The following is a 144179-nucleotide window of genomic DNA, read 5'->3' as shown; positions in this document are numbered from 1 at the left end:
CTTTGCCGCCAAAAAATAAGGATTGAAAGGATGCGAAAATCCAAAGAGATTGCTCAATGTCGTCGATGCCAGGATTTCGGCCACACAGCCAAATACTGCCGCCGACATCACAACTGTGCCAGATGCGGTGAAAATCACCAAACCTCACAATGCACACGCCCCCTAGATGCACAGCTAACCTGCATTCACTGCTCTGGAAGCCATATGGCCAGTTACAAAGGATGCCAATGGTATCAGGAGTTTCTACGGCGATCAATGGGCTCCGCAAAGAAGGCAATTAATACGAACAGGACGGGTCATGTCCCCTTAAATAATCAAGTGGCATATGCTTACTCTACCACACTTCCTGGAGACCAGCAACAGTTTCCTACCTTGCAGTCTAGTCACAAAAAGGGGGCTAATAGACCAACAATACAGCAGCACCAGCGAAATATTGTTCAGCACCAACCTTTGGTAGGCACTAGAAGTAATACAGGAGCCTCCTATGCTGCCGTAGCAAATGGTAATTCAAATGCAATACCTGCTACACCTGCTCAGCGTCGTTTTCATAGTCTACAAGCGCATCAGCCACAAGGATTGAATAACCAGCAACAGAATTCATATGAAGTTCATGCACTGCTACAACAACAACAGACAAAATTTCAACAATGGCAACAACAGCTCCAACAGCAGCAGCAGCAGCAGTTTCTTATGTGGCTACAGCAACAGCAGCAAGAACAGCAGCAGCATAATAGTCAAGCCAATCAACGCCTTGAAAAACTTGAAAAAATGGTTTTTGAATTGGCCAACACGATTAAGCAATGGGCTGGATCTAATCTTCAGCTCCAGAACAACGTTTCAGCATCTCAATGAACCCACTAAAGGTTCTCATCTGGAATGCTAACGGGAAAGCAAAAGAAGTTGAGCTCTTCGCGCACAAGAATATCGTTGACATTCTTCTTTTGACGGAGATCAGAATTAAAAGTAAAAATACATGGATATGCCTTCTATCCAGCCTTAAAGCCATTGCGGAATAATAATAGCGTTGGTGGAGTTGCGGTTTTAGTTAAGACTTCGCTTCGTCATTTTCCACAAAGGGTCATTGAGACACGCAGCATGCAAATGTCAGCAGTAAAAGTAGCCACAGGACTGGGCGATGTGGAGTTCAGCGCCATTTACTGCCCTCCCAGAGTCAGGATTGAGGAAAGAAATTACATCGATGCACTCCGTGCTTGCGGGCAAAGGTATTTGGTTGGTGGTGACTGGAATGCCCGACACTGGCTGTGGGGAGACACTTACAATTCCCCTAGGGGGCGAGAGCTAGCGGAAGCCATCTCTGCTACTGGCGCTAAGATCCTTGCAACTGGATCACCAACCAGGTACCCATATGTACTCAATCACACGCCGTCCTGCATAGACTTCGCAGTACATCATGGTATTCCGGATTCTCGAGCAACAATAAGTCAGAGCTGGGATCTGGACTCCGACCATCTGGCCTTAGTCATCAGCATTAAAACAGATGGCATTATAGAAAATCCAAGCCCTCATCTAGTCACCAAGCACACTGATCTGCTCGCATTTAGGCAGCATTTGGAGAGGTCGATTCAACTGAACGTCACGCTAAACTTCTTTGAACAAAAGCTTGCTTCCATGGATTACACCGTGGATGCTGGATATTCGCTTTGGAAGACCACTAAGTCTCTTAAGAGACAACCGTTCAGACAGATACCCATCCGGTGTCCCAACGGTGAACTTGCTAGAAACGAAGAAGAGCAGGCCAATTCGTTTGCCCATCATTTAGGGGCCAGTTCCCCCCATTCCCAATTCGCCACGGAGGCGCAGTACAAAGAGACAAAAGATAGTCTGCAAACACCTCTAAAAATGGCCTTACCCATTAAACCAGCCAGGGCTGAGGAGATTGTTAAAGTCATCAAGTCCCTACCGAGGAAGAAGGCTCCTGGCATTGACAGAGTGTGCAATTCCACACTGAAAGCATTGCCTACTCGGGCGATACTCTACATAGTGCTCATTTTTAACGCCATGTTAAGGATGCAGTTTTCCCTAAGCAGTGGAAGATAGCAACAATCCTGATGATCCATAAGCCTGGATAACCGGAGGACGACCCTGAGTCGTATCGGCCAATAAGTCTTTTGTCTTCCTTATCTAAGGTATGGGAGAGGCTTCTTGCCAATCGTCTTGGTAGTATAATCAAGGAATGCCGTATCTTGCCGGATCACCAGTTTGTCTTTCGGGAGGGACACGGCACAGTGGAGCAAGTCCACAGATTGGCAGGACAAATCCTACAGGCCTATGATGATCTAGAATACTGCAATGCAGTCTTCATTGATATGCAGCAAGCCTTCGATAGAGTTTGGCATATCGGCCTACTGAGCAAAATTAAAAAAAACTGTTCCCAGCACCATACTACGGTGTCCTACGATCATACTTGGAAGGACGTCAGTTTATGGTCAGGTTCAGGAACACACATTCAACACCTTGCCAAATGAGAGCTGGAGTTCCACAGGGCAGCGTCCTTGGCCCGCTGCTTTACTCTATCTATACTGCAGATCTACCCTCCCCAAGCGAGCAACATAAGGAGGCCCCACGTAAGGCTCTGCTTGCTACCTACGCGGACGATATAGCACTGCTCTACAGCTCCAAGTGCCGCCTTGAGGCAGCAGATGGTCTCCAAGAGTACCTCTACTTTTTGGCAGATTGGTGCAAAAGATGGAATTTAAAAGTCAACCCACTGAAGACCACCAATCCATGCTTCACCCTGAAAGCGCTCATAGACCACACCCCACCCATAAAGTTTGAAGGCGTAACTTTGGACCAACCAGAGCAAGCAAAGTATCTCGGTATCACCCTTGATAAGCGTCTTACTTTTGGTCCACACATGAAAGCTACGGCTCGTAAATGTGGGCAAAGAATGCAGCAATTGCGGTGGCTGATTAACAGAAGAAGCACCATGTCACTGAGAGCCAAAAGAGCAGTTTATGTACACTGTGTAGCCCCGATCTGGCTCTACGGTGTGCAGATTTGGGGTATAGCTGCCAAATCGAACTATAAACGGATACAGGTCTTGCAGAATCGCGCCATGAGGCAAATAACGAACTGCCCTTGGTACGTGCGCGGCTCCACCCTACATCGGGATTTGAATCTGCATACAGTAGAGGAGCAGATTGGAAGGCACACCAGCAGATACAGTGACAGGCTAATTAGACACCATAGTATGCTCGCCAGACGATTACTACCTGCCAGGCCTTTGATGCGGTTGAAGAGATTGGGTTTTGCCAAAACTATTGGCCAACTCGAAGTTTCCCTCCCAATATTATAATACTATATTTTTTGTAAGTCCTCTCTCATTTAGCATTAGGTTTGGCTACCCCAATATTATTTACCAGTGATGTTAAAATACGTTATATGCAATGTACGGATTCAACGCTTAAAAAAAAAAAAAAAAAAAAAAAAAAAAAAAAAAAACATATCTTGTGCTCGATTGATATGGTTGCACGCAAATTTTACTTTCTGCGCATGTTGCACACACTTGTTTTGGCTTGTATATGCCCTTGAGACCTATTACCATCTCCTTGTTAACCATTTCCTTTAATGCGTCAAAATGTACATGGCCGAACCTATTGTGCCATTTGAATGCATCTGCCTCAACATTTACAATGTTCATACACTTTTCCTGATTGTCCTGAACCATAAACAATCCATTTTCCAGATGTGCCTTTATAACTATTTTTCAGTTTTCAAAAATCATCGCTTGATTTTTCTCAAACACAACTTTTTTTCCATGTTTTAATAGTTTTGTGACCGATATAAAATTGTACTGCAAATCTGGTACCAAGATAACCTTTTCCAGCGTAACGGATCTAACACCGAACTTTACTTGAACAGTTCAATGCCCTTCAGCAATAAGTGATTTACCTCCGGCTAAAAATACTTTTTGATTATCTTCCGTGAACGACACAAAGCATTCCTTGTCACAACATAGATGCGCCGTTGCGCCACTGTCTATGCACCATGCATTTAACATCTGGTCATTTGGCTTAGCTAAACTTAGGATTGGTACATATTTTTCTGGTTCCACTTTGGCATATTCGGTTACGCAAAGCATTGTACACAATCTTTCCCCGCTTTTACTGTTTGCGCCCTTGTTATTTGCTCCTTCCTGCTTGCTTTTAGCACGGCATTCCGATTTAAAATGCCCTTCCTTTCCGCACTTAAAACACTTTTTGCCCTTCTTAAAGTTTTTCTTAAAATTGTTGTTGTCATAACTGACGTGTAGTTCCGCGCTACTTGTAATTTCCTTGCTAATGCTATCTTCCTGCCTATTCGCTTCTTCAGAAATTTTTATTTTTAGCATGCTCAAGCTCGGCAAATCATCTCGCGTCTCAATCGCAACAACAAAACTTTTATACGATTTAGGCAAACCATTTAGCAACACAACTGATAAGATCTTTTCATCAACCTTTATGTTGACCTCTGCTAAAGCCTCGTGTACCACCTGGAATTTCCGCAAATATTCCTGTGCACTTATACCATCCGACATTTTTAACGTCAACAATTGTTTAATTAAAAGCACTACCCTTGCTGGTCCGCTTGGCCTGTGAATTTTATTTAGCTTTTGCCATGCCTGTGACGACGATACACAATTTTTTAATATTGTTTAGTTGGGTCGATTTAACACAAAGTAAAATTGACGCCAACGCCTTTTGATCCTTTAGTTCAAAAGCTGCACGTTGCTCATTTGTTGCACTTTCACTAAGCTCAATTTTACCAATGACGATTGGCCACAAATCATTTTGTATGAGAACACTTCTCATCAAAACTTCCCATGTGCTATAATTTTTTTCATCCAGTTTCTCAATATTGAAATTCATATTTCTACTCATTTTTTATACTTATTGTCCCACAGTGCAAAATTTGTAACTGTCGATCGTCTCATGCACAAAGCAACTACGACGACAAAACTGTTGTCCGTGTCTTTCTTTTGTTTTTTCGTTTTCTTTTAAGTATCCCTCCGAGTTGCTATTTACACACACACTCGCGATTTTCTATGCCTTGGTATACACAATTTTGGGTATACACACTCGCGGTTTTGTGAGGCTTGGCATACGCACTTTTTGGTATACACACTTGAGTCTCCGTTCCCTTTTGTGTTTCTTCATCCGTTGGGACTGCTTTATTTTGGACTTTAAACCACGGCAACGGTCCGATTCTAATAAAAAAAACACAATGCGAATCTCCGTTGAATTTGTTCAACTTTTTCTTTTGCCTTTCTATGTACACACATACTCTAATGAGTCTATGCAATTTTTTTAGCACTGCTTTTCACTAAGCACCAAACAATGTTTATTGTTTCTCACTGTTTCTGTTTTATACTGTTTCTGGGTGAATTGGTGTCTGGGCCCATAACCTATTAAAGTTATTTTATTTGTAAGACAGCAGAAGATCAGTATACAGAATTATATGTGCTTCCGAGTAACATACGCAAGAGACAGACGCCGAAAGAAGAATATCGATATGAGAACATCGATATGAGAACATCAATATGCAGCAGGGCACATGCGCAGTGTTGTTAGAGATCAATATCTAATTATCGTGGCGGTCACTTTGAACATTCTCAATTGTGCAGGTCAGTACAACACACAAGTACGCCTACGATTTAGCTCCAGATATTTACGTAAATACATAACACATTCATTCTCAAGCACCTACAGTATTTTAAGTGGTAAGTCCACCGATACTAAGCTCCGATTTTAAAATCCAGACTACCAAAAAAATATCAGACTCGATGAAGCAAGACAAACTACGGATAATCAAAGAGGCATTTCCCTAAAAACGATTTGCGAGGTATGGGCGTGGTCTAAAGGTGAAAGGTACCAATGATATATCAAATATGTATAAGTTCCCAGTTCTAAAAGAAACAGAAAGTGTTCAAACATGAACATATTATCGTCAATACAATGCCCTTTTCGGCCCCTTGCAGAATGTTTAAACATAAATAGATTATTGTACACATTCACTCATGTAACAACACCGATCTCTAAAGAAATCACATAAAGTAGACAATTTATGACTGCACGGGTGTAAACAGAGATCTGTAACCCATTAACACGGCAACAAAACACAAGTGGAGAAAACAATTAACAAATGCGGTCCTAAAATAAAACTAATGTAAGCATGTACTCAAATAGACTCAAATAGGTCTAACGATAATTATAGACTACCAAATTGTACCTCCTACCTCATTGTCAAATCACATATAAGGCTCTGATTTTAAGAATAAAATTTAGTTTGAATTTACAACTCAACTCGCAAATGTCTAGACTTTTCTTTTAAGGTCTTAACATTTTGGTCCTTCGAGACTCTCCGTTGTTTCCCCCCTGTGGTAAGAGCACGGAGTTAAACCAGCTTCCTTGAGACTGAACAAGTGTCTAGTTTAGCCGAGCTAAAGGTAGCAAAATAAAAAACTTTGATTTCCCTCCTATAGGAAGGAACAGAGTATAAAATAAATTAATGAAACGATAGTTTCAATTAATAATTTGGAAAAATACGGGCTAAACAGGCTGTATTTTTAATAGATAACTGGGTATATCTATTGTGATCGGAGAACAAAAAAAAAAATAAAAAAAAATTAATGAAACGGAAGTTTCAATTAATAATTTTAAAAAATACGAGCTGGACAGGCTGTATTCTAATAGATAACGAAATATGTATATCTATTGTAATTGAAAAATAAAAAGTTTTCGCGACGCTGGAGTTTTTGAGGCCGGAACATCGAAAGAGAAAAAATAATAATCCGAAACATCGAAAGTGCTTAATGGCTAGAATTTAAAAAAAAAGTAGCAAGTAACTGTGACTGTGAAAAATAAATATATAAATGGTTTTGTGTGTGCCCCCTGTGCCAGCAACAATAACTGCAGCGACAGGAAGATCAGCGACAGCGACTTAAGCAGAGGCAACACCAGCAGCAGCGACAGCGGTAACAACAACAGCAAAAGCAGAATTCATCAGCTAAGTCTCAGATTTCAAATTGTTATACCCGATACTCAAAATGAGTATTGGGGTATATTAGATTTGTGGTGAAAATGGATGTGTGTAACGTCCAGAAGGAATCGTTTCCGGCCCCATGAGGTATATATATTATTGATCAGCATCAATAGCCGAGTCGATTGAGCCATGTCTGTCTGTCCGTCCGTCCGTCCGTCCGTCAGTCCGTCTGTCCCTCTGTCCGTCCCCTTCATCACCTAATGCTCAAAGACTATAAGAACTAGAGCAACGATGTTTTGGATCCAGACTTCTGTGATATGTCACTGCTACAAAAATATTTCAAAACTTCGCCCCGCCCACTTCCGCCCCCACAAAGGACGAAAATCTGTGGCATCCACAATTTTAAAGATATGAAAAAACCAAAAACGCAGAATCGTAGAGAATGACCATATCTTTTAGACTGCAGAATCTGAATTGGATCGTATTATTATTATAGCCAGCATCAAGAAAACAATTTCATTTTTTCTCGCCCTGTCTCTCTCTCACACACACGTAGCATAGGCGGCTTTGCTTAGAGTAAAACATTAGCGCCTAGATCTCAGAGACTATAAAAGCTAGAGCAACCAAATTTGGTATCCAGACTCCTAATATATCGTACCGAGACGAGTTTCTTTCAAAATTTCGCCACACCTCCTTCCGCCCCCGCAAAGGACGAAAATCTGGGGATATTCACAAATCTCAAAGACTATTAACGCAGGAGTAACCAAATTTAGTATTCGCACTCCTGTTAGATCTCACTATAAAACGTATATCTCAGAATTTCGCCCCACCCCCTTCCGCCCCCACAAAAGACGAAAATCTGTTGCATCCACAATATTGCACATTCGAGAAAACTAAAAACGCAGAATCATACATAATGACCATATTTCTCTAATTGCTGAATCTGGATCAGATCGGATCATTTTTGTAGCCAAAAGGAACAAATCAATTTGCAGTGGCTACGCAGCCCGACGTCACGCTCAGACTGATTTTCTGTCTCTCTCGCACGCACTCTTTGTCGTGTCGTTTAATATTAGCGGCGTCTGCCGGAGGGGAGCCATACTGACTTAGTATCGGGTATAACTGTAGAGTTGCGGTGTCCGCAGCAACTCACAACGTTCCTCCTCGATTTTTTTTTTAAGCCTAATTAAGTAAAAACGAGGGGGAACGTTGTGAGTTGCTGCGGACACCGCAACTCTACAGTTATACCCGATACTAAGTCAGTATGGCTCTCTCCGGCAGACGCCGCTAATATTGAACGACACGAATGTGCAATATTGTGGATGCAACAGATTTTCGTCCTTTGTGGGGGCGGAAGGTGGTGGGGCGAAATTTTGAGATATACGTTTTGTAGTGAAATCTAACAGAAGTGCGGATACCAAATTTGGTTACTGTAGCCTTAATAGTCTCTGAGATTTGTGGATGCCCCAGATTTTCGTCCTTTGCGGTGGCGGAAGGGGGTGTGGCGAAATTTGGACACGAAACGGTCAAGGTCCGATATCACAGGAGTGTGGGTACCAAATTTGGTTGCTCTGGCTCTTATTGGTTCTGAGATCCTTGAACTCATATTTTGCAATTGGCAAAACCGACTATGAAACCTGTGTGTTAGAGAGAGACAGAGCGAGAAAGAATGAAATTGTTTTCTTGATTCTGGCTATAATAATTATACGATCTTGTTGAGATTTTACACTCTAGAACATATAGTCATCTTCTACGATTCTGCGTTTTTGGTTTTCTCGTATCTTTAAAATTGTGGATGCCACAGATTTTCGTCCTTTGTGGGGGCGGAAGTGGGCGGAGCGAAGTTTTAAAATATTCTTGTAGCAGTGACATATCACAGAAGTCTGGATACAAAACATCGTTGCTCTAGCTCTTATAGTCTTTGAGCACTAGGCGCTGAAGGGACGGACAGACGGACAGACAGACAGGGCTCAATCGACTCGGCTATTGATGCTGATCAAGAATATATATACTTTATGGGGTCGGAAACGATTCCTTCTGGACGTTACACACATCCACTTTTACCACAAATCTAATATACCCCAATACTCATTTTGAGTATCGGGTATAACGAGGTGGAACGTTGTGAGTTGCTGCGGACACCGCAACTCTACAGTTATACCCGATACTAAGTCAGTATGGCTCTCTCCGGCAGACGCCGCTAATATTGAACGACACGACAAAGAGTGCGTGCGAGAGAGACAGAAAATCAGTCTGAGCGTGACGTCGGGGGCTGCCTAGCCACTGCAAATTGATTTGTTCCCTTTGGCTACAAAAATGATCCGATCTGATCCAGATTCAGCAATCTGATAGATATGGTCATTATCTATGATTCTGCGCTTTTAGTTTTCTCGAATATGCAATATTGTGGATGCAACAGATTTTCGTCTTTTGTGGGGGCGGAAGGGGGTGGGGCGAAATTCTGAGATATATGTTTTATAGTGAGGTCTAACAGAAGTGCGGATACTTAATTTGGTTACTCTAGCCTTAATAGTCTCTGAGATTTGTGGATGCCCCAGATTTTCGTCCTTTGCGTGGGCGGAAGGGGGCGGGGCGAAGTTTTGAAATATTTTTGTAGCAGTGACATATGACAGAAGTCTGGATCAAAATATCGTTGCTCTAGCTCTTATAGTCTTTGAGCACTAGGCGCTGAAGGGTACGGACGGACGGACAGACGGACGGACGGACGGACGGACGGACGGACGGACGGACGGACAGACGGACAGACAGACAGGGCTCAATCGACTCGGCTATTGATGCTGATCAAGAATATATATACTTTATGGGGTCGGAAACGATTCCTTCTGGACGTTACACACATCCATTTTTACCAAAAATCTAATATACCCCAATACTCATTTTGAGTATCGGGTATAAAAAAAAAATTAAACTAAGATGTTGTCGGAACATATAATTAAGCTATTAGAGGCTCAAGCAGCGATGTAATCCAAAGGTTAGGAGACCTTAAAAACAAACTTACAGGCAATAATCCTGCACTGTTAACATATGGAGTAGTCGATCATGACTACTATAAGAGACAGCAGTACGAAAAAATAATTAAAAATATAGAGGACATACATAAAAAGTATGTAGAGTCAAAAAATAATGAAACATTAACGAAAGGGAAGGTAGAAAAAACAAACTTACAACCAGTGGAGACTGGAACTTTGAAGAAAAACATAGAGCCCAAAATTGACAATAGCATAGAAAAAGTATCTGAGGAAATCGAAGGAATAGTGGAAAACCTTTAGAGCAAACCATGCAGAGGTTTGATCAGGCTAAAATGGGAGAGTGTAGAATGAGAAAGGAAAAAATTTAGTTCCTCAGAAAAAAACTGAGCTCAAAAATTGAGGAGTTTAATCATAGCTATGAAACAAACGACAGCTTTAACGAGCAGATCGTCGAGTTGGACTTTGATATTCAAAGCATGTTGAGCAACCTAGAAGTTAGGATGCAAACCATAGCTGAAGAAAACAGCATGGATACTAAAGGGCAACGGTAAAAAAAGAAGATATCGATTTGCCTGATCTTCCGAAAGTGGAAGTACCCACATTCTCGGGCGAAGAAAAAGAGTGGGACGGCTTTTCACAAATATTTTGTGAATTAATTCATAACAGAGATAGTCTGAGTACATCTCTAAAATTCAATTATTTGAAAATCGCGATAAAGGGTGAGGCACGGAGTATGGTAGCTCACCTTTTAACTGGGCCGCTGGAGAATTATAATGCCGCTTGGGAATTGCTGACCAAGCGGTATGAAAATAAGCGAAACATTTTTTCGGATCAGCTGAATCGTTTACTAGACTTACCAATGCTAGATCACGATTCAGCGAAACATATTAAATTGTTTTCTGATTCTATAAATGAGTCAATAGATTTAATTAAATTAAAGTCACATTTAACAGAAGAAGTTGATGTGATTTTCGCGCACATTGTGTTGAAAAAATTCAACAAAGATACCTTACAATTATATGAAAGTCATATAAAAAGGACAAAAGAGATCCAAGCATTGCCAGATGTAATGGAATTTTTAGAACAACGGTACACTTCTCTTTACACGTCGCAGGATAAAGAGTGGAAACCGTTGAAAAAAGTAGTGCAATATGGTAAAATAAAAGAAAATTGTCCGTTATGTAAAATTGCAGGACATACCATAATTCACTGCTATAAGTTTAAGGGAATGAGTCCGATAGATAGAGGCCAGTTTATTAAAAAACAGCGCCTTTGCACAAAATGAAATTCTATGAAATTTTATGTGGGATTTGTAAAAAACCTCATCATACGATGCTCCATATTCCCTACGAAATGAGGGACAAAAGAACAAGCGTTCTTAGCCACAGCACTTATAAAAGTAAGGGCAAGGAAAACCTTAGAGCTCTCATGGATTGTGGGTCGCAATGTACCATAATTTCAGAAGAAGCTGCGCAAATATTAAACTTAGTACGAACGAGGGGGAACGTTGTGAGTTGCTGCGGAGACCGCAACTCTACAGTTATACCCGATACTAAGTCAGTATGGCTCTCCTCCGGCAGACGCCGCTAATATTAAACGACACGACAAGGAGTGCGTGCGAGAGAGACAGAAAATCAGTCTGAGCGTGACGTCGGGCGCTGCGTAGCCACTGCAAATTGATTTCTTGCTTTTGGATTTTTGGATCAGATTCAGCAATCTGATAGATATGGTCGTTATTTATGATTCTGCGTTTTTAGTTTTCTCGAATCTGCAATATTGTGGATGAAACAGATTTTCGTCCTTTTTGGGGGCGGAATGGGGTGGGGCGAAATTTTGAGATATACGTTTTATAGTGAGATCTAACAGAAGTGCGGATACCAAATTTAGTTACTCTAGCCTTAATAGTCTCTGAGATTTGTGGATGCCACAGATTTTCGCCCTTTGTGGGGGCGGAAGTGGGCGGGGCAAAGTTTTGAAATATTCTTGTAGGAGTGACATATCACAGAAGTCTGGATCCAAAACATCGTTGCTCTCGCTCTTATAGTCTTTGAACACTAGGCGCTGAAGGGGACGGACAGACGGACAGACGGTCAGACGGACGGACGGACAGACGGACAGACAGACAGGGCTCAATCGACTCGGCTATTGATGCTGATCAAGAATATATATACTTTATGGGGTCGGAAACGATTCCTTCTGGACGTTACACACATCCACTTTTACCACAAATCTAATATACCCCAATACTCATTTTGAGTATCGGGTATAAAAATAACAAAAGAATAGTATTATCTACCTTAGCCAAGATATATGACCCCTTAGGCTGGTTGTCTCCAGTGACACTTGTCGGAAAATTGTTTATTCAAAAACTTTGGCTAGCAGACAAAAATTGGGATGAAGAATTATCAGAACAAGATACTCGGGAATGGAATTCGTTTAAAAATAGTTTAACAGAGTTAGAGAGCATACTGATACCGAGATGGCTAAATTCTCAGCACAATAAGTCGATGCAAATTCATGGGTTGGCCGATGCATCCGAAAAGGCTTCAGCTGCCGTGGTGTATGCCAAGGTAGATAGTTCTACAATTATAATAGCCAGCAAAAGCAAAGTTAATCCAAAGAAGAATCGGAAAACTATTCCAAAATTAGAACTTTGTGCAGCACATCTTCTGGCAAAATTAATTCAACGGGTGAAAGTAGCGGTTGGAAGAAATGTAGAGTGTTATGCCTGGAGGATTCTACTATTACTCTAGCCTGGATAAAGAATGGAGACAATAAAGACAAGTTTATCAGGCGTCGAACTGACGAAGTTAGAAAGATTAAGGAAATTAAATGGGGACACGTTAGAACTGAAGACAATCCAGCAGATGTAGCATCAAGGGGCATTAGTGCAGATAAGCTAAAAGATTTTAAGATTTAGTGGAAAGGGCCTCAATGGTTGGCGAAATCTAATGAACATTGGCCAAAAGAGGAAATTGAAGAAAAATTAGTTGTTGGCACAACAATGGTAATAGCAAAAAATAACATTTTTTGTGAATTACTACAAAAATATTCGTGTATGCATAAACTAGAAAGAGTCATTGCATATGTATTGAGGTTTATTCAAATCAAAACCAAAAAGAAATAATTTCCTTCATTTTTGACAGTGAAGGAGATTAAGAGCGCCAAAGTAAAACAACAACAAGCTATCCAATTCGGTTCCGAAATAGCTAGCCTAATTAATAAAAATAGGAAATAGAAACAAAAAATAAACTATTAAGCTTAAATCCGTTCTTAGATAAAGACGGATTGTTACGAGTTGGAGGTAGATTGCAAAACTCCAACGCGGAATTTGAGGTTAAACATCCCTTGATTTTAGATAAGTGTCACTTGACGTCTTTAATTATCAAGAATGCACATAAAGAAACATTGCACGGTGGAATTAATCTGATGCGAAACTATATCCAGCGAAAGTTTTGGATATTTGGGCTAAGAAATTGCTTAAAGAAAAAACTTAAAGAGTGTGTCACCTGTGCTAGGTATCGACAGAATACTGCAGAACAAATTATGGGAAATCTGCCGAAACACAGAGCTACAATGTCGCACCCGTTTGCAAATACAGGTGTAGACTTCGCCGGGCCTTACCATATCCGATGCTCTAAAAACCGGGGGCAGAAATCCTATAAGGGATATATTGCCGTATTCGTATGCATGGCGACAAAAGCTATTCATTTGGAAGTAGTCAGCGATCTTAATTCAGATGCATTTCTAGCTGCGCTTAGAAGATTTTTTTCAAGAAGAGGAAAATGTGAAAAAAAATTTTTCCGATAATGGAAACAACTTTGTGGGAGCTTCGCGCAAATTAGACGAGGAATACCAAAAAGCCCTCAAAGACAATATAAAAGTGGTTCCAATATTAGAAAGAGAACAGATCGAGTGTCATTTTATTCCCCCGGCAGGACCTCACTTCGGAAGTATTTGGGAAGCTGGGGTAAAATCAGTGAAATATCACTTAAAAAGGGTAATTAGGGACAATAATTTAACCTATGAGGAAATGGCAACCCTTTGTATACAGCTACAAATGATATTGACGATCTGGATGTATTAACACCAGGTAATTTTATAATTGGAAGGCCAATATTTGGACTGATTGAGACAATTTCAGAGGAAAAAATCGGGAATCTGGATAGATGGAGATTAATTCAGAAAATGAAAAGAGAATTTTGGATTAAATGGAAAGAAGATTATTTGCACACGCTGCAACAAAGAAATAAATGGAAAATAGGAATGCAGAATATTAAAATAGGACAGATTGTATTAATAAAAGATGAAACCTGTCACTCAGCTAGATGGCCCTTGGGAAAAATAGAAGAAATACATAAAGGTAGGGACGATAGAGTCAGAGTAGTAACTATAAAACATCAAACCGGGTTGATAAAACGACCTATAACTAAAATTTGTCCATTAGCTGGAATTGAGTCAGAAGAGCAAGACTCAGGAATGACTCCAAAATAGACCAGAAGTACGCGTAGTAGACCTCGAATGTCCAAGCTAGGACTGATAGCAGCATTGTTAATGCTTGTGTTATGTTGCGAAGTGTCAAATGCAAACATTGCTGCTAGAGGAACGGCGAAGTGGTCAATTGAAAAAATGAACAGATCCACTTCGATATATTTGGACCCGATGGGGGACGTTGAAATAGTCGCCTCATCCTGGGATTTAATTGTTTATTATAACATGGACCCGTATTTCCAAATGATAAAAAAGGGGAAAGAATTGATTGGGAAAATGAGAGTTGTGTGTGGTAAACTTTATACTTTTGAAGATCAATGCAATAATGTCTTAGATAATACGGAAAGACAAATTGCAGACCTGGAGGAAAATAATAAACTTTTCATGACTCAGGATAATAAAAGAAAGAAGCGAGCACAATTTGAGTTTATGGGCTCACTTTATCATATATTATTTGGGATAATGGACGCCGAAGATAGGGAAACGTTGGAAGGAAATATGAAAAATTTATTAGAAAACCAACATATTGTGAATTGCGCCTTTTGTCATGTATTAAATAGAGAACGACGCGTCTGTGCTCATAAGTGGTTTATTCAGAACTGGAGAGATGACATGTGTACATATGTACTTACATACGAATAGGAGAGACGAGAGATAACAGAGGCTCTCGCTGTTCATGTACATTATGTTAATTAGCGTTGCCAGACAGATCATATTATGGTTACACTTCAAATTTCAACACTTTTGCTTAAGCATAATATTTTGTGATTACAATGTATTAATCAATTAATCCAAGCGATTTTACAAATCTATAATGCTTTTGCTTACATAAACTTTTGGTTAATACATCGGCAACGTTTTTCTGTGTGGATACATATTCAAGTTTTATCTCTTTACTTCCTACTTTGTCTCTAACAAAATGATATTTTAAATCTATATGCTTTGTGCGTTTATGGTGAATAGGATTTTTCGCAATATGATGCGCACTGAGGTTGTCACCATAGATAGTCATTGGCCCTTGATTTGAGTATCCAATCTCTTGCAACAGACCTTGTAGATATACTGCTTCTCTAGCGGCTGTTGATAGCGCCACATACTCTGCTTCGGTGCTGCTCATGGCGACGACGCTCTGCTTGGCTGATGTCCACGAAAACGCACTACCAGCTAGGAAGAAAAAGTATCCGGAATATGATTTTCGGTCCAGCTTGTCATTTGCCCAATCAGCATCGGCGAACCCTTTTACTGGCTCTCCAGACTTTTGGTAGATGATGCTCATATTCATTGTGCCTCGTAAATAGCGCAACACATGCTTAGCTGCTTTCGTGCTCCACATGAGGGTCTTGGTTTCGCTGTGATAGTTTGCTCACAGCATGAAGAATGTCGGGCCGGCTCAAAACTGCTAAGTACATGAGCGAACCAATTAGTGATTGATAATATGTCTTATTTACCTTTACACATTCTTCATCTTTACAACCAACGTGAAAACCTGGGTCAAGTGGTGTTGCGACTGGACGGCAATCCTGCATACCGAAAGTATTCAAAACGCTTTCAATATACCTCTTCTGGCATAACTTGAGGGCGCCTTGTTTGCCTTCTCGATGAATTTCCATGCCTATGAAAAAGTTGAGCTGACCTCCATCTTTCATCTCAAATACGGATGCGATATTTTGCTTGATCGCGCTGACGTCCATCTCTTTTGGACAGATGATTATCAGGTCGTCGACGTAAACTGCTATATAACTGAAGCCTTGTTGGTGCTGTTTGACGTATAGACATGGCTCGTGTTGACTTTTTTTAAAGCCCATGTTAACCAGCACCTCGTTCAATGTGTCATTCCAGACACGTCCAGACTGCTTCAGCCCAATGTTGCTAATCGTTTCGTCTTCGGGCTCAACAACAGTTTGTACCTGCACAGGTTCTTCGTTTGACTCAAAGCGTATGATGATTTTTGCAAGATCCTCAGTCTGATCTCCATTTTCGTAAATATCATTTACTTCCTTGACGAACTCACCCTCCACAATTTTGACGTCTCGGCGTTCCACTATCATTCGCTTTTCTTGGTCATATAAACGATATGCTTTTGCTGCAAAAGAGTAGCCAACAAAAATGTACTCCTTTCCTTTTGCAACGAATTTGCCTTTTTTGGTTTTTTCCAGTGCAAATGCGCGTGAACCAAATATTTTCAGATGGTTTACCGACGGCTTGCGCTTCAGCCTACGGCTTCAGCCTACAAAAATTCTTTTAAATTTGCTTGAATTAACATATTCCTAGCCATTTCAACGATTGTACGATTTGCGCGCTCAGCAACGCCGTTTTGCTGAGGTGTGTAAGGCACCGTTAGTTCTCTTTTTATTCCGCACGCATTTAAAAAATTTGTAAATTCATTGTTTATGTACTCAGTACCGTTATCGCTTCGCAAGGCTTTGATTGTTTTTTCGGTTTGGCACTCAACATAACTTTTATACATTTTAAATTTCTCAAAAACTTCATTTTTGGCGCGCATAAAATATACGTGAATTTGTCGCGAGTAATCGTCTATAAATGTAACAAAACGGTTTCCAGCCAGAGATTTAACATTCATAGGTCCGCATACGTCGGTATGGATCAATTCGAGAACACTTTTCGTAACACGTTCTGCCTTTTGTGGGAACGGCAATGCACATATTTTAGCCTTATTGCATGTGTCGCAATTTGTGTTTACGGATACGTTTTTAATTTTCATCCCGATTACACGTTCCTTCTCACAAAGATTCTTTAAATTTTGAAAATTTAAATGCCCGTAGCGGCTATGCCATTTTTTTGCAAGAGATATATCGGATATCAAATGCACTGCATCAGTGGTTTTTTCCACTCCATACACGTATAAATTGTTTTCTTGTACCGCTCGCAACATTATATGTCCATGTTTATTTCGCACTAAAGCTTCTGAATTTCCGAATGTAGTGACATTCCCGAACTCGGCTGCTTTGCTCACCGACAAAAAATTCATTTTTAAATCCGGCACATACAACACGTTTCGCAATTCTATATTTGTTTCATTTGATTTAATTTTTACAGTTCCAATACCTAGGGACTCAATATACTTTTCTGCAGCCAACATAATGGTTGTGTTTTTCTTATTAAAGGTTTCAAACAAATTTTTATTACAACACATATGCGATGTTGCCCCACTGTCGATACACCAAGAATTTTTTCGCTGCTTAACAACGCAGCTGTGCATTAAACAGTTTGATTTTTCATCCCTTACGCACTCTTTCGTATTATCTTTGTTGCTTTTGCACTCGGATGCGCGGTGCCCGCTTTGTTTACATTTGTAGCATTTTCCTCGAAACTCGCGATGCTCGTTGGATTTCTGGCCGTCTCGTTTGCTGTCTTTTCGACTGGCGCCGTAATTCTTCGAACGCGCACCGTTTCTTTGAGTCTGTGTGTGTGCGTACACTGCCTGTACAGCAAGCTCACGATCGTATCTTTCGTCTTTACGTGCTCCTTCTTCAAGTATTTTTACTTTTACCGTTTCGAACGACGGCAGACTGTCGCGTGTTTCTATCGCCACGACGAAATTTTCCCAACCGCTGGGCAAGCTCGACAACAACATTATTACTTTTAGCTCGTCTTGAATGTCGATATTTAGCTCGGCTAACTTTTCAGTAATTTCCACGAAAGAATTTACATATTGTACCACGTTATCACCGTTTTGCATATTTTGCCGCAAAAGTTTTTGGTATTACTGTACCTTTCGCACTGTTCCCACTGACACATGTACATCGCGTAATTTTTGCCACGCCTGCTTCGACGTTGTGCACGACTTTATGTGCATCAACTGCGTTGCTTTTACATTTAATATAATACATGCCAACGCCTTTTGATCAGCCTTGTCCCACTGTGCCAAGTGTTCCTGTGTTCCTGCTGCTTCCTCCTGTGGCCTTTCGGTTTTGCCACTTACATATGTATGTATGTCCACAAATCCGTTGTGATCAATACACTACGCATGGACATAGACCACACATCGTAATTGTCTTCCCCCAATTTTTCAATTTGCAGAGACACACTCATTTTGTTTTAATTGCTACACGCCACTTTCTAACTGGTGCACGATTTATTTGCAATTGCATCAAACAAAATATTAACTTCCAGTTCTACCACGGTTTTTTAATTGTCTTTAATACACGCCCGATCTTTCGGTGATCTGGGCCCATAACCTATTGTGAATTGCGCCTTTTGTCATGTATTAAATAGAGAACGACGCGTCTGTGCTTATAAGTGGTTTATTCAGAACTGGAGAGATGACATGTGTACATATGTACTTACATACGAATAGGAGAGACGAGAGATAACAGAGGCTCTCGCTGTTCATGTACATTATGTTAATTAGCGTTGCCAGACAGATCATATTATGGTTACACTTCAAATTTCAACACAACATAACCTAGATGATTTAATTAAAAAACAAACATCGGTAGAGTCAACGGTAAATATTCTCAAAAGAACTACCGAGGAAATAAATTTGAACTTTAGAAGTATGAGCGCTAGAGTAGAAAACATAACGGAAGCATTAAAGGAAAGTTTCTATGTGTACATAGAATCTATAAATTTCTTTATGGTAACAAAGCAACTAAGCTCCTTGATTGAAGAGTGCGATAAAATTCAATCAGCAGTTATAAATCTACTGATAGATATTAATCATGGTAGACTAAATCCAAATATTTTGAAACCTATACAATTAAAGGGAGAAATAGCAAAAATAAAAGATAACTTATTAGAATCATTGGTGCTTCCAGGAAAAAGAACAGGAACAGAATTGAAGGAAATTTACAGCCTATTTACAGCGAAAGGAATTTTTGTTGATAACAAATTAATTCTGAACGTGAAGATTCCCCTGTTTGGTAGACACGCATCCCATTTGTTTAGGATAATTCCAATGCCGGTTGAGCATGAACAAGAATTAGTCAAGGTAGATTTGAGCTCCAGGTATTTAGTATATAATTTCGAAATTGATTCCTATCATTCGATGACTGAAGCTACCTTGAACAAATGCCAAAAAAGGCAAACGAATAGAAAAGTATGCGAAGGTAATTGGCCTTGGAGCAATGCCAATGATAATGCTTGTGAGATAGCTCCTTTCAAACCAAAGGGTAATTCAAATTGCGTTTATAGGAAGATAGCAGAGACAAGGTCGATTTGGGTCGAATTAGAAAGACAGGGTAGTTGGATCTTCAAAGTTCCAGTAAACACTAATGCTAGAATTCAATGTAGTAACTCAAATCAAGAACTAATTGATCTTCCGCAACAAGGAATTTTAACAATAATACATGGTTGTACTGTGCGAACCGATGATAAAATACTAGTACCTCATCACAGTATTCAAACAGAAAGCTACGAGCCAATTTCATCCTTTTATATAAGTAATATAAGTAAAATACCAAAAACTGTTTGGAATCTATTAACAGTACCATTAATTAACCATACAGAAGAAATGAATAAGTTAAGAAACGAAATAAAATTGTTAAAAGAAGGTCATCATGACTTAAAAGGACTTAAGTTCCATCATGTATCTGGACATGCGGCCTTGATTATCGGAATCATAATAATGATAATATTAATAATCTATGCTGTAAGACGAATTAAAGTAGCACGAAGACTGCAAACGATAGCACTTCCCTACCCACTGTAATTGACTGTAAATGATTATCTGTACTTGTAATTATAGCTATAAAGAAAATGTACACAAAAAGGTTCACAAGAATCAAAATACAAAACAATGCCACTTTCGGCCTTTTGCAGAATGTTCAAACATGAACATATTATCGTCAATACAATGCCACTTTCGGCCCCTTGCAGAATGTTTAAACATAAATAGATTATTGTACACATTCACTCATGTAACAACACCGATCTCTAAAGAAATCACATAAAGTCGACAAGTTATGACTGCACGCGTGTAAACAGAGATCTGTAACCCATTAGGTTTTTTGTGGACGTTGACATGCAATGACTGCATCTTTCAAGAGGCGATGCAGTTACTGCACCGTCAAGTGGCCCGTGTGAAACCAGCAGAAGGCTGTTACGCGCGGATCCCAGGCAAAACGAAGCCCTCCTCCCGCCCAACCGACCGAGGGGCGCTGCCGCATGACGCACGGTGCGTAGTCGAACCTAACGCGAACATGCAAGAAAGATAGCTATTAGACTAACATTCGAGGAAAAACTAAACTTACTAAGAAACTAAGCATGCAATCAAATTACAAATACCACTACAATTACTAATTACTAGAAAGGTGTGTAAGGATGAGTAATTTAATAAGAGGAAGAGGATATAATATGGTAGAGGGAATTAAAATCCGAGCATAAGACCCTAAACGGTTCATGCAAGGAATAATTCGATCTACAAAGTGGAAGGAACAACGGTATAAAATTTCTAGTCAGTCTAATAGGAATCGTGAAGTTTATGCGGCTCAACAGATCAGGGCTGTCTATGTCACCCCTGATCAAGTTGTGCATAAATATCACACCAATCATTTTTCTACGGTTAACTAAGGATGGGAGGTTTACTAATAGTAGTCTACTAGAGTAAGATGGGAGTCTTAAACCCGCACCCCAGTTAAGGCGCCGCAGAGCAAAGAGTAAAAAGTTTTTCTGTACTGATTGTATACGGTCCTGGTGTACTTTGTACTGAGGTCACCATACACAGGAGCCGTATGCTAAGATCGGACGAACAAGCGAGGTATACCTCGCTTTGTTATATAGGGGTCGTCAAATTCCTTTGACCACCTTTTTATAAACCCAAGCACGCCCATGGCCTTATTTACCATGGTAGAAATGTGTTCGGAAAACTTTAACTTGGGGTCTAACATAACACCCAGATCATCCACCAGGGTAATTCTCTCAAGAGAACCACCAAATAGGGTATAGGGAACCAACAAAGGGCTAGAACGATGAAATGTCATAACTTTGCATTTCGAGGCATTAAGGTGTAACAAGTTTGCACAACACCATGACTGAAAGTTATTGAGATCGGATTGCAAGCGAGAATGAAATGAAATGTCCTTGTACTGGACACAGAGTTTAACATCATCCGCATACATAAGTACTCAAGAGTATGTTAATACTGAAGGCAAGTCATTAATAAAGAGTGTGAAGAGTAAGGGGCCTAGATGGCTGCCCTGTGGTACTCCCGAAGAAACCTTTACTGGTAAAGAGAGGGAGTTTTTGAAGAGGACTCTTTGAGACCTGGAACAAAGATAGCTAGAAATCCATCTCAGGAGGTTGGGCGGAAACCCTAAAAGGTCAAGTTTATGCGCTAAAAGGGAATGGTTTACAGAGTCGAATGCTTTACTAAAGTCGGTGTAAATAACATCCGTCTGTAAGTTACCTTGAAAGCCTTTAATAATGAAAGAGGTAAACTCTAACAAGTTCGTGGTGGTTGATCGCCGCCTTATAAATCCACGCTGAGTTGGAGATATAAGTGTTGTAAGTGCGGAGTTAAAACCCTCTCAAACATTTTAGGAATAGCGGATAACTTTGCTATACCTCTATAATTTTTTGCATCAGACTTGCTACCTTTTTTATGGAGAGGAATTATAAACGATTCCGTCCAGATCGGGGGGAAGCAAGAAGAATCAATGGATAGGGTGAATAGTTTAAGCAAAGGTCCACACAGAGCCTCGGCGCAGTACCTGAGTACACAACCTGGAACCCCGTCTGGACCCGGTGAAAACACCGGCTTAACTAGTCGAAGATCATGAAGTAGGGAACATTCATTTAACAAGGGACTGAAAATGCCTTTCGACCTCGGTAAACCGTATGGGTACGGATGACCAGAGTAGCTTTCCTCAGAATAGGTGGTTTGGAAGAATTGGGCAAAAAGATCGGCAATTGCCTGATCATTATTTGCCGACGTATTACAAAATGATAGCGAGGATGGGTGTGCGGACGTTCTACGCTTACTGTTTACGAAGCTGTAAAACTGTTTAGGGTCCTGAGAAAAACGTATCCTGCATCGAGATAGGTAGTTCTTATAGCATTGAGCATTAAGAACTGAAAAGTTTGACCGAGCTAATACATAGCGAGAGTGAGAAGTAGGAGAACCCACTTCTTGAAATTTTTTATAAAGTCTTGATTTTAAGTTTTTTAGACTGGATAACTCTTTGGTAAACCAAGGGGGTTTTCCAGATCTAGTCGGACAAGAAAGCGGGACACAAGAATCGAAAAATGTGCCAAGAGCATTGTAAAAAATGCTTGTGCCTTTTATGATATCAGTGCACAAGTACAAAGCGGACCAATCAAAATCCCTAATGAGGTTATTAAGCTTCGCAAACTCGGCTTTACGAAAGCAGAGGACACGTTCGGGCAGCCTACTCGACCGATCCAATACAGTTGGTCCTATAACTATCATACGATCTTTATCAGATAGCGAGGAAGAAACAGCGGTTAAAGCGGACAAGTGCTGCTCATAAATTGAAATATCCGAAGAAGGTGGGATATACGAGCAAGTAATGAATATAGCGAAAGCGGGAAGAATCAGTTTTACACACAGGAATTCCAGTTCCTGTTGAACTTGGACTGTGAAGTGTTCCGACGTGAAGTAAGAGTCCACTGCAATTAGAACCCCCCTTGCCCGTCGAGACGAACGGTCCTTTCTAAAAGTTGTGTACCGACCTGCCAAAACCTCGGAACTAAGAATGTCCGGCTTTAACCAGGTTTCAGTAAACACAATAACGTGGGAAGCAAATGCAACACTATCCCGGAAAAGAATGCTGAGCTTACTACGCAAGCCTCTTACATTCTGATAGGTTACTAAAAGAGAACTTAGTTTTTTGGAAAGGTGGAAGCAAGACGGGAAGTTGAGGGAGAGGAAGTTGAGGTTGAGGGGGGCACACTGGAAAGATTTGGAAGGGATATGGGGGGCCTATTCTTCTTCTTAGCCTTAAACTCCTTCACCACCAAATGCTCCGGCCAAAATTTGGCGGAGCAAATGGTGTCAAATTGAGTTGGGGAGATGCTTATCTTAAACGAGGCTATCTCCCTGGCATAAGAGAAGTTAAATTTCTCCACCTTTAAACCCACGGCTTTTATTTTGCTTTGAATAAAAGCAATTACATCATTAGATGTGAGGTCAGGGGCCAGCCGTGAAACAAAAACTTGTCGTTTTGGTGGGACTCCCACCAGTGGTTTAGTCACCACAGGCCTAGTACCTGTGGTGGCAATATCCGGAGGTCCGGAACGTCTATTTACTGGTGGGATCGGGATAGACGGGACAACTAGCGAACTTGCGGACACCACGGACACGGACGCTGCAGACGTACTTGGCTGCACATTCTCCGAGGCGATGAATTCGGCTACCGAATCTGCATCGCCAGCAGCTGTCGTTGCCCTTGGAGTGGCAAACGAGATCAAATGCTGCACACTTGGAGTGGTCGGAGTCAGATTTTCGGCGGCGCACGGCTGAGTGACGGTTGGCAATTGCAGATCACGCGGAGTGACCTTTTTGCGCCTCGGAGACTCATTCAGCAGTTTTAAACCGCTAAACTGAGCCTCCATGGCTAGGAGCCGATCGTATTGGTTTTTAAAACCAACGGTCAGCTCCTTAAATCCACTCCGCGTCTGCCTCATGAAAGCCACCATGTCTTTCTCCACCGCACGGCATGCCTCGCAACTGTAATGCAAGCCATTACGTTTGGCTATAGCATCACTCACGAGGCCAGAAAATCCAGCGCATTTTGCGTGCACTACGCTGTCGTAGAGCCAGCAGGGGACATTCGGCTGATCGTGGGGGAGCTGCTTCTTACAGCTTTTTTTGGCACAGACCACAGCGTATTCCATTTTATTATTTATTTATATACTATTATTTGCAAAACAAATTGGTATCAGACCAATGTGCCAGACACCGCTCAAAGCGGAATTGGTAAAAAAAAAAGAGAGCAGAGTGGAGAGCGGTTATAGCGAGAGCTACTAAGCAGAGAGCGCTATTGCTCGGAAAGTTTGAAGAGCGAGAGAGAAAGAACAGTTATTGAAGTTGAGGTGATAGCGAGAGAGTGATAAAACAACAAAAGCTACCAGACGAGAGCGGACTGCAATGCAACGTAATGCGTACTCACTCACTGCAACAACACAAACACAAGCACAAGCCGACGCCGAAAAATAAAAAGTTAAATAATGTTTTAACACAAATCAAAAGGCATGCACTCGCGTAATAGAATAGGTTTCCAGATTGTTGTCTGGTTAGGAAGTATAATTAGAATTTAGTTAGGAAAACACCGGCTGTTTATTCAAAACAAAAGGAAAAAATGCGGAGCGCAAAACAAAAACACGTCTGATCACTACGAAAGATAATCGGAAAAAAAAGTTAGGTTAGGTTAGGTTAACACGGACGGCCCTCAGCGGGGCCACGCATAGGCCAATATGGCCCTTAGTTATCCGGATGGGGGGGTGTATGAACCGTCGCGGGAGTGTTAATGTGGTTTTAAAAGTCCCCGAGAATCTAGGTGTTTTTAGCATAGGCCAGCAGTTCCTGTGGCGTCCTTTTGGAGGCATCTTCCAGTGATGCCAGCACTGGGGCGCCCAGGTATCTCCTCCTTGCCCTTGAGAGAGCCGGACAGTTGCAGATGAGATGTTCCGGGGTTTCGATAGCCCCAGGTTCCTCACATTTCCTACAACTGTCTCTGTTGGTGATGCCTAGCTTTGCTGCATGTGCAGCAGCCAGACCTGTTAGTATCCCCACTAGCAATCTACAGTCCTTTCGTGGTAGGTGCAGTAGGTAGTGGCTAAGTTTCTCGTTGCGCTCCTTGCACATTATCTTCGAAGTTCTGCAGGTGGTGGTACTCCTCCACCTGCTATCAGTCTGTGCTCTAGCCTGCTTCTCTAGATCGCCTTGCAGCGTTCTGAGGGAGACAGGCACGTTCGGTTCTCCTATTCTCTAGCCCGACGCCTTCCTTAGCTAGTACGTCCGCCGCTTCGTTTCCTTCGATGCCCTGGTGGCTGGGAACCCAATAGATCCGCACTGTCTTTGTCGTGCTTAGGATGTCTAATGCCTCCCTGCTCGCCAAGACACTTCTGGAACTGACCGCGGATGACTGCTTGGATCTTATCGCCGCTTGGCTGTCGACGAATAGGTTGACCGCATCGTGTGCTCGTTCTGTTAGGAGAGCGACCTCCGCTGCCTTCCCGATGGCAAAAACTTCTGCCTGGAATATGCTGCATTGGTCCGGTAGCTTATACGACAGCCTTATCTCAGGGTCTGTACAGTATAGGCCCGCTCCTACTCCTCCTTCCATCTTGGAGCCGTCTGTGTATATATTGAGGTGCTCAGTTTGGTCCCTTCCAATTTTCCAGTCTTCAGGTCCCAAAGATGTGGTTGTTTTGACGTCACATTAATACGACAACAAAACACAAGTGGAGAAAACACTTAACAAATGCGGTCCTAAAATAAAACTAATGTAAGCGCGAATCTGGGGCATCCACAAATCTCAGAGACTATTAACGCTAGAGTAACCAAATTTAGTATCCGCACTCCTGTTAGATCTCACTATAAAACGTATATCTCAAAATTTCGCCCCACCCCCTTCCGCCCACACAAAGGACGAAAATCTGTTGCATCCACAATATTGCAGATTCAAGAAAACTAAAAACGCAGAATCATAGATAACGACCATATCTATCAGATTTCTGAATCTGGATCAGATCAGATAATTTTTATAGCCAAAAGGAACAAATCAATTTGCAGTGGATACGCAGCGCCCGACGTCACGCTCAGACTGATTTTCTGTCTCTCTCGCACGCACTCTTTCTCGTGTCGTTTAATATTAGCGGCGTCTGCCGGAGGAGAGCCATACTGACTTAGTATCGGGTATAAATGTAGAGTTACGGAGTCCGCAGCAACTCACAACGTTCCCCCTCGTTTAATAGTAGTATTCAACTCAAATCACGGGAACAGCATACTTCTAGCCCTTGGAAGAGAATTGATAACCAATTTAATTTGAGGAAAATTATTTAATTTAATAGCACTAAACAATACTTGATTGCAACTTTAATTAACAGCAACGAGGACTGTGCCCACGTAGGGATTAGCCACAAACGCCGAGGGATTGACGACATCTCCGTCGATGTGCTGGGAGTTCAAGGAGGTGGTGATAACCTCCGCCTGGCTACCCAACTTGAAGTACTTGGTTATGTCAATGGTCTTGGCCGTTCCGCTCAGGTTGAGGACAATCACATAGAGATCGCTGTCGCTCTTTTGGCTAAATAAAAAAGGCTTTTGTGATGGACTGCGCAGGACTTCATTTTTCATTACTCACCGCGAGTAGATGATGACATCATCATCGATGGCCTCAATGCTCAGATCTCCCTGGCGGAAGGACGGTTCTTTGCGAACGCGCAACAACTTCTTGAAGATCTGTAGATGTGAACGCGGAGCGCGCAACTGTTGAAGAGCATTCTTGGTCTTGTAGTCGTCGGACACTGGCAGCCAGGTATGATCGGCGCTGGTGAAGCCTGCCAAAGATCCCAAGAAAAATTAGAGAACGTTGGACAGAGGAGAGTTCCGACTAGTGAGCAACCCACCTGCTTTTGAAGAGGCATCCCATTGGTAAGGTGTGCGGGCCGGATCGCGGGACCGATCGTAGTAGTGCTCGGGATCGGAGTTGCAGGCCGGAGGATCCACAGTATCCTCCCAGCTGATCCACACATCGGTCATGCCCAGCTCCTCGCCGTTGTAGGTGATCGCATGTCCCGGCAAAGTCTGCAGCAGAATGTTGATCAGGTCCGTGCGCTGCACTCCGAAGCGGGAGGCCACGCGCTTGTTGTCGTGGTTGCCGAGTACCCAGTTGGCATAGACACCCTCTGGCATGGCATCCATCCACTTCTTGATGTGCGTCACATACGTGCCCGCCGTCGAGGCGTTGTTGACGTTCGAGAGGAAGTCAAAGTTGAAGGGGATGTGGGAGCCATTACGCTCGCCATTGCCATAATACAGCATCATGTTCTCGAAGCTGGTGTATGCCTCGGTCAGGAGCAGTCGCTTATCCCCACCGTGCTCCGCCTGGAACGTGTCCACCCCCTCCCGCCACTGATAGACCATGTCGATGGTCTCAGGCAGATTCTGGGTGTAGATGTGCTGCGTGTAGCAGTGGTCGTCAGGATCAGGACAGGCCTCAGCATCGTTGGTCAGCGGTTCATCGGGGTACTGGTTGTAGCGATCCAGATCTACCTCAAATAGGTACGGAACCGCATCGATGCGGAAACCGGAGACGCCCTTGGCCAGCCAGAAGCGAATGATGTTCTTCATCTCCTCAACTACCACCGGATTGCGGTAGTTCAGATCAGGCTGCTGGACAGCAAACTGGTGCAGGTAGTACTGCTGCCTCACATCGTTCCACTCCCAGGCGCTGTATCGGAACTCAGAGCCCCAGTTGCTGGGTGGCTCCCGTTCGCCGGTCTCTTCGTTGATCTTGCCATCATGCCAGATGTAATAGTCCTTGTATTGGGGGTCGCTGTCCACCGACTTCTTGAACCACTCGCTCTGATCACTCGAGTGGTTGGGCACGAAGTCCAGGATGATCTTGATGCCAACCTCCTTGGCCTTGGCAATCAGACGCTCAAAGTCCTCCATGGTTCCGTACTCGGGGTGGATTTGGTAAAAGTCCGAGATGTCATAGCCAAAGTCCACCATTGGAGATTTGAAAATAGGCGACAGCCAGGTGCCCGTGAAGCCAATATCCTTGAGATACTGCAGTTTCTCGGTGACGCCATTGAGATCACCGATGCCATCGCCATCGGAGTCGCGGAAGGATCGCGGATAGATCTGGTAGTAGTTGCCACTCTCCCACCACTCGGTGGCTCTGGCCAGGCCAACAGCGGCCAGCACCAGGAACACAACAACTGATTGCGTTCTCATTTTTTTCGGTTTTGTTCGGACTATAGAGCTGTCAGCTGCCTTTTATACCGGACGATAAGGGCAACTCCTATCGAGATCGGGCACGACTGAAGTGGCCATTTGAATGGCTGAACAAACACCCGGCCCAAGCATGGGTTCTCATAGTGCCCGCAGTTCTCATGCTTCCACTCAAATGCTCAAATTGTCATTGTTTTCGCACTCCAAGGTGAGGTACTTTTACGTAAAAGCGATTAACTAATTCTCAAATGGTTTCTGATTTCTGGTAATATTCCTACATATTGCAAGGTAGTATCTCCTTGAGTGGCTCTGTGAAGGGGACATTAGTCAGCTGATAGGTAGGGAACAGTCAAAACATTTGAAATCCTAGCGGCAAAAATTCTTAATAAATGCTTTAATACTCGAAACTCGTATATTCTACAAAATGACTGTATGGGATGTATTTTCCAGTTAGCCATGACAATGTTCTGTGGGGCATTGAAAATGTGTAAAAAATACACATACTTCTTCACTCGAATGCTCGTACTTTATTGACGTGTTTATTGAACTTTTGAAGTCAAATAATTTATCAATTTGATGAAATAAACTTGATAATAAACTTAATGGAATATATTATTTTTGACCTACACAAGCCCGTGCATAATGTTTTACAAAATAGCAAACTTTGAGTGAATAATATTGACGATATCTATGGGGATTATCTTCTCTTTACCTTTCCCAACAACTGAAATTTAAACTAATTCGAAAATTTCTGATTAGTGAAAATACCATTCAAAACCAAATAAGTTTGTCAACCTATTAAAATAAAGCTTAGTATCTTGATGCCAAAGTTGAAACGCTGTGAATTTAATCAGAGATTCCCCTCATTTGTGCATACAGCAATTAAAACAAATGTTGCACCTGCATTGTGGGAAAAAAGTGTTCCATCAATTAAAAATAATCTTTTGCTTAATGAGTCAGATCTATATAATTTTGTTTAAGTTGTGATTGTTTTTAATTTGGCAAAATAATCTGACTGAAAGTTAAATAGCGTCAAGAATGAAATTAAATCCGTATCTGCTACACAGAACCATTTTAATTGAATTCAAGCCGTGTTGAGCTGTTTGGCGGTGTATTGGCAGCGGCTCTGTACCGAAGTCCAGCCAAGATTAATGAAATTATTGTGGCAAACGAAATTCAACGAATACAACGAATACAACGACTGATTCTTATACCCGATACTCAAAATGAGTATAGGGGTAGATTAGATTTGTGGGGAAAATGGATGTGTGTAACGTCCAGAAGGAACCGTTTCCGACCTAAAAATTTATATGTATGTGTTAGGTATTATATTAATATCTATATACGGTCACACCATCCAAGGGAGATAGAATAAAAGAGAATCTTGAGGACAACGCGTGCTTAAGTCTGAGTGTCAATACACTACATAATTGGCGACGAGGATAAAATAAAACGTATTAATATACATACACATGTTAAAAGTGCATATAATATATGAATAGCAACATGACGAAAAATGAAGCACCAACATTCTATCAAATGGCAACAATTGCTGAGTTTTCGCCACCCCAAGAAACGTTCTGCATTTGGAAGGAAAAATTCGACATACATTTGTGCGAATTGAATGTGAAAGAGGAAAACACAAAAAAGGCAGTTTTGTTGAAGTCGATCGGTACAGCGGCTTACACTGTACTACATAGTTTGTGCAATCCGGTATCACCCGTATCAAAAGCATACAAAGAATTATGTGAAATTTTAAAAACACACTACACACCACCTACACTCATATTCAGAGAAAGAAAAAAATTTCACATGTCCACAAAAAGTGAAGATGAGACTGTAGCGGAGTGGTATGCTCGAGTTAAACAATTGGCATTGGAATGCAAATTTGGCTCAAATCTGGAAGCGTTTGTATTAAACCAATTTGTGATGAGCCTTCCCAACCCTATATATGAAAGAATATGTGAAGAAGACGCAAATCTAACTCTGGCTGATGCACTCAAGAAGGCGATGCTCATGGAGACGAAGATCAGCACAAGGAAGACAGAACACAACGTCAACTACATGCATCAAAAGAACGGGACTAGTCAATGGCAGAGGCAAAGAGGCGAGAACAGAGATCAAGCAAAGAGCAACGGCAGAAGTCATTTCAAGGGCAACCGAAACGTGAGTTACAGAGGCGGCAGAAGCGACGGTGACGGCGACGGCGAAAACGACTGCGACGCTGGCAGAGAAAAGAAGCAGCAGCCATGCACACACTGTGGCTGGCGAAATCATAACTCAAACAATTGCAAGTATAAGGCATGCAAATGTCACAGCTGTGGAAAAACAGGTCACTTGGCGAGCATTTGTAAAAATAAATCAAAAAAATCCGTAAATTATGTATCTCAAACAAAACATGACACCTATTCTGATAATAATTTTGATAATGATAATTATAACTTTTCTATCTATAGCGTTGATACAACCTCAACTAATGGAGTATATTATTTACCTGTAAAAATTGATGGAAACATAACGAAAATTGCTTGCGACACTGGTGCACCGTGCACATTGGTTCCAAAAACATTTTACGAAAGCTTAAATACCAGCAGACCACTTAGAAAATGTCTAGTTCCATATGTAGATTACAATGGAGATTCAATCAAAGTTATTGGTGAGTACGATGCAACGATCGAATATCGAGGTCTAAAAAAACAAATTGTTGTTGTTGTAACCAATGCAGTGAGTCCACCTTTGCTAGGTAGAACATTTTTGAGAGCTTTTAATTTTGAGTTAATGCAGGTGAACAATGTGTACGTAAATGAACCAAATTCTGTAATTACAGAACAGATTAAATCGGAGTTTGCTGAAGTTTTTGAGCCTCGTTTAGGTTCATATACTACGAATACGATATCGTTACTATTAAAAGAAGATGCAAAACCAATATTTTTCAAGCCTAGGTCAGTACCATTAGCATGGAAAGAAAAGATTGAAGTGCAGTTACGAAAATTCATAGATGATGGAATTTTAGAGCAAGTTGTTAGTTCTGAATGGGCAACACCTTTGGTACCGATTTTAAAACCAAACGGTGACATACGAATTTGTGGTGACTATAAGGTTACATTAAACCGGTCTTTAGTCGACGTAAAGTATCCACTACCTCGAATAGACGACATTTTTGCAGCGCTTGAAGGGGGTACACTGTATTCAAAACTTGACCTGTCAAATGCTTACAATCAGCTAAATTTAGATGAGCAATCTCAAAATTTGTGTACTTGGAGCACACATATTGGACTATTGAAAGTTAAACGCTTACCATTTGGTATAAAAACTGCAGCAGCTATTTTTCAAAAAACAATGGAAGGGTTGTTTCAGGGTATGCGAGGAGTTGTGGTTTATCAAGATGACATAACAGTTACAGGACGAGATCTTCAAGAACATATTTCAAACCTAAAAGCTGTACTTAGAAAACTGAAATCAGTTGGACTTAAATTAAATGACAAGAAATGTGAGTTCTTTAAATCCAAAATTTGTTACCTAGGATTTTCAATTGACAGGATAGGACTGAGCAAAAACAATGATAGAGTTGCGAGTGTATTGTTTGCACCGGCTCCGGAAAACGTATCACAGCTTAGAGCTTTCATAGGCATGGTAAATTATTATTCAAAGTTTATCAATAATTTCGCTCAGATAATGAGTCCTTTATATGCATTATTAAAGAAAAATACAAAATTTAATTGGACACGCGAATGTCAGAGTGCATATGAAGAGGTAAAGAAAGAAGTAACTTCTGAACAAGTTTTAGTTCACTACAACCCAGATCAACCGTTAGTATTAACGACTGATGCTAGCAGTCATGCAGTTTCAGGTGTTTTATCACATAAATGCAATGAAGATATCAAACCAATAGCATTTGTATCAAGAGCATTATCCAAAAGCGAGCATAATTACAGTACAATCGAGAAAGAGGCCCTGGCTATAGTGTTCTGTGTGAGTAAATTAAGACAGTATCTTTTAGGAAACAAGTTCATCCTTCGAACAGATCACAAACCATTACTAAGCATATTTGGAGACCTGAAAGGACTTCCATTGATGGCCTCTGCACGAATGCAAAGATGGGCACTGACTTTGTCAGGTTTTCAATATACAGTTGAACACATAAAGGGGACCTTAAATATAGCAGATGGACTCTCAAGAATGCCTCAATGGGAAACGGCTGTACCAAACGAAGACTATAATTACATACATTTTATACAGACCGAAAAGGTGTTCAAAATTAGCTTCAAAGAAATAGCTCGTGAAACACGACGTGACCCAATATTATCAAAAGTTTGTGAGGCAATTAACACTGGTTCGAAGACAAGATTAAAAGGCAGCGAGTTTTCTGCCTACATCTCTAAAACAAATGAACTTTCAGTGGAATATGATTGTATCTTATGGGGACACAGAGTAGTAATTCCAACCAAACTGAGACAAGCTATTTTAGCAGAATTTCATGCATCGCATTTGGGAATAGTAAAAACCAAAATGTTAGCACGTTCTTATGTGTGGTGGCCTTGCATGGATTCTGAAATTGAGAAATTAATTCGAGATTGTATTCCTTGTCAGGAACTACAATCAAGTCCAGAAAAGAGTCTGTTAATACCGTGGAAATCCACAGGAAAGGCTTGGAGTCGAGTACACATAGACTTTGCAGGACCAATTAGAGGTTTTCATTTATTGGTTATTATAGATTCTTATACAAAATGGGCAGAAGTATTCAAAACGAAGGAAATAACTTCATTGTTTACTATCAACAAGCTTAGAGAAGTATTTTGTCGATATGGTTTACCAGACGTGTTAGTTAGTGACAATGGACGACAGTTTACTTCTGATGATTTTAAAACGTTTATGAAAAACAATGGTGTTAATCACATTTTTACTGCTCCAGGACATCCAGCGACTAATGGTCAAGCAGAAAATTTTGTAAAGACTGTTAAGAAATCACTATATGCAAACATAAAGGCTAATGAAAGACAAGATTTTAATACAATTTTAAATAGATTTTTGATCGATTACCGAAATACGATTCATTGTACTACGGGCGAATCTCCTGCTAAATTATTTTTTGGTCGTACACTAAAAACAAGATTTTCGTTGTTAAAACCACCTACGGTCGAAAGCATAATAAATAAAAAACAGACTGAGTGTGTTGTAAATCACAAAGGTAGACGAAGCACAGAATTTTTAAAGGGGCAAAAAGTTATGGTTAGGGACTACAAAAATCCTAACAAAGCAAGCTGGACTCAGGCAACTGTAAAACAACAACTGGGCCCGCGTTCGTATTGTTGTATTTTGGCGAACAATAACAGAGAAATAAAACGTCACCTGGATCAAATTAGAAACCAAAGCACTAACAATCATACATCGCCTAATGCGAAAACACCTGATGTCGAAAGCAATTGTTCAGTAGATGACAATTCCAAAACCAACAATGAACAAATAGTTTCTCAACCAACACCCACCAGGAGAGAGTTGAGACCACGTGAGGCAGGGAAGGTAGTAAAGCGTATTTAACAATAAAATAATATAAAGAAAGGAATTATGAAATCAAATTATGTACAAATTAAACACTGAAACAAATACTAAACAGATTAAGAAGAAAGAAAAATACGAAATCACATAAATTTTATATACGCTAATTAGATTAACTACACAAATCAAATTGTTATAAGAAAATAGATTTGTAAATGACATGTATATTAAACATCTAAGGAGAGGCGTGTTAGGTATTATATTAATATCTATATACGGTCACACCATCCAAGGGAGATAGAATAAAAGAGAATCTTGAGGACAACGCGTGCTTAAGTCTGAGTGTCAATACACTACAGTATGCTTGATCAGCATCAATAGCCAAGTGGATTGAGCCCTGTCTGTCTGTCCGTCTGTCCGTCCCTATGAAGTCCTAGTGCTGAAAGACTCTAAGAGCTAGGCAACGACATTTTATTTCAAGATTTCTGTAATAAGTATGTCACTGTTAAACGTATATTTCAAAACACCGCCCCGCCCACTTCCGCCCCCACAACCAAAAACGCAGAATCGTAGAGAATGACTATATCTTCTAGACTGAAAAATCTGAACCAGATCGTATAATTATTATAGCCTGAATCAAGAAAACAATTTCATTCTCTCTCGCTCTGTTTCTCTCTAACACACAGGTTTCATGGTCGGCTTTGCCTATTGCAAAAAGTGAGTTCCTAGATCTCAGAGACTATAAGGGCAACCAAAATTGTATCCACACTACTGTGATATCGAACCTTGACAAGTTTATTTCAAAATTTCGCCCCACCCCCTTCCGCCCCACAAAGGACGAAAATCTGTGGCATCCACAATATTGAAGATTCGAGAAAACTAAAAACGCACAATCATAGAGAATGACCATATCTATCCGCCTGCTGAATCTGGATCAGATCGGATCATTTTTATAGCCAAAAGGAACAAATCAATTTGCAGTGGCTACGCAGCGCCCGACGACAAGCTCAGACTGATTTTCTGTCTCTCTCGCACTCACTCTTTGTCGTGTCGTTTAATATTAGCGGCGTCTGGCGGAGGAGAGCCGTACTGACTAAGTACTGACTAAGTAAATGTAGAGTTGCGGCGTCCGCAGCAACTAACAACGTTCCCCCTCGTTTAATGATAAAATATCTATGGAAATGTGCATCAAATTAGTTTGTAGCCGAAGTCCAATAATTTATATGGGAGGTGAGTATGAAATACAGTCGATAACTTTCGATAAGAGCTCATACTATTTTGATTGGTATAAAAATGTACATAGATACATATGTACATACGTATATACATATATACATGGAAACACTTGTTTGAAGTTTCTGATAAGGAGTTGGAAAAGTTACTATAAAATGTGATTTTATCCATAGGAAAGCGTGCAACTTGTTAATCAACCTTCGGAAGGTTTCTCCCCCTGGAAGCCTTCGTCTTCTTAAGCATTTTGATGTTCATTTTACGACCTGCCGCGGTACCATAGTGGTTCACATACAGGAATAGGAAATGGAGCCCACAAAGAAAAACCCAACCCACGCTGTTTAATCGAACACATGTATATGTATGCGATAAAAAAGTTGTTAGATTAGCTATTGCTCTGAGCAATTTCTGGTCTTATCAGCTGCAAGTGCGACATGCCCGGCAATTAATTTGGGAAATCGATTGATTTACCCCACTCAAACGCCTGCGAAATGCCAAAGTGGGTACATCTCTGTCTGGTCGCAGTGTTGGTGGCCATTGCCGGGTGCGCGGAAATCGATTGGTGGGTCCCTGTACCAGATCTATCCGCGATCCTTCCAGGTCAGCGATGGCGACGGCATCGGCAACCTGAAGGGCATCACATCGCGGTTGAGCTACCTAAAGGAGATCGGCATAACGGCCACATGGCTGTCGCCCGTTTTCACATCACCCATGTCGGATTTTGGGTACGACATCTCGAACTTCTTCGACATTGATCCCATCTCTGGAACACTCGAAGACTTCGATGCCCTAATTGTGGAAGCCAAGTCGCTGGGGGTGAAAATCATACAGGACTTTGTGCCCAATCATTCCAGCGATGAGAATGAATGGTTCGACAAGTCGGTGAACCGTGTGGATGGCTACGATGACTTCTACGTGTGGCACGACGGCAAGGTGAATGCGGAGACTGGTGAACGGGAGCCGCCCAGCAGTCCTCAGTGGCGGTCCTCAGTGGACCTGGCACGAGACACGACAGCAGTATTTCCTGCACCAGTTCCAGGTGAAGCAGCCGGACCTCAATTTCACCAATCTTATGGTGCGCGAGCACATGCTAGATGTCCTTAAGTTCTGGCTGGATCGGGGCGTCGATGGATTCCGCATTGATGCAGTTCCACACATCTACGCGTACCGCAATGCGGATGGCTCCTATTCTGACGAGCCTGTCAGTGGCTGGAGCAGTAATCCGGAGGCGTACGACTACCATGACCATATCTACACCAAGGATCAGCCCGCTACTGTTGAGTTGATGTACGAGTGGCGTGCCTTCCTGGACCAGTACCGAACGGAGAATGGAGGTGATTCCCGAGTTCTGCTGGCCGAAGCCTTCTTCTCTGTAGAAACGCTCAGTGCGTATTTCGGAAATGGCACCCACCTGGGCACCCAGCTGCCCATGAACTTCCAACTGATGTACCTCAGCGGCTACTGCACAGCGCGGGATGTGGTGAGCGCCATCGACTACTGGATGAATACCATGTGGACGGAACATCAGACAGCCAATTGGGTGGTGGGCAACCACGACACCAATCGGGTGGCCGACCGCATGGGTGCCCAAAAGGTGGATCTGCTGAACGTGATCGTGAGTGCTCTTCCCGGTGCTTCGATCACCTACTACGGCGAGGAGATCGGCATGTCCAATGTGGATGTGGAGTGCACCGGAGACTCGTGCGAAGATCGAGATGGGGAGCGCACACCCATGCAGTTGACAGCGGGCCGAAATGCCGACTTCTCCCAGAGCGAGAGCACCTGGCTGCCCCTCAATCCCGACTATGAGCGCTTCAATGTGCAGACCGAACGGGGAGTGGCTCGATCTTCTCTGAACATCTTCAAGGGTATGCAGGCGCTGAAGATCAGCTCCGCATTCCAATCCTTCAAGCAGGAAGGCGGTTTCTCCTATGAGGCAATCATAAATCAAGACTTGCAGATCATACGGTAGGGGAAACCAATTATAATTCTAATTATATGATACTCATATTAATTACCTCTGCATAACAAACAAGTACAGTGAGGAATATCGCATCCTGGTCAACATGGGCAACGGCATGGAAATAATCGATAAGGTCTTTGAGTATGTCCTCACCACTGCCTACTCCTCGCACCATCTAGGGTAAGATCTTCTCTTCGTATTTATTATCCTCCTCCGATCTAATTCGGTTATCCCATAGGCAAACCGTTGATCTCAGAGAACGCATTTTGCTTATGCCTTACGAAGCTGTCGTACTACGCTGGCTCGCCTGATCTTGAACCACCACCAATAAATTATAATCTACTGAAATGGAACGTTTCGTATTTATTTGTTCCTAATCAGGTGTGCTTGGGGTCCCTCATAAAGATAAACAGTGCGGAATCAATCAGCCGGTGTCCACATGGCTCTAGAATTCGATCAACACATCAACATGTACGTTGAGGGCACATTACCCAAGGGAATTTTAAACTAAACCACTTGAGATCCGAAGATATGGCTTAAGTACTGTAAACTTATGCAACCGATAATAGCCGGAATAAACGTGATCGATAACCTTGAATCTGTTGATGCCAATATTCCGATCTTGTGACTACACACAGAGCGCCAAAGAACTTTAATTTGGCAATCGGTCGTAAGTAATGGTAATCTTCTGATCCATAATCTGGCCTAATTGCCCTATAAATTGAATGAGCCTCTAATCATTGATTATATTAATGTGCGTGGGGTGTTCATAAAGATAAACCGCTGGCATAGTATAAGCCCACTGATAAGAAAGACTAAAATGCATATTTAAAATGATTTTTCTTAATTTTTTAAATTTTATTAAACAATGCTCAGCACAACAGCTTCCTTGGGCATAAGCAGCACGGAGTTGGCGAAAGTCAGATCACTGTGAAGTAAGGAAATGGCTTAAGATATATTTTAGGGATTAGAGGACTGTTTCTGCTTACTTCTTCCGACGGACGCTCTTGTCGTTTACCACAACGTACTGTAGCTGCGACGAGATTGAGGTAAAGACCGAGTCCAGATTGATCGACTCAACATCATCGTTGATGTTGATGACAGTTATGTAGGACTTCTGGCCAGCCAGCGAGCTGTTCATCCATTAAGAGAGAGAGAGAGAGAGATAGAGGGAGAGAGTTGTTATTAGTAAATGAATTAATCCTAGAGGTCTCCCCCACTTACCGCTTGAAAGCCAAAACATTGGGACCGATGGCGGTGACGGTGACATCTCCCTGCCTCAGGGTGGGCTCATCGCGCAGTGCACGAAGCTGCTTGTAGATGTTCAGGTGGCTCAGGGCAATGCCGCGTTCCCGCTTGACATTGACCAGCTTGTAGTCCAGGCCCACGGGCAGCCATGTGGAGCATCGCTAAAGTCAGCGTTCTTCTCGTCGCTCCACTGGAAGGGAGCGGGTGTGGCTCTCGAACTCCTCCTCGTTAGTTTGGCAGGCCTGGGGATCCACAGTGTCCTCCCAGCTGATAAAGACGTCTGTCATGCCCATCTCCTCGCCCTGGTAGGTGATGCTGACTCCGGGCAGGGAGTCAGTCACCATCATGTTGCAGGCATCGATGCGGTCGGCACCGAGGCGGGATCCAATGCGACTCTGGTCGTGGTTGCCAAACACCCAATTGGCCACCTGGCCCTCGGGCATATTGTCCAGCCAGTTGTGGATCAGCTCCGAGTAGTGGTAGGCGTCGGAGTCGAAGCCAATGTTCGCCAGCAGCTTGAAGTTGAAGGGGATCTGCGAGCGGGGTTGCGATAGTTGAGATCCGGTTGCTTGGCATGGAACTGGTGCAGGTAGTAGGCCTGACGACCCTCGTGCCACGTCCACATGGATCCACGGAACACGCCAATCCAGTTGGTGGGTGGCTGTCTGATCCCGTTCACCACCTTCCCGGTGTGCCACACATAGAGGTCCTTGTACTCCTCCTCACCAGCCGCAGACCGAATAAACCAGTCGCACTCATCGCTGGTGTGGTTGGGCACAAAGTCCAAGATAATCTTGATGTCAAGATCTTTGGCGCGTGCCAAGAGCCCTTCAAAGTCCTCCATTGTGCCGAAGATGGGATCAATATCGGTGAGGTTGGCCACATCATAGCCAAAGTCAGCCATGGGCGAAGTGAAGATCGGCGAGAGCCAGTGTAACGAGTAACGAAGAGAATCTTCGCACGATGAAGCTGGTGGTCGGCTAACTGAGAAGGAGTACGCGCTCGCTTCCACGGCTGATCTCTGGTCGGAAATGGGGATGGGTTCTTTGGGGTAACCCTCCAGTTAGGTTGCTTCGCTCCTGCTGGTATTATTTTATTAAAATTCGCGTACTCTTTTTGGTAATGGGAGGGGGACAGACAAGGAAAGGATCGTTAGGGGTACGGAAAGTATAGTGCGGCAAAGATAGTGCAGAGAAGGAGTAGGGATCTACCCCCGCGGCGGACATCTCTGTTTTGCTGGCACGGAGTCGTGCCACGCCCACCCTACCATGATCCTGAAAGAGCCAATAATAATATCAGGATCCCTGGAGTGTCCGGTATTGGTCATCCTATTTCGCTCAAGAGCGGCATGGTTCCCCCAACTGCGGTAACGTCTAGCACATATTCATCTTAACAATCATTTTATTAGAAACTATATTCAGATACTATATTCATGTTACAAGAAAAAAGAAACACTAACCGAGAACTCCAAGACAAGGCTAAATGGACAAAAGGAGGAACGAAAAGCGTCACAAGAGGTATAGCTATTATTACTAGGGAATATTTAGATAAATAAATACGATAAGTGTAAATAGTTATAAGTGCATATACGATATTTTATAGTGCGATATAAACTAATGATTTTTCCTTAGATAGAAAGATAATACTATAGCGCAATATAGGTACACATGTCCCAGCACATCGGCTTCAGGGAGTAGTTGGACATACTATTCGTTCTACCAAGCGTATTGTAAAGGCAGAAGGCCAATCAGCTGTGACTACTTTAAAAGTGTGAGGTCAACGACCGACAAACAGCTCTAGCAAAAAAGAACGAAGCTTTTGCCACGCTCGCGGAATTTTGGGAGGCAATAAAATGTAATGTTGTTGGTATATTATAAAGCTCACTCAGTTCTTGTTTGTGTTCCCGCGGCGAAAGATCTTTCGTAGCTGGGCGTGTGGCTGTGTGTGGGTGCATTAAACTTTTACCTGCAAACCAAAAACAAAATCGTACAGCGCGTGCTGCATGGCATAAGCTCGCGGAGGGGACCCGGCCGAGCGGACGCTTTTAAGCTCAAACTTTTAAGCTTTTATCAAATGCATTTTCAAACTTTCCATGTGTTGGTGGGTTTTTTTTCTGGTTTTTTTTTCTGTTACAATTAACACTAAGTATATCCAACTACACAAAAACAGACATATCAACGGACTGCGAGGTTCAAGGGAATGCGAGTCACGGTGGGATCTTACTGGCCTCAGTGGCTTTCAGTGGGCGGTGTATACATATGTATGTGAGCACATCTCTTACAGTTTTCATTCAGCCTACATAATGACACTAACGTGCACATAAGACAAAAGCTGGCCTCCACTGCACTTTAAATAAACGTTTGGAACAGTAAGGCCGAATCACGAGAAGAACAAGAGAGGCGATACCACTAGGGGTCGCCGGGAGGTTATGTACACACGTGGTGCACTATTTTTTCCCGTCCGGTAGGAAAATTTAAGCGGCTTCGGTCCTACGCTGACTGCAAGCCCCGGTTTCCGTTTCTTGGCCCGGTTTTGAATGCGAAACGGTTACGCCACTTCGCCGCACTAAGCCCGGTCAGACGGCTGTCCTCGTCTCGCGCAGCCAAAGTTCACTGCCCGCGACTTGGTGGATCAGCTGGTTCGTAGTGCGGGGGCTTAAAGCTCGGGCTGCAGCTTTTGGATATTTCCCAAACTAAGTGCCGATTCTAATGTGGAATTTAAAAATACTGATCAGGCTACTTTTTCTAACAGTTACTCCATGCACATATTTACCCGGTTGGAACTGGCACTGCGAAAGTAGGGGGATGGGGTTGGGGTGCTAATTCTTTCTTTCTCCAGGTGTATTTTTTTTTTTTTGTGTTGGGGCTGCTCACCTCCAAGCGGAAACTACAGAAAAAGTCGGAAAATCTAACTTCGAGGCTCCTAGCACTGTCGAAAGCCGGTACTCACGTTTTCGATTAGAGCCCGATCTGCTTTCTTGGGTTCTTTTTTCCCGATCGAGTGCACTTTGGTTTCACACCACGGTTATTTACGGCGGTTTAATTTTATTTTTATTGTTTTTTTTTTCTCACCGCGCAACTGAATGCTTGTACGGCCACGAGGAGAAAGAAAGATTTGGGCGGATCTACTGACCAACAAAAATTTTGTTCTCCGGATCTGCCTTTGCACGATCCTTCGCCATTCACCTTGAATGGTTATGGACATGGTGGGGAGATTTTTTGTTCGTTTTTAAGCATATTCTTAATGTCAACCCTAGATGGCGCTAGCCCTCACACGACCAGGAACATTTAACATGTAACACCACAACAAGAAATTAAGCCAACCTAACTATACACTAACTATGGGGACTAAACTTAATAATTAATAAGTATCTCGGTGAGGTGTGATATATACTTGTATAAATAATATAATATATATAAATATATTTATATATATATTATATACATAAATATATAAATTGTACAAATACCATCGGGCATACTTTCAGGCGAAGAACACAAATATGCTTTCCTATCCGCCCGACAAGCGACCACTACAAATCCCCCGGCCAAGATCACACTTTGGTGTTAATCACATCAAAGGGTGATAGACGCTTGGAGGAAAACCGTTAACCTGTATTAGGATGGTCACTGCTTTATATCTTTAGCGTGGTATTTTCCGATAAGTCTACCTTGGGGATCTTCCAACTCGTAATAACTGTGACCAAGCCTACGTTTTATTCTAGCTTTTACAAAAGTAGGAGCTAGTTTTGCGCTGAAACCTTTAACGATATTGCTCTGCTGAAAGTTGCGTCTGTAGACCTCCTGGCCAACTTTGAACGCCACTTCACGACTTCGAAGGTTGTACTGCTGTTCGTTTCGTTGGTGTTGTTTTTGTATTGTTCGTTGGGCTGTTTTTCGAATCACATCAAACGAATCTTCCCGGCCAAAACTCACGGTACGATCTTCTAAAACCTGCAAATTTCGTAAGAGCTGATAGGTGTCTCCATTGGTGATCATGTGCTGTCCAAATGCAACCCGATAGGGGCTGTCGTTTAGGGCTGAATGCAGACTAGATCGTAAGGCACAACTAATAGAACTAAGCTGCTCATCCCAATTAGTTTGATCTGGCTTGATGTAAGCTTTAATGGCGGCAATAACGGATCTGTTAACGCGTTCCGATGCGTTGGCTTGAGGTGCGTACACAGCCGTATAAAAATGCTGCACATTGTACTTTTTCAACAGCGAATTGAAGTGATGGGCCTTAAATTGTACTCCATTGTCGGACACAACCACTTCGGGTACCCCGAAGCAATGGAATAGGTCCTCTTCCATGAATCGAGTTATCGCCTCCGCTGTAAATTTCTTTACGGGTTTTAAAAACGGATATTTTGAAAGATGGTCCAAAACAACGAAGATACCGACATTTCCGGATTTGCTTCGTGGATACGGACCCAGGAAATCCACAAACAACTTCTGAAACACTCGTTGAGTTTCCTTCACTGGAGCTAATGGGGGTCGTAACGAACGATTCGGGTACTTGGTGCACTTGCAGACCGAACAGCTGTTTATGAACGCTCTCACATCGGTTACTAAACTTGGCCAATAATAATAACGTCGAACTCTCTCCAACGTTTTATTAATTCCGCTATGAGCTGCTAGCGACTGTTCGTGACTCTGTTTTAGTACATCGGACACCAGCTCCGTTGGAACCCACAGCTTCCAACACAGGTCGTCAGCGATCTGATCAGCAGCCGCGTGTTCTGCTCGCCGATATATGAGATTATCGATCACCTTAATGTCTGGCATCTGTGTCTGGTTGCCTTTAATTTTTCGAATTAGTTCCAAATATTCTGCCGACTTGAAGCAATCAGACTGCAAGTCTACCAATCCATCGCAGCTGAATGCCGATAGATCTTCGGTGTGCACCCGCGACAGAGCATCTGGGACAACATTTTGGCTACCTTTGCGGTACTTTGAAGTTGAACCCCTGCAATTTGAGAGCCCATCTTGCCAATCTAGAACTTAGGCCGATTGTGACATTAGCCACTTCAATGATGCATGGTCGGTATGGATGGAGAACTCGTGTCCTTCCACATAAGCTCGAAACTTCTTCACACACATTATGGCTGCCAAACACTCTTTCTCCGTGACTGAATAGTTTCGCTGACACTGATTCAGCTTGCGAGACATGAATGCGATTGGGATGTCATTACCATCGCTATCCGTTTGCATTAACACGCCGCCAACTCCGGTGTGGCTGGCATCACAATGAATGGCAAATGGAATGGTAAAGTCGGGGCTATGTAGGACTGGTGCCTCGCACATTTGGTCTTTTAAACTTTCAAACGCCCTTTGCGCTTCGTTGGTCCATACAAACGATCGACGTTGCTTTAGTGTATCTGATATTGGGGCAGCAATTCCGGCATAGTTTTTAATAAATTTATGGTACCATCCAGTGGTTCCCAAAAATCGTCGCACTTGCTTCACCGATCGTGGCACTGGAAACTCCCGAATAGCAGCAACTTTTTCGGGATCCGTTTGTATCATCCCATACCCTATCACGTGGCCCAGGTATTTCACTTCCTTTAGGCAAAATTTGCTCTTCTCTACGTTTATCGTCAGTCCAGCTTGAGACAGTCGGTCGGCCAGCGCTTTCAACACGGACATGTGCTTCTCGAAGGACTCCGAAATCACCAATAAGTCGTCGAGATAAATGAAAATCTCATTTCGCAAAGATGGTGGGATAACTTTATTTATCAGTTTGGACATGGTCTGTGGGGCATTGCATAAACCAAACGGCATCACCGTGAATTGATATAGCGGCCTCCCAGGCACAGCAAAAGCCGTCTTCTCCCGAGCCCTTGGAGTAAGCGGAATCTGCCAGTAAGCATCTTTAAGATCGATGCTTGAAATGAACTGCGCTTTTGGAAGTCTACTTAAAATGCCATCAATGAGGGGCATAGGGTAAGCATTTTTGACTGTTACTCCGTTAACTTTCCGGCTATCAAGGCAAAGGCGAACCTTACCTGGCTTACGCACAATTACTACCGGGGAAGACCACGGGCTATCTGATTCTTCAATCACCCCAAGGCCTAACATTCGGTCCAACTCTTCGTATATACATTTTTCGACTGCAGGCGACACTGCGTAGTGGCGTTGTTTTATGGGCCGAGTCTCGGAAATTTCTATGTCATGTGTAAGCCAGTTTGTCTTTCCTAATCCTTTTTCGGCAAACGAAGGGAACATCTGTACTATCGCTACTAGTTCCTTCTGCTGTAATTCCGACAAAGGTATTTGCATCGGGTTGTCAAAGTTTATAGCCGCCAAACTGTTGTTATTCGCTTTGCTCATTAAGAAGAACGGCAGTAGATTAAAGCTTCTCCAAAAGTCTATTCCTAGATATAACTCCTGCGATAACGATGGTACAAGATAAAGGCATATTCGTTTGGAATTTCCACGAAAGCAAATGAGTGTGGAGATCCTACCTAGAATAACTGGCTTTTTCCCATCTGCGGTTCGCACGGCTGACTTCATCGGCTTGACCTCAGGGTTTGTTCGAGATAACTCTTCTGCAAATTTACCCCCAAGGCAGCTGATTGAGGCGCCTGTGTCCATTAATCCACTTATCGTCTTGCCAAACAGAGTGACATTGGCGTAGGGTCGTAGGTCAGTGATATTACTAATAACAGAGGCTAATAATGCTCTGCGCGCATTTTTACTCTGCGTGCGGAACAGCTTCCTACGCTTACGGTCTCGAGTTTTGCTAGGCGCAGGGGTCGTTTCCTGATCGTCGTCCTGTACTGGTATCATAGTGGTCGTTATCATGTCAGGAGGTAGGGGGAGTGAGCTTGACGTAGCCCCGGTTACTCCGTATTCGTTACACTAACTTGCGTGCACTCGATATCGGTGCACGAGCCAACTCGTTTTTTGACGAGCTACATTTTTGGCACGATGGTTTATATGTGTCCCGCTTACCACATCCATAACAGAATACTTTACGCTCTGCTTCGCACTCTTGATATCGGTGGCCTTGTTTATTGCAATTCCAGCAAGAAAGCGTCATCGCGTCGATATCAAAAGGGTCAGCTTCTTCCGAATCGGCTTCTGCCAGACCTTCTGTCTGGATGGACATTTCGTTCACCTGATTGCGAGGAACAAATCGTCGAGTAGCCGGGATTGGCTTAGCAGTATTTTCGATGAACCTTTCACGCTTGCGGACCACTTGTCGCAACTGCACAATGTTCGGTATGGGCACATATAAAATCTCATGTTGTATCTCATTGAGCAGATTTGCTCGCAACACCTCTAACAAGGACTGCTCGGTCATCGGCTGCACGAGCTTGTCTGCAAGCGCCACTATGGCCTCATAAAAACTGTCAAACGGTTCGTTGACTTTCTGCTTCCTCTGGGTGATCGCGGTTCTGATTTCTAAATCTGTTCTGCCGTCCGAAAACTGCGATCTCAGAGCAATACAGAGATCAATCCAGCGCACTCTTGGTACGCTTTTATGATACCTCCAGTACCATTCACCCGCGCTTCCTTCGAACAGGTTGCTCGCGTAGCGAGATAACAATTCAAAATTGCTATTTAGTGTCTGGCTGGTCAGAGCTTCGACGCGATACAAAAAATCATCTATTGACATAGAGGAGCGCCCTGAGAATCTCAACTTCCAGTTCGCGATTATCTGGCTAATCCGATCCGCGCGCAACTGATGTGATTGCTGCGACTCGGGTGAAGCTGACAAGTTAGTCGGTCGCTCGGACGCTGAGTTTGGCAATGCTGCGTTTTCCCTGGCGGATAACCTAAAGAGTTGCTCAAAGGATTGATTTGACCTAACGGGAGAGGACTGCCTATAGGCTGGGTGTACCCTTTCCGTTGGAACTGGAGCTGCATTCTGGAGCGACAATCTTTGAAACCCCGCTTCAATCGCGTTAGCTAGCATTTGAGTGTGCTGTGCTTGTGCGGCTGTCACTGCGTCCGCAATGGTCTGTTGCAAGCTACCATCCGTGGCTGGCAGACCCGTTCGAGCTGCTGAAGCTGACACCACTGCTGCCGCAGAGTTTGGCGGTTGGCCTCTAGGACGATCTGGAGCGGCCATTGGACCGGACACACTAGGCCCTTCGGGTTGGCTAACACTTCGGACCCCACTCTGCATATTGGCAGCGGATAATTGGTTTTGCTGTGATTTAAGTGTTTTCGAACGGGATCTGGTCACTGCAACTGCCCCTGGTTGGCTGCCTGAGGCTTGAGCTGCTTCTAGTTCTTCTGCCAAATTAAGGGTCGATTTGCTCAGCGCAGTTCTGCACACTGGACAGACTTTCTTATTTCCTGAACGTGCACTAAAGCAGGTGTGATGGAAATAATGGTTACAGCTGGTAGCTAATAGTTGGCCTGGGTATTCGACTTCTTGCGTGCATACACAGCAAAAGGTTTCGCTCTCTTTTGGCTGAATCCTATAATCCGGGCTTCGGTCTACCGGCATTGTAAAGTTATCCTATATATTAACTAGCTTTAAGCACGTTCCTATAAATCTAGTTCAGACAAATATTAACAAAAAAAGAAACAATAATAACGGGGAAAGCAAAAAAAACGATCTTTGATAGAGAGATTTTGGGGGAAACCATGCAACCCTTTCCCTCCGAAAGGTTGCCAATAACTATGCGTGGTAGAGCGAAAAAGGGGGAAATAAAGAAAAGGTATCTTCGGCAATCGTGACCCAAGTAGTAGCTCTAGGCCCCTTCCTGTCTGCGGCGAACGCCTAAACATAGGGACGGACGACGTTCTTGCCCGCGTGCCCATACCAGGATCACGACGGTGTTCGTCAGCCGCCCATCGAGGAAACATTACCGAAGCGGTTACGGGGAGTTTGTAATAGTCTCTGCGTGCTACGACCTATACCTTTTTCGCAGCCATTATCGGTCCGGGCCGGAAACGTAGCACGAAGAAACGCACCAGCACCAGGGGTACCACGTTCGGCCGGCGATAACCTGCTGTATAAATCGGCGCACGAATAGACCAATCACTAGAAAGTAGAGAGAGAAACAAAAGACGGAGGCACCCTAATAACCCCGATTCGAGTTGAGCGGCAACAAAAAATAATTTTGATTCTTCTAGCTGACTCCGGTGACAACTGAACCAAAGCTACCCAAGGTACCTGTCAATTTCCAAGGGATACGGGCGAATGTATTCACTAATATGCTTCTGTATAGCGGCAGGTCGTAGATTTACTCCACTAATAACCCTGTGTCCAGCCAACTTCCACATACCAGTGAATCCATCTAGATTTCACTGCTATGGCATATACTGCTCGGCAATAAAGCTATGGTGAAGCTATTATCGATTCCAGAGCAGCTTACCATCGAGCAAGGGTTATGGATCATACTCCGATGCGGGCTAACCGTTATCGGAAACTAATAAGCATCCACCATCACAGGATCCAATTCCAGGACAAAAGGAAGGCTTTAAGGAAGGGGGGTGGGAAACAGGGAACAAAAGTCTTAAGCCAGTGCATGACTATGCACTGCTCGCAGGTGTTATGGACTTTCTCAACAATTTTTCTGCTTCGGGGTCAAGTTTGGCTGGGGTCACACACAACCATATAAGTTAATGTAACTCCGCTTTGTAACGTTTACAATTACGTCAAACCTGACCTTCAGGCCTTTCGGCCCCACGTTGGGCGCCAAATAAAATAATTATTACTGTAACGAGTAACGAAGAGAATCTTCGCACGATGAAGCTGGTGGTCGGCTAACTGAGAAGGAGTACGCGCTCGCTTCCACGGCTGATCTCTGGTCGGAAATGGGGATGGGTTCTTTGGGGTAACCCTCCAGTTAGGTTGCTTCGCTCCTGCTGGTATTATTTTATTAAAATTCGCGTACTCTTTTTGGTAATGGGAGGGGGACAGACAAGGAAAGGATCGTTAGGGGTACGGAAAGTATAGTGGGGCAAAGATAGTGCAGAGAAGGAGTAGGGATCTACCACCGCGGCGGACATCTCTGTTTTGCTGGCACGGAGTCGTGCCACGCCCACCCTACCATGATCCTGAAAGAGCCAATAATAATATCAGGATCCCTGGAGTGTCCGGTATTGGTCATCCTATTTCGCTCAAGAGCGGCATGGTTCCCCCAACTGCGGTAACGTCTAGCACATATTCATCTTAACAATCATTTTATTAGAAACTATATTCAGATACTATATTCATGTTACAAGAAAAAAGAAACACTAACCGAGAACTCCAAGACAAGGCTAAATGGACAAAAGGAGGAACGAAAAGCGTCACAAGAGATATAGCTATTATTACTAGGGAATATTTAGATAAATAAATACGATAAGTGTAAATAGTTATAAGTGCATATACGATATTTTATAGTGCGATATAAACTAATGATTTTTCCTTAGATAGAAAGATAATACTATAGCGCAATATAGGTACACATGTCCCAGCACATCGGCTTCAGGGAGTAGTTGGACATACTATTCGTTCTACCAAGCGTATTGTAAAGGCAGAAGGCCAATCAGCTGTGACTACTTTAAAAGTGTGAGGTCAACGACCGACAAACAGCTCTAGCAAAAAAGAACGAAGCTTTTGCCACGCTCGCGGAATTTTGGGAGGCAATAAAATGTAATGTTGTTGGTATATTATAAAGCTCACTCAGTTCTTGTTTGTGTTCCCGCGGCGAAAGATCTTTCGTAGCTGGGCGTGTGGCTGTGTGTGGGTGCATTAAACTTTTACCTGCAAACCAAAAACAAAATCGTACAGCGCGTGCTGCATGGCATAAGCTCGCGGAGGGGACCCGGCCGAGCGGACGCTTTTAAGCTCAAACTTTTAAGCTTTTATCAAATGCATTTTCAAACTTTCCATGTGTTGGTGGGTTTTTTTTCTGGTTTTTTTTTTCTTTTACAATTAACACTAAGTATATCCAACTACACAAAAACAGACATATCAACGGACTGCGAGGTTCAAGGGAATGCGAGTCACGGTGGGATCTTACTGGCCTCAGTGGCTTTCAGTGGGCGGTGTATACATATGTATGTGAGCACATCTCTTACAGTTTTCATTCAGCCTACATAATGACACTAACGTGCACATAAGACAAAAGCTGGCCTCCACTGCACTTTAAATAAACGTTTGGAACAGTAAGGCCGAATCACGAGAAGAACAAGAGAGGCGATACCACTAGGGGTCGCCGGGAGGTTATGTACACACGTGGTGCACTATTTTTTCCCGTCCGGTAGGAACATTTAAGCGGCTTCGGTCCTACGCTGACTGCAAGCCCCGGTTTCCGTTTCTTGGCCCGGTTTTGAATGCGAAGCGGTTACGCCACTTCGCCGCACTAAGCCCGGTCAGACGGCTGTCCTCGTCTCGCGCAGCCAAAGTTCACTGCCCGCGACTTGGTGGATCAGCTGGTTCGTAGTGCGGGGGCTTAAAGCTCGGGCTGCAGCTTTTGGATATTTCCCAAACTAAGTGCCGATTCTAATGTGGAATTTAAAAATACTGATCAGGCTACTTTTTCTAACAGTTACTCCATGCACATATTTACCCGGTTGGAACTGGCACTGCGAAAGTAGGGGGATGGGGTTGAGGTGCTAATTCCTTCTTTCTCCAGGTGTTTTTTTTTTTTTTTTTTGTGTTGGGGCTGCTCACCTCCAAGCGGAAACTACAGAAAAAGTCGGAAAATCTAACTTCGAGGCTCCTAGCACTGTCGAAAGCCGGTACTCACGTTTTCGATTAGAGCCCGATCTGCTTTCTTGGGTTCTTTTTTCCCGATCGAGTGCACTTTGGTTTCACACCACGGTTATTTACGGCGGTTTAATTTTATTTTTATTGTTTTTTTTTTCTCACCGCGCAACTGAATGCTTGTACGGCCACGAGGAGAAAGAAAGATTTGGGCGGATCTAATGACCAACAAAAATTTTGTTCTCCGGATCTGCCTTTGCACGATCCTTCGCCATTCACCTTGAATGGTTATGGACATGGTGGGGAGATTTTTTGTTCGTTTTTAAGCATATTCTTAATGTCAACCCTAGATGGCGCTAGCCCTCACACGACCAGGAACATTTAACATGTAACACCACAACAAGAAATTAAGCCAACCTAACTATACACTAACTATGGGGACTAAACTTAATAATTAATAAGTATCTCGGTGAGGTGTGATATATACTTGTATAAATAATATAATATATATAAATATATTTATATATATATTATATACATAAATATATAAATTGTACAAATACCATCGGGCATACTTTCAGGCGAAGAACACAAATATGCTTTCCTATCCGCCCGACAAGCGACCACTACACCAGGTGGCCGTAATGCCAATTTCCTTCAGATAAGCCAACTGCTGTGTTATGCCTAAGAAGAAATCAGTTGAGAACTTGTTCTGCAGCTATTACGATCGTCAGCACTCACCTTTGATATCGCCCACACCATCATCACCGCTGTCCTTAAAGGATCTGGGATAGATCTGATAGAACTGGGCCGTTTTCCACCAGCCCACCTCAGCCAACGTGGGCAGCGTGAGGGCCAGAAAGCAGGAGAGCGTTAGAATTTTTACCATCGCACCCATTTCGATCGATTGTCAATGACCAATGGGATTATTCGGGCCCCGATTTATGCTCACTAGCTCGGCAGACCCGATCGATGTACTAATGATAACTTGGGCCGTGATAAACCCCCCATATACCAACATATAGCCCACTATTTTTGATTAGCTTTGTGGTATTGGCAGATTTATGGTCCCAGCCACGCTGGCTTCCACTTAATGGATTCGGCTTCGTTGTTGGCCAAATAGCGACCAGGTTCATATGACTTTGACTACCAACTTTGGTATTTATTGGCAGCAGCGGTAAGGTTTCACGTTCGGAGATCATGAAACAGATTGGCAGCGAAAAGTAAGAGTTGCATATAACTTCTGAATTGGTCTTATCTAATCTTAAAGATTTTTTTGGAATGAATAATTTATTGTCTCACTTCTAGGGGTGTATTTTGAATAGGGCTGGGCAAATAAAAGACGACTGTCTTGGGGGTTCAAGGTTGCGATAAGGCAGCTGTGTGCTGAGACTAGCTAACTAAAACTAAGTAACTCATGACCTACGAGTCCTTGAGGTGGAGCCCTTTCATAGGTAGCCACCTCCTTGCGAGTGCTCAGCTCTAAGTTTTCTTCCCTCCAATAGGATTCCCTATTTTTGCATCAGTTCGGAACTTGTACCCGTCTCAGTTAATCAGTTCCAGCGCCTGACCCAACATTGTGTCATACGCATTTCTCTCAGTCAAAGGTCTCCTCATATATTTCTCTCAGCTGGTAATACTGGTTTTTTTACTAGAAAGTCATAAATGATAAGCCATAATGCCCAATAGTTTATAGCTGGGGCGCTATCATTGGGGTAATCCTTTCGTATATAAGAAACGTATTATAGCCGGACCATTTTCAGTTAACAATGACCACTTGGTCCTGCCTATTCCTGCTGATCGGCCTTGGCCTTCTGGCCGTCGATGCCGCCGCTCCCTGGTGGAAGACAGCCTCGTTCTATCAGATCTATCCGCGATCCTTTAAGGACACCGATGGCGATGGAATCGGTGACTTAAATGTAGTCACAGAGAAATTGGAATATCTTAAGGAGATCGGCGTGACTGCCACTTGGCTGTCGCCTTTTCTCAAATCACCCATGGCCGATTTTGACTATGACATATCCGACTTCAAAGACGTAGATCCACTCTTCGGCGACATGGAGGACTTTGAAAACATGGTTGCCCGTGCCAAGGAGCTGAATGTGAAGATCATCCTGGATTTCGTGCCCAATCACTCTAGCGATGAATGCGACTGGTTCATCCGCTCTGCTGCTGGCGAGGAGAAGTACAAGGACTACTATATTTGGCATCCCGGCTTCGTCGATGACAACGGGCAGCGTATTCCCCCCACCAATTGGGTGAGTGTGTTCCGCGGATCGGCCTGGGAGTGGCATGAGGGCCGCCAGGAGTACTACCTTCACCAGTTCCACAAGAAGCAATTCTTCCGCAATCCCGTGGTGCGCGAGGAGATGAACAATGTCCTTCGCTTCTGGCTGGAGAAGGGTGTGGACGGCTTCCGCGTGGACGCCATCTACCATGCCTTCGAGATTGAGGCGGACGAGAATGGAAACTATCCGGATGAGCCCCGCAACGATTGGACCGATGACCCAGATGAGTATGGCTACACCCACAAAATCTACACCGTGGATCAGCCAGAGACCCCTCACCTAGTGTAAGTCGGTCTCTACAAGAGTAATAATAGGAATATTGAAAAACTCACGATATTTATTAAATACTTACAGATTCGAATGGCGTGAGATCCTCGAACAGTTCCAAGCCGACAATGGGGGCGATGAGCGGTAAGTGGTTGTTTCATCGTAACGATATTCCATTATGTTTGTATCTTGTCGTAGAATCCTTATGGTGATAACCTGGTCACCCATTGAGATCGTCATGGACTACTATGGCAAAAGCACGGCGGATGGGGCCCAGACACCGTTCAACTTCCAGTTGATTAGCAATCTGCACTACGACTCCGATGCCTATCACTACGAATACCTGATTAACAACTGGCTTAACCTTATGCCAGCTGGGAAGAGCGCCAACTGGGTGGTAAGTGCTATCGCGAGACTCCAACCGCACTCGCATGGCATTCAATCGGTGACACATTCCGATCAGATTGGCAACCATGTCAAGAACCGCGTGGGCTCCCGCTTCGGCGCCAATCGGGTCGACCTGTTCAACATCCTGCTGCTGACGCTGCCCGGCTGCAGTATCACCTACAACGGCGAGGAGATCGGCATGCTCGATGGCTACGTGTCCTGGGAGGACACTGTGGACCCGCAGGCCTGCAACGGCTATGAGGAGAACTACATGGCCATGTCACGCGATCCCGCTCGTACCCCAATGCACTGGTCGGACGATAAGATGGCTGGATTCACAACCGGATCGACCACGTGGTTGCCGGTGGGCCAAGACTATGCCGAGCGTAACGTGAAGACAGAGCGCGAAGTCTCTCTCAGCCACCTAAACATCTTCAAGCGGCTGCAGCAGCTCCGCAAGGAGCCCACCATCGAGGAGGGCTCTGCCGAGATCAAGGCAGTCAGCAACTACGTCCTGGCCGTTAAGCGGTGAGTCCTGACCTCATCATCATAAGTTCCAAATTTCAGTTACCTGAGCGGCAACTACGTCTACATTTCGCTGTTCAACATTTTCAACTCCATCGAGAATGTGGATCTGACCCAGGTGTTCGGTGGTCTGCCCGCCAAGTTCCAGTATGCCCTTGTCATACTTATGTACATATGTACAGTATGAAAAAGGATGAATAAGCAAAAGGGAAAATAAGTACAGTTCAGGAATCGTACGAATACAGCTAGTGTGATTTGTATGCGCACCGAGACTTAGGCTTTAGCTCGCAGTCGACGCTCTGCATTAAAATACTAATGCAGGCAATAATAACAAGTCCCCACTTATACGCAGTACACATAGTATACAAATCTAGAGTATATTTACTAAACATCATAACACATCAATTTATTTGTAAAATGGTATGACGAGAATCTCAGACACCGATAAACAGCTTTTTGTCACGCAGTGTGTGCAATGGGCTCTCGGCATCTCTCTTTTTGCATCGTTTTCCTTCTATTGCTCTGCTGCGCAGTTTAAAAATATTCAAGTACAGTGCACACTCGAAGGAGTGTACACTGGGTTAGCAAAATATGCTTTCGTCATTTACAAGGACAATGTGATCCAGTTACTGACTCAGCTATTTCCACAGTAGTCTGAGTGCGCAGCAAATTGTATGCTCTAGGGAGATTGCACTGTACTATGCTCTCTCGCTGACCGCACGTCAAGCGCTCTCTCCCTTTTTACATAATTATATTTCCTATAAATATGTTTCGCACTCGATGCGATCCACCAGTTGCTGCTTTTCTTTGATCAGTTGTTGTTCTAGTAATACATATTAGCAAATCTTTTATAAGGCAGTCCATCAATGATGATTAAACACCGCTCGGTCCCTGTGACTCTGGTGCTGTTGCAGCTTCTAGCTGTGGTGCAGGGCCAGCCCTTTCCCAATTACCACGCGAATTTCGTGGACATCGAGGAGCAGGCAGCGGAGCTGAAGTGGTGGCAGACCGGGGCCTTTTATCAAATCTATCCAAGGTCATTTAAAGACAGCAACGGCGACGGCGTGGGCGATCTGAATGGTGAGAATATAGTGTTGAAGAGAGGGCTGCTAATAATGCGATTGCAATTGCGCAGGCATCTCGGAGAGGTTGTCGTACCTCAAGGAGGTGGCCATTACGGCCACCTGGCTGTCCCCGATCTTCACCTCGCCTATGGCCGATTTTGGCTATGACACTGCCAACTTTACGGAGATAGCTTCCATCTTTGGGACCATGGCAGATTTCGAGAATTTGATGAAGGTGGCCCAGCAGCTGAACATCAAAATAATTCTCGACTTCGTGCCCAACCACTCGAGCGACGAATGCGAGTGGTTTAAGCGCTCTGCGGCCGGGGATCCAGAATTCAAGGACTTCTACGTGTGGCATCCCGGGCGCATGGTGAACGGCACTCCCCATCCCCCGAGCAACTGGATCAGTGTATTCCGTGGTTCCGCCTGGCAGTGGCACGAGGGCCGACAGGAGTACTATTTACATCAGTTTGTGAAGAAGCAGCCGGATCTTAACTATCGCAATCTCAAAGTGCGGGAGGCCATGAATGTGAGTTGATATCGTAAGCTAGCAGATTTTCTTATAAACTTTGGATCCTTTTCAGAATGTACTACGCTTTTGGCTGGCCAAGGGCGGCTCCGGCTTTCGCATCGGCGCAGTGCCACATGTATTTGAGATGGCGCCCGATTCACAGAATCAGTACCGCGATGAGCCTCGCAATGACTGGGATAATGATCCCGAAGACTACGGCTATCTGCAGCACATCTACACCGTCGATCAACCCGAGACGATTGACCTCGTCTACTCGGCAATGCCACGGCCGAGGGCGCTCAGCTGCCGTTCAACTTTCTGCTGATAAGTGAGCCGACGAACTCATCCAATGCCGGGGAATATGCCAGCACCGTGAAGAAGTGGCTCCAACATATGCTTAAAGGACGTACGGCGAATTGGGTGGTGAGTTGACGTCCCTGTTTTACGGTACCAATAGTCCTTAATCCGTTTTGTGTTACCAGCTGGGCAACCATGCCGCGAGTGGGCTCCCGTCTGGGCAGCGATCGCATAGACATGCTGAATATACTGATTGCCGCTCTGCCCGGAGCCAGTGTGACCTACCAGGGCGAAGAGCTGGGGATGGCAGACGTGTGGATCTCCTGGAAGGACACTGTCGATCCCTCCGCCTGCAACACCAACCCAAGCATCTACGAGCAGTTCTCACGCGATCCGGAACGTACTCCCTTCCAATGGAGCGATGCCACTGATGCGGGATTTAGTAATGCCAGCAAGACGTGGCTCCCCATTGGAGAGGATTACAGGCAGATCAACGTGAATCTGGAAGAGACCCAGCCTCTGAGCCACCTGAATGTCTACAAACAGCTTTGGAAGCTGAGAAAGCAGGCGAATACCATGCAGCGGGGAGACACTGACGTGAAGGCCCTAAGTGGCGCTGTTTTGGGCGTGAAAAGGTGAGAAAACTCCTTCACCAATTTGGCTTAATAGTAATGAAAGGTCTTTGCAGATATCTCAAAAATGACGTCACATTCGTGACTGTGCTGAATATCTACGATGCATCGCGATGGAGTGGAGACCGTCAACCTGCAGCAGAGCTTCTCAGATTTGCCCAAAGTTATTCCTTTGAAATTACTAATTACAGGACTGATAAAATACTTTTCTGTGGCAGCGATCTCATCAATTCCACCCCTGTTCAATTGCAACCCAAGGATTCACTTGTACTTCAATCAACCTCTTCGTACTTTGCTTATGCCACCAACGGAGAGATTCGTCAGCTGCCGGTGCTCGGTATTTATCTCTGGTTGGCTCAAGTGGAGCTCTATCTCACCCACCGGTAAATTTCCACACGTGATTCCATCAGCTGACGATTAATTAAGCACTCAAAATAAAACGAGGGGGAACGTTGTGAGTTGCTGCGGACACCGCAACTCTACATTTATACCCGATACTAAGTCAGTATGGCTCTCCGGCAGACGCCGCTAATATTAAACGACACGACAAAGAGTGCGTGCGAGAGAGACAGAAAATCAGTCTGAGCGTGACGTCGGGCGCTGCGTAGCCACTGCAAATTGATTTCTTGTGGATGAAACAGATTTTCGTCCTTTTTGTGGGCGGAAGGGGGTGGGGCGAAATTTTGAGATATACGTTTTATAGTGAGATCTAACAGAAGTGCGGATACCAAATTTAGTTACTCTAGCCTTAATAGTCTCTGAGATTTGTGGATGCCACAGATTTTCGCCCTTTTTGGGGGCGGAAGTGGGCGGGGCAAAGTTTTGAAATATTCTTGTAGGAGTGACATATCACAGAAGTCTGGATCCAAAACATCGTTGCTCTCGCTCTTATAGTCTTTGAGCACTAGGCGCTGAAGGGGAAGGACAGACGGACAGACGGTCAGACGGACGGACGGACAGACGGACAGACAGACAGGGCTCAATCGACTCGGCTATTGATGCTGATCAAGAATATATATACTTTATGGGGTCGGAAACGATTCCTTCTGGACGTTACACACATCCACTTTTACCACAAATCTAATATACCCCAATACTCATTTTGAGTATCGGGTATAAAAAACACTCATACGAGAACTCAAGCTTATCACCAGATCACTTTAGAGACGTGCTATAAAAGGGGACTCCAGTATTGGGGCCTCTCAGTCAGCCATGACGTTTCTACACAACTTATTGGTAACTATTCTCCTCTTGGGGCTGTACTGCGCGGCCGGCGACGCTGCTGCCATAGATCTCAGCCTTGATTCGTACCAAGAGAGGGCGACGGCATGAACGGAGGAGACGCGGGACTGGTGGCAGGTTGCCCAGTTCTATCAGATCTATCCACGATCCTATAAGGACTCTGATGGTGATGGCGTTGGTGATCTGCAGGGCATCATATAGAAACTGGACTACCTTAAGGAGATCGGAGTCACGGCCACTTGGCTGTCACCCATTTTCACCTCACCAATGGGAGACTTTGGCTACGATATCTCCGTTTTCTTCGACATCCAGCCAGAATATGGCACACTGGACGATTTCGACAAGCTTGTAGCTGAGGCCATCTTTGACTTTGTCCCGAATCATTCGAGTGACGAGAACGACTGGTTCAAGAAGTCAGTCAAGAGGGAGAAGGGCTACGAGGACTACTACATGTGGCACGATGGCTATGTCAACTCCACCACTGGGCAGCGAGAGCCGCCCTCTAACTGGCTACAGGATTTCCGTGGCAGTGCGTGGGAGTGGAACGAGGAGCGGCAACAGTACTACCTTGACCAGTTCGCCGTGCAGCAGCCCGATCTGAACTACCGCAATCCCCTGGTGGTGGCACAAATGAAGCGTGTGCTGACCAACTGGCTGGATCGGGGCGTTGCCGGTTTCCGCATAGATGACGTCCCCTGGTGACTGGTGACCCCTGGCTTTGAGTCACTGCCCGATGCCAATGGACGCTATCCAGACGAGCCGCTGAGCGGCTACACAGATGATCCTGATAATTCGGCCTACTTGAAGCAGATTCACACGCAGGATCTGCGCGAGACGGTAGAGATGGTCTTTCAGTGGAAGACATTCCTGGACGATTACCAGCGCGTCCATGGTGGAGACACGCTCGTCATTATGGTGGAGACCTACTCTGAGCTGGACTACGTAATGCAGTTTTACGGCAATCGAACAGCAAAAGGAGCTGAGATTCCATTCAACTTCCAATTCATTGTGGGGGAAATGGGGATAAGAACAATACTGATCTCACTGCAGGCGGATTTGTGAAGATTATCAAGAGTTGGCTGGGACAAATACCCGCCGGAAAGACGGCTAACTGGGTGGTAAGTGCTCGAACACGCTTCAAGATCCGCAAGCTTCTGAATGCTGCATTTTCTTTAAGATGGGAAACCACGATCAGCGTCGCGTGGGCAGTCGATATGGCGAGGATCGGATTGACCTAATGAACATGCTGCAGATGTTCCTTCCTGGCGTGAGTATCACCTACCAGGGCGAGGAGCTGGGCATGACAGACCTCGACATCAGCTGGGAGGACACGCGCGATCCGTCGGCCTGCAACTCCAACGCGGATATCTACGAGGAATTCACACGCGACCCGGGCAGAACGCCCTTCCAGTGGAGCGAAGAGGCGAACGCCGGTTTCTCCACCAACAGAAGCACCTGGCTGCCGATAAACCCCAACTACTTGACTATCAACGACAAGACGGAGAACGCCTCCACTACTAGCCACCTGAGCCTGTAGAAGCAATTGGTGCAGTTGCGTCAGCTGGAGACCCTGCAGCTTGGTTCCACAAGGTATGCCAATGTGGGTGACAATGTGCTGGCCATCAAGCGATCGCTGAGTGGACAGCCGACCATGGTGCTAGTGGCCAATGTGCTGGACACCAAGGTCACGGGTGTGGATGTGGCCGGTGTACTGTATGCCTCCGGCAACTACAAGGTCAAGGTGTCCAATCCTCAGGCCCAGGCATCTGCGGGGTAAGCTCTCACCCATTATCATCTAATGTTTCTACTAATATACTGACTTTGTCTCTGCAGCGACAGCGTTACTCTGAGCAGCCTCTCTCTGGAACCATAAGCGGCCCTTATTTTGGAGTCGGTGTAGAGTATTCTATATCTAATCATAAGTTCAAAAAGCAAAAAATACAGACACACGCGCACATTTTCTCGTATTCGTATTTGGGCGAACGACACTGGACAACTTTTCAATTTAAGGTCGTATTCTTGGCCAACTTATTACAAATTATGAGGGAACTTCGTGGAGAGAAAGAAATTCCATTAGACGTGATTGATAAGACACATAAATCACGCATCCGAAGCGTTGCCTCCCTGTCAAAAAAAAGACCCGACAGACCACAGAATGTGTCGCGGAAATGAGGCAAGCAGCTTGTGTGTGTGAGTGGGGGGGTGTGATTCTGTGGGTACTCGAAGTTGGTAAGAGTAACAAGCTACTGGGAGAGTAACTTTTGACTGCTTCGCTTTTTAATTTACTTATACAAAAATAAGTAAAATTACAATGAATTTTCAACTTCGTTGGCGAGAAAGCTGCAACATTGAAGGAACAAAGAACTTACCAACTTAAGGATGCTCTTAAAAATAGTTCGTCTTAAACAGAACTGCAAAATCATTGTTAACGCTTTCCCAGCCTCATCGGACGGGCCTTTCGCGACAATTGGTCTGTCATCAGGGTGTCCTCTGTGGGATTCACTGGTAACCCAGCAGAAACCACCGAATCTGGGCGAGCATAAGTCAACCCTTTGGCCAACAGTTTTTTTTTTTTTTTGTTTTTTTTTGTTGTTGTGTGACTACAGGAAAGCTTCATGCCGACTCAGCCGAAGCCGAAGTGAGGGACTCTAACCGCTCTAAAACCAACCACACCTATCCCGGATCCCGGCGGTACTGTCGCGAGATATTACTTCGCCGGGGGGAGATGCCCGTAGGGCTCTTCTCTTAATAATCTCCTTTATCCTTTATCTCCTTGCATCGCGTGCTCTTTCTTCGCAACGTAGTTTGGTAGCCATAGTTACGGCCATGAATCTAATCGCGGCCCAGTTTCCTTCCGACTCCAGCAGGCATTCTGTCAGGTTTGTCACCGCTGGCATTCTTCCAAGCTTGTTGCTTAGATCCTCTCGTTCTTGCCGAAATCTTGGACATTCGAAGAAGCAGTGCTCTGCGTCTTCGATGACCCCTGCGCAGACCACGCAGAAGGGGTCGTCCTCGTGCTTAAACCTATGCAGGTAGGCTTTAAAGCAACCGTGTCCTGTCAGCAGTTGTGTCAGGTGATACTCCACTTGTCCATGGCTACGGTTCAGCCAACTCTTCAGGTCTGGGATTAGCCTATGGGTCCATCGCCCTTTGCTGCTGTTATCCCACGAATCTTGCCATTGCAGGATTGTGCGCTGCCTTAAGGCACCTCTGGTGTCCTGGTCCGTAGTCCCCAGGGTTCGCTGTGCCCTGATTCCTGCGGCTTCTCTTGCCAGCAGATGGATGGGAATCATTCCTGCTACCACAAGTGCGGCGTCTTGGGATACCGTTCTGAATGCGCAACACACCCTCAGGGCACACAGCCTCTGGACTGCGTTGCATTCTCGGGCATATGTTTTATGCTTCATTGCATCAACCTATATTGGTTCAGCGTACATTAGCGTTGAGCCAACTACGCTCGCTAGTAGCTTTCTCCTTGGCTGTTTCGGGCCTCCGGTGTTGGCCATGATGCGGGATAGGGCCACTGCCGTCTTTCCTGCTTTGCTGCTTGCATACGCCATGTGATGCTTGAAGCTGAGTCTGTGGTCAATCATGACCCCCAGGTACTTCAGGCTTGGACTGGAGCTAATAGTGCAGTCTCCTACTCGGATCGTGGCCGACTCCACTACTTTCCTGCTGCTTATGAGCACCGCCTCCGTTTTGTGGGTGGCTAATGAGAGGTCCCTCCCTGATAGCCATGTTCTGGCTCTCTCTACCGCGTCGTTGCAGATTTCTTCCGCCGCTTCTTTCTGTTTTGCCACTACGACTATTGCTATGTCGTCGGCAAAGCCTATCACCGTGGCGCCCATTGGCATATCCATCTTGAGGATTCCATCATACATGATGTTCCACAGCAGCGGGCCGAGGACCGATCCTTGGGGAACTCCTCCAGTGATTTGGTGCTCACGTGTCCCCTTATCCGTCTCATATATGAGCACTCGGTCTCTTAGGTAGTCCGCGATGATATTCTGCAGATACGGCGGTACATGAAAGTTTCTCAATTCTTCTAGTATGTGATCCCAATTGGCAGAGTTGAATGCATTTTGGACATCGAGTGTGACCACTATGCAATACTCTTTGGTCGCTTTGCTATCTCACTTACCTCGCCGATTGCGTCCACCGTGGACCTGCCTTTGCGAAACCCGTGCTGTCTCGGTGAGAGCTGACGCGTTACTGCCTTCTCCAGCCTGGTGTGGATTATGCGCTCGAGGATCTTACCCACTGTGTCGAGCATGCAGAGTGGTCTATAGGATGATGGCTCCTCGGTCGGCTTGTTCCCCTTGGGTAAGAGGACTAGCCGCTGTCGCTTCCATGGTCTGGGGAAGGTCCCTTCGGACATGCACGCATTGAATAAATCCACGTACATTTGTGGATTGGTCTCAATAGCCGTGCGGAGAACGGCATTTGGGACCCCATCAGGTCCTGGTGCTTTGCCGTTCTTGATCCGTTGTAGAGCTTCGAGGACTTCTGCTCCCGTGGTGGCTTCTATTTCAGGTGGCGGTATTCTATCCATCACCCTCTGGGCTGCCACTTTCTCTGGAAATAGGGTTTCTACTATGTTAACCAGCAGATCTGCACACATTGGCGGCGGGGGACTGAACACTCGCAGTCTCTTCATTACCAGCCTGTATGCGTAGCCCCAAGGGCTACGAACGCTGGTATAGTCGTCTTTTCCGCTGGCACTCCTGCCTGGCGCTACCTATTGCAGCGTTCCACCAATACGTTGGCCTGCGGTTGTTCAGGCTTCTTTTTTTCCTTAGCATGGAGGCATCACATGCTTCCAGCGTATGTATAGCCAGTTGGCTTGCTCTCTCTTCAGCCGTACCGTTGGTCTCGTAGTCCTCAAACATGGCCCGGACCATATCCGGCTCTAGCGTTTCGGTCTTATAACCGATCTGCTTGCCAATGAACGGGTTAGGTGCGCCCGCTTCCTGGATTTCACATATGAGGGCTTGGTGGTCACTTCCGGTGTATAAGCCACTAACTTCCCACGTTGTCCTGCGGCTGAGGCTGCTGCTCACGAACGTAAGGTCTATTATAGACCCCGTTCCAGCTCTGCCGAACGTCTGCTGTGTGCCTGTGTTCAGCAGTACGGCATCCAACGTCGCAAAGCATTCTAAGAGCGCCTGTCCCCTTGGGTTCGTTTTCGGGCATCCCCACTCCGTCGCCCAAGCGTTGAAATCGCCGGCTATGAGCGTAGGGTGTTTCTCCCGCGCATCTTCAGCAATCCTTTCCAGTGCCTGCGTCGCCTGCTGTAGGCTGAGGCTCGGGGGCAGGTAGCAGCTATATATGTGCACTCCATTTATCCGGGCTCTGGCGAATCCGTCTCCGGCGTATGTTTGCAGTAGTTGCTGTGTGGGACTCGCACAGCTCCATATCGCTGCCTTCTTGCTCGAGTCAGCAATCCACTCTCCCGAGTTGCGATTCCGGTATTGCTCGCTTATGACTGCTACATCAATACGGTGCTCCCTTATGGTCTGGTCCAGCAGCTGCTGTGCCATCTCGCAGTGGTTGAGGTTTAGTTGGATGATTTTCATCTATCCTTCATTTGCTGCATCGCCTTTTGATACTGCGGGCACCTCGAACTCGTCGTTTGGTGCTTCGGGTCCTTCACCCGGTGGCGCTTGCAAAGAATGCAACTTGGTTCGTCTTTGCAATCTTTGGCCTGGTGGTCGGCTCCTGCGCAATTGTAGCAGCACTTCGTGAAGTCTTGGCTGCTCTTACAATTAGGCGCGATGTGGCCAAACTCCATGCACTTGTAGCATCTTCGGGGAGTTGACTTGGGTCGTATTCTGCAATACCCCCACCCCAGGCGAATTCTTCCTTTCTCCAGGAGGGGCTTTGCTATAGCCGGTGGAACTTTCAGAGTCAGGGTCTGCGTGCTCCTATAGGCTGGTCTGATGGAGATGGCTGCGGCCTCGCAGATTTCCACCCCTGCCTGCGCTTTGAGTTCTGCTAGGACTTCCTCTTGGGTGGACACTTCGTCTATGTCCCTTACCTCCAAGATGACAGTTTCGGTAAGACTCCTTACTTCAACCGTGCTTCCTAGCGCTTCCTTGACTGCTGCCTGCATCTCGTGGGTTCTCGGGTCCGCCGATTTTTCCAGCATCAGCAACAGCTCTCCTTTTGCTGTGCGTCGCACCCCTTGCACCGATTGCCCTAGCTTTTTAAGACTTGGCTCTGTCTTGACCTTCCTTAGAATGTCTGCATATGAGACAGTGCTGGTGGCGGCGATGACTATTGCATCGCTGCGTGGCGGTCTTGGTCGTTGCTGCTGCTTTGGCTTTGGCCTTTGCCTAGCTACGACCTTCACCCACCCCACCTCTCGATCCTTTGGGGCGTCCTCCGGTCCCTTGCGAGCTACGGCGTCCCTCATGTGGCCTTCCTGCGGCTTCTTCTCCGTTTTTTTTGACTTTTTGGGTCCATGTTTTGGCTTCTTCGGCCTTGGGGACGGGGACGGTGACGGGTGGGTGGTGTTCCTGTGCTCTGGCCGTGCCCTCTTTCCCGCCCTCTCCGTCACTGCCGGCTGTGTAACCTTGGCTACAGCCTGCTCCGCAGAGATCGTCTGCCAGCACGATTCCAACTCTCGCTGCAGATATTCGATCTCATCCACCAGATCCCTCATTGGGTTCGTGATGGACCTCTTTGGGAGCACCATCAGCTTCCTCAACTCTCTGGCCTTTTGGCCCAAGCTTGCCAAATGCGCCATGGCCCTCTCCTTCGGGTCTGCTTGCTCCTCTTGGGGGCGCTGCAGCGTTGGAGGAGAGGATCTTGCACGCTCCTCCACTGCTTCCGCCGGCTGGTTTGGCGATCGCGCCAGAGCGAAAGGGATTCTCCTCATCCCAGGCGAATGAGCTTGTCAGCGGAGTGCTGCAAGCCGCAGCTTGTTCCCGCTGATCGCTCATCTCCGATCTGGCCGTTGATCTGGCAACTCCGGTTGCTGTGGCCGCGCCCTCTATTGGCCAGACGCTGTCGTTTTCCAGCACTTAGCTCCGTGCCTCCAGTCAGCTGTTCTTCCGTCGTTCTCCAACACCACTTGCGGTGTGCTTGGCCAATTTTGCCCAAAAACAAAAAGAAGGCAGCAACCAACAAGTGGCGCCAAGAATCACAGCGAAGAAGAATAGGAAAACAGGCACTTACCTGCTGTTCCTTCCCCCCCCTTCGGCCTAGGGCTCGACGGCGTCCCACTGGGATTTCGGCCAGTACTATTGGCCAGGTGGCCGCTTCTCTGCTTGCGGACTTGCGTTCCGCGCAGGTAAGTAGCGCAGCACTACTATGGCTCGCGCTAACTACTCTTTGCCTCTTTTCCAGGCTAACTTCCGACGTTTTCCACTGAATTATACGGAACGATTTAAAAACACGACCGCACTCACTAGAATACACTCGTATGTGTGTTGCCTTTGGCCAACAGTTATGAGCCCTGTTTGTGGTGCAATTAACGAGGGCCGCCAGCCAGTAAATGAGCTTCCAGCTCCAGCTCCTGTTCGAACCTTGCCCGCTGGCACGTGCCGATCCAGAAACCTCAGCCAGACAATCTCATCAGCGGCTCACCCCTGGACATCCTGGCGAAACTCAAATATGAGCCCTTTATGGCAAACTTTATTAATATGCAAACGTTGTAGGAGCTGCGAATACGTTAACTAAATGTGCAAGAGGACAGCTCTGGGCGCTTTTCCGGGTGCCCCGATTACAACGAACTTAATGCTTTTTAAAAAGTTTTTCAATAGGAAGAGTCACAAAGTTTTTGCTGGTCCTATGCCATCGGAACCGTAAATCTGCGGAAATCATCTTAAATGTAATGATTTCTGTGCGTTTTTAAGCTTCTCAAGCTCTCTCTTTGGGAAATTACCTTCATTATCTGTACGAAAATGAAATGCACAAAAAGGCTGAAGACTGCCATCAGGTGGGACTCCTCTCTGCCACCAAATCCGTCTGTCATGCGGTTTCCATTTTCACAATTTAATATCTTTTAAGGTTTCTGGTCACGTGCGTAAGGGTGAAGTGGCTCAGAGCATTCACATCTCCTGCAGCTGCTGTGTGTCTGTGACCTTTTTAATGGGCTGACGGGTCATTACACGATTCTTTTTTATTCATTTTTGCGCCCGGCCTGATACAGACTGCTAATTTTTTGGCCGAATCCCATAATACTATTAAATCGAAATCACATAAATCGGACCTTAAAACCTGGATTTTTGGGCATAAAAAACTAAATCGGGTGCCTAAACTCCATGATGCCTCGAAATTGGAAAGGAATCTGTGGTTCGGTGCTAGAGTATCCATTTTCCCACTCTTTAAGGTACAAATTGCGCAGAAAGTGTCACGCCACACCTTAAGCCATTTTATATTATTACCTTTTCCACGAAATTCAATCTCGTAATTGTTATCAAAACTAATCGCACGTGAAATCCACTCAAATCAGGTATATACTCGCCTTGTAGATGGACTGGGAACCCAAGAAGTTCACGCACTGACAGTATGACAGCCTCTTCTCCCACCCAAGTCAGGCTTGAGCAAAACAATTTGGAATATTCGAAAAATCTTTGATACCAGCAACTGTGGCGTATACTTAACGTGAAGACTCCTCCAAAGAGAGTCTACCAATTACCATGTGTAAACGCAATTTAATTATTTATAACGCAATTGAAGTTTTTCTTTCGGTTGACTTGCAGATGGGTTGCTATAGGACTTATCGGAGAGATTCGTAATCGATCGCCCTTAAAGCATGTGCCGCCGACCCCACTTAGGAAACTCATCGAGCCACTCTCGACGGTTTCGACTTCAAAGAGCACCCCAAGCCGGGGACCAGGACCACAGCCAGAATAAGGACCAGAACCAGAACCAGCAGCCCTGCCCAGACCAGACAGTTTTGTTTTATGGGCCTAGTCTCTGGTTGGCGTCTGTATTTACTCTTGTACATTGTGCCACACATACTGGCATAACCCGACTGACTCATGGGTTCTTTTTAAGCACACAAAGTATAAAATACAAAATACTTACCGAATACAGAGAATGGATGGATGGAGGGAGACTTGTGCTTGACTTTAATTTGTGTGTAAACACTTTAAATGGCGAGCCCCGGCATTCCCGAGCGGGAATTAACAGAGGACTCGGGGCACTTCAGCCCCATCCGGCGGCAGTAAGGGATGCGGATGTACCCGTAGCAGTTTATGTTTTTTTTTTTTTTTATATTCATATACTTATTTATTTGCTCTATAATATATACTGTACAATTTATATTTAACTTAATTTAACGGACAAGAGTATGTTGGGACTAGGGGCCCCGCGGACTGCGGTACTGCCGCAAAGCATTGCTTCGCAGTGGCGTGGACACCTACTCCGTCTGCTCCTTCCGCCTTCTCTCCAAGGACCTAAGCGTTCGCATCACGCTAGAGGCGAACTCCGCGGCCGCTTCCCACACCTTCGGGTCTGCCAGCATCAGCGGCACCAGAGTCTCGGTGCTGACCCTAGACCCTGCTGCTGTCTCCAATGTCTGACGCTCGAGGTCAAACCTGTGGCAGTCGAAGAGGACGTGGCGAGCGTCCTCCTCTATGCCTGTGCCACACTCGGGGCACCAGTCCTCTGTCTCGTGGCCGAAGCGCTTGAGGTAGCCGCGGAAGCAGCCATGTCCGCTCAGTGCCTGGGTAAGGTAGAAATCCACCTGGCCGTGCTTCCTTTCAACCCAGCATGCTATGCTTGGGATGAGGGTGTGGGTCCATCGGCCTTTGGGTGAGTGGTCCCATCGAGTCTGCCATCTGTCTATGCTGGTCCTTCTGGCGGCGTCCTTAATGTCTGCTTTGGAGCGTACCTCGGCTGCACTGTCCGTCATGGCATCATGGATCTCCTTCCTCTCCCTTATCAGCTCCCTGAGCGGAACTTGCCCGGCAATGACTAACGCGGCTTCGTCTGAGATGGTCCGGAACGAGCACGCGATCCTAATGGCGCACAGTCTGTACGTTGCCTCAACTCCTCGCATGTAGCTCCTCACCTTCGCGGCTTCTGCCCACACCGGTGCGGCGTAGAGCATCTGCGACGTCACGACGCTCGTCAACAGTTTCCTCGTTGCCTGCTTTGGCCCTCTGGTGTTTAGCAGCATCCTGGATAGCGCTCCCGCGGTCCCACCGGCCTTCGTGTGGACGTATTCCAGTTGCTCTTTGAAGGACAGGCGCGTGTCGATGAGGACTCCAAGGTACTTGATGGACCTCTGCGATTCGATCGCGGTCCCACCGACCTGCACTCTGGCGGTCTCGACCACTTTACGGCTGGATATCAGGACCGCCTCCGTTTTTTGGGCCGCCAGCTCCAGCCCCGCGGCGGCTAGCCACGCCTCGACGGCTTGTATGGCGACGTTGGCAAGCTCCTCCACTGCGGCAAGTTCCTTCGCTACCGCCACTATTGCGACGTCGTCAGCGAAACCCACCAGGTTAGTGTTGGCTGGCATCGGGAGCCGTAGGACCCCGTCGTACATGGCGTTCCAGAGCAGAGGTCCCAAAACGGAGCCCTGCGGGACTCCGGCTGAGACTTCGTATGCCCTAGAGCCCTGACATGTGTCCATTGTCAGCACCCTATTGCTGAAATAGCTGCGCGCTATATTCAGTAGGTAGCCCGGGATGTTGAAGGACCTCAGTGCCTCCAGCGTCCGGGTCCAGTCGGCCGAGTTGAAGGCGTTCCTTATGTCCAGTGTCACCACCAGACAATAGGACTTGGTTCCGCCTCTCCACCTAGTCCCAGCAATGGCTTCCTCCGCCGTTTGTACGACCCTCAAGATGGCGTTCAGCGTCGACCTCCCTTTCCTGAACCCGTATTGGTTCTGGGAGAGACCGCCTGCTACTTTGATGGCTGCGCTCAGCCTCGCACCGATCACCCTTTCGAAGACTTTTCCCATGGAGTCCAGAAGGCAGATGGGCCTGTAGGAAGAGGCCACCCCTGGCGGCTTGCCCGGCTTGGTTAATAGTAGCAGCCGTTGCCTTTTCCACCTCTCGGGGAACGTCCCCTCCTGGAGGCATTTGTTGAAAAGGCCCGCAACTTCCCTCGGGAGTAGAAGAAGTGCCAGCTTCAACGCGCTGTTGGGGATCGCATCCGGACCCGGAGCCTTCCTAGGTATCAGGTATCTGCCTGCCTGCAACACCTCGGCTTCCGTAACTTCGCAGATGTTGCTCGGGCTATGCTCGAACCGCAGGGAGCTAGGGATCTGCCGTCCTCGAGGAAACAGTGCCCTGACTATACCCTCCAGTGCCTTTGGATCTGTTGGAGCTTTACTGCCCGCTTTCAGCCTCTTCACCACCATCCTGTACGCGCCTCCCCAGGGGTCCTCTTCGGCGGCATCACACAGCTTTAGGAAGCATTCCCTCTTGCTGTTCCTTATGGCGGTCTTCAGATCCTTCCTCGCCGCTTTGTAGGTCTCGCTGCATCGGGCCAAGCGCGGTGTGCCTCTGGCTCGCTGGAGCAGCCTTCTGGCCCGGTGGCAGGTTCTACGGAGAACCGCAATCGCTTCGCTCCACCAGAAAACTGGATCCTTGTGCTTCCGGAACGTCCCTCTCGGTAGCATGCTCTGGTCGCAGGCGCCTTCAAGTGCGTCCGCCAATTTGGTCGCCATATCGTTGGCTCCGTCTGCATCGTTTGCAGAGTAGCTCTCAAGGGCGCTTGCGAAGGCTTGGGCCCTCAGCGTGTCCTGGCGGTACGCCTTCCCATGCCGGAACGGGGTACCTCTCGATCGGGCAAGGGTGCCCAGGGTGCATAGTATGGCCTCGTGGTCGCTGGCAGTATATACGCCGCTGATCCTCCATCGGGCGTTCCGGGCCAGCGTGCTGCTGGCATAGGTGAGATCGATGATCGACCCTACACCTGCCCTGCTGAAAGTTTGCTGGGACCCTTCGTTTAGAAGGACGACGTCCAGAGAGGCAAAAGCCTCCAACACCGTGCGGCCTCTGGCGTTTGTACGGGAGGACCCCCATTCCAGGGCCCAGGCGTTGAAGTCGCCTCCGACTACGACGTTGTTCCGTCCTCGCAGATCGCAGCTCAGCTCGTCCATAATGCGGCTGAAAGTCTCCAGTGAGAGGCTGGGTGCCAGGTAGCAGCTGTAGAACCATATGCCGCCTACATACCCTCGGACGAACCCGTCTGCCGACTTGGTGTAGCGCAATTGTGGCGCGTCGACGCCACAGAGCCACAGGGCCGCTTTGCCAGTAAGGTCCGTGGCCCAATCGCTGCTGCTGCCCACCTTATGTGGTTCGCTGAGGAGTGCCACCTCAGAGCCAAGTTCGCGCACCGTCTGCGTCAGGAGATCCTGTGCGGCCCTGCAGTGATTCAGGTTGAGTTGAATCAACTGCATGTCGTCCTGGTTTTGCCGAACCCGCTTCGCGTGGCAGGGCAGTTTTTAGTGCCTGCCTTGTGCGTGACCTCCTTCTTTCCAGCTGCTGAGCAGATGAAGCACGCAGGCTCTTTTTTGCATTCGTCAACTTTGTGCCCTTTCTCCCCGCATTTGATGCAGCAGCCACTCCTGTCCACTGTACTCTTGCAGTTCCGTGCGATATGCCCGGGTTCCAGGCATCGGTAGCACCTTGGGAGTCCATCTCTTTCCCGGATCCTACATATGGTCCAGCCGATCCTCACCTTGCCGCCTTTCAGGACCGCTTGGCCCAGGGAGAAGGGCAAGCTGACCACCGCCAGCTGGGACTCCGCGTATCCGCGGCGCAGACTGCGGACTCTTACTCGACCCTCGTCAATGTTGAATTGGCGAGTTAGAGCGGCACAGATCTACTGCTCTGTCGCGAGGGAGTCGATGTCCCGTATCTCCAATATGACCACCTTCGAGTCTTCCGTCATTGCGCGCACAGACGCTCCATCGCCGAGGACACGTGCGATGCTGGCTTTCATGCCCTCAGCACTCTCCACGCTGTCTTTTGCCACCTCCAGCAGAAGGTTGCCGTTTATGGTGCGGCGTACCTTGGAGACGCAGCTTCCCAGGTCGGAAAGCTGGTTGTCGTGTCGTCTGGTGACCATTGCCAGAACCTCGCTGTACGACTTCCCGGGGGCCTGAACTATGACCGCGTCTGGGCGAGCGCGGCGTGCTGCTCTCGGCCTCTTGGCCACCACGCTCCATTCGCTGTCCGGGATTCCGGGGCTCTTGGGCTGCCTCATGGCGCTGGTCGTCGCCACGTCTCCGTGTGGCCGCAACGGGGGTCCTCTTTTTAAGGGTCCTCTTGGTTGCGATAGCTCCTTTTCGCTGCCTTGGGCGCGTATGTGGGGTTCCCGGCTCCCCCATTGGACCTTCGGCCACGGATGGCTGGCTAAGTTTACGCCACGGTTCGGTTTGCGCTGCGGCATCTTTCCTCCAGACGGTCGTTGTCTGCTGCTCCTTGTCTGCGCTCCGCGTGCTCTGTGAGCATTTCGGGCACAGGCCTTGGGCGTCGGAGCCTTCCTGCAGCGCGCTTCTACCCGCTGCAGCCTCTTGGCTCGATTCGATGATGTTCGAGTGCAGCTCCTTCATGCGCACGAACAGTGCTCTGGTGGCCATGTTGATGTGGCGCGTATTTTTGTCCATCATCCTGGTCTGAACCTCATCAAGGATTTTTCCCAGCTCCGAGAGGTTCTCAAAGCAGGTAGCCTCCTGGTGGGCCTTGCTCTTCTTGGGCGGCGTTTGCCTCTGGGAACTTCCCGGGCTGGCTGGGTCCCGAAGCCTCTTGGGGGTCTCCCTAGAGTCAAGGTCCCGACTCTGCGCCGCTGCTGCTGGAGATGGAGATGGCTCGCGTGCCGGCGATCGGGCGAGCATGCTACCCTTCCTGAAGGCGAGCTTTTCATTCTCCTCCATTTCTATTGTTTACTTTAGAATTTGAATTTCGAAATTAAAATCTCCCTCCGTTGGCGCGCAACTCCAGCTCTCTCCAACACTCTGGCAGCCCTGGGTCGATCGGGGCTGTCTGGCAACACCGTCCGTGTGGCAACTCTACGCGATCACCTGTCTGGCGGCGCGATCAGCTTTTGTGTGTGAAGCTCCGGACGAGAAGAAGAAGAAAGAAGAAAAGTTGAGTGAAAATTCCTTTTTTCCCTCCACCAACAATGTGGAAAGTGCAAGTGGAAGGCGCCAAAACAAGGGTTCACCCCCCTTCCCCTGCTGCCTGGAGTGCACTGATTGTGCCCCTGCAACAGAGCGGGATGCCGGTGGGGCCGGCTTTTATACGCAGTACGTACCGGTGCGACAGCAGCCTGCTCTCAAAAGCTTTTCTTCCAGGTAACACGCGCAGCGCGGATGCTAAAAACGGAAAATCAGGAGCCCGTGATTCAGAACAACCGCACTTGAAAACGCTCAACTCTCTCTCTCCTAGCAGTTTATGTGTGTGTGTGTGTGTGTGTGTGTGTGGTGGAGTGGTTTGTTTGTTATACCCGATACTCAAAATGATTATTGGGGTATATTAGATTTGTGGTAAAAGTGGATGTGTGTAACGTCCAGAAGGAATCGTTTCCGACCCCATACAGTATATATATTCTTGATCAGCATCAATAGCCGAGTCGATTGGGCCATGTCTGTCTGTCCGTCTGTCCGTCCGTCCGTCTGTCCGTCTGTCCGTCCGTCCGTCTGTCCGTCCCCTTCAGCTCCTAGTGCTCAAAGACTATAAGAGCGAGAGCAACGATGTTTTGGATCCAGACTTCTGTGATGTGTCACTGCTACAAGAATATTTCAAAACTTTTCCCCGCCCACTTCCGCCCCCACAAAGGGCGAAAATGTGTGGCATCCACAATTTCGACGATATGAGAAAACAAAAAACGCAGAGTGCAAAATCTGAACCAGATCGTATAATTATTATAGCCAGAATAAAGAAAACAATTTCATTCTTTCTTGCTCTGTCTCTCTCTAACACACAGGTTTCATGGTCGGTTTTGCCAATTGCAAAATATGAGTTCAAGGATCTCAGAACCTATAAGAGCCAGAGCAACCAAATTTGGTATCCACACTCCTGTGATATCGGACCTTGTCCATTTTGTGTCCAAATTTCGCCACACCCTCTTCCGCCCCCGCAAAGGACGAAAATCTGAGGCATCCACAAATCTCATAGACTATTAAGGCTAGAGTAACCAAATTTGGTACACACACTCCTTTAAGATGTATCTATAAAACGCATATCTCAAAATTTCGCCGCACCCCCTTCCGCCCCCACAAAGGACGAAAATCTGTTGCATCCACAATATTGCAGATTCGAGAAAACTAAAAACGCAGAATCATAGATAATGACCATATCTATCAGATAGCTGAATCTGGATCAGATCAGATAATTTTTATAGCCAAAAGGAACAAATCAATTTGCAGTGGCTACGCAGCGCCCGACGTCACGCTCAGACTGATTTTCTGTCTCTCTCGCACGCACTCTTTGTCGTGGCGTTTAATATTAGCGGCGTCTGCCGGAGAGCCATACTGACTTAGTATCGGGTATAACTGTAGAGTTGCAACTCACAACTCACAGCCAGACTCAGCTCATACACCTCGAACAATGCGCTGAAGGGATTGACAAAAGAGAAAGAGAGAGAGAGAGAGTCAGCGTGTTTTAGAAACTACTGTAGGCAAGACTTTCTTACTTCTCCTTTTTGGAGGACTGCAGGATGCGTATGAGCAGATTGAGATTGTGATTCCCTTGCTGGCCAAATTGGCCACATAAACGATGGACTCGGAGCCAGAGAGGTAGCTTGAAAGAGGAAAAACGTTACATTAAACTGGTAGGGCTCCCCTTGGATCACTACCTCACCGTTTCACTACGAACACATTCTCTTTGAGCACACCATACTTCGTTGATCCTTTCTGCAGTGTTGTCGTTGTTTTCCTGAGCTCCACCAGCGTCTTGTAGATCTTCAGATGCGAACGCTCGGCCGAGGACCCGTCTCCACATTTACAGTGGCGTAGTCCGGGGCCAGAGGAAGCCAGGTCTTTTGGGCCGTGGAAAAGCCCGCATTTGTGCCGCTCGTCCACTGGAAGGGAGTGCGGGAGGGATATCGGCATTGGAGTTGCATGCAGCCGGATCCTGTGCGTCCTCCCAGCTGATCTCGCCATCGGTCATCTGCTGGCCCCGGCAGGATCATCATCAGCATGTTCATGGCGTCCGCATTGGCCGCTCCATAGCGACTGGCTGCCCGCCGCTGATCGTGATTGCCGATCACCCAGTTGGCCGTGCGACTCGGGGGCAGGTTATTAAGCCAGCTGTCCACGGCTGTCTTGATGGATCTAGCGGAGACGCCGTCGCTGGCGGGCCCCGTGATCCGCAAACTGGTGCAAGTAGTACTGCTGCCGCTCCTCGATCCACTCCCAGGCACTGCCACGGAAGGCCTGTACCCAGTTGGAGGGCGGTTCCCTCTTTCCCGTCTCAGCATTCACCTTTCCGTCGTGCCACTGACTTTTTGAACCACTCGTTCTCGTCACTCGAGTGGTTTGGGACAAAGTCCAGTATGATCTTCAGATCCAATTCTTCGGCTTTCTTGATCAACGCTCGGAAGTCGTCCAGAGTTCCGTACTCTGGCTGGATGTCGAAGAAGTCGGAAATGTCGTAGCCAAAGTCCACCATCGGTGAGGTGAAAATGGGTGACAGCCAGGCGGCAGTCACGCCCAGATCTTTGAGGTATTCTAGTTTGCTCGTGATGCCATTCAAGTCTCCGATGCCATCACCGTCTGAGTCCATAAATGATCTTGGAATGATCCCACCAATCCTTGCTCTTCACCGACGCTGACAAGCATGGATTAGCCAGGACTTGTAGTGTACCAGAGTTTAAATATATATATATATGTAAACAGATATATAGGCCCTTGATATCAGCAGATGACTATGACTGAACTTAAGGACGGCGTACAAATACGGTTGGTCGTGTGCACTCTTGCTAGGCTCGGGTCTAGCTCGCCGGATGGTCGGGGTTCTTCCTCACCTAATTGTACTATCGTACTCCACTACATTTAAATAGTGCACTTTACGGGAAACTATAAGTGATTATACAAAAACAAAGTAAACTGAAATACTGATAGCGCCGACACGCCAAATAAAAGCCCTACTGAACCATTTCTATTTAGAGAGAACCTAGGTGTTGATTGCCCCTCTCTTCTGTACCCACCCTACCATGACAATGCGTTCGAGTTCTTGCATTGTCCCTTGATGAATCCTTTACTAAGATTTACCACATTTTATAAGATCCTGGCACGGATACTCGACAGACCATTTTTATGATTTTAAAGATTCATTTCAATTCAAAACGATTCATATTTTAATATAATGGGAGACTTCAATTTCAATATTCATTACGTTGCAGTTGTAGAAACACAACAATTGACTTAGGTTCTAATTTGTGGGTAATATTCCCTTAATCCTAATTATCATATAAGTTTAGTTATAAATTCATTATTTTAAAGCATGAAAATTATTAGGGTATAGATATATAGTTAAATATGCGACACTTCAGTTTAAGTTTTAAAAAAGGTTTTATTTTTTCACTTAAACTTAGCGTACATTGGTTAGTTATTTCCCCGACGATGACTGAGGTCTGATGTCTTGAACGGAATTAACTTTGGTTGAATTCTCCGACGGTGTCGCGATTGACGTTTGTCTTGAACAGAACTGAGTTGGCTTCTTAGATGCAGACTATTTATATTATGATGCTCGGTTTGGGATTCGGATTTGGATTCGGAGGCGTTGGCTTCGACTTCGGCTTCGGAGATGGAGTTCGTGACTCGATCGATATGTGGGAAAGGCGGCTTTTGATGAAAGGCTTCCGCTGCGTATGATCGGTGTTGCATTACTTGGGGGTGGCTGAGAATAGGGCCTCTGATTGGTCAGCTAGGATGGTGTGATTCTTGAGAATCGATTAGTAATTGATCTCTGAAGAGTGGCGGGATTCTGGTGCGGCTGGATTCTAGTGCGGCTGGATTCTAGTGCGGCATCTATTGTTTTATGTTCAACTTCCAGTTTAGGGTGTTTGTTTACATTGCCTGCAATCGGCTACGCGTGGTCTATTTCGAGCGTGAGATTGTTTATGAGGGTTCGAAGCTGAGGGTGTCGTATTGTTTATAGTATTGTGGGTAATTGGGTTGCAGGGTAATAGACATAGACAAGGGTATGCGGAGCATGGACTATAGATATGTCACTCCCCCATTGTTAGATTTAAGCCTGTCCTCAGGCGATTATCCTTGGATATAGTTCAGGTGCGTCTAAAACTGTGCCTGCTGGGGATTCCTCGTCTTCGTCTAAGGGTGTTTCTATGTGCGGGTCGGTTTTAGGCTTATTGCTTTTACTTAGATTAAACAATTTGTAGCTTAATCCTATTATGAGTATGACAAATAGTAGTATTAAGCTTACATGTAATACATTATTTAATCGCGTATTTTCTATTACGATTTCTTTGGTTTGCAAATAAGACAATGGTTTAATTTTTGTTACGTTATTGTTGATGTAGATGCTTTGTGCAAATTCTGGTATGGAGTTGGATATTAAGAATTCATTTAACTGTATACTGCAATTATGTATTTTTATTAATGCGTTACCTTCTACTTTTATTTCTTGGTTTAGGCAATCTTGGTTTAATATGGTTTTTGGTAATTTCCAAGTTAACAATATATTGGGTTCTATGAAACTTATTTGAAAGTTTTAGTGTGCTTTGGTGTATGGACATTTTGTTTCTACTTGTTTGACTATTCCTGAAATACATTCGTCATTTATTTTTCGTTTTGATTCTTTTTCATATACCTCGTTTTCTAGAACGTAATAATTGTTTTGCGTTAGGTCAGTGAGGATGTTATTATCTTCATCTCGATATGGGACAATTTTAAGTATAGGAATATTTCTGATCTCTCGTGGGATGTTGGAAATTATTAGTATTTCGTTAGTGTCTGTTTTCAACCAGGTAGATGTTTTGATATTTAATAATTTCTCTGAATCGATGTGTTTCAGGTAATCCTGCCTCAATAATTTTGGATTAAAGATCCCTAATCTTGTTAGCTGCATGCCTAATTCAATATCCTCTATGTACTCTGTAAAAGGTTGAAGGTTAAATATTAATATCTCTAGTTGCTTATTTCTATCATTATCCTTGTTAATTTATTGACAACTTCTATGCCAGAATTTACTGCTTGAATTACTAAGTTTAATTCGTTAGCTTGAACACTGTGGCTAGCCAGATTGTTTATTTTCCCTTCTAATTCGACTTTATCATCTTGATCTAATGTTCCAAATAGATATTTATATACTGTGCCTACTGCATTTATAAGGCCTCTTTTGTTTCTTTTGGCTATTTTGATGCCGTTGAATTCACGTTGCAATTTCTCGATTAAATATTGAACTTGGATTACGTTATTAAATTGGGTTGCCTGTTCTAGTAAACTCTGATATGTTTCATCTGTTCTTGTTATATTAATTGTTAGATAATGGTATTCATAATTAATGGGTATGTTAATGGTATTTGTTTTGAATATGAGATATCCATTCCTTGAGTTGATGGGATCTATCTCTATATTCTGTCCCGAAGACTGTAGGACGGTGAACATTAGTAAGATTATAATCTTAATCATGTTGTAGCTCCGGATTCCCAGTACTCTCTTCGGGTACTCTGCAATTATCGTATTTACTTTTATTAGATTTTTTCTTTCTTTTGAATTTCGTTTTATAGTGGGTGATTTTCCTCCCTCTATTTTTCTCTTCAAAGTGCTTTTCGTCTACCTGCCTAATTTCCCCTGTTCTTTTCAACGGGTTGGTTGTTTTTGTTTTAACTAGGGGTGCATTCTTGTAGCGTGTGTCTACTTCAAAGTCGATTCTATCGTTATTCAAATGATTGATCTTCCTAACTTTATTCAGTTGGGTGTTATAATCTGGTAGTCCGGCGTACAGGAAGATATCAGCGTGGGATCTTTTTGTAGTATTATGAACCGTTTTATGGTTATAAGTGTATAGAATTAACTCGAATTTGGTGAACTTGTTTTCTATGTTATCCTCACTTGAAATGATTCTTCATTTTTCATTGATCGTTTTATGTAGTCGTTCTACATCAGAAACTCCGTTTTTACTGGTAGTGATTTCGATTTTCACATTTTCCGCATTCAACCATGCTTGCAATGCTGCGCACATAAAGGCTGAATCTTTGTCGGCTTTAATTCCCTGTGGCTTGCCCATTTCGTTTAAGACTTTTACGATGGCTCTCTTGGTTTCTAACCAGTCACGACTCTTAACTTCTACAAGGGTAGCGAATTTAGAATATACATCAATGCATGATAGGAATTGTTGATTGCCTACCAAATAGAAATCCATGACATACTTTTCTCTGATATTTTGTATTTCAGGGGTGATTTCGAAGGTTAGATTGGTGTTACGATGCTCTGTTTTAGCAACGTTGCACGTAGGACATTCATTGATAATATTTTGGATTAACTTTTGATAATCGGGGTAGTAGAATTTTCCTTTAAACCAATTAGTGGTCTTTTCGATACCTGGGTGAAGTAGCTCTTTATGATTCTTCAATATTTGTTCTTTGAATTCGGAGTAGTTCGGAATATTTATGAGTTTGGTACTGGATTTAATCAGTTTAGTGGTGTGATTTGGACTGATTATCTCCAGGAATGCCCTTTGGAACAGTGGGAAGTCTACTTCGTTATGGAAATATAGTGCACTCTTTTTGGTACACACATATTCCTTTATTATATCTTTTGCTAATGATTCTGTCATTTCGGTATATGTGATTTTTATCAGTATCTTGTGGAAAAAGTGGGATGTTTCTACCTTATCCTCATTACCTTTAATCAGTTCTATTTGCCTATTATAGTAATTGATTGGTCTCTCTGTAAGTAGAATATAATTTGTATTATCTTCTTGCGCGCTACGGACCGTTGCACAATCACTATTAATGGTTTCCCCGAGTAGGTTTTCGTTAATCTTTACTCTTGATAGCGCATCGGCTACATGGTTCTCCTTTCCGGGTAAATATTTTATTTTGAAAGCAAATTCATTTAATTTGATCTTCCATCGTTGTAGCTTCATATTTGGTTCCTTGAGGTTATTCAACCAAATCAAGGGTTTGCGATCACTCAATATCTCAAACGTTCTACCAAACAGGTATGATCTGAAATACTTAGTTGCCCAAACTATAGCTAGTAATTCCTTTTCTATTGCTGAATAATTGATTTCGTGTTCGTTTAAGGTTCTACTTGCATAGCAGATTGGTTTGTGGTCTTGCGACAACAATGCAATGTTACTTGCATCGGTTGTTACCGTGAACATTCTGTTGAAATCTGGGAATGCGAGGATGGGGTCTGAGGTGATAAGTACTTTCAATTTTTCGAAGGTCTCGACGTATTTTTCCTCTGTTGGGTCTATGACTGCTCGTTTCTTTAATTTGAGTGTCATAGGTTTTGCTATATTAGCGAAGTTGAAGACGTGAGCGTAACGTGAAGACAGAGCGCGAAGTCTCTCTCAGCCACCTAAACATCTTCAAGCGGCTGCAGCAGCTCCGCAAGGAGCCCACCATCGAGGAGGGCTCTGCCGAGATCAAGGCAGTCAGCAACTACGTCCTGGCCGTTAAGCGGTGAGTCCTGACCTCATCATCATAAGTTCCAAATTTCAGTTACCTGAGCGGCAACTACGTCTACATTTCGCTGTTCAACATTTTCAACTCCATCGAGAATGTGGATCTGACCCAGGTGTTCGGTGGTCTGCCCGCCAAGTTCCAGTATGCCCTTGTCATACTTATGTACATATGTACAGTATGAAAAAGGATGAATAAGCAAAAGGGAAAATAAGTACAGTTCAGGAATCGTACGAATACAGCTAGTGTGATTTGTATGCGCACCGAGACTTAGGCTTTAGCTCGCAGTCGACGCTCTGCATTAAAATACTAATGCAGGCAATAATAACAAGTCCCCACTTATACGCAGTACACATAGTATACAAATCTAGAGTATATTTACTAAACATCATAACACATCAATTTATTTGTAAAATGGTATGACGAGAATCTCAGACACCGATAAACAGCTTTTTGTCACGCAGTGTGTGCAATGGGCTCTCGGCATCTCTCTTTTTGCATCGTTTTCCTTCTATTGCTCTGCTGCGCAGTTTAAAAATATTCAAGTACAGTGCACACTCGAAGGAGTGTACACTGGGTTAGCAAAATATGCTTTCGTCATTTACAAGGACAATGTGATCCAGTTACTGACTCAGCTATTTCCACAGTAGTCTGAGTGCGCAGCAAATTGTATGCTCTAGGGAGATTGCACTGTACTATGCTCTCTCGCTGACCGCACGTCAAGCGCTCTCTCCCTTTTTACATAATTATATTTCCTATAAATATGTTTCGCACTCGATGCGATCCACCAGTTGCTGCTTTTCTTTGATCAGTTGTTGTTCTAGTAATACATATTAGCAAATCTTTTATAAGGCAGTCCATCAATGATGATTAAACACCGCTCGGTCCCTGTGACTCTGGTGCTGTTGCAGCTTCTAGCTGTGGTGCAGGGCCAGCCCTTTCCCAATTACCACGCGAATTTCGTGGACATCGAGGAGCAGGCAGCGGAGCTGAAGTGGTGGCAGACCGGGGCCTTTTATCAAATCTATCCAAGGTCATTTAAAGACAGCAACGGCGACGGCGTGGGCGATCTGAATGGTGAGAATATAGTGTTGAAGAGAGGGCTGCTAATAATGCGATTGCAATTGCGCAGGCATCTCGGAGAGGTTGTCGTACCTCAAGGAGGTGGCCATTACGGCCACCTGGCTGTCCCCGATCTTCACCTCGCCTATGGCCGATTTTGGCTATGACACTGCCAACTTTACGGAGATAGCTTCCATCTTTGGGACCATGGCAGATTTCGAGAATTTGATGAAGGTGGCCCAGCAGCTGAACATCAAAATAATTCTCGACTTCGTGCCCAACCACTCGAGCGACGAATGCGAGTGGTTTAAGCGCTCTGCGGCCGGGGATCCAGAATTCAAGGACTTCTACGTGTGGCATCCCGGGCGCATGGTGAACGGCACTCCCCATCCCCCGAGCAACTGGATCAGTGTATTCCGTGGTTCCGCCTGGCAGTGGCACGAGGGCCGACAGGAGTACTATTTACATCAGTTTGTGAAGAAGCAGCCGGATCTTAACTATCGCAATCTCAAAGTGCGGGAGGCCATGAATGTGAGTTGATATCGTAAGCTAGCAGATTTTCTTATAAACTTTGGATCCTTTTCAGAATGTACTACGCTTTTGGCTGGCCAAGGGCGGCTCCGGCTTTCGCATCGGCGCAGTGCCACATGTATTTGAGATGGCGCCCGATTCACAGAATCAGTACCGCGATGAGCCTCGCAATGACTGGGATAATGATCCCGAAGACTACGGCTATCTGCAGCACATCTACACCGTCGATCAACCCGAGACGATTGACCTCGTCTACTCGGCAATGCCACGGCCGAGGGCGCTCAGCTGCCGTTCAACTTTCTGCTGATAAGTGAGCCGACGAACTCATCCAATGCCGGGGAATATGCCAGCACCGTGAAGAAGTGGCTCCAACATATGCTTAAAGGACGTACGGCGAATTGGGTGGTGAGTTGACGTCCCTGTTTTACGGTACCAATAGTCCTTAATCCGTTTTGTGTTACCAGCTGGGCAACCATGCCGCGAGTGGGCTCCCGTCTGGGCAGCGATCGCATAGACATGCTGAATATACTGATTGCCGCTCTGCCCGGAGCCAGTGTGACCTACCAGGGCGAAGAGCTGGGGATGGCAGACGTGTGGATCTCCTGGAAGGACACTGTCGATCCCTCCGCCTGCAACACCAACCCAAGCATCTACGAGCAGTTCTCACGCGATCCGGAACGTACTCCCTTCCAATGGAGCGATGCCACTGATGCGGGATTTAGTAATGCCAGCAAGACGTGGCTCCCCATTGGAGAGGATTACAGGCAGATCAACGTGAATCTGGAAGAGACCCAGCCTCTGAGCCACCTGAATGTCTACAAACAGCTTTGGAAGCTGAGAAAGCAGGCGAATACCATGCAGCGGGGAGACACTGACGTGAAGGCCCTAAGTGGCGCTGTTTTGGGCGTGAAAAGGTGAGAAAACTCCTTCACCAATTTGGCTTAATAGTAATGAAAGGTCTTTGCAGATATCTCAAAAATGACGTCACATTCGTGACTGTGCTGAATATCTACGATGCATCGCGATGGAGTGGAGACCGTCAACCTGCAGCAGAGCTTCTCAGATTTGCCCAAAGTTATTCCTTTGAAATTACTAATTACAGGACTGATAAAATACTTTTCTGTGGCAGCGATCTCATCAATTCCACCCCTGTTCAATTGCAACCCAAGGATTCACTTGTACTTCAATCAACCTCTTCGTACTTTGCTTATGCCACCAACGGAGAGATTCGTCAGCTGCCGGTGCTCGGTATTTATCTCTGGTTGGCTCAAGTGGAGCTCTATCTCACCCACCGGTAAATTTCCACACGTGATTCCATCAGCTGACGATTAATTAAGCACTCAAAATAAAACGAGGGGGAACGTTGTGAGTTGCTGCGGACACCGCAACTCTACATTTATACCCGATACTAAGTCAGTATGGCTCTCCGGCAGACGCCGCTAATATTAAACGACACGACAAAGAGTGCGTGCGAGAGAGACAGAAAATCAGTCTGAGCGTGACGTCGGGCGCTGCGTAGCCACTGCAAATTGATTTCTTGTGGATGAAACAGATTTTCGTCCTTTTTGTGGGCGGAAGGGGGTGGGGCGAAATTTTGAGATATACGTTTTATAGTGAGATCTAACAGAAGTGCGGATACCAAATTTAGTTACTCTAGCCTTAATAGTCTCTGAGATTTGTGGATGCCACAGATTTTCGCCCTTTTTGGGGGCGGAAGTGGGCGGGGCAAAGTTTTGAAATATTCTTGTATGAGTGACATATCACAGAAGTCTGGATCCAAAACATCGTTGCTCTCGCTCTTATAGTCTTTGAGCACTAGGCGCTGAAGGGGAAGGACAGACGGACAGACGGTCAGACGGACGGACGGACAGACGGACAGACAGACAGGGCTCAATCGACTCGGCTATTGATGCTGATCAAGAATATATATACTTTATGGGGTCGGAAACGATTCCTTCTGGACGTTACACACATCCACTTTTACCACAAATCTAATATACCCCAATACTCATTTTGAGTATCGGGTATAAAAAACACTCATACGAGAACTCAAGCTTATCACCAGATCACTTTAGAGACGTGCTATAAAAGGGGACTCCAGTATTGGGGCCTCTCAGTCAGCCATGACGTTTCTACACAACTTATTGGTAACTATTCTCCTCTTGGGGCTGTACTGCGCGGCCGGCGACGCTGCTGCCATAGATCTCAGCCTTGATTCGTACCAAGAGAGGGCGACGGCATGAACGGAGGAGACGCGGGACTGGTGGCAGGTTGCCCAGTTCTATCAGATCTATCCACGATCCTATAAGGACTCTGATGGTGATGGCGTTGGTGATCTGCAGGGCATCATATAGAAACTGGACTACCTTAAGGAGATCGGAGTCACGGCCACTTGGCTGTCACCCATTTTCACCTCACCAATGGGAGACTTTGGCTACGATATCTCCGTTTTCTTCGACATCCAGCCAGAATATGGCACACTGGACGATTTCGACAAGCTTGTAGCTGAGGCCATCTTTGACTTTGTCCCGAATCATTCGAGTGACGAGAACGACTGGTTCAAGAAGTCAGTCAAGAGGGAGAAGGGCTACGAGGACTACTACATGTGGCACGATGGCTATGTCAACTCCACCACTGGGCAGCGAGAGCCGCCCTCTAACTGGCTACAGGATTTCCGTGGCAGTGCGTGGGAGTGGAACGAGGAGCGGCAACAGTACTACCTTGACCAGTTCGCCGTGCAGCAGCCCGATCTGAACTACCGCAATCCCCTGGTGGTGGCACAAATGAAGCGTGTGCTGACCTACTGGCTGGATCGGGGCGTTGCCGGTTTCCGCATAGATGACGTCCCCTGGTGACTGGTGACCCCTGGCTTTGAGTCACTGCCCGATGCCAATGGACGCTATCCAGACGAGCCGCTGAGCGGCTACACAGATGATCCTGATAATTCGGCCTACTTGAAGCAGATTCACACGCAGGATCTGCGCGAGACGGTAGAGATGGTCTTTCAGTGGAAGACATTCCTGGACGATTACCAGCGCGTCCATGGTGGAGACACGCTCGTCATTATGGTGGAGACCTACTCTGAGCTGGACTACGTAATGCAGTTTTACGGCAATCGAACAGCAAAAGGAGCTGAGATTCCATTCAACTTCCAATTCATTGTGGGGGAAATGGGGATAAGAACAATACTGATCTCACTGCAGGCGGATTTGTGAAGATTATCAAGAGTTGGCTGGGACAAATACCCGCCGGAAAGACGGCTAACTGGGTGGTAAGTGCTCGAACACGCTTCAAGATCCGCAAGCTTCTGAATGCTGCATTTTCTTTAAGATGGGAAACCACGATCAGCGTCGCGTGGGCAGTCGATATGGCGAGGATCGGATTGACCTAATGAACATGCTGCAGATGTTCCTTCCTGGCGTGAGTATCACCTACCAGGGCGAGGAGCTGGGCATGACAGACCTCGACATCAGCTGGGAGGACACGCGCGATCCGTCGGCCTGCAACTCCAACGCGGATATCTACGAGGAATTCACACGCGACCCGGGCAGAACGCCCTTCCAGTGGAGCGAAGAGGCGAACGCCGGTTTCTCCACCAACAGAAGCACCTGGCTGCCGATAAACCCCAACTACTTGACTATCAACGACAAGACGGAGAACGCCTCCACTACTAGCCACCTGAGCCTGTAGAAGCAATTGGTGCAGTTGCGTCAGCTGGAGACCCTGCAGCTTGGTTCCACAAGGTATGCCAATGTGGGTGACAATGTGCTGGCCATCAAGCGATCGCTGAGTGGACAGCCGACCATGGTGCTAGTGGCCAATGTGCTGGACACCAAGGTCACGGGTGTGGATGTGGCCGGTGTACTGTATGCCTCCGGCAACTACAAGGTCAAGGTGTCCAATCCTCAGGCCCAGGCATCTGCGGGGTAAGCTCTCACCCATTATCATCTAATGTTTCTACTAATATACTGACTTTGTCTCTGCAGCGACAGCGTTACTCTGAGCAGCCTCTCTCTGGAACCATAAGCGGCCCTTATTTTGGAGTCGGTGTAGAGTATTCTATATCTAATCATAAGTTCAAAAAGCAAAAAATACAGACACACGCGCACATTTTCTCGTATTCGTATTTGGGCGAACGACACTGGACAACTTTTCAATTTAAGGTCGTATTCTTGGCATTTGGGACCCCATCAGGTCCTGGTGCTTTGCCGTTCTTGATCCGTTGTAGAGCTTCGAGGACTTCTGCTCCCGTGGTGGCTTCTATTTCAGGTGGCGGTATTCTATCCATCACCCTCTGGGCTGCCACTTTCTCTGGAAATAGGGTTTCTACTATGTTAACCAGCAGATCTGCACACATTGGCGGCGGGGGACTGAACACTCGCAGTCTCTTCATTACCAGCCTGTATGCGTAGCCCCAAGGGCTACGAACGCTGGTATAGTCGTCTTTTCCGCTGGCACTCCTGCCTGGCGCTACCTATTGCAGCGTTCCACCAATACGTTGGCCTGCGGTTGTTCAGGCTTCTTTTTTTCCTTAGCATGGAGGCATCACATGCTTCCAGCGTATGTATAGCCAGTTGGCTTGCTCTCTCTTCAGCCGTACCGTTGGTCTCGTAGTCCTCAAACATGGCCCGGACCATATCCGGCTCTAGCGTTTCGGTCTTATAACCGATCTGCTTGCCAATGAACGGGTTAGGTGCGCCCGCTTCCTGGATTTCACATATGAGGGCTTGGTGGTCACTTCCGGTGTATAAGCCACTAACTTCCCACGTTGTCCTGCGGCTGAGGCTGCTGCTCACGAACGTAAGGTCTATTATAGACCCCGTTCCAGCTCTGCCGAACGTCTGCTGTGTGCCTGTGTTCAGCAGTACGGCATCCAACGTCGCAAAGCATTCTAAGAGCGCCTGTCCCCTTGGGTTCGTTCTCGGGCATCCCCACTCCGTCGCCCAAGCGTTGAAATCGCCGGCTATGAGCGTAGGGTGTTTCTCCCGCGCATCTTCAGCAATCCTTTCCAGTGCCTGCGTCGCCTGCTGTAGGCTGAGGCTCGGGGGCAGGTAGCAGCTATATATGTGCACTCCATTTATCCGGGCTCTGGCGAATCCGTCTCCGGCGTATGTTTGCAGTAGTTGCTGTGTGGGACTCGCACAGCTCCATATCGCTGCCTTCTTGCTCGAGTCAGCAATCCACTCTCCCGAGTTGCGATTCCGGTATTGCTCGCTTATGACTGCTACATCAATACGGTGCTCCCTTATGGTCTGGTCCAGCAGCTGCTGTGCCATCTCGCAGTGGTTGAGGTTTAGTTGGATGATTTTCATCTATCCTTCATTTGCTGCATCGCCTTTTGATACTGCGGGCACCTCGAACTCGTCGTTTGGTGCTTCGGGTCCTTCACCCGGTGGCGCTTGCAAAGAATGCAACTTGGTTCGTCTTTGCAATCTTTGGCCTGGTGGTCGGCTCCTGCGCAATTGTAGCAGCACTTCGTGAAGTCTTGGCTGCTCTTACAATTAGGCGCGATGTGGCCAAACTCCATGCACTTGTAGCATCTTCGGGGAGTTGACTTGGGTCGTATTCTGCAATACCCCCACCCCAGGCGAATTCTTCCTTTCTCCAGGAGGGGCTTTGCTATAGCCGGTGGAACTTTCAGAGTCAGGGTCTGCGTGCTCCTATAGGCTGGTCTGATGGAGATGGCTGCGGCCTCGCAGATTTCCACCCCTGCCTGCGCTTTGAGTTCTGCTAGGACTTCCTCTTGGGTGGACACTTCGTCTATGTCCCTTACCTCCAAGATGACAGTTTCGGTAAGACTCCTTACTTCAACCGTGCTTCCTAGCGCTTCCTTGACTGCTGCCTGCATCTCGTGGGTTCTCGGGTCCGCCGATTTTTCCAGCATCAGCAACAGCTTTCCTTTTGCTGTGCGTCGCACCCCTTGCACCGATTGCCCTAGCTTTTTAAGACTTGGCTCTGTCTTGACCTTCCTTAGAATGTCTGCATATGAGACAGTGCTGGTGGCGGCGATGACTATTGCATCGCTGCGTGGCGGTCTTGGTCGTTGCTGCTGCTTTGGCTTTGGCCTTTGCCTAGCTACGACCTTCACCCACCCCACCTCTCGATCCTTTGGGGCGTCCTCCGGTCCCTTGCGAGCTACGGCGTCCCTCATGTGGCCTTCCTGCGGCTTCTTCTCCGTTTTTTTTTACTTTTTGGGTCCATGTTTTGGCTTCTTCGGCCTTGGGGACGGGGACGGTGACGGGTGGGTGGTGTTCCTGTGCTCTGGCCGTGCCCTCTTTCCCGCCCTCTCCGTCACTGCCGGCTGTGTAACCTTGGCTACAGCCTGCTCCGCAGAGATCGTCTGCCAGCACGATTCCAACTCTCGCTGCAGATATTCGATCTCATCCACCAGATCCCTCATTGGGTTCGTGATGGACCTCTTTGGGAGCACCATCAGCTTCCTCAACTCTCTGGCCTTTTGGCCCAAGCTTGCCAAATGCGCCATGGCCCTCGCCTTCGGGTCTGCTTGCTCCTCTTGGGGGCGCTGCAGCGTTGGAGGAGAGGATCTTGCGCGCTCCTCCACTGCTTCCGCCGGCTGGTTTGGCGATCGCGCCAGAGCATTTTTCCGGCGAAAGGGATTCTCCTCATCCCAGGCGAATGAGCTTGTCAGCGGAGTGCTGCAAGCCGCAGCTTGTTCCCGCTGATCGCTCATCTCCGATCTGGCCGTTGATCTGGCAACTCCGGTTGCTGTGGCCGCGCCCTCTATTGGCCAGACGCTGTCGTTTTCCAGCACTTAGCTCCGTGCCTCCAGTCAGCTGTTCTTCCGTCGTTATCCAACACCACTTGCGGTGTGCTTGGCCAATTTTGCCCAAAAACAAAAAGAAGGCAGCAACCAACAAGTGGCGCCAAGAATCACAGCGAAGAAGAATAGGAAAACAGGCACTTACCTGCTGTTCCTTCCCCCCCCTTCGGCCTAGGGCTCGACGGCGTCCCACTGGGATTTCGGCCAGTACTATTGGCCAGGTGGCCGCTTCTCTGCTTGCGGACTTGCGTTCCGCGCAGGTAAGTAGCGCAGCACTACTATGGCTCGCGCTAACTACTCTTTGCCTCTTTTCCAGGCTAACTTCCGACGTTTTCCACTGAATTATACGGAACGATTTAAAAACACGACCGCACTCACTAGAATACACTCGTATGTGTGTTGCCTTTGGCCAACAGTTATGAGCCCTGTTTGTGGTGCAATTAACGAGGGCCGCCAGCCAGTAAATGAGCTTCCAGCTCCAGCTCCTGTTCGAACCTTGCCCGCTGGCACGTGCCGATCCAGAAACCTCAGCCAGACAATCTCATCAGCGGCTCACCCCTGGACATCCTGGCGAAACTCAAATATAAGCCCTTTATGGCAAACTTTATTAATATGCAAACGTTGTAGGAGCTGCGAATACGTTAACTAAATGTGCAAGAGGACAGCTCTGGGCGCTTTTCCGGGTGCCCCGATTACAACGAACTTAATGCTTTTTAAAAAGTTTTTCAATAGGAAGAGTCACAAAGTTTTTGCTGGTCCTATGCCATCGGAACCGTAAATCTGCGGAAATCATCTTAAATGTAATGATTTCTGTGCGTTTTTAAGCTTCTCAAGCTCTCTCTTTGGGAAATTACCTTCATTATCTGTACGAAAATGAAATGCACAAAAAGGCTGAAGACTGCCATCAGGTGGGACTCCTCTCTGCCACCAAATCCGTCTGTCATGCGGTTTCCATTTTCACAATTTAATATCTTTTAAGGTTTCTGGTCACGTGCGTAAGGGTGAAGTGGCTCAGAGCATTCACATCTCCTGCAGCTGCTGTGTGTCTGTGACCTTTTTAATGGGCTGACGGGTCACGCAGCCATTTACACGATTCTTTTTTATTCATTTTTGCGCCCGGCCTGATACAGACTGCTAATTTTTTGGCCGAATCCCATAATACTATTAAATCGAAATCACATAAATCGGACCTTAAAACCTGGATTTTTGGGCATAAAAAACTAAATCGGGTGCCTAAACTCCATGATGCCTCGAAATTGGAAAGGAATCTGTGGTTCGGTGCTAGAGTATCCATTTTCCCACTCTTTAAGGTACAAATTGCGCAGAAAGTGTCACGCCACACCTTAAGCCATTTTATATTATTACCTTTTCCACGAAATTCAATCTCGTAATTGTTATCAAAACTAATCGCACGTGAAATCCACTCAAATCAGGTATATACTCGCCTTGTAGATGGACTGGGAACCCAAGAAGTTCACGCACTGACAGTATGACAGCCTCTTCTCCCACCCAAGTCAGGCTTGAGCAAAACAATTTGGAATATTCGAAAAATCTTTGATACCAGCAACTGTGGCGTATACTTAACGTGAAGACTCCTCCAAAGAGAGTCTACCAATTACCATGTGTAAACGCAATTTAATTATTTATAACGCAATTGAAGTTTTTCTTTCGGTTGACTTGCAGATGGGTTGCTATAGGACTTATCGGAGAGATTCGTAATCGATCGCCCTTAAAGCATGTGCCGCCGACCCCACTTAGGAAACTCATCGAGCCACTCTCGACGGTATCGACTTCAAAGAGCACCCCAAGCCGGGGACCAGGACCACAGCCAGAATAAGGACCAGAACCAGAACCAGCACCCCTGCCCAGACCAGACAGTTTTGTTTTATGGGCCTAGTCTCTGGTTGGCGTCTGTATTTACTCTTGTACATTGTGCCACACATACTGGCATAACCCGACTGACTCATGGGTTCTTTTTAAGCACACAAAGTATAAAATACAAAATACTTACCGAATACAGAGAATGGATGGATGGAGGGAGACTTGTGCTTGACTTTAATTTGTGTGTAAACACTTTAAATGGCGAGCCCCGGCATTCCCGAGCGGGAATTAACAGAGTACTCGGGGCACTTCAGCCCCATCCGGCGGCAGTAAGGGATGCGGATGTACCCGTAGCAGTTTATGTTTTTTTTTTTTTTTATATTCATATACTTATTTATTTGCTCTATAATATATACTGTACAATTTATATTTAACTTAATTTAACGGACAAGAGTATGTTGGGACTAGGGGCCCCGCGGACTGCGGTACTGCCGCAAAGCATTGCTTCGCAGTGGCGTGGACACCTACTCCGGCTACTCCTTCCGCCTTCTCTCCAAGGACCTAAGCGTTCGCATCACGCTAGAGGAGAACTCCGCGGCCGCTTCCCACACCTTCGGGTCTGCCAGCATCAGCGGCACCAGAGTCTCGGTGCTGACCCTAGACCCTGCTGCTGTCTCCAATGTCTGACGCTCGAGGTCAAACCTGTGGCAGTCGAAGAGGACGTGGCGAGCGTCCTCCTCTATGCCTGTGCCACACTCGGGGCACCAGTCCTCTGTCTCGTGGCCGAAGCGCTTGAGGTAGCCGCGGAAGCAGCCATGTCCGCTCAGTGCCTGGGTAAGGTAGAAATCCACCTGGCCGTGCTTCCTTTCAACCCAGCATGCTATGCTTGGGATGAGGGTGTGGGTCCATCGGCCTTTGCGTGAGTCGTCCCATCGAGTCTGCCATCTGTCTATGCTGGTCCTTCTGGCGGCGTCCTTAATTTCTGCTTTGGAGCGTACCTCGGCTGCACTGTCCGTCATGGCATCATGGATCTCCTTCCTCTCCCTTATCAGCTCCCTGAGCGGAACTTGCCCGGCAATGACTAACGCGGCTTCGTCTGAGATGGTCCGGAACGAGCACGCGATCCTAATGGCGCACAGTCTGTACGTTGCCTCAACTCCTCGCATGTAGCTCCTCACCTTCGCGGCTCCTTCCTCGTTGCCTGCTTTGGCCCTCTGGTGTTTAGCAGCATCCTGGATAGCGCTCCCGCGGTCCCACCGGCCTTCGTGTGGACGTATTCCAGATGCTCTTTGAAGGACAGGCGCGTGTCGATGAGGACTCCAAGGTACTTGATGGACCTCTGCGATTCGATCGCGGTCCCACCGACCTGCACTCTGGCGGTCTCGACCACTTTACGGCTGGATATCAGGACCGCCTCCGTTTTTTGGGCCGCCAGCTCCAGCCCCGCGGCGGCTAGCCACGCCTCGACGGCTTGTATGGCGACGTTGGCAAGCTCCTCCACTGCGGCAAGTTCCTTCGCTACCGCCACTATTGCGACAGCGTCAGCGAAAGCCACCAGGTTAGTGTTGGCTGGCATCGGGAGCCGTAGGACCCCGTCGTACATGGCGTTCCAGAGCAGAGGTCCCAAAACGGAGCCCTGCGGGACTCCGGCTGAGACTTCGTATGCCCTAGAGCCCTGACATGTGTCCATTGTCAGCACCCTATTGCTGAAATAGCTGCGCGCTATATTCAGTAGGTAGCCCGGGATGTTGAAGGACCTCAGTGCCTCCAGCGTCCGGGTCCAGTCGGCCGAGTTGAAGGCGTTCCTTATGTCCAGTGTCACCACCAGACAATAGGACTTGGTTCCGCCTCTCCACCTAGTCCCAGCAATGGCTTCCTCCGCCGTTTGTACGACCCTCAAGATGGCGTTCAGCGTCGACCTCCCTTTCCTGAACCCGTATTGGTTCTGGGAGAGACCGCCTGCTACTTTGATGGCTGCGCTCAGCCTCGCACCGATCACCCTTTCGAAGACTTTTCCCATGGAGTCCAGAAGGCAGATGGGCCTGTAGGAAGAGGCCACCCCTGGCGGCTTGCCCGGCTTGGTTAATAGTAGCAGCCGTTGCCTTTTCCACCTCTCGGGGAACGTCCCCTCCTGGAGGCATTTGTTGAAAAGGCCCGCAACTTCCCTCGGGAGTAGAAGAAGTGCCAGCTTCAACGCGCTGTTGGGGATCGCATCCGGACCCGGAGCCTTCCTAGGTATCAGGTATCTGCCTGCCTGCAACACCTCGGCTTCCGTAACTTCGCAGATGTTGCTCGGGCTATGCTCGAACCGCAGGGAGCTAGGGATCTGCCGTCCTCGAGGAAACAGTGCCCTGACTATACCCTCCAGTGCCTTTGGATCTGTTGGAGCTTTACTGCCCGCTTTCAGCCTCTTCACCACCATCCTGTACGCGCCTCCCCAGGGGTCCTCTTCGGCGGCATCACACAGCTGGCAGGTTCTACGGAGAACCGCAATCGCTTCGCTCCACCAGAAAACTGGATCCTTGTGCTTCCGGAACGTCCCTCTCGGTAGCATGCTCTGGTCGCAGGCGCCTTCAAGTGCGTCCGCCAATTTGGTCGCCATATCGTTGGCTCCGTCTGCATCGTTTGCAGAGTAGCTCTCAAGGGCGCTTGCGAAGGCTTGGGCCCTCAGCGTGTCCTGGCGGTACGCCTTCCCATGCCGGAACGGGGTACCTCTCGATCGGGCAAGGGTGCCCAGGGTGCATAGTATGGCCTCGTGGTCGCTGGCAGTATATACGCCGCTGATCCTCCATCGGGCGTTCCGGGCCAGCGTGCTGCTGGCATAGGTGAGATCGATGATCGACCCTACACCTGCCCTGCTGAAAGTTTGCTGGGACCCTTCGTTTAGAAGGACGACGTCCAGAGAGGCAAAAGCCTCCAACACCGTGCGGCCTCTGGCGTTTGTACGGGAGGACCCCCATTCCAGGGCCCAGGCGTTGAAGTCGCCTCCGACTACGACGTTGTTCCGTCCTCGCAGATCGCAGCTCAGCTCGTCCATAATGCGGCTGAAAGTCTCCAGTGAGAGGCTGGGTGCCAGGTAGCAGCTGTAGAACCATATGCCGCCTACATACCCTCGGACGAACCCGTCTGCCGACTTGGTGTCGCGCAATTGTGGCGCGTCGACGCCACAGAGCCGCAGGGCCGCTTTGCCAGTAAGGTCCGTGGCCCAATCGCTGCTGCTGCCCACCTTATGTGGTTCGCTGAGGAGTGCCACCTCAGAGCCAAGTTCGCGCACCGTCTGCTTGGCCCAGGGAGAAGGGCAAGCTGACCACCGCCAGCTGGGACTCCGCGTATCCGCGGCGCAGACTGCGGACTCTTACTCGACCCTCGTCAATGTTGAATTGGCGAGTTAGAGCGGCACAGATCTACTGCTCTGTCGCGAGGGAGTCGATGTCCCGTATCTCCAATATGACCACCTTCGAGTCTTCCGTCATTGCGCGCACAGACGCTCCATCGCCGAGGACACGTGCGATGCTGGCTTTCATGCCCTCAGCACTCTCCACGCTGTCTTTTGCCACCTCCAGCAGAAGGTTGCCGTTTATGGTGCGGCGTACCTTGGAGACGCAGCTTCCCAGGTCGGAAAGCTGGTTGTCGTGTCGTCTGGTGACCATTGCCAGAACCTCGCTGTACGACTTCCCGGGGGCCTGAACTATGACCGCGTCTGGGCGAGCGCGGCGTGCTGCTCTCGGCCTCTTGGCCACCACGCTCCATTCGCTGTCCGGGATTCCGGGGCTCTTGGGCTGCCTCATGGCGCTGGTCGTCGCCACGTCTCCGTGTGGCCGCAACGGGGGTCCTCTTTTTAAGGGTCCTCTTGGTTGCGATAGCTCCTTTTCGCTGCCTTGGGCGCGTATGTGGGGTTCCCGGCTCCCCCATTGGACCTTCGGCCACGGATGGCTGGCTAAGTTTACGCCACGGTTCGGTTTGCGCTGCGGCATCTTTCCTCCAGACGGTCGTTGTCTGCTGCTCCTTGTCTGCGCTCCGCGTGCTCTGTGAGCATTTCGGGCACAGGCCTTGGGCGTCGGAGCCTTCCTGCAGCGCGCTTCTACCCGCTGCAGCCTCTTGGCTCGATTCGATGATGTACGAGTGCAGCTCCTTCATGCGCACGAACAGTGCTCTGGTGGCCATGTTGATGTGGCGCGTATTTTTGTCCATCATCCTGGTCTGAACCTCATCAAGGATTTTTCCCAGCTCCGAGAGGTTCTCAAAGCAGGTAGCCTCCTGGTGGGCCTTGCTCTTCTTGGGCGGCGTTTGCCTCTGGGAACTTCCCGGGCTGGCTGGGTCCCGAAGCCTCTTGGGGTCTCCCTAGAGTCAAGGTCCCGACTCTGCGCCGCTGCTGCTGGAGATGGAGATGGCTCGCGTGCCGGCGATCGGGCGAGCATGCTACCCTTCCTGAAGGCGAGCTTTTCATTCTCCTCCATTTCTATTGTTTACTTTAGAATTTGAATTTCGAAATTAAAATCTCCCTCCGTTGGCGCGCAACTCCAGCTCTCTCCAACACTCTGGCAGCCCTGGGTCGATCGGGGCTGTCTGGCAACACCGTCCGTGTGGCAACTCTACGCGATCACCTGTCTGGCGGCGCGATCAGCTGCTGTGTTTGAAGCTCCGGACGAGAAGAAGAAGAAAGAAGAAAAGTTGAGTGAAAATTCCTTTTTTCCCTCCACCAACAATGTGGAAAGTGCAAGTGGAAGGCGCCAAAACAAGGGTTCACCCCCCCTTCCCCTGCTGCCTGGAGTGCACTGATTGTGCCCCTGCAAAAGCGCGGGATGCCGGTGGGGCCGGCTTTTATACGCAGTACGTACCGGTGCGACAGCAGCCTGCTCTCAAAAGCTTTTCTTCCAGGTAACACGCGCAGCGCGGATGCTAAAAACGGAAAATCAGGAGCCCGTGATTCAGAACAACCGCACTTGAAAACGCTCAACTCTCTCTCCTAGCAGTTTATGTGTGTGTGTGTGTGTGTGTGTGTGGTGGAGTGGTTTGTTTGTTATACCCGATACTCAAAATGATTATTGGGGTATATTAGATTTGTGGTAAAAGTGGATGTGTGTAACGTCCAGAAGGAATCGTTTCCGACCCCATACAGTATATATATTCTTGATCAGCATCAATAGCCGAGTCGATTGGGCCATGTCTGTCTGTCCGTCTGTCCGTCCGTCCGTCTGTCCGTCTGTCCGTCCGTCCGTCTGTCCGTCCCCTTCAGCGCCTAGTGCTCAAAGACTATAAGAGCGAGAGCAACGATGTTTTGGATCCAGACTTCTGTGATGTGTCACTGCTACAAGAATATTTCAAAACTTTTCCCCGCCCACTTCCGCCCCCACAAAGGGCGAAAATGTGTGGCATCCACAATTTCGACGATATGAGAAAACAAAAAACGCAGAGTGCAAAATCTGAACCAGATCGTATAATTATTATAGCCAGAATCAAGAAAACAATTTCATTCTTTCTTGCTCTGTCTCTCTCTAACACACAGGTTTCATGGTCGGTTTTGCCAATTGCAAAATATGAGTTCAAGGATCTCAGAACCTATAAGAGCCAGAGCAACCAAATTTGGTATCCACACTCCTGTGATATCGGACCTTGTCCATTTTGTGTCCAAATTTCGCCACACCCTCTTCCGCCCCCGCAAAGGACGAAAATCTGAGGCATCCACAAATCTCAGAGACTATTAAGGCTAGAGTAACCAAATTTGGTACACACACTCCTTTATATAGATGTATCTATAAAACGCATATCTCAAAATTTCGCCGCCGATATTTGACCATATCTATCAGATAGCTGAATCTGGATCAGATCAGATAATTTTTATAGCCAAAAGGAACAAATCAATTTGCAGTGGCTACGCAGCGCCCGACGTCACGCTCAGACTGATTTTCTGTCTCTCTCGCACGCACTCTTTGTCGTGGCGTTTAATATTAGCGGCGTCTGCCGGAGAGCCATACTGACTTAGTATCGGGTATAACTGTAGAGTTGCGGTGTCCGTAGCAACTCACAACTCACAGCCAGACTCAGCTCATACACCTCGAACAATGCGCTGAAGGGATTGACAAAAGAGAAAGAGAGAGAGAGAGAGTCAGCGTGTTTTAGAAACTACTGTAGGCAAGACTTTCTTACTTCTCCTTTTTGGAGGACTGCAGGATGCGTATGAGCAGATTGAGATTGTGATTCCCTTGCTGGCCAAATTGGCCACATAAACGATGGACTCGGAGCCAGAGAGGTAGCTTGAAAGAGGAAAAACGTTACATTAAACTGGTAGGGCTCCCCTTGGATCACTCCCTCACCGTTTCACTACGAACACATTCTCTTTGAGCACACCATACTTCGTTGATCCTTTCTGCAGTGTTGTCGATGTTTTCCTGAGCTCCACCAGCGTCTTGTAGATCTTCAGATGCGAACGCTCGGCCGAGGACCCGTCTCCACATTTACAGTGGCGTAGTCCGGGGCCAGAGGAAGCCAGCTCTTTTGGGCCGTGGAAAAGCCCGCATTTGTGCCGCTCGTCCACTGGAAGGGAGTGCGCGAGGGATATCGGCATTGGAGTTGCATGCAGCCGGATCCTGTGCGTCCTCCCAGCTGATCTCGCCATCGGTCATCTGCTGGCCCCGGCAGGATCATCATCAGCATGTTTGCCGATCACCCAGTTGGCCGTGCGACTCGGGGGCAGGTTATTAAGCCAGCTGTCCACGGCTGTCTTGATGGAGCTAGCGGAGACGCCGTCGCTGGCGGGCCCCGTGATCCGCAAACTGGTGCAAGTAGTACTGCTGCCGCTCCTCGATCCCCTCCCAGGCACTGCCACGGAAGGCCTGTACCCAGTTGGAGGGCGGTTCCCTCTTTCCCGTCTCAGCATTCACCTTTCCGTCGTGCCACTGACTTTTTGAACCACTCGTTCTCGTTACTCGAGTGGTTTGGGACAAAGTCCAGTATGATCTTCAGATCCAATTCTTCGGCTTTCTTGATCAACGCTCGGAAGTCGTCCAGAGTTCCGTACTCTGGCTGGATGTCGAAGAAGTCGGAAATGTCGTAGCCAAAGTCCACCATCGGTGAGGTGAAAATGGGTGACAGCCAGGCGGCAGTCACGCCCAGATCTTTGAGGTATTCTAGTTTGCTCGTGATGCCATTCAAGTCTCCGATGCCATCACCGTCTGAGTCCATAAATGATCTTGGAATGATCCCACCAATCCTTGCTCTTCACCGACGCTGACAAGCATGGATTAGCCAGGACTTGTAGTGTACCAGAGTTTAAATATATATATATATGTAAACAGATATATAGGCCCTTGATATCAGCAGATGACTATGACTGAACTTAAGGACGGCGTACAAATAGGGTTGGTCGTGTGCACTCTTGCTAGGCTCGGGTCTAGCTCGCCGGATGGTCGGGGTTCTTCCTCACCTAATTGTACTATCGTACTCCACTACATTTAAATAGTGCACTTTACGGGAAACTATAAGTGATTATACAAAAACAAAGTAAACTGAAATACTGATAGCGCCGACACGCCAAATAAAAGCCCTACTGAACCATTTCTATTTAGAGAGAACCTAGGTGTTGATTGCCCCTCTCTTCTGTACCCACCCTACCATGACAATGCGTTCGAGTTCTTGCATTGTCCCTTGATGAATCCTTTACTAAGATTTACCACATTTTATAAGATCCTGGCACGGATACTCGACAGACCATTTTTATGATTTTAAAGATTCATTTCAATTCAAAACGATTCATATTTTAATATAATGGGAGACTTCAATTTCAATATTCATTACGTTGCAGTTGTAGAAACACAACAATTGACTTAGGTTCTAATTTGTGGGTAATATTCCCTTAATCCTAATTATCATATAAGTTTAGTTACAAATTCATTATTTTAAAGCATGAAAATTATTAGGTTATAGTTATAGTTATTAGATATATAGTTAAATATGCGACACTTCAGTTTAAGTTTTAAAAAAGGTTTTATTCTTTCACTTAAACTTAGCGTACATTGGTTAGTTATTTCGCCGACGATGACTGAGGTCTGATGTCTTGAACGGAATTAACTTTGGTTGAATTCTCCGACGGTGTCGCGATTGACGTTTGTCTTGAACAGAACTGAGTTGGCTTCTTAGATGCAGACTATTTATATTATGATGCTCGGTTTGGAATTCGGATTTGGATTCGGAGGCGTTGGCTTCGACTTCGGCTTCGGAGATGGAGTTCGTGACTCGATCGATATGTGGGTAAGGCGGCTTTTGATGAAAGCCTTCCGCTGCGTATGATCGGTGTTGCATTACTTGGGGGTGGCTGAGAATAGGGCCTCTGATTGGTCAGCTAGGATGGTGTGATTCTTGAGAATCGATTAGTAATTGATCTCTGAAGAGTGGCGGGGTTCTGGTGCGGCTGGATTCTAGTGCGGCTGGATTCTAGTGCGGCATCTATTGTTTTATGTTCAACTTCCAGTTTAGGGTGTTTGTTTACATTGCCTGCAATCGGCTACGCGTGGTCCATTTCGAGCGTGAGATTGTTTATGAGGGTTCGAAGCTGAGGGTGTCGTATTGTTTATAGTATTGTGGGTAATAGGGTTGCAGGGTAATAGACATAGACAAGGGTATGCGGAGCATGGACTATAGATATGTCACTCCCCCATTGTTAGATTTAAGCCTGTTCTCAGGCGATTATCCTTGGATATAGTTCAGGTGCGTCTAAAACTGTGCCTGCTGGGGATTCCTCGTCTTCGTCTAAGGGTGTTTCTATGTGCGGGTCGGTTTTAGGCTTATTGCTTTTACTTAGATTAAACAATTTGTAGCTTAATCCTATTATGATTATGACAAATAGTAGTATTAAGCTTACCTGTAATACCTTATTTAATCGCGTATTTTCTATTACGATTTCTTTGGTTTGCAAATAAGACAATGGTTTAATTTTTGTTACGTTATTGTTGATGTAGATGCTTTGTGCAAATTCTGGTATGGAGTTGGATATTAAGAATTCATTTAACTGTATACTGCAATAATGTATTTTTATTAATGCGTTACCTTCTACTTTTATTTCTTGGTTTAGGCAATCTTGGTTTAATATGGTTTTTGGTAATTTCCAAGTTAACAATATATTGGGTTCTATGAAACTTATTTGAAAGTTTTGGTGTGCTTTGGTGTATAGACATTTTGTTTCTACTTGTTTGAATATTCCTGAAATACATTCGTCATTTATTTTTCGTTTTGATTCTTTTTCATATACCTCGTTTTCTAGAACGTAATAATTGTTTTGCGTTAGGTCAGTGAGGATGTTATTATCTTCATCTGGTAATGGGACAATTTTAAGTATAGGAATATTTCTGATCTCTCGTGGGATGTTGGAAATTATTAGTATTTCGTTAGTGTCTGTTTTCAACCAGGTAGATGTTTTGATATTTAATAATTTTCTCTGAATCGATGTGTTTCAGGTAATCCTGCCTCAATAATTTTGGATTAAAGATCCCTAATCTTGTTAGCTGCATGCCTAATTCAATATCCTCTATGTACTCTGTAAAAGGTTGAAGGTTAAATATTAATATCTCTAGTTGCTTATTTCTATCATTATCCTTGTTAATTTATTGACAACTTCTATGCCAGAATTTACTGCTTGAATTACTAAGTTTAATTCGTTAGCTTGAACACTGTGGCTAGCCAGATTGTTTATTTTCCCTTCTAATTCGACTTTATCATCTTGATCTAATGTTCCAAATAGATATTTATATACTGTGCCTACTGCATTTATAAGGCCTCTTTTGTTTCTTTTGGCTATTTTCATGCCGTTGAATTCACGTTGCAATTTCTCGATTAAATATTGAACTTGGATTACGTTATTAAATTGGGTTGCCTGTTCTAGTAAACTCTGATATGTTTCATCTGTTCTTGTTATATTAATTGTTAGATAATGGTATTCATAATTAATGGGTATGTTAATGGTATTTGTTTTGAATATGAGATATCCATTCCTTGAGTTGATGGGATCTATCTCTATATTCTGTCCGGAAGACTGTAGGACGGTGAACATTAGTAAGATTATAATCTTAATCATGTTGTAGCTCCGGATTCCCAGTACTCTCTTCGGGTACTCTGCAATTATCGTATTTACTTTTATTAGATTTTTTCTTTCTTTTGAATTTCGTTTTATAGTGGGTGATTTTCCTCCCTCTATTTTTCTCTTCAAAGTGCTTTTCGTCTACCTGCCTAATTTCCCCTGTTCTTTTCAACGGGTTGGTTGTTTTTGTTTTAACTAGGGGTGCATTCTTGTAGCGTGTGTCTACTTCAAAGTCGATTCTATCGTTATTCAAATGATTGATCTTCCTAACTTTATTCAGTTGGGTGTTATAATCTGGTAGTCCGGCGTACAGGAAGATATCAGCGTGGGATCTTTTTGTAGTATTATGAACCGTTTTATGGTTATAAGTGTATAGAATTAACTCGAATTTGGTGAACTTGTTTTCTATGTTATCCTCACTTGAAATGATTCTTCATTTTTCATTGATCGTTTTATGTAGTCGTTCTACATCAGAAACTCCGTTTTTACTGGTAGTGATTTCGATTTTCACATTTTCCGCATTCAATCATGCTTGCAATGCTGCGCACATAAAGGCTGAATCTTTGTCGGCTTTAATTCCCTGTGGCTTGCCCATTTCGTTTAAGACTTTTACGATGGCTCTCTTGGTTTCTAACCAGTCACGACTCTTAACTTCTACAAGGGTAGCGAATTTAGAATATACATCAATGCATGATAGGAATTGTTGATTGCCTACCAAATAGAAATCCATGACATACTTTTCTCTGATATTTTGTATTTCAGGGGTGATTTCGAAGGTTAGATTGGTGTTACGATGCTCTGTTTTAGAAACGTTGCACGTAGGACATTCATTGATAATATTTTGGATTAACTTTTGATAATCGGGGTAGTAGAATTTTCCTTTAAACCAATTAGTGGTCTTTTCGATACCTGGGTGAAGTAGCTCTTTATGATTCTTCAATATTTGTTCTTTGAATTCGGAGTAGTTCGGAATATTTATGAGTTTGGTACTGGATTTAATCAGTTTAGTGGTGTGATTTGGACTGATTATCTCCAGGAATGCCCTTTGGAACAGTGGGAAGTCTACTTCGTTATGGAAATATAGTGCACTCTTTTTGGTACACACATATTCCTTTATTATATCTTTTGCTAATGATTCTGTCATTTCGGTATATGTGATTTTTATCAGTATCTTGTGGAAATAGTGGGATGTTTCTACCTTATCCTCATTACCTTTAATCAGTTCTATTTGCCTATTATAGTAATTGATTGGTCTCTCTGTAAGTAGAATATAATTTGTATTATCTTCTTGCGCGCTATGGACCGTTGCACAATCACTATTAATGGTTTCCCCGAGTAGGTTTTCGTTAATCTTTACTCTTGATAGCGCATCGGCTACATGGTTCTCCTTTCCGGGTAAATATTTTATTTTGAAAGCAAATTCATTTAATTTGATCTTCCATCGTTGTAGCTTCATATTTGGTTCCTTGAGGTTATTCAACCAAATCAAGGGTTTGCGATCACTCAATATCTCAAACGTTCTACCAAACAGGTATGATCTGAAATACTTAGTTGCCCAAACTATAGCTAGTAATTCCTTTTCTATTGCTGAATAATTGATTTCGTGTTCGTTTAAGGTTCTACTTGCATAGCAGATTGGTTTGTGGTCTTGCGACAACAATGCAATGTTACTTGCATCGGTTGTTACCGTGAACATTCTGTTGAAATCTGGGAATGCGAGGATGGGGTCTGAGGTGATAAGTACTTTCAATTTTTCGAAGGTCTCGACGTATTTTTCCTCTGTTGGGTCTATGACTGCTCGTTTCTTTAATTTGAGTGTCATAGGTTTTGCTATATTAGCGAAGTTGGGAATGAATTTCCTATAGAATCCACGTAAACCTATGAATGATTTTATTTTTGTGGTTGTATTGGGTATTGGGAAGTTTATTATGGCAGATATTTTCTTTGGATTAGGAACTATGCCGTTAGTTGTTACTACATGGCCTAGGAATTCCGTTTCTTTCTTCAGGAATTCACACTTATCAATTTGTAGCTTTAAGTTGGCGTCTCTCAACTTTCCAAATACTCTCCTTAGTGACAACAGGTGTTCTTCCAATGAAGTGGAAAATATAATGATGTCGTCTAAGTATACGAGGCAATCTTTGAAGATTAACTCTTCTAGCAGATTGTTCATACATCTTTGGAAGGTAGCGGGGCAGTGGTTAGCCCAAAGGGCATACGAGTGAACTCGTAATGACCATGCTTCGTGGAGAAAGCTGTTTTTGGGATTGAGCTAGGTTCCATAGGAATTTGATGGAATCCCTTAGCTAAATCGATTGTTGTGAAATATTGGCACCTACCTAGTTTATCTAGTATTTCGTCCATTCTGGGTGTAGGAAATTTATCCTTGATTGTCACCTCGTTTAGACTTCTATAATCTACTACCATACAATATTTCTGCTTTCCTGAAGCATCTATTTTCTTTGGTATCATAGCGATGGGTGAACAATAGGGAGAATTCGACTTACGAATGATTCCCTGTCTAATCATATCTTTGATTTGTTGAGTCACTTCTTGATCGTGTATTTGAGCATATTTATATGGTCGACGATATACAGGATCTTCGTGATGGGTTTTAATTTCGTGCTTTATAGTACTAGTGAAGGTCAAAATGTCACCTTCTTTATACTGCACGTCCTTAAATTCATAGAGAACTTTCTTTAGTTTCTCCTTTTCTTCGTCATTTAAATGTTCCAACCTTAGCTGGTTGCATTCCCTTAATTCATTCTCTAATGCGGAAGCGAAGTATTGCTCTCCTTCAGGAGATGGGTCAAGGCACTTAGGTGTAGTTATATCTTCCTTTGAAGATGGCTTAACACCTTTGTATGCGGTCTTGCCGACGGCAATTGCTTCTCCACTTTGGATGATTGGGTATGACCTTTCTCCTAACGTTACCGTTTCATTTCGGTTATCGATGACGGCTTTGCTGGCCAGCAAATATTCTCTGCCTAAGAGTATGACATAATTTTCAGAAAAATTATGAATATAAAATTTTTGTTTTGTCGCACAGTTTTTGGTTGCATTACGTGTAATGTTTTGAGTCAGACGGACGGGTCCATTGATGGTATGGACGGTGAGGTTGTAGCTATCGACTTTGGAATCTGTATAGTTTTCTTTTATTATATTTATTGACGATCCCGAGTCCGCGATACCTCTTAATTTTTTATTATTTACGATTATTTCTATATATGGTCTTCCTGGATTTCTTCCGAGGCACTCTGCTGAAAATTTACATCCATTTTCATTTGTCCGCTTTGGCTTTCCCTAGATCGTTTGACTGGCTGATTTGGTGCACTGCTACCAGCCTGAGTCTGATTGATTTGATAGTTTGTGGGATTCTGTACTCTGCCCTGGTTTAAGGAATTTCTAAATTCGTTAAATAATCCTTTATTATTTACGGCATTATTTCTTGAATTATTTCGATTCGATCCATGATTATTTCTGGAAGTACTTGGGTTTTGATTGTTATAATCGTTACTACTATAGCGAGGGTAATAAGTTCCAACATTCCTACGATTGTTATTTCCGTTTCTTGAGTGTTCGTGATTCTTGTTATCAGTTACGAAATTTTCGTAGATTCCTAACTCTTGAGCTGATTTTTCTAGATTAGCCATAGTAGAAATGTCTTTCTTTGCTAAAATGATGAACAGTTTATTGGGTAGAGCATCTTCTATGGTATGTCTAGTGGCATTTGCCAGAGCGTTTTTAAAGATTATCTTATTTTCTGGGCTAGTCTCCAGATTTAGTTTACTTACTATAACATTTGACTTAATTTCTAGTTCCTCTACGAACTTCCGAATATTCCCATTGAATTTGGTGTCGTGTAATTGTTGTAGCAGCGTTTCGTATGGAGTGTGGTTGTTGAATTTGCTGATTAGGGCTGCTTTTAGATCGGTCCAGGTGTTGGGTTGAAGGCTTTGTGATAAAAGCTCGTCCGCACAGTTGACCCTCAGTGGCTCCGTATATGATGCTTTGTTGCCGGATGTCTTCTGTTGGGTACAATTCGGAGATGTACTCGATCCTACTTATGAACGAGCTTAGGCGTTCTTGGCATCCGTCTGATGGTGGAATTTGCCTGATTGACTTCAAGGCTTGGTTCAGATGTATTTCTGTTAGCGGCATGTTGATTTCTTTTTATTTATTTATTTTTTCCTAATATTAATTGAGTTCAATCGTGTGTAGATTCTTTGGCGGATCTCTTTAGTATTAGCGTTACTTTTTCTCTGATCACTGTAGGTTATTACGCACTGTAACTGTCACTACGCCAATTGATCGTCTTAAAAAAAGGATTCACTTATAACTGAGATCCTACCGGCTGCGCCAGTTAAATATGCGACACTTCAGTTTAAGTTTTAAAAAAGGTTTTATTCTTTCACTTAAACTTAGCGTACATTGGTTAGTTATTTCCCCGACGATGACTGAGGTCTGATGTCTTGAACGGAATTAACTTTGGGTGAATTCTCCGACGGTGTCGCGATTGACGTTTGTCTTGAACAGAACTGAGTTGGCTTCTTAGATGCAGACTATTTATATTATGATGCTCGGTTTGGGATTCGGATTTGGATTCGGAGGCGTTGGCTTCGACTTCGGCTTCGGAGATGGAGTACGTGACTCGATCGATATGTGGGAAAGGCGGCTTTTGATGAAAGGCTTCCGCTGCGTATGATCGGTGTTGCATTACTTGGGGGTGGCTGAGAATAGGGCCTCTGATTGGTCAGCTAGGATGGTGTGATTCTTGAGAATCGATTAGTAATTGATCTCTGAAGAGTGGCGTGATTCTGGTGCGGCTGGATTCTAGGTCGAAGCCCCAAGGTCGGGGCTGTCAAGTGCAGAGCTCTGGAGCAGCGGAGACCAAAGACTCGTGGGAGACGGCGCAATTCTATCAGATCTATCCACGATCTTTCAAGGACTCGAACGGTGATGGCATTGGGGACTTGAATGATCTGGGCGTGACTGCCGCCTGGCTGTCACCCATCTTTGCCTCGCCCATGGTGGACTTTGGATACGACATTTCCGACTTCTTCGACATCCAGCCAGAGTACGGAACTCTGGACGACTTCCGAGCGTTGATCAAGAAAGCCAAAGAATTGGATCTTTGTCCCAAATCACTCAAGTGACGAGAACGAGTATTTTAAAAAGTCGGTGAAAATGGAGAAGGGCTACGAGGACTACTACGTGTGGCATGATGGGAAAGAGGGAGCCACCGACCAACTGGCTGCAGTATTTCCGTGGCACAGCCTGGGAGTGGAACGAGGAGCGGCAGCAGTACTATCTGCACCAGTTTGCAGTGCAGCAGCCCGATCTCAACTACCGTAATCCTCTGGTGGTGGAGCAGATGAAGCGCGTGCTTCGCTACTGGCTGAACGAGGGCGTGGCTGGCTTCCGCTGTGCAGGAGGCAATCGACTTGTGGCTGAAGAATATACCCGTTGGACGCAATTGGGTGGTAGGTTGAGGGTCTCTCTAGATAGTAGTTACAGTAATTCACGAACCCCATTTCTTTACATGAAGCTGGGAAACCACGACAAGCGACGAGCAGCCAGTCGATACGGAGTGGACCACATTGATGGCATGAACATGCTAGTGATGATCCTGCCAGGGGCAAGTGTGACATACCAGGGCGAGGAGATCGGCATGACCGATGGCGAGATAAGCTGGGAGGACACTGTGGATCCTTGGGGCTGCAACTCCAATCCGGATATCTACGAGATGTACACTCGGGATACCGAGCGAACGCCATTCCAGTGGACGGGTGGCAGCAATGCGGGCTTCACCGATGGACCCACCACCTGGCTGAGGCAGAACTGGCGGCAGAACATTCCCATCTGAAGATCTACAAGATGCTGGTGGCTCTACGCAAATCATCAAAGACCCTGCAGAACGGATCCACCAAGTATCTGGCTCTAACCGAGGACATATTTGTGGTTCGACGGTGAGTGAAATCGCTCTCAAGTGGAGTAAAAAACCTGATGTTTTATCCATTTAGATCGCTCTCCAACTATCCCACTATTGTGGGTGTAATCAACTTTGGCTCCGAGACCAAAACTATTGACTTGCGGGAGTTCGACAAGAATCTGTCTGGGAACTTGGAGCTGCTCGTCCGCAGTCTGGCCTCCACCAAGTCCGAAGGGTAAGTGGGATTATATTCCAAAAGGAATGTGGAGTTAATAAATATCCCCTTCATAGAACTTCCTTCAGCGCTCAAATGCTGAGCATGGATCCAGCTGAAGCCTTGGTTCTGACCACCCAATGAAAGAAGAGGACATGAATCACGAAGTATTTTATTTCCATTGATATCAGCTGTAGTTCTGATTTATTCGTAAATATGTATACTCATGGTTAATAATATATTATTGTTATTGTTATTAGCTACGAATTAAGTGATCAACCAACGCGAAAGACATTCAAAAATGTTCATTTGATTTCGTTTGCTTATTTATGTACACGTAACGCAACACACACAGAGATTCAAATACATTGCACTAACTTCTTGAACTCTCATCATTTGGCTAAACTTTAAGATCTATTAGTTCTTAGACATGTGTATGATGTAATTCTATATATGCAAATATAGTTTATTTGGAGTCAACACATTTCAAAAACATTCAAACGGTAAGCGGCACAATTAACCTTAATATTTATACACACCGAACTAGAGGCTAGAGGGTTTTCGTGTATATATATATGTACATATAAACACTTTAGCTGGGCAACAATTAAATCTACCATGTTGCTGGGCTCAAACAACACAATAAATGCAATTTTAATTGCAATTGTTGTACGTGGCTGTGGCTCCACTCCCGCCGCTACATTCCAAAGGGGCTGGGTTCCAGCCCCTTGGGAACATAATTGCGCCCCCTTGTCAACTGTCTCTCCAGTGCTGCGGTACAGGTCTTAATTGTACCTTCAGCTTGTACATTGGCCTATGCATAACTCTTAAATTGTATGTTCAGATAGTAAAATGGCTTAGTCGTAGTTAATCGTAGTTTTAGAAAACACATTTTTGAAATTATATCACATTTTTCATTCATTTTCTTTTGTTTTCCGTTTCCGTTTACGTTTCCATCTCTATATCTTATTCCTTTCTGCAATATTTTCCAACAATCCTTGAAGAAAGGGATAGACAAGCTTAAAGATAAACACTTAATATTCATTTACTTCTTAATGGCTGACAAATTGTTTGACAAATCGTTTGGTTTGGTTACGCGTACATCATAGGAAAACGAATTTATTCGGTTGAGGGGAGCGGAATAGCGGATATATACTCTTACGTTCTTTATTCAGTTCCCTTGGGCCAGCCCTCACATGATACTGCTAAAGTTCTAAAGTTTGATATAGTTATCGTTTCTTTAGCAGGAACATGAGAGGGCGCTCCCGTTCCCCAACCGGTTCCCAGTGCTGCCTCTCTCCCTGTACCGTCCTGTTGGACATTTGGAAAACTTAAAGTATATTCACATTTTCTGACACTTACTCGCGCGTATTGTTACTGGATGCTTCCATGGTGGACTTTAGACGGGTATGGCTGCCCGTTTCCTGGAGGCTGTTCCACTACCTATGCTGCCGCCATCGCTTCCGGAACCTTGCGTCATTGTTTGCTGCTGCTCTTCCTTCAATGGCTCTTGTTGAGGGTCCAGTGCCTCCAGTTGCCGCTGTAGATGCTGTTCCTTTAGCAGCTGCTGCTGCAGTTCCTGAGCGTTTAGTTATAAGTTTGTCTGCAGAACGGGCCCCCGATGGCTGCCATTGGTGGCATTGGTGGTTCCTTTGGCATCTGTGCTGGTGGATGTTGCAATTGTAGTCACTGTGGCAGCTATCGCAGTCACTGCTGCTGCTGTTGTTCCCACAATTCCTGCCGCGGCTGTTGCTGCTGTGGTTGCCGGCGCACTGGTAATACCATTGACGGCCGTGGAGACAACATTGGTAGCGGCTGCCTGGCCGTGCTGCATCTGACTGATTTTGTTGTTGTTGGATACCACGTGCTCCTCATTGTCTCCACTGGCTGGGGGCGTGGGCGTGCTCGTTGCTATGGCCGTATTATTTGGGACAAACTGATCGGCAAAGGGAATCTGGTTATAGGCATTGATGTCCAGCGATGTGAAGATGCTGGAAATCGTCTGCGTGGCCATTTCGCATAATTTTTTCGTCTTCAGCGAGGCCTCTGCGACGGTGAGTTAAAGGGGGAGAGCCAAAAAATGGAAGGGCAAGCCAACATAAATTATCTGGTAACTGCTTACCCGTATTGGTGGGCGTGATGTGCCTCTGTATCTTCTCCTCCTGGGCGCAGGTGGCGGCGCCCACAACCGCAGCGGCCATCATCGACGAGGGTCCTGTTCCTGCCGTGCGGTGCATGTTGCCATGGCGCGGAGGCATCATACTCTGCCGCACATTGCGCTCCGGACGAATGAGTATTATGTAGAGCTGTAACGACATTTCGAAGCAAATAAAATCATTGCTAATTAGATGGAAATCATTTGCGACTACTCGTTTTCCACACTACGCATTCAACCATTGAACGACATGACTCTTCAAATAAGTTTCATCTGGTTTCATAATGGTTTCCATTAATAGGAACTGCGTGACCAGGCGCGCCCACCCTCTGCCCAGCCTTAAGTCCTAGTGTCATTAGCCATTTCCCATTCGCAATGGCCAAAACAAAAGGCCACTGAGACGAGTCCGTCTTAATTTACGTTACGTTCCCCTTACGTTCGTTTGCGTTGCGTCCTGCTACATATTGCTCGAACATTTCCGGCCGTACTTTGACATTGTTTGGACGCCATTTGGATGGCGTTTCTTATTGTACTTCCCCGTGTGCTATTGTGGGTGCTACTGTGGCCGCTTTGTGCCCATATTTGAAAGCAAACAAGCAAACAAATGAGGGGAAAAAAACTACATACTCCCGCAGAGGTAAAGCTATGGCCGCCACATAAGTCAGCGTGAAATGAGGGAATGGCAGTCGGAAGTTAAAATTGCTTGCCGCCAACATGGTTTCGTCCCCTCTCTGTGTATCCCCCTTCGAGCAGGAGAGCAGGAGGCGTGGCTGGTGGCACCTTTATGGTCAGAGTGTAGTTCAATGATCCCCCGGCTTGTGTTCCTGTGGCATGCGGCAGTTACTGTGGCTCCACTCTTGCCACACCAATTGTAAATTGCATTTTTATGGCCCAAGGTGTTCCTCTGTTTGTACACCCGAGCCCCCGTCTATGTACAATGTGCATTGGGTGACATCTGATAGGAAAGTTGCCTCTGGCTTCGTCTAGGCTATGGGCCAAGGAGCCAAGGCGCACAGTCGCACAGTTGCACAGTCGCAAGATACTTTATTCCCTGACATTTAATAATAGCCCCAACGTTGAGTATTTATAGCCTCTTTCTCCCAGCGGTCGAGGGTTATAGTACCATAAAATGCGGCTATTTATGCTGTTTCTGGATCTGCATGTGTGAACGTCGTGTTTTCAACTTTTATCCAACTAGGGGGAAACTTTGTCGCAGCTTCTAAACTGCTTTCTGTGTGATTTCATTTCATTTAATTAGCCAAGGAAATTGTTTTCCGCAATTCCTTTTCGCAAAGCAATTTTATACCAACTCTGGTGCACTCTCTGCATGCACCTCTTCCGAATGTATGTCCTCCCCATCCCTACAAAGCTTGAAGTCGTAAATGGTTTTCGATGTTTGGCTTGTCCTGCAGTTGGCCTTCAGCAAGGGAACTCATAATGAACCGGCCACAGCTGTGTGTGCAGTCCAGGCCCATTCAACCTTTTTCAGCTCAGAGCACCATGACATTTTAACTTTGGCCACGATTGAACATAAAGTGTACGACGAGGAGAAGCGATGATTAAAAATAGTCCGACAACTACCAGGGAGCGGACATAACGTATTCGTTTGCAAACTTAACCGCCATTGGCGCCTTCTTATCATCGTCTCCTTTCGCTTCCGCCTCCATGCCATTTTAATGAACTACTTGCGTCCGTTTATCGTTTTTCCAGAGAGAGAGAGAGAGAGAGAGGAGAGAGGGAGCAGAAGAAAGGCCAGGGACTGAATCGAAATTCAATTTACAAATTATAGCGGAAACGACTGTGAAATCGGTTAGCGGAATAAAGAAAAATTGGAAATAATTAATATACAATATGTATGAAGCAATTACCAGTCGTCCGGGCGATCGACCGACTGGCAAGGCACTTAACCAAATCCGTCCCCCATCGCTCCCCCACTCACACTTTCCTCCCAATTACTTACCTTGGGCGAGAACAGACATGCGATGGTCACACTCGCGGATAGACTGATGGTCACCGACATGCTGGTTATGCGCAGGGGCACATGGTTGGCGGTTCCAAAGTATAGCGGCACAAATGCCAGCCAAATCACGCAGGTCGTGTACATGGTGAAGCCTGTAAGGAGTATGGGGAATCAGGATTTTTTCGATCCAGTGCGGGCCCACGTCCTCGATGAAGACTCAATCAATCGGTACTCACCAATATGCTTCGATTCGTTGAATGCCTCTGGTATCTTTCGCGTGAGGACCGCGTGGACAGTGCAAATTAAAATCAAAACGATTGGATAAAAGAACGCAATCATGTAGGAGGCATCTATATACGAGTCGCAAACGAGCATATTATCCTCGCGTGTCGGATAATGATGCATGGCATGTGATGGAGCAATTACCATCCAAACGCCGTTGATGAGTATCTGCGAATGATGCAGACAGACAGACGGAGAGAGAGAGAGGAAACCATGCCAAATGCATGGAGAGCCCTTCGCCTTTCCCCTCCTCCACGCCCACTCACCTGGACAGTGACGAGGAACATACAAATCACTAGCTGAGATTTCGGGCTAATGAACGAGGGGCGCTTGGCAGACTGTTTGCCTGCTTTGAAGATCCGTGCAATGCGATTCGTTTTGGTTAGCAGTGCAGCATATACAACGGTGAAGCAGAAGCCCACGCCGAACCTGCAACGCGTACAAAAAAATCCGTTCACAACCGCATCGCATCTCCACCCGCTTGCGAGGGGGGGGGGGGGGCATCTGCACAACTTACCGCTGAATGGCGCACACTATGTTGCTAGGCTTCAGGACCAGGGCAAAGGTGACGCCGTAGCACATGAAAATGCCGGCCAGCAGGATGTAACTCAGCTCCCGTCCAGAGGCTCGAACTATGGGCGTATCATTGTGCCTGTGTTGCGGAATAGAGTGTGGAGTGAGGAGAAAAGTTATCAACTTCAGTCATGTGTACACCATGTATGTATGCTTCTGAAGCTCCAATTAGGCAATGATTTGTTGGTTAGCTTTCTTGCATAGGTACTCGTATTGGAATATTATGGCTAACTTTTTAATTGCCATGAATTGTATGGACAAAGTTTCCCGAATCGGAAAAACTACACAGGATATGTGTTCAAACTCTCCCTCCCCGACCTCACACGAGAGTTTGAAAATTCCCTTTTTTTGCACTCACTTGACAAATACGCCCATTACAAAGAGCGTTATCAGAATACCCGTGGAGCTAAATGCCATGGCCCCAATAGCCCAGGCAGACTCTGGTCGCAAGTACACCTCTGGTATGGCCCGGCAGTACTGCTTTTGGGCGTCGGGCAGCGTGCCCCATTTGCACAGCTGGCAATGGGTCTCGTCATCAGGGTGACGAATCTGCGAAAGTGATACAAACAAAGGAGACACACAAATCAACGCAAATGGAACTTCTATGGCCTATTTCAATTGTACTCTCGACACCAGCACCGAGGAGCCTCAGGGTATTCGTTTTCCCACTCCCCATTCGCACTGTACTTGCACCGTGTATCTCTGGTGCAGTGGCTTCCATTTCCATTGGGAGAAAAGCTCCAGCAATTAAATTAGATGGTAGGAGCAGCAGCAAACGCAGCTGGACCGAGTGGCCGGCACTTACTTGATAAGTTGTACAATTGAAACAGTGCCAGCAGCAGCTCTCGCCCTCGACATATTTCTTGGCCTGACCAACATCGCAGGGCAAACTGCAGACGGACTCTGGTGGCTTCGGACTCAGTCGCTTGAACTTCACCTCTGTGTAGATGAAATAGAATGGAATGAAAATCAAAATCAAAGTCAAAAAATGTAAATAGAAATGGAAATTGCTTTGGAACGTCTCTTGTCTTACCAGACATATTCAAACGCAGCTCGCCCTCGTAGTACTCGCCCACCTTCACCCAGTGGTACTGGCCGATCTGCGACTGCTTGAAGTGGATGATGTTGTACCGGGCCGGTCCATCGCCGTTCACGTCGAAACGAAAATGGTCGCCGCTGAGGCCTGCGGAATGGGTAAAGCGAGGGAAAAGGATTTATGGCTTTACTCCTTGAAAGAAAGGGCTACAACGGAACTGATGCTTTATCAGAAAATTGACTATCTGTGTCAGTCAGAGCTAGAGAGAAGCCTTTGGCTGGAGCTTACCCTCTCCATTCCGCCCTCTCGGTCTGTATAATTTATTGAATTTCAAATTGAGTTCAATGACGATGACAAGCAAGTCAATTTTCCACTCGAAAACATAGCCAATGCGTATACGCAGGGTAGGACACTCGTTCCGTTCCCACACTAAGACCCATGCCATCATGTACACGTCCAACCACAACGAAATGCCAGCGGGATATTTCCACTTAAATTTATACGTATATGCGCAACATTTGGGACTCGACCTGCGATGGTGGAATGATGGTGAAAAGCACTTCACATGGCAGACATTATCTTCCTTTCCCTTCAGAAATTGTCACCGAGCGCCGTCCAGCAGGACTTATCAATCATACGCTTCGATTTCATTTACCCGCTGTTCCACTTCGTCCAGATGTCAAAGACAACATTTAATCCCTTCTTACCTTTAAATTGAACTTTACGCAAATATTTGAGCAGGTCGGCTCCTTTGGTGGGCTTCATGGCATCGCACAGCGAGGGCCTTCCCCCGCACAGGTCGTGATGCATGTCCCTGAGCAATTAATGTGGAGTTATGTGCGTTTCTGCCATTTCTCGGCTCTGAACTTACCTAAGAGCGTAGGCAAATGCCATAACCGCATCGCTAACGAACTGCAGCTGATCCTCAAAGACAGTGTTCTGCCGCGAGAGTCGCTCTTTGTTGGTGCACTGTTTGGTGTAGTTGTTGTAGGGGGTGCTGGTGCTGCCTGGGTAGCGGCATTGGAAATGATCCTCCCAGAATTCTAAGGGTAACGACTGTAATCGCATTTATGCGTGGATTGGCTGTGGCAGGGACTTACCTACGAACCACGGATTGCGTTGGTTGTTCTCGACAGTTAAGTTGAGGAAGTACTCCTCAAAGCCGCGCACTGGATTCGCCTGCGGCTGCACGGAGAGGGTGCCCTCCACCTGTTTGTAAGAAGAGCGACCACGTGGGCGAATGCTTGATTAAATTGTCGCAAAACAAAAGCTAGAGATGGGTGCCTCTTTCAGTCACGCACTCATCTCTCGATTGAAACGGTTTCACAAATTAATGTAAGCACACAGACGGACAATTAATTTCAATTAAGCCACAATTCATCATAGAAAAAACGCGATGAAACGCGCACTGTTTTCTATTATTTGCTCGGACCATCATTTATGCGCTTTCGGAGTGCCAGACAGCCACAGCCACAGTCAGCACGAATTGTCACGCCTTTTGTGTGTCTGGAACATCACCATCAACTGCCGCTGCTCCTGCTGTTGCTCCTGGTGCTGCGAATCATTTATCAAACGCTGCTACCGTTTCGCTCATTTAGACCTCATAATTTCCGACTGGCAGAACTCGCTCAGTCATCGGCACTGGCTGACGGAGCAATAGTTTACTTGCCTCTGGTTCGTAGTGGTCGGAAACAAGATTTCGAGCACTCCAGCCATCGGAGCCTATCCAGGAGAACGAGCCCGTCGCATTGGCCCGCCGTACAGCCCGCATCACCTGCCTCACCTCCTGGTCGGACCCGAAGATGATGGCACCTATCCACAAAAGCACAGGCAGCACGCAAAAGATTTAAAAGGAAAAAGAACTCAAATTAATTTTAATTGCAATAAATACAGAATAAGCGGCTTAGTAGCGTCAACAGAGTCAGGCAGAAGGCTTCCACCACATTTCTTGTATCAACATATATGTCTTTAAATATTCTATTCCATAGGGTTATAGCAGTGGTCAAGCATCATAATCATGTCAACCGCAGTAATACCAACTAATTTCCCTCTTTAGTTTAGAAATTGTGTCAATATATGAACGTCGCAAAAGGCAGAATTTTCAATTGAATATGCCTTGAAACAAGTCCGAGGCAGCGAGGACATGGAATGGAAACTCTGTTGCTGATATTTATTTTGGGGATAATTTTGCACAAAGGATACTTTACTTATATCAGAGGGCACTATAAAAGAGTTAATGCAGATACAGCATTGGTAAGCTGCAGGCCATACTCTTTTGTGTGCGTTTATATGATACGAAGTAGTCGCATTCAAAACCAGAACAGAAACCAGTCATACCCGATACTATACTGGACTCTTGACAGCGGCTCTTGATAGCAGCTCTCTCTCTCTCTCTCTGTCTCTCTATCCATTCCATTGTTATGGACTCGGGCTGCCGTCCACTCAATTCCTGGTCCTCTTCGTGGCTGACTGGGATCGTTGTGAGTGGCAGTTGTCACTTCTTATCAGGCCGCAGCCAACAGGCAGCTATTCTCGTGCCTCTCCGACACGCCCCATTATCGATTCGCCTCTACAGTAACAACAGAAGCAGCCTCATAAGAGCCGCGTGAGCAAGAAGAAAACTCATTCAAACGCAGGAAACCTTGTCATAAGGAAAAGACTACTTTTTGGAGTTGCTGTCTGACTGCCTTTTCAGACTCATTAAAATGCATTTACTTCTGGTGAAGACATCAAATTTGATTTACTTACACACTCTCTTGAACATTGCATGCAAATTTATATGAAAAATTTTCTAATTTTTTACCAGTAAATTTCTGATAAAATGTGTGAAGTGTGAAGAAATTTGCATAAATTGAACAGCATGAATGTTGGGCTAAAAAGAAAGCAAGAAATAAAACTTGGCAAAAGTGCGATAAAAAGCAAAAACATGTTAGAGCCCCAGCCCCCAGAGCTCAAACTCCACCTCCAGCTCAAGCTCCGTGTGTGTGTTTGTGTGTGTGTGTGTGTGTGTTGGTTTCTTTGCAAGGGTAAACTTTGCCCCTGACGGCACTTTGCAGTCGCAGTTACCCGTTTTGGGGCTCTCATTTTTCAGAGAGAGCCCAGCCCGGACCCCCGCCATATGCAAAATTAAAGAACTGATGCCGGAGAAAATACTTTGTCAAATTGATTAATCGTTAAGAAGAAAAAGGATTGTTGCCAGGAGTTGGAAGTAGGAGCGGGCGAGGCAACCAGTAAACGGTAAACGGTCACAAATCACAATAAATAATGATTGTTGAAGAACCATTTTTATGTGGAGGACCCGGGTCCGACCCCCCGCTTTACGACTCTTGATGGCACATTTATGCAAATCAAATATTCTTGGCCCCAGACAAAAGTCAATTGTTATTGGCGGGGGCACTGAGACTTGCGCTGGCGCTGGTACTGGTGCTTTTTATTGGCATCGCCATCGCCCCACCGACTCTCTCTTCTCCTTATTAATGACATGCATAAAAGGTTTAGATGGTAATTATTATACCCGATACTCAAAATGAGTATTGGGGTATATTAGATTTGTGGTAAAAGTGGATGTGTGTAACGTCCAGAAGGAATCGTTTCCGACCCCATAAAGTATATATATTCTTGATCAGCATCAATAGCCGAGTCGATTGAGCCCTGTCTGTCTGTCCGTCTGTCCGTCCGTCCGTCCATCCGTCCGTCCGTCCGTCCGTCCCCTTCAGCGCCTAGTGCTCAAAGACTATAAGAGCTAGAGCAACGATGTTTTGGATCCAGACTTCTGTGATATGTCACTGCTACAAAAATATTTCAAAACTTCGCCCCGCCTACTTCCGCTCCACAAAGGACGAAAATCTGTGGCATCCACATTTTGAAATATACGATAAAACCAAAAACGCAGAATCGTAGAGGATGACTCTATGTTCTAGAGTGTCAAATCTCAACCAGATCGTATAATTATTATAGCCAGAATCAAGAAAACAATTTCATTCTTTCTCGCTCTGTCTCTCTCTAACACACAGGTTTCATGGTCGGCTTTGCCAATTGCAAAATATGAGTTCAAGGATCTCAGAACCTATAAGAGCCAGAGCAACCAAATTTGGTATCCACACTCCTGTGATATCGGACCTTGACCGTTTCGTGTCCAAATTTCGCCACACCCCCTTCCGCCCCCGCAAAGGACGAAAATCTGGGGCATCCACAAATCTCAGAGACTATTAAGGCTAGAGTAACCAAATTTGGTATCCGCACTTCTGTTAGATCTCACTATAAAACGTATATCTCAGAATTTCGCCCCACCCTTTTCCGCCCCCACAAAGGACGAAAATCTGTGGCATCCACAATATTGCACATTCGAGAAAACTAAAAACGCAGAATCATAGATAATGACTATATCTATCAGATTGCTGAATCTGGATCAGATCAGATCATTTTTATAGCCAAAAGGAACAAATCAATTTGCACTGGCTACGCAGCCCCCGACGTCACGCTCAGACTGATTTTCTGTCTCTCTCGCACGCACTCCTTGTCGTGTCGTTTAATATTAGCGGCGTCTGCCGGAGGAGAGCCATACTGACTTAGTATCGGGTATAACTGTAGAGTTGCGGTCTCCGCAGCAACTCACAACGTTCCCCCTCGTTTTTAATATAAGTGGCATTTGATTAAAATTTTGCAATGTTCCGTTAAGTTGGGACGCAGTCGAAAGTTAAATTTGATTGACATTTATTCTTCTGTATTTTTTTGTGCACGTTTCTGCTCTGTTCCACGGGGACTGAATTTAGAATGAAAAATTGTCCTGATTGATATCGGACTGCCTGTCTGGCATATACTCTTGAAAGCTTATATTGTTAAAGGCTTTAAAGCTACTGGTCAAAATATTTTAATAATAATTCAGTTATGGTAATACTTCAATAATACAGAATATTGGATTGTCAGATTGATTATCTTTCAATTTATGACCACAAAATTTGTTTGCCAGCAAATTAGTTTAATTTTCTATGTGAAAATCTCTGCCCCACTTTCCATTTCCTATTTCCTGAGAGAGAGAGTCAATGGGATGTATATGCATTTTAATTTCCTGCTGTGAAATTTGTAATAATGACAGAAAACAACGGAAAAATGTTTAAATGTTTTCGTTTAATTTGTACAATTTCCGTGCCACAATCCCCAATCCCCAAAAATGTCACAGTTCATGCCCTGCGCAATGCATTCATTTGGTAGGCGTTGGGAAATGTTTTTCCTGTTGTGTTTTCGTTTGTTGGGGCACGCCTTCCGTTCAAATTTTCATTGAAAATTGCATTTCGCCTGTTGCCTTGACAGCTTCATATTGTAGCAGCTTCCCCGCTTAAGTGTTCTCCCCTTCTTTGCACGGCACTTACCTCGAGCGCGTGGCTTGGTCAACAGCTTTTGCACGATATTATCGTATGCAATATCCTCGGCCACTCCGGAATCCTTCACCAGCTTTTCTTTGATGGCAATACAAATGTTATGGCGCGCCAGTAGCTCCTCCAGCTCCTCGAAAGCCTGCAAACGAGACAACAACCTCGGCATGAGCAGATTGTATATTGTTATAAAAACACACGGGACACATGCCACCCCGCGAGGGCTTTATCCGCGTACTCGGATGTGCTACAATGTTTAAATTGAGCGTTTTAGGGGTACCCACCTTGATGCCGTAATTACTCTCCTCGTAGATAATCGAAACGTAGCTCCATCCCATCCGCATCACAATCTCCACCATGGCCTTCACCTGGTAATGATCCGAGGGTATGGTGCGGGAGAAGTACTCAAAGCGTTGTTTGTTGCTCAGCTCTGGGCTGGTCGAGAAGTAGGATACCTGTTGGCGGAAGATTATGATGACATGATGCGAAAATATTTTCATTACAAAAAGGGACCAATATTATGTTGACAAAGTGCCCTGTGCTGTACGAAATTCCCTTTGATGAAGGGGATTCATTTTCCCTTTGACTTTTCTTAATTTTGTGTCCATAATATCCCCTTGTTTTTCGCGCTTTAAAGGTGCGTACTCTTCTCATGCTGCACAGAGACCATAAAAAATGCAACAAAAGTAAATTCGCACAGAGGATGGCATTTTAATTGACCAAAACTGAAAACAGAAACAACTCTACGCAAACTCAACGATAGGTAGGTCGAATGGGGAACTAATGATGTGGGTCGAGAGCGAGTCATCTGGCAAGTCATCTGCAAGTGTTTAACTTCTTCATTTCTAATTAAGTGTCATTACCATTCAAGTTAAACAAGTGCTTGCTTGCTCCTCGAGCCACTTTCGAGTATCGGTGGAACGGACAGCAGCTTGAGTAATGAATTTCTCCAAGAGGTATTGACGGAAGCCTGATGGGGGGAGGGCTCAGGGCTGCGGAGTTCAACATTTTCCCGAGGGAATGGATTACAATTGCAGAATCGCGACAGCTTGAACAGATTCTCATTAAATATAATATTTGTCAGAGCCTCTAGAGATTTCGCTGCATCTATATTCTAGTGATATCGAGAGCTGAGCAATAATTTGCAACGGAGCTGAATTGCCTGATCTGCAGTTGACCACAATCTCAACCGTTCTGCAGGAGGAAAGGGAATGAAAGCTATAGCATAGCCCCATAGCACAGACTTGGGGAGCAAGCAAAAGAAATGCAATCAAATGCTTATGTCTGATTTATGAGTTCTCTTTCGGAAGGAGGCAGCTTCCCGGGTCTGCATAAAATGGTTCCCACTGATGGTTCCTCTCCTGCTGCTGTTCCTACTGCTCTTTCTTCGCTTGCTGCCTCTACTGCTCCTCCTCCTACGGCGGCTCCTGCTGTCGTTGCTTGTGCGTTTTATGGGGTACTTGCAGGAGGTAAAGCTAAGTACGGCTATCCCCAGCCGGATCCTGCCAGGGCTCCGGTTACTTAGTTATTCTCGCATATCGACTTTTGGTCCCCGAGTCACGTACGAGGAGCCATAGCCGTCGCAGCAGTAGCGGCTACTTAATTTCTTTTGAGCAGCATCGTGATTCCACCCACATACGAGTACACAGAGAGAAATAAGGTTGCAACTGCTGCAGTTTGTGTGATTTGTTGCCTCTTTGGTTTCGACTAATTTAGTAGCACGTAGGGGCACTTACAAGTTCTGTCCAATGCCCAAATGGCATCCATGCGGTTGCTGGCCAATTTTAATTACTAACTAAAATACAGGGGGAACTTCTTGTGAGTCGAGTCCACAGCCACACAGCTGTGAGCAATGCACAACATTTTGAAACTGGCAGAAAAAATTGTTGAGCCACAAAACTTCTGGTCGCATATTGCATCTCTGTCCCTTCAAGACTGGGCACACACTTTTGTGGCATACAGGACACACACACCATACATGGATGACACTTACCTGGGGTATGCGGAATAAGCGCAATAAATTGGCCACTTGTATGGAGGTTACCGAGGAGGCGGCGCCCACCACCCCGGAGATGACCTTCCTTACTTGCGTCTTGTTGCAATGATATTCGGCATCGTCAATGTTGCTGATGGAGCCTGCAAAGAGGAGAGCGAGTGGGAGGGGGCATAAGTACAGGTTAACTTTGCGGTTAAAAATTCCTTAAAGGCATACTCATTGGAAGTACCCGTGGACCGTCTTCCACCGGCTTCTGCCTCCAGAGCAAACCTCTGTAGGAGGCCCCAAATGAACAGAGTTCACCAGTTCACCAATAGGTTTTGAATCTATTTATTGTTTAAATGATTCCGCTCAGCACTTGTTGTGATGAATGTATTTCAAAACGTGTCCCGGCTTCGATCTCCATCTCCCTTTCAACTTGTCGATAGTTCTTAGCCGATGTTTGCACCTGCTATCTCCACTCACAATACAGTTAGTACTTCCACTAGCTCTATCGATGGTGTGGTAGATACCAACGCCCGCTGGATAATATTGAAATTATAATTTCTTATACGGCTTCATTAATACTGAGAATATTTACAACTGAATTTTGAAATGGAAAAGTTTTTTGGCCATGTGGACGGCCAGTTTGGTGTTTAAATTAATTAAACTCTGTCCTGTCCCAAAATATTTGATTATGTCGAAACAGCACTTACAGCTACCATACACCATGGTATCTGTATCTGATGGCTAGAAATGCGCACAATGGCTAGTGTATAAACAACTGCATATGCATGCCTAATTAATGCCACTCTAACTGTCTAGTTCGCTTTAGTGCCTTGGCGCTTTTGTTTTTGTTATATTTAAATACTTGCCTGGCTATTCATTGATATCCGCTGGCTATGCATGTTAGCCTTGTTCTGCATGATAAATCCCGTTTGAATGCCGGAAATAATAGCTGGCGTTCAATGGTGGCCATATGTTTGATGGCAATTTGTATCGCTTTTGTGGGTTTTGTATTTTTCTGCTGTCAATTCCAGGGGAATTAAACGATTGATGGATGCTGTTGAAGGTCATGCAAATAGGGCTATACCTGATGTTGAAACCAGATAAGTACGTGTACATAAAATATACGCACCATTCAATTTTTGGCTAAAACTGCCACCCATTTGCACTGCTTTTGACCAATTTATATGCCCCACTAACCACAATTTAGGTGGCGTAGTGGCACGCCCGCAAGTGCGAGAAGTAGCGTCTGCTGCCGCCAGCTCTTAAATACAAATTAATTAACTCTGTGGGCTGTGGGGCACTCACTCGATGCCTAACTGCCTGGGTCCGCTCCCGCGGGACTGCCGCTAGGCATTACTTCGCGGTGCGGGCTGTGGGGTCATCCTTCTGGCTTAGTTTGTCCGGCTTCGCTCCAGCCTGCGCAGCTCCTTGATCACGCTTGCTGCCATGTAGGCGACCGCGTTCCAAGATTGCTCATCGGCTAGCATCTGGTCGGTGAGGGTGTCCACACTCACTTCTGCAAGCGTCTCCCCTAGCCTCGTTCGTTCTTGCGAGAAGCGGGGGCATACAAAGAAGACGTGCTCTGCATCCTCGTCGACTCCAGGCCCGCAGCAGCTGCAATACGGGTCGTCAGCATGCCTAAAGCGATGCAGGTACTGCTTGAAGCAGCCATGCCCCGTCAGCAGTTGGCCCAAATAATGGTCCATTTGGCCGTGCCTTCTTCGCAGCCATGGGCTAAGCTAGGGAAGGAGACGTCTGGTCCACCTCCCTTTTGCCGCTTGGTCCCAGCGCCGTTGCCACTGGGCTATAGTGCGCTCTCGCCGCTCGCTGGCTACCTCCACTCCGCTCTGCCGCTCAGCTGCCAGGAGATCCAGTGGGACCATGCCTGCCACAATAAGTGCGGCGTCTTCAGACACCGTCCGGAAGCAGCATGTAACCCTCAGGGCACAGCGTCGGTATGCGCTTCTGCAGTCTCTGCTGTATGTGGAAACCATCATTGCTGGTGCCCACACTGCTGATCCATATAAGATTATGGAGGTGACCACCCCAGCGATGAGCTGCCTGCTACGCTGCCGTGGTCCCCCTGTATTGGCCATCATCCTGCTTATGGCCGCCGTAGCTGCAGTCGGCCTTGAAGTTCAGCCTCTGGTCCATCATTACCCCTAGGTACTTTAGCGCAGGCTTGGTCCTGATGATCGTGCTACCGACTCTCACGCATGCCTGCTCGACCTTTTTTCTGCTGCTCATTAGCACAGCCTCCGTCTTCTTCTCCGCCAGTGCTAGCCCGTTGGCTGCGAGCCAGGCCACTATCATCCCGACTGCTACGTTGGTTTTCTCCTCTACGTCTCTTACGTGTTTCGACACTGTCACCAGTGCTATGTCGTCGGCGAAGCCCACCAGGGTGCACCCTTCCGGTAATGTAAGCCGCAGGATATCGTCATACATCACGTTCCACAGTATCGGCCCTAGGACCGAGCCCTGTGGGACGCCTCCGGTGATTTGGTGATGTTCTGCTCCTTCTTCCGTGTCGTAGATCAGGACGCGGTCCGTGAAATAGCTTCGCAGAGTCCGTGTGATTTGCTCAGATATACCCCTCCTGGTCAGGGCCTCTAGGATGCTCTTCCAGCTGGCAGAGTTGAAGGCGTTTCGTACGTCTAGTGTACATACTAGGCAGTACTTTTTGTCGCCTCCAGCCCATCGCGTTCCTGCCATGGCTTCCCTGGCAAGGTTTGTCACCATCTCGATGGCGTCAGTGGTGCTCCTCTGCTTGCGGAACCCGAATTGGAGGTCGGAAAGTCCGCGACGCTCAGCCAGTTCCGCCTCCAGTCGGTTACATACCATCCTCTCGAAAATCTTGCCCATGGTATCCAGCATGCACAGCGGCCGGTATGACGATGGGTCGTTGAGCTCTTTGCCTGGCTTGGGTATCAGAACCAGCCTTTGCCGTTTCCATGCTCGTGGGACTGTCCGCTCCGCTAGGCACTGGGTGTACATTGTGGCGAATGCTTCCGGATGGGCTCTAATTATGCATTTTAGTGCTGCATTAGGGACTCCATCTGGACCTGCCGCTTTCCCGATCTTCAGCTTACCCGTGGCCTCCAGTACTTCTCTGGCAGTGATGATGGTGGTGGTGTCCCTCAGGCTAGTTCCTTCTAGCCTAGCTTCCTCTTGTAAGGGTGGTTGTCCAGGGAATAGGGTGCCGACTATCTTTCTCATATGCACCGGATCCTTGGGCATAGGCTGTCTGTTTAATCTCCCCATGACTAGTTTGTATGCTCCACCAAAAGGTTCCGCATCGGCCGCATCGCAGAGCTCCTTGAAGCATTTGAGTTTGCTGCTTCTGATGGCCTCCTTCAGCTCTTTTCTTTTGGCCTTGAATGCAGCGCCATTTCTGCCAAATTGGGCGGAGCCTCTTGCTCGCTGGTAGGCACGCCGAGCTGCGCAGCACTCCCTCCTGGCCTTGGCAATGTGCTCATTCCACCACGGTACTGGCCGGTGCCTGCTTCCTCCGATCTTTCTTTTTTTCATGGCTGCATCACAGGCCGCTTTGACGGTCCTGTAAACGGCAAGCGCGGATGCTTCAGCATCCCCGGCGGCGCTTAGGTTTTCTGCTGCCGAGAGGAGCGCGGCTCTGCTCAGGCTTTCCGACTTGTACCCGGCCTGGAGCGCCTGCTGTATCCTTGTTGTGTTCCTGGGTGCAAAGGTTTCCGTCATTACGGCTAAGTGGTCACTATGGGTGTAAGCACTCAGCACTTGCCACTTCGCGTGGCGTGCGAGCTCTGGGCTTGCAAAGGTGAGGTCTATAATAGACTCCCGCCCTGCTTTGCTGATCGTTGGTGTGGTTCCTGTGTGAAGGAGACAGACGTTCAGACTTGCAAACTCGTCCAGGAGCGATGTCCCACGGGGTGTGTTCTTGGCGCTGCCCCAAGTCGTGGCCCAGGCGTTAAAGTCGCCCGCTATCAGGACCGGCGATTTGCCTCGTGCGTCGTTAGCGATGTTGCTGATGATCGCCTCATACTCCTGCTGCGTGAACCTCGGTGCTATGTAGCAGCTGTAGACAAAAGTGCCGCTGTGCTTAGCTCTCACATATCCCACTCTGAATGCTCTGTGGGTAAGCTGGCCTGGTTGTGGGCCACAGCTCCAGATTGCTGCACCTCCGTCTGAGCTTTGCTGCCAGACTCCTTCGTGTTTTTTGCCGTACGGCTCGCTGAGTAGCGCTATGTCGATCTTCTGCTCCAGGACTGTTTGCGCCAACAGATCCTGAGCAGCTCGGCAGTGGTTTAGGTTGAGCTGCAGGAGCTTAACCATCAACCAGTTTTGCTAGTGCCTTCTTATACTCAGGGCAGCTGCGACTGAGGGCCGAGTGGGCTGATGAGCGGCCGTCTCCTGGCTTGCCAGCGCATAGTATGCACATTGGCGGGTTGTTGCACTGGTTGTGCTTGCGCCCCTCCCCACCACATTTGTAGCATGCATTGCTTGACACAGGCCGCTTGGATCTGCACCTGGCTGCAGTGTGTCCATAGGCCATGCACTTGAAGCAGCGGGTTGGCGCAATCCGTTGCCGCACGCGGCAGACAACCCAGCCGATTCGAACTTTTCCGAGCTCCAGGAGCTTCTTTGCGAGTGCGGGCTGAAGGTTCAGCGTAGCTACCTGCGTTGCGCCATATGCTTTCCGCATGTACGGCACTGCTCCTTGTGTTAAGTCGCCGTCGATCGCTGCAGCTATGGCCTCACATACCTCGTCGCCTGTCGTGAGCTCGTCTATGTTGAGTACCTCAACCGCGACTGTCTCCTGCATGGCCTTCACGGCTGCCTTGTCCCCAAGCGCTGCCTGGATGGCCATCTGCAGCTCCTGGGTGGCGGGGTCTGAGGATTGTTGCATCCTTAGAAGCAGCTCGCCCGAGGCTGTCTTCCTGATGCCCTGAACCTTGTTTTTGAGGCTCTGGAGTGTTGGTGCTGCCTTCACCAGTTTGAGGATGTCGGCGTATGATGCCTCCTCGGTGCATTTGACCAGCACTGCGTCTGGTCGGCCTGTCTGCTTGCGTTTCGCACGCCTGCCTCTCACCTCACTCCACTTTTGTGTAGGGTTGGTGTCTTCCGCCTTGCCGCACTGCATCTTGGTTTCCTCTTGTCGAGTGGCGTCAGCTTGGTGTCCTTGCCTGGGCCTTCCGCGCGCGCTCTTCTCCTCAGTTCGGGGTGTTGCCTCGCTCTTGTGGGCTCCTGATGCCGTTTGCGTCGCCTTAGTCGCACTGGGCTTGGTCATCCTGGGTAGGGGGCCAGTTGGGCCTGCAGTGTGATCATGGCACTGGCATCCTCCTGGCGCTGCCCTTTTATCCTCTGGCGCCTGCAGATGGGATTTGACTTCCACTTGCAACTCCTTCATGCGTGCTACCATCTTCTTGATGGCCATGTTGATCGACCTCTGGCCCTTCTCGTTCATCTGGTAGAGTAGGTCGTCCAGGATTGCGCCAATCTCGTTTATGTCCTGTAAGCAGTTCCTGCTTCGCTTGGGGGGGGGTTTTTCTCCCGCTACTCGATGGTGTAGGGGGGTCCCTCGGCCTCTTCAGAGTATCAGTGCCCTTGCCGCCGTCCTGCGTAGCCCCACTGGCAAAGCTGTGCAACGAGCTCTGCTTCATTGGCGGTGCTAAAGCTGCTTGTGGCGGTGTTCGGGCCACCTTTGAGGCTTTTTGGAAAGCCATTGCTCCTTGGCTTGTAGCGAATTTTGCTTCGTCGGCCAAGTGTGCCACCGGCGAAGCAGGATTCGGGGGAACATCTCTCAGGGCCTCCAGGGTCCGCGCCCCGGCCACGGGATTCCTCCACGCGTGTGAATTTGGGATGGAACTTATGCGTAGGTGTGTGTGCGGTTTGCAAGTGATCCCGCCTAGGAGTTAGGCAGTACCTTCCCTCAGGTGCGGTCGCTGACAGAAGCTAGCTGCTGTGGGCGCAGTTATCTTCCGCAGCGGGCTCTGTCGAGGGCTGGATGCTTTGGCACCTAGTGCCCCTTCACCGCACTGCAGTCGATCAGCTGGTTAGTGGCCTGCACTATCCAGCCCTGGTACCCCAGTCGATCAGCTGCGAGGCCTGGAGTGAAGAAGAAGAACGGGAGAACCGGCCCAAAGGAGAGAAAGGATGAAAAAAGGTGGGAATCTCCAAGTGACGAGTGAAAAGCGCCGTCCAAAGCACTCACGGTGGGCCCCAGCGCCCCTGCCCCCTTTGGGTGACCGTGGAAGTGCAACGCGCAGCCCGGATCAGAAGCCAGTCGGGGTGAGACTCGATCCTCCCAGGTGAGCACGCGGTGTCAGCAAGAGCTTGAGCTAATTTCGGGTATTTTTTTCCAGGTATCTTTCGCGATTTGTCTGGGTCTTGCAGAGCAGCGGTTTGGCGCGTCCGCACTCGAAAAATTCGCGGGTGACTGTCCTGCGTTGGAGAGGGTGCTTGTCTATCTGTGTGTGTGTGTGTATGTGTGTAGATGTTGCCTCGCGCCTCTTTGTTTGCACCGATAAAAGTAATAAGCGGCTCTTTATACACTAGACAGACACTATCCATCTGTCTCTCTTTCTCTCTACTTCTACCCGACTCTCGCCATCTCCGTCGCACTGCTTTGTGGCACAAACCCCAATAAGCCGAGAGCCGTTTTGTCTTTGGGGAATTATGCATATTTAGTTAGCAAGAGCTCGTTTCGTTTTTCAGCCGCTTCCCGCTGAGCGAAAGCCACATAATTTATTTATTAATTTAGTTTATTAATAAAATCTTTGACGCTAGCTTAAGGAACGAACGGGCCATCTCCAGCCATCCAATACAGTTGGAAATTGATTGATATGCAACGATGGCAGATGAATGAAAGATGGAATGAAGGGAAAATCCTGCAGCAGTTTCACGGGGCTACTGCGAGTGTTCCATTTGGTTGCTCAAAGTGGAATGAAATATTGTACAAAATACACTGGGCTAACCAGTGCCCCGAGTTGGGTTTATGTAAATGTATCAAAACTTTTGCATTTTTAGCCACATTAACCGAGCTGCAACTGCTCCTGCAACTGAAACTGAACGAAAAACTGTAAGCGCAAATGCAAACAATGAAATCAGCATAAGCCCAATGTCAGAGACACACAAAGTGGGGGTAAAAATACATACACACACACACACACACGGAGTAATTTGCATATAAATTTTCGCGAAGCGAGCTTTGCATGTGGCCTCCCGGTGGCTGAAATTTGCTGCTGCTGCTTACCTTTGATAAAATCCACAGCCATCTCCAGGCCATACGAGTCCTTATCGCAGTCGTCCAGGAGATGAGCCCCCAACGTGATGTGGGGCAGCAGCTGGGCTTTGTTGATGCTGTCTATGGTAAAGAGCACGGCCTCGAGCGCCTGGATGCCTCCCTGGGGCATGATCGGGCCGCAGGTGATGCTGTCCTCGTGCGAGTGGACCATCATCAGGCCACCCAATATCAGATCCCCCTCGATCAGGGCCTCGCGCTTCACCGGCCAGTGGCGCTGCGGCTGGACGGCGTGCAGGCGATCGTTCAGGAAACTCACGGAGTCTTGCAGGGAGCACTTGCCACTCCCGTCCACCACCATTAGGGGCAGTAGCAAGTTGTTGGTGTTTTTGAGCGGCAAATGGCGGCCACGATGCCGTCCGTAGCGGGGAGCGGCCATTTCAATGTTGCTATGGCGCTGGTACTCTTCCACATCGAATTGATCATAGAGATGGTCGTCGCTAAGACGCCGATTGTGTGGCTCCGACTGTGACGTGTCCAGATCCGCCGTTTGTGCCTCATCATTCACATAGTCCGGGGCTTGCAGGTGCCTGCTGCTCCACTGCCTCCATTGTCGCCAGTGTTTGCCCAACTGCTGTTGGTTCTTCTCTAATTCTAGGGCCTCGTAGTGACTCTGTCTGCTCTGTATCCGACTGTGTTTGCTGCCATGATTCTGTTGGTGCTGGTGTGGGCGCTGATGATGATGCTGGGCCGGATACGAATCAGGATGGTGCTGATGATGGCGTCGCACTCTGCTTCTGGGTGTCGCCTGCATCCTCTGCTCCTGCTCCTGCCCCTCCGCCTTCTCTTCTATGTCGCCAATCACCTCACTCTCGGCCCGCATTGGATGCCACGCGGAGAGCACCACCACGAACAGAAAAACAGAAATTCGTACGAGCCATTTGCTGCTGCAATCCACTCTCATGTTGTCATTAGCTTTGGTCCTTAACCTCTCTTTCTCTTTCTCTATCTCTCTCCCGTTTTCAATATTTCTGTATATATTTTGTGCACTGAATTATCGGACTTTATTTTGATATGCATGAATTTCGGTTCGTAAAGTTCCGATATTGCTCACAGTTCGATGGCTGCTGTTCATCCCCCTGATATGCGGCACACATTTTGAATGTGGTTGTGGCTTTCGGTTGCTTCGGTCTCTCACATTTTATGGATACTTTTTACGCTTTATCATTTTTAATAACTGCATATGGAAACGAAAACGAAAACGATTTATGTTTTCCACGATATTAATTGATAAAATTGAGGTTTCACCTTCGTGATTTTCCGCACAAAATCAACTTCATGCAATCCATTTGTTTTTGATTCGTTTAAATATTTCAATCGGAATTAAAGTGTTTTTTGGTAAAGCGCTTTATATTCATTTGTGCTCTCACTATTTCTCATATTTATTCATTTATAAATACATGTACATTTATTACTTAATGTTAGTTTTACACATTTTCTGGCTTTGTTTAATGTCACAGCAAATAATTCCAAGTCATGCATGATTTGACCATTTTCCAGTTAGGTTTTCATTAAAATTGTACAAAAATTGTTTCGTAGTCAGACCAAAATTTTAATGCCAGAAAAAATATAAAGCCTCCAAAGGGTCCATGGGCTTAAAACTGTCAAGCTACACCCCCACCGCTCCCGATTTAGGGTAGCAGTGGGCGTGGCCCTTGGGCATTTGCCCATAAAAATGATTTCCCTGAGGTAAATTTAATTTGCATAAAATTTTGTATGCCACCGCTGCAAAGAGTTGGCGCGCCGGCGGCTGAAAGGAAAAAGAACTGCAAGAAATCCTTTGCTTTGGAGGAGGAACGGGGGGCAAAATGAAGGGAAAACGCAAAGTAACGTAAAATGGGAACCCTGCAAAACCGTAATTAACCAAATTGTTGGCGCCGTAATGATAGACACCGGAGGCTGCTTACACGCTCGTAATTTATTTTGATTACATTTCTCGTCAGGCTCTGTCAGTGACTGTCTCGCTCTGACTCTCTGTTTCTCAGTTGTGTGCTGTCTGTCTCTCTCACCCGGGCTCGTCCTGGTTTGGGTATTACAATAAAGTCAAACTTTTGGTTGTGTTTACTACAAAAGTAGATCAGACACTTATGAGAGCTAAGCTCTAAATAGAGCATGGAAAACCTTTGATATTCCTGGGGAATCATCAAAGAAAAGCGATGGCCTGATAGTGAGTAGATACATCTATCGATTGTTTCGCCTTCTAATTATCATGGGAATATCTAATGTTACGCCTCAAGTTTTTGGGTCTTAAGAGCCACTCTCCACTCTCCTTACTTTAGTCAAGACTCTCCTGCTGTATTTTTGTACATCTTTTGCATAACAAAGTCTGTCACTGACACTCGCCTCAATTTGTTTTTATTGGACTCTACTGTTGTGTACACGCCATGTTACGGAATATTCCCATCCACGACACCCACCCATCTCATCCCATTTCATTACGCTTTGTCATTGTCTTATTTTGCATTTTCTGTGGAGAGGCGACTTTGATTTGATTGAGCATTTTGTTCGTTTTCCCTGTCATTTTTTCGCTGATTTGAATTTTCTACTGTTCCGTGTTTTCTTTTTTTTTGGTTTGTTTGGACCCAGACGTTGAAATATTGTCCTGCTGAAATGCTGTGTATTGCTGGCTGAAATGGCTTTAAAAGCGGCAGAATTTCCGACTACAGAAGATATCAATTTGTTTGCTTCTTTTTCTCCTCTTTCCAGCTTCCGCTGCAATGTTGCGCAAATTGATTTCCATCGATAAGATTTACACTCGCATTGACAATTTGACAATTGACAATTTCAGAGACTGTCGACTGGATACGGGCCATGGGCCACGGGGTATACGCAGGACAGTTGCTAGCAATTCCCGCATTCCGTACTCATAAAGTGCGGTATGGACTATGAGTATATTAAAATACTCAACTGTAAACAGAGCCACCATCCTGATGCATTCATTTCTCGATGGCCATTCAGAGGAAATCAACGACTGGGCTATTAACGTGCAGGATGCACACGACCGAGCCTGTGCAGGGAATTCTTTTTACCATTTCAACAGCATTCACGAATTGAGTTTCCTTGTAATTCCTCAAAAGGAAATGCTACTTGCAAACAGCAAATATGTTGAGTGGTTTGTTTCAGATGCATACAATATATCCACTTTTAATTATCATTCGGCTCACAAACGGAGAATACATTATAATGATTGGGTAGTGGGTCCTCGATAGCGGCCAAACTGGGACTGTGGGAACTTTTCAGACTGTACATTTCTGGAGCTTTTTTTTCACCCGCTTCCCGCATTTCACATTCCATTTACAGAGATTTTTCCTGACATCTGGAAAGTATGTGGCGACACCCAAATGTGACATTTACATGTGTGCCAGCCACAAACAATAAAGCAAATTTGAGAAATTCACATCAAATAAGATTCAATAAACTGCCTGCCCCTGTATGTGGCATGTAGCCCGCATTCAGAGGGCATCAGCCTGAGCGCTTGGGCTGCAGCTAATGTCCTGGCCCGCGCTCCCGACTCTCCTAGATTACGCGTCGCCTTCAATTTGCTGGCGCAAAAAATCAGAATTAATAGCAGGGCCTTCTGCTCATGGAGCGGGGGAGCCCTAAAAATACTACACAAAAAAATGAATAAATCGGAAGAGTAGAAAAACTGCGCGACATACTTACATACATATATGCAAATGGGTTCACCAACAGATGTGTGTGGGTGGGTGGGTGTGTGATAAATTTCGTTGACATGACAGAAACACAGGGAGGTGACAGCCGCCTAGCAGGTAATCTGTAGCTTTCAGATTTCACGTTCACTTGAGGAGCACCTGCTCCTTTGAGTTTTTGACAGTTGTGCGAGAATATATTTTTAATTTGATTATCGTACAAACGGGCAATAAGATCCAGAGACGCTTGGAGGAACTCAGATTTATGACGAACCGAAGGCTAAGTCAACAATAACTTCGAGCATAGAAGCAGAGCGGCGAAACTTAGTAACATTTTGGTATTCGCCTCACAATGTAATCAGCTCGAGCAATTTGAATGGGTTTTTCTCGGCTTCGGTATGCTCTGATGTGTCTGCTCCCCAGAGAGGGGGGACCCGAAAAGACAATCGGGTCCTTCCAAGTCGGGTGGCTCCAAGGGCGAAGCGAATACCGGGGTGGCTGCCAAGCAGAGCGTAATCGCGGCTGGTAAGCGCACCAGGACCGAAGAACCCATGGGAGCCCCGGCGGGCAGCGTCTCTGCACCACGGGGAGAAAAGCCGTCGTACCAGGACAGGAGACGAGCGGCTTTCATCCTGTCCAACGAAGACCCGAACTTCAGGGCGTCAGCCGAAGGAAAGGAGCAGAGGCTGTGGGCCTCCTCAGTCCTTCCACTGTTCCAGCCAGCCAAAGCCGGAAAGGGCGCAGCCAAGTCCCCCAACAAGCGGCAACTCTCAGCGGAGGACCCCGCAAATCAGCCAGGCCAAGCCCAGCAAGCCAAGCGGGTGAAGACCCACCTCACGAACCGGTCGTTCGCAGAGGTGGCGAGGGGCAAGACCCTGATCGGTGTCCTGGACAGGGGCGCCGAGGACGGCCATGTCCCTCGCGATAAGTGGCACCTGGTGGAGAACGAGCTCCAGGAAAGGTTCCTACTGGAACTCGAGGAGAACGGCGGACCACCGCCAAAGTGTGAGGACGCAGGGTGGCATCAAGGCAAGGTGAAAGCCATCGCCTGCCAAGACGCTCGGTCTGCGGCCCTCTACATGAAGGCGGTGGCGGCCCTCAAAGAGGTCTATCCAGGGGCGAAACTGGAGGCCGTGAAGGGGGAAGATGTCCCTAGCCGCCCGAGAGCCAGAGCCTGGGTCTCGGCTAAGCCTGCAGAGCCTGAGAAGATCCTCAGGTTACTGCAGGTCTGCAACCCCCACCTTCCTACAGCCGATTGGAAGGTGGCAAAGGTGGAGGATATCCGAGGGCAGAGGCGCCAGATTATACTCGTCCTAAATGAGCAATCCATTGATCTCCTCGCAAAGTCGGACTGTGTAGTGGATTATGGCTACAAGAAGGTCACCATATCCACTTACAAGTCCGATCGCAAGGGCAGGCAAGCGGAGGTCGAGCCAGACCCGGAGCTGCCGGAGATCCCGAAAGAGGGGGCCTCGTGCGAGGAAGACAACCCGGCGTCGGATGCGGCGTCCATGATGTCGGACGACAGCCACATCGTTGTCGGGGAGGAGCCGGAGTCCCCAGAGAGCGATCTAGAAGCAACAATGGTGGAGGCGAGCCTCAGGAATGTCGTTGACGCTCCTGCAGATAAACCTCCACCATTGTAAGGCAGCATGCGCTGCTCTACTGCTCCAGCTGGCCAAGGATGGAGCCGACATAGTCCTCATTCAGGAGCCCTGGATCCTCGGAAACAAGGTCTCCGGTCTGAGGACTTCTGACTACAAGCTATACGTAGCTGAAACCGCAGGTAAAATTCGTACCTGCATTCTTGCAAAAAGAGAGTTGCACTTATTTTTGCTCCCAAATTTCAGCAATGAAGACCACACCGCAGTGAGCCTCGAAGGCCAGGAGCGCTCACTGAGGATCTGCTCCGCATACATGGGGCATGAACAACCAGACTTCCCTCCACACGCGCCTCTCCGGGCTCTAATCGCAGACTGCTCGGCCAAGGACATCGGCCTAATTGTGGGGTGCGATGCCAATGCACATCACTGTCAGTGGGGAAGCACTGACACAAACGAAAGGGGTGAGTACCTTTTCAGTTACTTACTGACCACTCAGATGGTCTTATTAAACCGGGGTAGTGATCCCACCTTTATTATTAAAAACCGCAAGGAGGTCCTGGACCTCACGTTTGCCTCTCATGAGATACAGCGTAACATTGTATCCTGGAGAGTCCTGGAAGAGCACTCCTTCTCGGACCACAGGTACGTGGAAACTGTCTTCTCCTTCTCAGTACCGAAGCCAGTCCGATTCCGGAACATTAGGCGGACAAACTGGACTCGGTACTCTGATTACCTCTGTCGTGTTCTCCCTGAGCCCCTTTCTGAGGAGGAGTTCTCCACGGAGGACACGACTCGTCTTCTTAAGATCTTTACCGACCCCTGCAATAAGGCGCTCGACAAAGCATGCCCCACTGGCAAGAACAGAGGCCGGAAGAAACCTGAATGGTGGAATCCGAAACTGGGTGAACTCCGGAAAGCCTCCCGGAGACTCTTCAATAAAGCTAAGGCTGAAAACGTTGAGCAAAACTGGGCCGAATACAAGGCCAGTCTGTCAACCTACAACAAAGAACTTAGAAAAGCCAAATGCGCCTCCTGTCGTAAGTTCTGCAGCGAAATCGAGAGTAGCTCAGAAGCCTCACGCTTGCGCAGAGTTCTTTCGAATACAACACCCACCCTGGGCTACTTGAAGAACACCGACTAGTCGTGGACTACGTCCAGCGATGAGTCGCTAAATCTCCTCCTAAATACCCACTTCCCTGGCTGCGATGAAAACAGACCCAACTACCTCGCGCCTCCTTCTGTCGTCTCAAATGCCATCCTGAGACTGCTAAGCCAGGAGAACATTTCCTGGGCGATCAGAAGCTTTAAACCCTACAAGTCCGCGAGGCCAGACGGCATTTTCCCTGCCCAACTGATTCACGCGGGACATAAAGCCATTAACTGGCTCAAAATAATTTACGTGGGAATCTTCTCCCACGAGTGCATTCCTGACACCTGGCTTCAGACCAAAGTCGTATTCATACCCAAGGCAGGCAAGCCCTCGCACACTGCCCCAAAAGATTTCAGACCCATAAGTCTATCGTCTTTTCTTCTAAAGGCGATGGAGCGGCTCCTGGGGCTGCATCTCACGGCGTGCATTCCGTCCAGTCTGATCTCAGACTCCCAGCATGCCTATCGGAAGGGAAGATCCACTGAAACGGCCCTACACTCGATCACATCGATCATCGAAGCGTCCCTTACACCCTAGTAGCCTTCCTCGACATAGAAGGCGCCTTTAACAACATCCTTCCGACCGCCATCACGGGCGCACTGACGGATCTGGGCGTTGACTCCAGGACGGTGAGCCTGATCGATCAGATGCTACAATGCAGGACGGTTGAGGCATCACTGGGGACGTCAACGTGTACCAGATTTGTCAGCAGAGGCACACCGCAGGGCGGAGTCCTCTCGCCCCTCCTATGTGAACACACTGCTGCGGGAGATAGAGGGGGTGGCTGCCGTGTGGTGGCGTATGCGGACGATGTTGCCATAGCATTCTCCGGAAAATTTCCGCAGACGTTGTGTGAGTGCATGACAAGTACTCTCACGAAAATGTCGAAATGGGCAGACAAATGCGGGTTAGGCGTCAACCCGTCTGAAACGGAACTGGTGCTTTTCACTAGGAAGTACAAAGTTCCGGTACTGATTCCCCCAAGACTATGTGGGGAAACGCTAGTCTTCAGCAACAACGCCAAGTATCTTGGCCTAATCCTCGATAGAAAGCTCGATTGGAAATTGAGCTTAGAGGATAGAGTAAAGAAGGCCACAGTGGCCCTCTATACTTGCAGGAAAGCCATCGGACTAAAATGGGGAATGACCCCCTATATAGTTCGGTGGCTCTACACCGCCATCATACGACCAATCATGCTCTATGGAGTGGTGGTATGGTGGCCAGCCTTAGACAGAAGGACATGCCTCAATAAACTCAGCAGAGTTCAACGCATGGCAGAGCTATGCATAACTGGCGGGCTACGCACTACTCCAGGGGAAGCCCTGGATACTGTGCTGGACCTCCTCCCTGTGAATCTCATGGGAAATAAGGTGGCAACACTTTCCGCCCTCAGAATGAGAGAAGCCAGACTGTGGAAAGCATCCGCGGTTGGGCACTCGGGAAAAATGACGAGACTCCCGCAATTACCAGAGAGGACAGATTACTGTATTCCTAGTGATCACCTCTCGACGCCCTTCCAGGTATCAATGCCACCTAGGGAGGACTGGGAGATGGGCGAACCAGGACCTGCAAATGCGGTCCACTTCTACACTGATGGCTCAAAGCTAGACGGCCGCGTGGGAGGCGGAGTCTGCTGCAGCGAGCTGAACATCAGTCATTGCTTCAGGCTCCCGGATTACTGTAGTGTGTTCCAAGCGGAGGTTGAAGCCATCAAGGAGGCCATTTCGATCGTCTCCAAACTACTTCTAGATACGCACTTAGTGTGCGTCTTCTCGGACAGCCAAGCAGCTATCAAAGCTCTAGGCTCAATATCGTCGAACTCAGCGACTGTAAATGACTGCCGCAGGTCTCTGCACGAGATCGCAGAGCAGTTAGATCTCTTCCTTATATGGGTCCCCGGCCACAGGGACATCGAGGGGAACGACGCCGCCGACGAGCTAGCCAGGCAGGGTACTACGATTCCTCTCCTATCGGAGAGGGAGCAAGTAGCGATGCCCTTGGCTACGTGCAGGCTCCTAACGCACGAATTGTTCGAGCAAAATGCCAATAGGAGATGGCAGCAAACCGTTTCCTGTAAAGTCTCAAGATTGATATGGCCATATCGATCGAAGAAGCGCTCAGCAGAGCTGTATAAACTCAGCAGAGCACAGTGCTCTGCAGTTACTAGAGCCATTACGGGACACTGGCAGATCGGCACTCAGGCCTCTAGACTGTCAATCCCTCATAACGACTTCTGCAGGAGTTGTCGCGACGAGGAGGAGGAGGAATCGGTCCCCCACTTCTTCTGCCACTGCCCAGCCCTTGGAAATCGTCGTCTTCGTATTCTCGGGGCCGCTTTCCTCACGGACATTTCGGACCTGTCCGAAATCAAACCAGGGACCTTGTCCAAATACATCCAAGCCACCGGATGGGACTGCCCTTAACCTGCAGTAGTATGCTCTCACGGTTCGGGCAACGCGAAGGGGCACATGCCCATGCGGCAACACAACGGACCTTCTATAGGTCCAAGTGAGCTCGGGGGCGGGAGGCTCTTATCCCCCCCCTCCCGGCTACCGCCTTAACCTAACCTAACCTTGCCCGAAGCGTGCAGGGCAGGCCCATTCATATTTGCTTAGTTCAGCTGTCTGGCGGATCAGAGTCAAGGGTCTACAGCCACAGGCACTGCCACTCTATCGCAAGGCAATTTCTATGCCCTATGCTCGTATCAATAATTTTGTGGTTTTTATTGTTATTTGCGGATGCTTTTTATGTATTTACGGACCCTAATGGAAATGAGTGTGGCAGAAGGAAGAGGAGAACGAGGAGGCGGAGGAGAAAGAAGAAGTTGCCTGGGTTGCAAATTGAAGGTACGGTTACTGCAGCGTAATATTGTAAATACATCAATTAATATCCACCGGATTAAGGCAACATTTCAATTGAAGCGAATCAAGTGAAGTGTGAATGTCCATTCATTCAATCCACACACACAAAAACCGCCGGTTAATGAATAAATCGCAGAACAAACGCAGTCGAAAATAATGTTATTTTTAAGCGAATTTAATTAACCGGCGATTGAAAAGTGCAATTAAATTATAATAAAAGGCAATCAAATGGCAATAAAGGTATCAGAGCAGCGGCAGTGTCAATCAAATATACAATTATCATGCCACACACTCACTAGCGAGCGGATAGCAGAATAGTGGCAGGTGTGAGAGGAGGGGAAACGGCAGGAATTAAAAGCAGGAAGAGAAAAGGCGGAAGGTTAAAGCAAAACCGATGACAGGAAATCGACAGGCGACGCCATGTAGCAATTTAGCAGCAAATTGTTTCCTTTCACATGACAGCTGCAGGCGATCCTCAAGCACAATCAAGTGCCGTGCAGTCCTGTGTTCTAGCATGGGGCCTGTTCAATGGAAGCGGAATCGAGCGGGAAAAACGCCACAAGAATGAGATGCTTCCACTGAGTGCCGCCTGGCCATCCGGCGACGGAATTGACCGACAGAATTTTAATTGAATGTCCTCCGCGGAAGATACAATATCTTCCTGCTTTCAGGTGTAATTAAGTTTTGCATGCCACATAAACGAATTAGCCAGACTTTGTTTTCACTGGGCACTAAAATGTTTCATAATTAACTTTTGTGTGCCGCCCTCGCCACGGGTCACCACCGCCCGCTGGCATGTCGCGGCACCATTTATCCGGGAAAAGTTCAAACTACGCACACAATAATCCCCATACCATACCTAAGGGGCACTGTGTTCTAGTCAGACGGGGACTCCAAGGGTCTAGCTGTGGCGTTGACCGCACCCTTGGCCCAGGTCGAGAGCCGAAGGCTGCATATGATAGCTGAATTATTGATGCCGTGGCCGAGCAATGGGCCACGAGTATCCCCTATTTAGCATGGAGCACTCTTTTGTGTTTCACTATAAAATCCGATGTGTATGCTGCCATTTGGTTATTTGGTTAATTGAATTCCGTTCGGCCCTCTGTTTGGCCCTAATGGAATATTGCCCCAAAAGTATTTGTGGCATTTTATTGATTTGTTTCGTTTGTGAGCCGAGTAAACAGAGTATTACCATGAATATTTCAATGACGAAGGGGAATGGAATTCGTAGGAATCCCATATTCCACTCTCCTACCCTCCCTCTCACTCTCCTCTTTGACTAACTGCATGAAGCTGGGCCAAGATGCACAGCACTTTTTTTAGCAGGGCACCTGTAAGTCATAATCCTGGCTACTGACATTCGCAAGTCTGTGCCGCACGAGCACCAGGAGCTCAGACCCCTAGCCGCCAATTTCTCCATCTGTGCTTATCAGAGAGCTTCAGACTGCTCTTTTCCTGCTGTGTTTGTGCTCAGAGTTGTGCATGGCGCTGTAAGTAATCCACATATTCCATATTTACTTGCCACTTGCCAGCGAGCATAGGTGGAGGGCTGAGTGCTTGGGTGCCCCAATATCGGTAACACCCAGAAATGCCAGCAGGGGCAGCTATCCCCAGAAACTACATATTGGTTGACGGGTCACGATGAAATCTGATGAAACCGACGAGGACGGGGCATCGAGTGCCTGGCTATGCACTCATTCGAATTGACATTCATTCGCTTAATATTTCTATGCAAATATTCAACAAAGCACGAGTATTCCAGGTATTTGAGAATACCTTAGCTCTTATTGTCCTGTTGAAAAATGTTGTATGCATATATCTTGAGCGACAAACAGACAGAACATAAAATAGAAATAGGAATATATATAGAAATGCTGACAAAGAATCAAAACACAATTGCTTGAAGCTTGTTACGCTCTCTGAATGCCGCCGGCATTCTATGACATTTTTATGAACTTGGCCAAACGAAATGGACAGCAAGCAAAGTAGCAGCACAGGACAGCACGACATACACCCAGCAAGGCACCCACGCAACTAAAAGCAGAAAACTAGTATATTTCCATGGCGGGGTGGCGCCTCGCTGCATTCGGCGCTCAGTTTCCAAAGTCCATTTGGCGGAAATTACAACATTGCATACTGACGGCAGTGTGCAGTGTTAATTAAACCACACATGCACTCCGATCTCCCATCTCGCATGTCCACACATAAATCACACACCAAACTTGAAATTTAACGGCCCGGGGCATGCAGCAGCACCCCCAGATGAAGGAGAATGGTTTGGCGGTATCGGTGTAAAGTTGCACGGAATGCAAATTGAAAACTGCAGCAAAATGGTGTTAACAATAGGTCATACTCGAGCAGAGTCAAGTGTGCCGACCACAAAGCCAAAGCCTTTAATGGACTTGTTCAAGGGCTTTAAGGTATCGAGGGAGTCAGTGGAGAATCTGGGGCTCTTTAAGACCAAGTAATTGGTGTGTGTGTGGACAAATAATCGCTGATGTACTAAATCGCACACATGGAGCACGAGTCCGCCCAAGTACCGCTGGGAAAATGAAACCTCGAGAGTACCACCAAATGTATCATGCTTTCCGATTAAGTGCAACACACACCGTTCGGCCCTTCTGCCCCTCTGATACTGTGTCTGCTTAATGCCTCGGAATGTGCAGCAAACAGCAAATGGGCTTTACCAGAGCCGATGCTAACCGCTTGGCTGCATCATGCGATGTCCGTCCGTACATATCCACCGATTGGCCTGAATATTTGAAGGGCTCTTTCCACCTGGGCAACCACCAGCACGGGGTGTGAATGGCAACACGTGGCCACTCAGGGGCGCCTACAGACTCGAAAAAGGCCGACAGCAAGCCCCTACGGAATAAGGTGCAAACTGTTGGCGCCTGAGAATGTCGGAACGCGCCGTAGAACATCCTGCAGAAGTTATGTTCTGACTGCATATTAAATTCACACACGTAAATGTTGTATTTATTTTTTATGATACGTACATATTACGTATAATTTAACTTTTTACCGCCCTCGTGTCGACTCGTAAATAATTAGAGCTCTGGGCGGAGCGGTTCCCCGAATTTCCCGGATTCGAAGACGGCTACAAGACAAGTGACAAGACCAAGACACTTGAGCAACCAGTCGATGCATTTTTTATTATTTTTTGTGTAAAAATAAAATATAACTTGACTGCTGGCTCACGAGACGTATGTAAGTGTAACTTTTTGATGCCACGGCTGTAAAATGTAATCTCATGCCAAATGCTTGAATATTTGTTCAAACATGCGCGCTTTGTCCGTTCCGTTCTCCCACCCCTTTCGCCCCTCCCACCCCTTAAAATCCCATTTAACTTCCGACAATTGAGCTGCTGTCAAATGGCCAAAAGTCTTGTTGTGCTCGGAAAAACAATTTCCCAACGCAAAAACTTCCTCATTTAAAGTTTATTTCACTAATTTTTGATGCGTGCCGTTCTAACTTTCGCTAAACCTCATCATTATGTGGTCTTTGCCGAAATTAGTTTCCATCGCTAAGGAAACCGCAAAGTGAATTTAAAGATTCCGCTTAAGGATTTTCATTTCCAAGCAGCTCAGCATCCATTAATTAATCCATTAATTACTTAAATTTTTAGCAAGCCAAGAGAATAAAAAACTTTACACTCCTGTGATATCGGACCTTGACCGTTTCGTGTCCAAATTTCGCCACACCCCCTTCCGCCCCAGCAAAGGACGAAAATCTGAGGCATCCACAAATCTCAGAGACTATTAAGGCTAGAGTAACCAAATTTGGTATCCGCACTTCTGTTAGATCTTACTATAAAACGTGTATCTCAAAATTTCGCCCCACCCCCTTCCGCCCCCACAAAGAACGAAAATCGGTTGCATCCACAATATTGCACATTCGAGAAAACTAAATAAGCAGAATCATAGATAATGACCATATCTATCAGATTGCTGAATCTGGATCAGATCAGATCATTTTTATAGCCCAAAGGAACAAATCAATTTGCACTGGCTACGCAGCGCCCGACGTCACGCTCAGACTGATTTTCTGTCTCTCTCGCACGCACTCTTTGTCGTGTCGTTTAATATTAGCGGCGTCTGCCGGAGGAGAGCCATACTGACTTAGTATCGGGTATAACTGTAGAGTTGCGGTGTCCGCAGCATCTCACAACGTTCCCCCTCGTTATTTAATAGGTATATTAAAAACAGATCAAGTGAAACCTTTGTAACGAACCTTAGGAAGGTTCGTCACAGCGCGCTACATCGCGGGATCGTCACCGCCTCATTTTTCCCCTTTTTATATCTCCAGTTTCCCTTAAGCACTGACAATTAGCCGGTAAGAACGCCCCCCACACCAACACATTGCCACGCGTTTAGCCATAAGCTCCCGAGACACGAACCGTTAGCCGGCGACAACTCCCCACCGGGCCAACACATTACCCCCACCTCTAGACTTAATCTCCCGAAGCACAGACTAGCCGATAAGAACCCCCGCCCCTTCCCTTCGCGGCTTCGGAACGCTCCGCGAAGCGGCAGCAAATCCGAAGCCGACGAAGACGAAGACACGTAGATACTGATAAGTTAGAGATCGGCGGCAGCAAAGTTTTCCCGAGCGCGCAAGCGCCGAGCAGACTTCACTTACGCGGAGACCCGGGCCGAGGATAGACGTTGTCCCGCGTGACAACTAAGATACAAGTTAAGAATCCTTCCGGGAACGTGACGAAACAACAAAAAAATATTCAATGTAACAAATTACCTGTATAACCAGCAAGCAAATAAATCATTATTGTAACGAGAACCAACCCCGTGTAAGTCATTTTTGGGGATCCAAACGCCTCCCCGGTCACCAACAACTACTCGCCAGCGAGCCACACTCACCTCCACTAACCCCCGATCAATCCTCGAAACCCCCCCCTCACGCAGGTGTGACACGCCCTGCGCCCCTCTCTCGACCCCCACAGGTGTGACTCGCCCTGTGACCCCTCTTTCCCGACCCACGCAGGTGTACCTCGCCCTGCGTCCGCCTCTCTCTCGACCCACGCGGGTGTGCCTCGCTCCGCGCCTTTCTTCTCGACCCTCACGTCCGCCCAGTAAGACGAGCCGACCCCCCTGGACAGGACTGAGCTTACCTCAGCCTGGAAGAGGAGACATTACAAGTGGCGCCCGAGGAGGGACCCGAAGGAAACTCTAACGAGGGGTTCGTGGCACGGCAGTCGGGAGTGCAAGAGACAGACCAAAAAAAAAAGGGGTAGAGATAACCCCCCGCGTGTACGCCTACGTGCATACGCGGCCGATCGCTAGACCGCAGAAAAAAACCCACCCCACTACCGCGGCGCGTAACCGTGCTCAAATCCCCACAATTCTAACGGTGAGGATCGCGAACGAGTCTACGTACGTGTACTAAGTGACAGTGAAAAGAAAAGGGAACACAGTACCTCAAGATCCCGGACGCTCAACCAGTCCGTAGGAACAGCGACGCAACGACCAAGAGAAGCATGGAGCCCTATACGGGGGAACAATCAGGTGAATACGACGGGGACGAATTGACCGTTAATCCGGGGGTCAGCACCGGCTGGATCCACAAACGCCGCCGGGAAGAACTGGAAGCCTTCGCGGAAGAATTCGGGTTCGACCGCGAAGGGACAGCTGAGGACCTACGGAAAAGGTTCGCCACGCTGGTCGAAGGACCCCTCGAACAAGAGGCCTGGATTCGACTGGCGGAACTCGAACGGCAATACGCCAAACCACCGGGACGCGCAAAGTCGCCGCAACCCTCTACTTCCGGGCAGCCGGAGAGACGGAAGGCAGACCCCAAAAGCGGTCTGCAGATCCCTGGGGCACCCGAAGGCAGACCAACCGGCCCGCCCATCGTGGTGACCGCAGCCGCCCCCCCAAAGACCCCCGTCCCCAGAGGTCCGCCCCTCTCCCATGAGGAGGCTCCTCCCTGAAAGCGATAGACCCCGGGGAGGTAACGACGCGTTGGAAGCCCATCGATACAGTCAAGCTGCCCAGATGGCGGAACGGATTAGGAGGTGGGGGATCCAATTCGACGGACGGGATGATCCGTTGTCTTTCATCGAGCTGTTGGAAGAGCGCGCGCTTTCGTACGGGATAGAAACCAACCAACCAACCAGAGCCCTTACGGGAGAGTGGCGAGATGGGCGCTGGAGCTGCAGCAGTACCAATACGACGTACATTATCGGGCCGGCAACCAGAACGTGGTCGCCGACGCGCGCTCTAGGCAACCTTTGGAATCCCTTTCACGCGTCGAAGAAGAGGCCACGACCTGCCCGTGGCTCAGAAGAAGGATCCAACAAGTTCACGACGAGCCCCAAAAATACCCGGACTACACGTACGAAAACGGGCAGCTTTACCGAAACCTGGGGCACGGAGCCGACGATGACGACCACGTGCCGTGGAAGCTCTGTGTGCCCAAGGACTGCCGAGCGAGAGTCCTCCGCGAGTGCCACGACCAACCGACGGCAGGCCACCTCGGCGTACGAAAAACTATTACGAGGATATCCCAGAGGTATTATTGGCCGGGATTTTATCGCGACGTGAGGCGATATATCCGCGGTTGCGTGAGCTGCCAGAAGTTCAAGGCTACCCAACGCAAGCCAGTGGGCAGGATGCTCACTCGCAAGGCCGAGGAACCCTTCGCCACCCTGCGCGCCGACTTCGTCGGACCGTTACCCCGATCCAAACGGGGGAACGCCATCCTGCTAGTTTTCTTCACCTTCTCCAAATGGGTCCAACTGGTGCCCCTTAAGAAGGCAACGACGGCTAGCCTCGAACGAGCTTTCAGGGAACGCATACTGAGTAGCTTCGGTGTTCCGAAGCTGTTTGTCTGTGACAACGGCACCCAGTTCACCAGTCGGTCGTTCAAGACCTTCCTGCACACCGCCGGCGTGGAACTCCAACACACCGCGCCCTATTGTCCGCAAGAGAACCCGACGGAAAGGGCAAACCGGACCGTGAAGACGATGATCGCCCAATTCGTGGACGATCACCAAAACACGTGGGACGAACTCTTGCCAGAAATGACGCTGGCGATCAACTCGAGCGGCTCGGAGACAACCGGTTTCAGCCCGGCATTCCTCGTACACGGAAGAGAGCCCCGACTGCCCGGCGCCTTATACGACGAGGTCACGCCGGGGACGGGAAGCGCCCAGGATACTCCTATGGGTAAGGCCGCCAGGCTAAAAGAAGTGTTCGCCATCGTCAGAAACAACATTCAAAGGGCCAGCCAAGAACAAGGGAGGCACTATAACCTTCGCCGACGACAGTGGCGTCCCACGATCGGTTCGCTAGTACTTCTACGGCAGCATCACCTCTCAAACGCTGCCGAAGGCTTCGCGGCAAAACTGGCCCCTAAATTTGACGGCCCCTATCGCGTGAAGGGTTTCCCGTCGCCAAACTTCGTTCAGCTGCAGCACCCGAGCAGCCGGAAACGGAAGGTCGCCAACATCAACGATCTGAGAGAATTCCTAGACCGCGAACGCGACGAACGTGCCGGGGAGGCGGACGACCCAAGTACCGCCGAACAAGCGCCGGACCACGACAGGGGCACAGGTACCGGCTGAAACGAAGGGAAAAGGGGGGGAAGGGGCGCCCGTGCCGGGGAAAAACCCGAGCGAGGCAAGCGACGACTGCCCGGATCCCGAAAAGTACAGACGCTAGGTCGACCGACGGCGTAGCCCGCGACAAACGTCTCCGGCAGTCCGAGACCCCACCATCACCGATCAGTGCCATTCCGCCACCACAGCCGAACGGTCGAATCGATCCCAACCCAAACGCATCCGAAGATAACGCAAAACCACACAACATGAAGGACCTACTGATTTTCCTCACTCTGCTAACCTCGACGCGCGCGCTGGTCAAGTTGAATGACTACACTAACGCGGACTATATCCCAATAGCGGACGGGGACGCCATCATTTGGGCCAACCACGGATACCTGCACCACACTACGAACGTGACTTCATACGAAGATTACGTCGCCGAAACGGAACAAGCCGCGGAGCTGTTTAGCCTAGACCGGATGGCGCAAGTGATAGCAGCCGACCTGGACCACATCAAGAACCTGGTGGCCACGCTAAGGGTCCACCATCGGGGAACAAGGAGTATAAACCTGCTCGGAACAGCATTGAAGGTAGTGGCCGGAACGCCCGACTTCGACGACTGGGAGCAGGTCAAATTCCAACAAAAGCAGCTTGCGGAGTCCAGCCGTGGCCAAAACGAAATCAACTCCAGGATTCAAACCCGGATCAACGAGCTGACCCGCCTCGTGAACCACATCGCCAAGGAGGACAACGCCGACCGGGCCGAAGCCATAATAGCCCGGAACAGGATCATTATAACGGATCTGGAAGACCTCATCCTGGCCTTAACCCTTGCCAAGATCAACGTGATCAGCCCCGCCCTTCTGGACGGCGCTGACATTAAGGAATTGGGCGAGCAACACCTCGCTAACATCAGCCTAGTGGAGCTACTAGAAGTGTCAAACATTAGCGTCTTCCAGAGCGCAGACCTACTCCACTTTCTCATCAAGTTTCCCCAACCGAAGCTGGTCTGTAGGAAAATGCTTATTTTCCCGGTCCAACATCAGAACAAGATACTGGATTTCAGCGAGGGAGACATCGTGGCAGAATGCGGGCCCCAAACCCTCAGCATCGGGGATTGCGAAGCCACCATCGGCGCTACGTTTTGCAGAGAACGCGAGGGGATGACCTGCGCTCAGCAGATGGTGACCGGGTCCGTCGCGCACTGCGCGACTTCGCCCGGTCACTTGGATCCGATCGTCGTGGTGGACCACGGCACCATCATCGTCAACGACGCAAGGTTCACCGTTGTAGATGAGGCGGGGACCACCCAAGCAATCTCGGGGTCGTACCTAGTTACGTATTCCCACCGGGTCTCGTTTAACGGGACCTGGTACGTGAATCACCTCGGCGACTCCAAAAGAAAGGCGGTGGTACCGGCGATGACTCGAATAAACGTAACGGCACACAAGGAAAAGCTAAGCTTGCCGTTCCTACGGGAGTTAAGCCTACAAAATTCAAACTACATCGACGACCTGAACGAGACGGTGACGATAAGGAGCGCCGCCTCCTATTTGTTCACCCTCGTCGTCGCCATCCCT

At 46.9% G+C, this 144179-nt stretch overlaps 5 protein-coding genes, 2 long non-coding RNA genes and 7 pseudogenes across 7 annotated transcripts; 9 read left to right on the top strand and 5 right to left on the bottom strand.

Annotated features, from left to right (window-relative positions):
- Positions 1–26424: 26424 nt before the first annotated feature.
- Positions 26425–28369, bottom strand: LOC108160886 (maltase A1). Its single transcript, XM_017295154.2, has 3 exons — positions 27015–28369; positions 26750–26945; positions 26425–26692 (listed from the first exon to the last, which is right to left on the bottom strand). The coding sequence occupies exons 1-3, from the start codon at positions 28345–28347 to the stop codon at positions 26482–26484; spliced, it is 1740 nt and encodes a 579-aa protein (XP_017150643.2). The 5' UTR covers positions 28348–28369; the 3' UTR covers positions 26425–26481.
- A 7177-nt stretch (positions 28370–35546) lies between these two features.
- LOC108160920 (maltase A2) lies at positions 35547–37574 on the top strand. Its single transcript, XM_033396750.1, is given in 5 exon segments — positions 35547–35635; positions 35637–36041; positions 36043–37038; positions 37112–37213; positions 37272–37574. Coding segments are annotated over 5 exon segments (1650 nt in total). The 5' UTR covers positions 35547–35561; the 3' UTR covers positions 37345–37574.
- Positions 37575–37879: 305 nt separating this feature from the next.
- LOC108160947 (maltase A3) lies at positions 37880–50852 on the bottom strand. The gene is given in 8 exon segments (XM_033396011.1): positions 37880–37961; positions 38023–38166; positions 38258–38435; positions 38438–38481; positions 38483–38820; positions 38823–39210; positions 50572–50623; positions 50681–50852. Coding segments are annotated over 8 exon segments (1368 nt in total). The 5' UTR covers positions 50838–50852; the 3' UTR covers positions 37880–37894.
- Positions 50853–51708: 856 nt separating this feature from the next.
- Positions 51709–53593, top strand: LOC117191598 (maltase A3-like). Its single transcript, XM_033396419.1, has 4 exons — positions 51709–52511; positions 52582–52638; positions 52693–53409; positions 53449–53593. The coding sequence occupies exons 1-4, from the start codon at positions 51709–51711 to the stop codon at positions 53591–53593; spliced, it is 1722 nt and encodes a 573-aa protein (XP_033252310.1).
- Positions 53594–54257: 664 nt separating this feature from the next.
- LOC117191749 lies at positions 54258–56353 on the top strand (annotated as a pseudogene).
- Positions 56354–57407: 1054 nt separating this feature from the next.
- Positions 57408–59070, top strand: LOC117190645 (annotated as a pseudogene).
- Positions 59071–64213: 5143 nt separating this feature from the next.
- LOC117190649 lies at positions 64214–66285 on the top strand. Its single transcript, XR_004473781.1, has 3 exons — positions 64214–64449; positions 64506–65490; positions 65614–66285. It is a non-coding gene; the product is annotated as an uncharacterized LOC117190649 (long non-coding RNA).
- Positions 66286–72655: 6370 nt separating this feature from the next.
- LOC117191597 lies at positions 72656–73888 on the bottom strand (annotated as a pseudogene).
- Positions 73889–79573: 5685 nt separating this feature from the next.
- Positions 79574–81669, top strand: LOC117190648 (annotated as a pseudogene).
- Positions 81670–82723: 1054 nt separating this feature from the next.
- LOC117190647 lies at positions 82724–84386 on the top strand (annotated as a pseudogene).
- A 2566-nt stretch (positions 84387–86952) lies between these two features.
- On the top strand, positions 86953–89262 carry LOC108160460. The gene is made up of 3 exons (XR_004473782.1): positions 86953–87359; positions 87416–88409; positions 88533–89262. It is a non-coding gene; the product is annotated as an uncharacterized LOC108160460 (long non-coding RNA).
- A 5699-nt stretch (positions 89263–94961) lies between these two features.
- Positions 94962–96138, bottom strand: LOC117191596 (annotated as a pseudogene).
- A 7665-nt stretch (positions 96139–103803) lies between these two features.
- Positions 103804–104978, top strand: LOC117189748 (annotated as a pseudogene).
- Positions 104979–105291: 313 nt separating this feature from the next.
- On the bottom strand, positions 105292–126707 carry LOC117191595 (metabotropic glutamate receptor 2-like). The gene is given in 17 exon segments (XM_033396418.1): positions 105292–107181; positions 107258–107441; positions 109251–109402; positions 109487–109700; positions 109799–109961; positions 110050–110184; positions 110464–110654; positions 110911–111044; positions 111139–111288; positions 111849–111955; positions 112013–112184; positions 112242–112350; positions 112811–112953; positions 116511–116655; positions 116798–116968; positions 118507–118649; positions 125726–126707. Coding segments are annotated over 17 exon segments (3912 nt in total). The 5' UTR covers positions 126678–126707; the 3' UTR covers positions 105292–106534.
- Positions 126708–144179: the final 17472 nt, after the last annotated feature.

The sequence above is a fragment of the Drosophila miranda genome (genome assembly GCF_003369915.1).
Source record: "Drosophila miranda strain MSH22 chromosome Y unlocalized genomic scaffold, D.miranda_PacBio2.1 Contig_Y1_pilon, whole genome shotgun sequence".
NCBI classification, from domain to species: Eukaryota; Metazoa; Arthropoda; class Insecta; order Diptera; family Drosophilidae; genus Drosophila; species Drosophila miranda.
The sequence above is the reverse complement of the archived record's forward strand: the minus strand, read 5'-3'. Positions and strand labels throughout refer to the sequence as shown.

Excerpts from the sequence above, each read along its gene's own strand:
- LOC108160886 (XM_017295154.2), bottom strand. The coding sequence starts at position 28,347 with ATGAGAACGCAATCAGTTGTTGTGTTCCTGGTGCTGGCCGCTGTTGGC. Across the intron at positions 26,946-27,014 it reads GGATGCCTCTTCAAAAGCAG|GCTTCACCAGCGCCGATCAT; the intron begins GTGGGTTGCTCA and ends GATCTTTGGCAG. Across the intron at positions 26,693-26,749 it reads GATGTCATCATCTACTCGCG|CCAAAAGAGCGACAGCGATC; the intron begins GTGAGTAATGAA and ends TTTTTTATTTAG.
- LOC117191598 (XM_033396419.1), top strand. The coding sequence starts at position 51,709 with ATGACCACTTGGTCCTGCCTATTCCTGCTGATCGGCCTTGGCCTTCTG. Across the intron at positions 52,639-52,692 it reads GACAATGGGGGCGATGAGCG|AATCCTTATGGTGATAACCT; the intron begins GTAAGTGGTTGT and ends ATCTTGTCGTAG. Across the intron at positions 53,410-53,448 it reads TACGTCCTGGCCGTTAAGCG|TTACCTGAGCGGCAACTACG; the intron begins GTGAGTCCTGAC and ends TCCAAATTTCAG.